Genomic DNA, 119,680 nt, shown 5'->3' on the forward strand with positions numbered 1-119,680 from the left:
CTATTTTGCTCCGAGTTCTATACAGTAGGCTAGCATGCGACTTCAATTGATTTGGTAACAACTAAAATACTGCCTACGTGAGAATTATTCAGCCACTATATATATACTCTCATAGATCCACTAACAAGACAAAACGAAGAAAAGAACCATGTTATATGTGACATATTTTGTCAAACAATAGTACATGAGACAGATTAGTTTATCAACGTGATGCTATTTTTTTTGGATCGAGGTCTTTATCCAATGGAACTTGTAATGATTATACATACCTGTTTGGAAATTGATTTTGTTTCCCCCACAACCTTTTGAGAAAGGTAAATTAATTAATTAAAAAAAATGAAAAAATAAGAGGGAATTACAAAAGTGTAGTTTATTCCAATTATTATGTTTTGTTAAAGCATTTTATAGCAGCAAAGGTGAGATTTAAAATAATGGGCATGCTTGTGAGTTGATCATCATTACTTCGTTGAACTTCTGTGACCCTTTTTCCTTTGAGGAATGTCCTTTTCTATTGTCCCAATAAAAATTTCACTGCATTCACCAAATAAAGAATGAATAGGTATTCATATTCATATGAAAATGTATTTTGTCCATTCTTGTTATATAATACTAGTAATATGTCGTCTCGTATTAGTGCATGGAAATGTATTTCGTTCACCCAAATTTCAACAAAAGTATTGCATACAAGATCGACCCTGGCCATAACAATTGAAAACATTCGTTTCAGCCCCTAAAATGCAAACTAACATGTATCACTTGACCCTCCAAATTAGTTAAGAAAAATATAAACATTGATTATTTAAGGGGTATTTCGAGTCCTATAAATCTAAGGCCGGTTCTGTAATATACTAATATGTATGGATTCTAGTATCGTCCTTATTACTAAAACATCGTTATTATTAGAACAAACCCGGTTGGACAATGGACATGAAGATATTATCAAGTTGATTATCTACCTAATATGTAAATTCTTCACAAAACCACTTTGTATCCTTTCATAGACCACATGGCAATCATTCTCAATGAGTGTTTGAGCGGAGGTGAAACAATATGTAAGGCTGATTGGTTATCACAGAGAAGAGTGGATGCAGTTGGTGGAGGACGATGAGTATAAAGATGTCAGCCAAACTAACTCACATGTAGTATCAGCCATAGCGTGATATTCTGCTTCTGAACTGCTATGAGATATTATTGGTTGCTTCCTGAAAAATCAAGAGATGAGTGAATCACCAAGTAACACACAATATTCAGTAGTATAGAAGAAAGACGAGAATCCGGATAAGCAACCCAAATTGCATCAGAGAAAGCAGTAAGATGAAGATCAGATGAAGTAGAGTAAAATAAGCCTTCGCATGGATCATTTTTCAGATATCAGATAATGGCCTATTAGCTGAACAGAGTGGGGAGCAAACATGTATGGACGCAAACTATGCACATCATAAGTGATATCAAGTCGGGTAATGTGTCAAATACAAAAGTCTGCGTACAATACCCGTGAACACTGAAGAATCCTCAAGTGGATCCCAATCAGCAGAAGACATCTTGAAATTAAGTTCCATAGGTACTGAAAGAGGCTTGCAGCCTAGTAAACCATCATCTTCGAGAAGTTCTAAAGTATGTTTTTCCCAATAGCAATGTTGTTGCGTGTAATCTCAAACCCAAAAAAAGTAATTTGCTGGACCAAAGTCTCAAATTTTAAATGCAGATTTGAGAGTGGACTTGAACTCGTCGATAGCAGAATTATCATTTCCTACTAGCAATATTACTTGAGATATTTGATAGGAACAAGAGAGATTATTAAGTTTAGACATGTTTAGTTGATTATATGATCTTTGTAAACATTGAAAACAAGTCTCTGGGCCTTGGGGCCCAACTCAAAGAGGCTAATTTCTCCCACTTCCCTTGCCGTTTAGTTTTTCTTTTCTTTTTTTTTTGGCTGGTGAGCGTTTCTTTATTTACGTAGCCAAATGATTTGATCAGTAAAACTGATTCTACTTATTTTGGTTATGTGTAGGGCAAGTGTGAGTGAGTTTGCATCAAAGAAAGATTTGGGGCCAAAACGGTAACAAACAAGAAGATCATTCGAAGGGCTTGTCAGGTTTTGTTACATTACATGTTTTGGATGTGCGATCATCCACTTGTGCTCTTCTTGGATTTATCTATGGAACTGTATGAGTTTTGGTTCGTTCTGACTATATTTGTTTCTTTATCTCTGTGAATACAAACAAGCATATCTTCTTCCTGCCACTAAATTGTTTACTAGTGGTGGAAAAAGACACGATAGAGACTTACTTGATTCAATTATCTTCGACCAATTTTGGAAAAAACACGTGAAGTCGTTGATGATGAAAGCAATATGTGGCGTTTTTTTTTTGGTAATGGTTTCTGAACATATGAAATATGAGATGGGCCTTTTATTAAGTTATCCATGCTTAAGAAAACCACGAAGATAATCCAATCTCTTGGGTGCCGTTCTTTATTTTACATGCAATTTCAGGAAAATATACAATGTTGGAGTCAGATCTTAAGCATTACATTTGCCTCTTTTAAAATGTATAGTTCTTTCACCCCTTTAGATAGTCGCTTGCTTTTGCTAATGTGTCACCTTTTATGAAAAATTACTTTGCTCATGTGTCTGTGTGTGTGTGTGGTGCACGGACTCGTTTAGTTATTATCCTCGAGGGCCAAAAAAAGAAAGGTCACTCGTTGTCATAGTTTACACCACTTTGGGAGAAGCATTGGATGCTTTAGTGATAATATGTTTCAGTTTTCTTCTATAGTACTCTTTGCTTTTTAGTATCACAATCCTACGCAGCAACTATCTTCTTTTTATTACATAATAGGGTCGGTCCGCCCTACGGGCGGGATGTGATTTTTAAAATAATTTCAACAGTTGGAGTATATGTTTGATAAACAGTATTTTTGTTATTTTTTATATTTTTTCTACATTTGTTTCTTGAGTTATCTTTTGATTCAATTTGGAATATGATAAGTAGGTGATAATGTGTTGATTGTGATGGTGTTGTGAGTTGTCTGTCTTTGTTCGAGATGACCGAATTTTTTTGTTTCTATAGAATATTAATGGAAGCGATGGACATGTTTTTTTTTTTGGTTACGTATAATTGTTTTTGATATTAATATACTTAGCCTTTCATGTTTCTCTTCCTAAACAAAAACCTGGTAGGAGGAATAAAGTCATGAAGGAGTAATAATGTTTTCATCACTTCAATCTTGTCTTCTTGTGTGAATTGGTGGAATTTTCTTTGTAGAAGTTAAGAGTCTTCATTTTGTGACATACTTGTTTCACTGAGGTCTTTAGGATGATGCTGAACCCGTGGTTTATGGAATTTGTTGTTGCTATCAACCGTTTTAGTTTTTCTTAGTTAGTTGAACACCATATGAATTTGGAAATCTGGATATTGAATTATTTGTGTGTTTGGTACTGTTTATGAATCGAATTTGTGACTTAGTGCGTGAGAATAGAGCAACGATCTGCTGTTAATAGTGATTCTTACTAACATGAACGTGAATCACCGGAAGTGTCAGGATTGATAAACCATGAAAAATCCCATTGTGTGTGATATACAATCATTTTCGTATGAATGTGTTTGCTTAGTTTTTGTCCATGTTCTTTTAAAAACTGGTGTATTTAATAATCACAATCAAATGTTAAAATTCTCAAAAAGAAGCAAATAAGTTGTTAAAAATAAACTCTCTTCTCATTTCAAAAATATAGTTTTGAAGATCTATGTAGTCAATTACATATTAGCGCTCAAATTCTATCAACAAAAAACAGGGAAAATGAAAAGCATAAAGATTAATATGTCTGCACTAAATTAACATATAGCTTAGTGTGGCCAGCTGAAAAGTATCATAAGCACCATCTATGTAGCTTATGCGGGCATCAAAACCTAGGCCCTGTCACCATAAACATGTAATTTTGATCAACCTCAGATACATAATGTGAAGGGGACAGATGAATCAAGAACATAACCTTAAGTTAGTCTAGTGGCCAGTGGACATGAATTGAATATGCAAGAAAAATAAAATGTGAAACAACTTTCTGAACAAAGAACACCATGAATTCCTCAGTAGTGTATTGATGAAATTACTCAGTAGTGTTTGTACTACATGAATTCAGCCGCACAAAGAACACCATGAATTCCTGAACACTTGAGAAAACGAAAAGACATCAATTAAATAGTGTATTTAAACTTGATTTACAAAGAAAACTAAGCTAGGAATTACAAAGTACATGCTCATGGAGCTCTGTTCGCAACGGATTCATAGCTAAAAATGTGTAGTACAGAGTACAGACTTACATTAATTATTTCTTCAGTCTTCAGATCTTTCCGGTCAAATAGCCAAATATTGATTCGAAGTTTCTGCGTGACAAATACAAACCAGAAGATAAATCAGAAAACCCATTGATAACTTACATTGTTATGGAAAATCGACTGTTATGGAGCTTACACTTTGAAAACCCCTAAAACTCAAGTTATGGAGCTGCCACGAAACCACCAGAAAATAAAGCAATTTTTTTTGTTTTGAAAAAAAAATAGCAAAATTCAATCAAAGAAAACAGAGAAAGTAGTCATAACAACACATATGAAGAAGGAAAATATCCAAGGAAATATACGATTGGCTGGATCATAATCCTCTGGGATTTGGTGGTTCCATGGCTGTCGAGATTTTTAGATCTCTCTAAAGCTTTAGGAAAGTTGTGGAGATAGCAGAGAGATGAGTAGCAGAGAGATGTGGAGATAGCAAAAACTTATGATTAGAGATATATCATGGTCGCTTGCATCATGGTCGACTGAAACATGATTAGAGATATATCAGTATCAAGAAACATGGAGAAGATCCAGAAACACAAATATGAAAATCTGGAAACTAACTTACATTCACATCCGACCCAGATCGGAGAAAAAAACCCTAGTATTAGCCATGTTGAAAGTGATGAGTATGAGATTTTAGTGTTACGAAGATAAGATGAGATCAAAGGGAAGACTACTCACACATATTTATACGGAGATCGCCGCATATAGGGCTGTTCAATATGGTAAAACCGAACCGTACCGAACCGAATCGAACCGAAATAGACAATATGGTTTGGTTTTGGTATATACCATATAAACCGAATGGATATAATTTTATAAAAACCGTAGGATTTGGATATGGTTTGGTATATAACCGATTAAACCGAATAAACCGAACAAAACCGACTAAAAGTATAAACATGTAAATATGTATCTATTTTATAACAATACATGAATATCTATTTGTTATATAAGTTAAATTTGTGTTAATAACTATTACCATAATGTTATAGTAATAAAGAATAATTTGTAAAACAATTGAACTATAATTAAATAACAATACATCGCAATTCAGACATCTTATTTTTAAGTTTTTTTATCTTTTTGCTTTATTTTAGTATTCACTAAATTAATATGAAGATTATATATAAATTTGATAGAAAATAATTAATGGAAAATTTTCATAACTTTTTTCTTATCTATAAACAAACAGAGTTTCGTGTTCAACCGAAAAACATGATTTTAATGAACACTAAATATGGAAGAGTGAAAAAACTTTTCTTTCATGTTTCTGTTTTGTTTCATATTTTTATTTTCAAAATTTCAGGCTCTGATTTTAATTATAGATTTGATTATTTTATTTGATGGTAGAAGCATTTTTACTTTTTTGTTCATTTATTTGAACATGTAATATATTTTTAATAAATGACTGTGTTGACAATATGACTCTAAAATTCATTTTATATGATCTCAAACTAAATAATTATGTTTTTTGGTATAAACCGAATAAACCAAAAACCGACGGTATATAAACCGAACCGAACCGAAGTAAATATGGATTTAGAATGGTAGTTATATTTTACTAACCGAAATACCGAAATACCGAAAACCGAAAAAAACCGAACCTAAACCGAACCGATATCCGGATTGAACACCCCTAGCCGCATATCATATCGAAACGTAGCATTGAAGACGACGTAGTGGGAGAGCGAATCAATGTGATTAATCACGAAGCTTTTACGCAAAACGTTTCAGATGGTGGAAGAATCGGAAAAGTTTTATGGTCGCCGTAGCAGGAGAAGGGAGACAATCTTCTTCGTTTCTCGTCTGGTAATAGGGTTAGAGGCACTTCTCTTCGCGTCGGGCCTGAAGTCTGACCAAGTCCTTAAGCCCAGTAACATACAACGACATAAGCCCACAATGCCAAGACTTAATGAAACGCAGAGCATCATTTACCTGACACATATCGCCGTATCCTGCGTCGATTTATCTAACTGGATGCTGAGGTGGCTGGCTGAGAGGAGAAAACCATTTTTTATAGTAATAGATGTTTGGTTCTGTTTGACTGTCTTGTTAGCAACTTTTAAATAAAAAGAATGATTGTTCTAACTTTTAGGTAAACCAACTTTGACATTATAATATTATATCCTTTTTCTTGTGACTATAGAACCAAATCTTTCCTCAGATCTCAATGTCTTCTATTTTCCTTTATACACATTTCTTTTCCAGTTCTAGGAATTAGATATGCAGCATATGCTTTACACTGTTGCTGGGTGTCTACATGAAATCCACTATGTATGTATAGTCGACAAATCCAAGACTAAGTAGATACGTGAAAAGATGTACATTAGATATTTTTACTAGACAGGAACATATACACATAAGAGTGTTAATTGATAACAATCAATGAAAACACAGAAAAATATACTAAATGCAAGAATCAAGAAAAAGACATTTAAAGCTTGAGGGATAAGTCAAGATTCTGCTTCTCTTCCTGAATTGTGCTTAACAATCCTTCGTCTCCTTGCCATTGTTCAAGAGTCAGTGACCCTACTAGATTCCTTCCTATGTTGCTCGATGATCTAGCCATGTTATTGGATCGTGAAGTTACTGAAGGGCACATCATCATCGTCTGATGCTGCTGCTGATTATGATGAAAATGAAAATGATCCATTGAAGAAAGTTTACCTATTGTTGGTTGTTGATCAAGTGGTAGTCTTGACCAGTTGATATGACCACCAAACCCGTTATATGAACTTATATTGTGGCTCATCGAGTGCGCTTGGATCCCCAAAGACCTGTTATTGTATTGTCCATGGAAAGAAACTGGAGAGAAACCGTAAGGATGTCCAAAAGCCGAAGCTGATGCTGCCATTCGCTGCCCTCTCTTTGCCAACGTCCTCTCTCTCTTGTGTGCGTTTTGGTGACCACCAAGTGCTTGTGAGCTATAGAAAGATCTTTGACAGTAGTTGCATGAGAATAGTTTGTGTTCCGTGGATGTAGCCGACCCGTTATAACTCTGGTTAACATTGATACTCGTGTCTATGCAGTCGAGGAGACTGAGTTCTTGAGTAGAATCATTTACGTCTGTTTCTTCACCTTTAAAACTCTGTTCTTGGCTCTGGTTTAGAGAATCTTGACATGGAAAAGCTGTGGAGGAAGCCATGCAAGAGGGATCTGAAGGCAGTTGCTTCTCCCTAGAAGTGTCCATGAGAGCTAAAAAGAGAACATATTATTTTTTTTTTTCTTTTCCAAGTGATGATTTCTTCTCTCTCTCTTTCTATTATTAATAGCTATGAAAGAAGCTTTATATCTGTAAACAGGAGCAGGAGTATATGGTATTAGAAAGGAATAGACAAAGAAAACAATGCCCTAATAGTAAAACAGTTTCTTAGATATTTTTGTAATAACAAGTATTGGACCAAAGTACTATGGAGATGAGAGCGATAGGTTGGTTTGGTTTGCTATCACACACTTTTCACAAAACACTTAAAAGCTAGCTTATTGGAACTCCACCATCTACATTTATACCTTATATAAATATACGTTAATAACCCAATCCTCACGACAGGTCATCAGGTTAGTCCTTTGCCCTGATCAATAAGTTGAAACTGGTAAGTTGGTATATGTGCAGTATTTTCTTTAAGTGGATTACAAACGACAACTGAAAACATGAAGCAGTGCTCAAAACAGTTATGAAGCTAGTACATCTGATGAAATGACAGGAGAGGAAAATGACAATAAATTTTAAAGGATTGATGTCCAAAAGAAAATATATATGTACTGGAAATGGACCATCTAAATTATTTTCAGGTCAGTTTATGAATACTTTATGTAACTCCACGTGGTAAGTGGCCATTTCTGTCTCCTCTAGCTTCTCTTGTGGGTCTTTCCTTCAATCTTTTTTTCTTCTGTTCTTTTGTACTCTCTATTAAGAGACCAGACCGTAGATCAAACTAGTTACAGAGTATATAGCGTTATTCGGATTTAGTCAAGCAAGTGTATGCCCCTCACCCTGGGTATTTTGCTATCATTACTTTTTTGACATTTTATAATTAGTTGTGTTTAGTAAGAAATCATCCAGGGAGATCTACACCAATATATTATATATCATCTTGTAAACCACGCTTTCCAAGAACAAATTTTCCATGATTCCAAAATCGAGTTTTTATTAAAAAAAAACTAAAACACCAGCTCTAATACTATCTGATGTAGCAAAAGTTACGATAACACAATTAACCTATTGATTCTTAGAATAACTAGGAAACATTGTCCTCTTGAAATCGTCGAGAGTCTCACACAAACAACATGGGTGATAATCGGTTTGAAAATCTCTTTATTTGATTAATGATAATCTTGGGCAGATCTGTTTCAATATTATGTGTGATCCATTTTATTATGTATCTTAGTGAGATACTTTAACTAGAACTATATGACTTAAAATAACTTATCTTTTGTCCAAAAAGAAAAAAGAATAACTTCTCTTTATGAGAGAGATCAACCTTTTGTTTGTGTGAAACGTTAAGGAAAACAAATATTTATGAAACTTCCACGCTCTTCTTTCTTTATCATCTAAAGAGGTTTGTAGATCATTCGTCAATACAAAGTTTGGTTTCCCACTTAATTTTATCATGAAATACAACTAGGTTGCATGGAGAAAGTCGCTTTATTCCACCAATCAGAACTTCTCTTTTGAACACCACGTCAGCAACATAAAACCCACTTTGGCACTGAGTAAAGGTTTTTTTTTATTATTATTTCTTAATCAGCATCATCGCCTGGGCGTTATGTTATAACTGCAAACGAGCTAACGGCATTTCCATCACTACTCCATTTTTTCTTTTAAAATGGAGTAAAAATAAATATGAAATAAGAAATGCTCCATATTTTGCTCCATAATAAAATTTACTCTATAAATGGAGTAATCTATTTTTTTTGTTCATCACTCCATTCATTATGGAGTAGAAAATAGAGTAGGGTTAGAACAATTTTACTCCATTTTGGACGAAAAATAGAGTTTTACATCGGAGATACTCTAATACACTAGTTACCATTTCCAAAACTTTAGCTTAAACTTATTTAGCAAAGGATGTACTTTCTTTAGCTTGTAATGAATATGGAATATCTAATGGTTAGATTGTGTAATTGTCGTTTGCCATCTGCGACCATACTTGGTGGGTCCAACGTTACTAATGGCCGACACAGAAATGGTAAAAGCTGATTCAGAGTTTTCAATTGCAAATTCACTATTTTTGCTTATACTTATAGTGCATACATGGTGGGGACGTTATATTCTAAGGCCATCATTATTACTAGGACAATTTTAAGTCCTTAAAATAAAAAAAGCAAAGGACACAAGAGATATCAAAGGACGAAAAACTGAGCTGCGACGTTACTTATATAACGACTTTCCCCCTCGGTCCTGGTGTTTTTGTGGATCCCCTGCCCTTAAGGACCGGCTGGGACGTTGCGATAATGTTGCCCTAAGTTATATTAGTACTAGTACTATATCTCTCTAACTCTTTGTTAAAGAAATCCCTAGCTTGCTTGTAACAGCAATACAATGATCTGAATTTTGGACTGGCAAGTAATGTGAGTCGCCCGAAGCTTATTATTGTTGCCCAGTATGCAGACTGTGACAGAGTAGATATGCATCATATAAGCTTTATATGTTTCTGAAAGAAAATAAAATGGTTAATGAGAAAACGGAGTGGGGAAGATGTAAGATATGTAGAAACACATCCCCAACATGTAATTATACAAATGTCTAATCATATATTAACCAGGTCTACTTTTGGTGTCTTCATCCAAAACTTGAGTTAATGTCTTTCAAAAGGTTTTTTCCTTTTTTTTTTGGAAAATCCTACAAACCAAATAGGAATGTTATAACGGGTTTCTTTAGCGGGTTTTTAATGGGTATTAAAAATAAACAAAAGCCCATTTAGACCCAATTAGGGTACTGGGTTTTCAATGGGTTATCCGACTAAGACCCATTTATTATATGGGGTTTAGCTAAAATAAATGGGGACCCTACTAACCCATTTAAGTTTTATTTTCTTTAATCAAAAACGTTGTCGTTTAATTTTCATGTACAGATTTTCTAATTATATAAAAAAAAAAAAATTATGTCTACTCTTTCTCTCCGCCGAATCTCAATCTCTACAAGCATCGAAGGTTTGATCTCTCTTCCTATCAGCTTCCATGTTTATATCTTCTGGGTATCGTTTATTTTAGTGGACGGCGGAGAATCATCATCGGTCGGAGAAGGACAAAAAAAAAGGTAACGACGGAAGTTTATTCCCACTCCTCTCTCTGTATCTCTCGTATCAGCTTTCATGATGTAGCTAAGACGATCGCTTGAACATAGTTCATACGTTTGTTCGTACTCGTATGTGACTGTTTCAGTTTTGCACAAGTTTTCCTTTTTCCAGGTCTCTGAATGATTAGGTTTGCGTATCTCGATTCGTGTTTCTTTAATTGTATTATCTGCTTTTGGATTGTGAAGTGGTGATTGGTGAATCTGTAATCTCGGGGGTAAAAAGCGTTTTTATTGGAAAGTCTGTGTCGTGATTGTGATTTGCTTTGTTCCATTGATATTATTTGATTATATATTTGTGACGTGATTGTGATTTCCTTATGTTTTTTTGTTTGTGATTGTGCTAGAATCTAGATTGATTAAAAAAATCTATTCTTGTTGCTTTTCTCTACGAAACATTGTGTGAATTCATGACTCATGTATAAACCTGAGAGGCTGAGATATTGACATCTTGATCATTACTCTTCGCCTGTTTGATTGATGTTTGATGTGTCTTTTTCCAGTACGTGGATACATGAGTTATTTTAGATTGTGCTAGAATCTAGATTGACTAAGAAAATCTATTTTTGTTCTTTAGTTACAGCATGGATCAGTTAATAGACATGAATGAAGAAGATGCTCTAGCTGAGATAAATTTAGAAGATACACAACCACAAGCACAACAAAGTGAAACTCAAGTAGGGGAATCAACTCAAGCTCCACGCAAGAGACGTAAAACATCGCTCGTTTGGGAAGACTTTGTGTCAGTGGGAGTAGAAGAAGATGGCAAAGAAAGGGCCAAGTGTTTGCATTGCGGTACGAAGTTAGTGACACGTAGTGAAACGAATCACATCTTTGGGACTCATCATCTTCAACGCCACTTGGATACTTGTTCAAAGAAGCCTTTGAAGGAAGCTAAACCCGCATATGATCAAAAGATAGATCGTGGTCTGATTAGCGAGGTAATCATATATCATGATCTCCCTTTTAGATATGTAGAATATGAGAAGGTCCGAGAACGAGACAAGTATTTAAATCCAGAGTTTCAGCCTATTTGAGACAGACCGCTGCTGCTGATATTTTTAGGAAGTATGAAATAGAAAAAGAAAAGCTGAAAAAAGTGTTTGCTGGCCACCTTGGTCGGGTTTGCTTCACTTCTGATCTCTGGACATCTCGTCCTCATAACTTAGGATATATTTGTCTTACTGCGCACTTCATTGATGATGGTTGGAACTTGCATAGTAAGATTCTGGCTTTTTGTGATTTTAAACCGCCACACACAGGAGAAGAAATCGCTAATAAGATTTTCGAGTGTATGATGGAATGGGGTTTAGATAAGAAGGTGTTCTCTATTACCTTGGACAATGCTACTAACAATGATAGTATGCAGAGAAACCTCAAGGAAAAGCTTCAGATGATTAGTGGTTCTGGCTTGTTACGTGATGGCAAATTTTTGCATATAAGATGTTGTGCTCACATTATGAATTTGATAGTAAAAGAAGGCTTAGAATTAGCAAAGGATCTCCTATATAACATCAGGGAAAGTGTTAGATACGTGAAGGCATCTCAGACAAGAATTCAAGTGTTTGCAGCGTGTGTAGAGCGAGTGAGGAGTGGAAGTGGAGCTGGTTTATCACTGGATGTTCCTACTAGGTGGAATTCTACGTATGAAATGCTAGTTAGGGCATTGAAGTTCAGGAAAGCATTTGAAAACTTGGCTGTTGTTGACAGAAACTACCATTCATTACCTTCTGAAGATGAGTGGAATCGTGGAGAAAAAATAAGTGAGTTGCTGAAACCTTTCAGTATCATTACTACTCATTTTTCAGGATCTAAGTATCCCACATCTTGTGTGTACTTCACTCAAGTTTGGAGGATTGAGCTACTGCTGAAAAAATTTGCGAGTTGTGATGATTATGATCTGAGGCAAATGGCTAAAGATATGCAAGTTAAGTTTACTAAGTACTGGGAGGAATACATCATCATTTTGGCTATGGGAGCAATATTAGATCCAAGAATGAAGTTGGATGTGCTTGAGAAAGCTTATGAGAGAGTGGATCCTGCTACTTCTAGCTTAAAAACTGAAGTATTTAGGACTAACTTGATTGATCTTTATAAGGAGTATCAGGATGGGACCCGAGGCAGTTCTTCAGGTGCTTCACCTGTTCCAAATCCACAGGATCTAGTTACTGGATCTCCTCTTGAAGATGATTTAGACAATGAAAATTCTTAGCATCATCACTCATATTTTTCATTTACCCGGCCGTTTGGTTGCTTGATTGAACTCATTTACATGATCTAGTTGCTTCTAACTTTCAATTTAATATTAGGATCTCTTTGAACTAGAAAGAAGCCTTGGAAGTGATATGGGAAACACAAAAACACATTTAGATGTGTATTTGGAGGAGAAAAGGCTATATAGAAAGTCATTTCCTGATTTGGATGTTTTAAGCTATTGGAGAGAGAACCAGTCTAGATTTGGTGATTTAGCTACTATGGCACGTGATATTCTTAGTATCTCAATCACCACAGTTGCTTCAGAATCAGCATTTAGCATTGGTGGTCGAGTCTTAACTCCCTACAGAAACCGTTTGCTTCCCAAGAATGTTCAAGCTTTGCTTTGTATCCGTAACTGGCTGCGTGGATTTGCAGAATATGAAGGTAAATTTCATAATTTATTAAAAATATTGTATAATGTGTTTTATGCTAATTCACCTGTTGACTTGTAGGTACTACAGAAGATGTTGATGATATGTGCAAGGAAGATGATGTTGGGAAGACTACAAGTGCTTCTGGAGTTGGAAGTTCAAGATCAGAAGGCTCAAGTGTACCACCATGAAACATGTTTGAGACTTTCTTTTATTATGTTTGGAAACATAACGAGAATAATTTGGTGCCTTTGTTTTGGTAGTTATTGAACTTGTTTAAGTTATTAACTTTGTTATTGTAATGCCACTTTGAGATTCTAGTTATTTGAGTATATATTTGCTGGCATCAGTCGTATGTAGCAACTAGCAAGTAAGCAACTCCATTATTCTTGTTTCGTGTCTCACAGTTTCACGACTCCCTCTTGATCTTTGGTTTTAATATGTTCCCACATTTGGGTTCAATTAATATCAAAAGTTTCAAACATTTCTTTCACAATTGAAGATTTTTTTATCATTATACATGTTTTCAAATTGTTTTTATTATTTTATTTTATTTAAATTAAATTAAGTAGTGACCATTAAAAATTACAATATTATTTAAGAATATAAATTTTTGTACCATATAATTTGATTAACAATATAATTAAAACAAGAAAGGTATGAAACAAATTAAAAAAAGAGTTAAATGGGTCTAAATGGGACTTAATGGGTCAAGGTAAAATTTGTGGGTTTAAATGGGGAGCGCTAATAGACCTTAAAACTAAATGGGTCTAAATGGGGTGGGTTCTAAATGGGTTGGGTCTAAATGGGGTGCGTTTACCCATTTTAACATCCCTAAAACCAAACATGCTCCAAGTGATTTCCGGATTGGATTGCATACATAGTAGTTTACTAAGAGAATCTCAACATCTTTGGAATTTAGAAATGACAAGCCAAGGCCATAAACAAGTAAGTAACCTTTTGGGAGATATTGATAAGAGTATCAAGAGGACTGACTATTCTACACCTGATTTCTTCTGATCTACAACAGCTTGCAAGAATGTAAAAGCAGCAAATCTCAGATACCATTGTTTTCCATCAGCTTGCGGGTTTAGCGAGCGCTCCTGCAGCAAACAGCAGATTTCTCCGAGAAAACTGTACCAATGTAAACACACACACACAAAAAATAAAAAGAGTTTTAGCATAGAGAGCTTTGTAATACTATTAAGCACACGCCCTCGAACTTTGGTTCTAATACAAACTTACTCTGAGAGCGTGAACTGGTGTGGACTTGGTGGGGAAAGTCCTGAGCGAGCGCAGTCTGTTCGAGTTTCCATTTCTGATCAACAATAAATGATAAAATCATTTTTAACAAAACAAACTAAAATTCAAAGGGAACAATGATACAGTTTTAGGATGGAGTAAACTCACTTTTCCTCGGCCTTGGTCAATTTGGTACTTGAGGTGACGTCCCACAGTTTCACTGTGCAGTCCGCAGATCCAGAAGCCAGAAGAGACCCCTCGCCGCTGTAACAGAAAAAAAAAACAGGTTAGTAGTTCTTGGATCATTGGAAGTGCAGTTTGCGGGTTCACTATGCCAACCAAGCCCAGCGACCCTATATCACTCTCCACAACCTATAACGAGAATCCTCCCTAACTGAGTGATGAAAGAAAATAATTTCCTGCTTATCTCGCTGTCTCACCTGTAAGAGAGACTCCATACACATGAATTATGGCCCATGAGAGGTGTGATGCAGCGAGCTGTTGAGAGGTCCCACATCATTATAGTTCCATCTTCATCACCAGAGGCCATATACCTCCCATCTGGAGACATCGCCAATGATAAAACCATGCTCCTGTGTCCAATGAATATCCTGACACATTCTCCTGTTTGAACATCCCAGAGTCTAACCGTCTTATCACTAGAACCGGTTGCAATGTAGTTACAATTGGGATGCCACTGTACACACTGAAACAAGGATTTTGACAAGTACATGAAAGGCACATCAATAGTTATCCAAATGGAAACTGAGATCGCTTATTTGTATTACTGTCAATCCAAATAGTTAAGTAATCCAACGTAACCTTATGACTTCAAGGAGCTTAAAGACAATCTCTAAATCAACTATAAACTGGTAGTTTTCTCAAAAAAAAAACTATAAACTGGTTGATTCGTAACTTATGATTGCCAGGGCCAAATTAAAATATGAAAGGCTACTAAAAGTCAATAAACAATGCAAAGTGTTAGCTAAACCATTTAAACTGTGACACAGTAAACTAATGCCGTGCATGAATTAATAACTCAAACGGTCCCTTTTATTTAAACTCTATAAATTAAAACCCCAACGATCAAGATGAGGGAGACGCTTACATCAACATCAGATAGATGCCCTGCCATTATCCGCAGAGGTTGTACTCGGTCCATTGACCAAATCCGTGCAGTGCGATCATGAGAACAGCTTGCAAAGTAATGCCCAAAAGGGCTAAACTGCACCATGAAACGAGTATATATATACATGACCGTTCTTCATAAATTCCAGTTAATGTAAGACAAAGGTGTGAAAATTGAACAGTTATACCTGGACATCCCACACAGGGTAATTGTGACCTTTGTAGCACACAAGATTGGCATTTAGTTGTGTGCTCCACAGCCGTACTGCACTTATGAATACATGGTTGGTAACTAAGAAAACTCCAAACTAATGACGGAGTATATGGATATGTAGAGTGAAAGACATATACATACTCGTTGTATCTGCTGAAGAAGATAATACAAAATCTCCAGGTGGACTGAAAGTGGCCGAGTAAACTGGCCCTGAGTGACCCAGTAATAATGTATAATTTCTTCTGCCATTTGGTCCAACGTTTTGATCATTTGTATCACTTTCACCTTGCAAAGCACCTGAACCAGACAGCATTAGTGTCCATAATTTCTCATGGAAACAAAAACAAGAATCATTAAAACAACAAAACGAACAAGGGAAATGTATGAAGAATGTATCCTTTTTAATTGCGGATGTCAAATAATTGTTATCACAATGAATATCATTAAAAACATACCACTGCCAGCTTGTCCTATCTTCGCCATGTCCCAGACCTGAACACCATAATCGTCAATTAGGCATCATTTCGGAGAGTAAAAAAACAAAACCAAAGAAACATATACAACCATTCAAGAATAAGAACCTTTATTGATGAATCTGAGAACCCACCAGCAACCAGAGAACCATCATGAGATATAGATGCACAGTTTAACCTGGGGGACGATAAATGAGTGAGCAACAAGTTGCAAATAAACAGCAAAACATTAGGAGGAGATGACGACATTACCCGTTATGAGTATTAACAAATGTATAAAAGCTGACAGATGGCATTGCAACACTACTCAACTGCACACGGTTTCTCAGGTCTTCAAGGATGGATTCCTCTACATCCGTTGACCTGACATAAAGAAAATTTATATGGAAAAAAATCTAAGTTACAGTAGCTTAGTTTGTCACACCTACTATATTTATTTTCTCCTTTAATCAGTCATGCATCGTCCATATATATTGTCTGTTCATTACTCTTTCATAAAATCCTAACATAAGAAAATGAGTAAGGGATTCGAAATTACATGACTGGCAAGGCAAGTTCCGGTTTCACACGTGGTGCCGGCGATACTATGCTGGTCTCCTGACGTGCAACTTTTGCTGTTGCATTTCCTGCTTTGTCCTTCTTTAACTTTTTTAAGGAAGAGCCTTGCTTTCCAATTTCGTTGGATCTTTTCTGAACACGGTATCAACTGACGAGTGAATATGGAACTTTTCGTCCAGAAAATTATTTATCTAAGTTGAAGCTACTTATCACCTTACTATCATCAATGTCCCCGTCTTTACTTTCTCCTTGTCCCTTCTCAGAATCAGACAGTAGACTTCCCGTCTTCTCGAGGCGATCTTCCAGCGAGTCTTCAAGCAACTATGAAATAAAAATGCATTTGTAGTTAGTGACTTCGCAAATATAAGATCTTCGCTGGGATGAGGTATAAACTATTATCCCTCCAGAAAAAAAAGAGAGAGTAAGGAGCTTTAAGAAAAATACATACTCCCCACTGTATTTCTTTTTGATTGACGTGATCAGCTGTCTCCTGAAAACTTCCAACAATGGTGACAGCGTCTATGTCATCAGATGAGGAATTAGGCTGTCCCGAGTAGACTGTAACAAATGACCCACAGCTGGATTCAGTCTACTACTCAGATATCTGCTACATGCTTAGGCACATATACGAGAAAGGAACACAATTACCTTGGAAATTGATGTGCTCGTTAATAATACCGAGCATTAAAGTAGATTCCGTCCTATGTAGATACTGAAGCAACAGATCATACGAATACTGCAACATTAAGCAAGCACATTAGAAGTCCGCAGCCATGGAATCCAATTAATCAGACCAGAAACCTCGAAGCATTTGCCAGTAGTAACAACAGCTAGTAATCATTTTCCACTTTAGTTTTACCTGACAAATCTTGATGTTGACCTTGCTTTGTCTAAGAGAACGAGCAAACTCCATCTCCTGATAAGAAACAAGGTCATAATAAGACAGTTGAAATAGGAAAAATAAAAAAAGAATCCTTTATCAATATTATAAAGGTTAGCTTTAAAAACCTCTAGATGAGAAGGAACAAGAACGCCTTCCAGCTTCTGAAGATCCCTTAAATGTATCATTTCATGATCTCTGCGGAAGCTGTTGAAGAAGGATCTCGCTGGAACACAAGGAAAAAAAAAACCTATGCTTAGAAAAAAGAACTCAGAATGTTGAGAATTGTATAACTGAAAGGTTACCTTCTTGAGTGTGCCCTTTACCAACCAGGTCCATGTAACAATGAATAAACACTGGATACATCACTCGCAGCAATTCATGCTACAAAATCCGAAGCAGCTCATCAGTTAACGGTTAGAAAATGAGACCTAAGAAACATGGCCAAAGGGAGAAAAGATGCTGACTTTATATAGATCCAACGAGTTATAAGCCCATGACCTAAGTTTGCTGTAACCGTCCCGGTACCGAGTTGGATCATTCTCTGATCTGCGAAAAAAAAAACAAATTGCATCAACAAACCCTTAATTTCTTCCCCTAATCACTTATAAATTGATAGAAAATTTCTCAACAGTTTTACATTACAAATACTTAGGGTTTCAAATTCCCCACACACACACAAAAATTCCCCAAATCAAGGGAGATAGATTACTGGGAGAAGGAGCGGATGAGCTTGGTGAGCTCAGGATCGTTATGGTAATCCGTGGAATTGAAGGTGCCACCATTGTTGTGGTGAAGAGCTTCTTGAAGCTGTTTAGCTGCGCTGTTGAAGCCCTTCTTCTTCAAGTAGCCCATTACGAACTCGTCTACTTGCTCTGGATCCATTCTTCTTCTTTCTTCCTCTCTCTCGATTCAAATCTCTTCTCTATCTCTTTCGCTCACTGAGTTCTTCTTCTGTTCTCAATTGGTTGCTTACCTTCCGTCAAATCTCGGGTCTGGTGAAGCAATTTCGAGTAATCTCAAGGCCTTTTGATTAATGGGCCGGTTCTAATTGGCCCACTAAATTTACTTCCGGTTTAGATATACCGATGGGTAATTCTGCCGTTTTCGAGTTTTGATCACAACAGATAACAATGACCGCAATGTTTTATTTAATAAGTAAAAAGACCATAATACCTTAGATACAAAAAAAAATAAAAAACAAAAAATAATTAAAAATTAAAAAAGTTAATTTTTTTATATTGTTTTAGATTATATGTTTTCAAATTCGAACTTTTTTATAATTTTTTCTTTTTTTTGAATTTTTTTTGAATTTTTTTAAATTTTCTTTTTGTAATTCGAAAATACTTTTTGAAACTATTTTAAAAAATTTTATTTTCAAATTTTTAATATTTATTTTTTATTTTATAAAATTTTAAATCTCAATCTTAAATCCCCATCTCTCAATTATAAACCTTAAGGTTTAGACTAGTTAACCATAGGGGTATAAATGTATATTTACCTCTTTAATGAAATATTTTGGTCATTTTGATCCTTAAAATCTATATTTGTGACATAAACTTTTTTAGTGCTATCATAGGGTGTTTCCCTATACGGATACCTGATGGTATTAAACTACATAAACATTAATTTAATTATATATTTCGAGAGAAAAAAATTATCAGATATAAATTTTGAATTCTTGGATTTTTTTTTTTACTTTTACCTTTCTTTTTTTCTTTATTTCTCGTTATTTTCGAATTTTAAAATATGAAAAATTGTCTGTGATAGCTTTTTTAAGTTTTTGTCACAAAAATAGCATTCTATGAAGAAAATGACCAAAATAAGTTTTATTAAAAGGTAAAAATGTATTTTTACTCTACGTTTAACTAATATAGACTTAAGATTCAGAGTTAAGGGATGAAATTTTGGGGATATGGTTCCATAGTGCTTCAACTATATAAAACCAAGGATAGCATTAACTCCACTGAGTAAGAACCGGGACAAGTTGACGTGGAACTTTCTCAGGAGACACAAGCCCATACGATTCTTCAAGATCAACATCTTCTATCTCCATTCCTTCTGGAAGCTTCCAATCAAATCGATAAAGAAGGTTGATAAGAGTCAAGTGTGCCAAAGCCATACCCATCCCCATACCAGGACACATCCTCCTTCCGCTACCAAACGGCAACAACTCAAAGTTCAAACCCTTGTAGTCAATCTCATTGTGTTAATAATGGGACACATAGAATTAATGACTAAGTTACTTTCAAACAGTATAATTTTTTTTTCCGATGAGCTGGCATAAGTTTTTTGGTTGTACATATAGGCTAAAACCGGATATAACTTATAGTGCGACACATAGGATTATTGACTAGGTTATTTTGACGATTTTTTTTTTCTTTAAAATAGAGTTAATATCGTGTGATTTGCTAGACCACATATCATATATTTCATCTTTACTTTAATTAATTCCAAAACTGAAATATGTTTCAGTTTACTAACCTCTCACATAAAGATTAATTCTTCAAAGTAATTTTGAGCTACGTAATCAAAGTAGTGAGCAAAACATGAAGAAAATCAAGAATATGAATACCCTCTTATCCAATTGTTTGATTCACATATTCATGGTAGTGTAATCTAAAACCATCAGAATTATTAACAAAACATTTAATTTATACTCCCCTTTGCTATAGACTTTATTTCTTCCGGTCCTAATAGAGATACCATGTTAAATAACCGTTGGGAGCAGCAGCAAACACCATTAACTTCTAAGGCTAACAGCTAGTTTCTTCTTCTATATATATAGACCCAATCCTTCATTCACAACATAGTTCAAATAAAACCACATCAGTTTCATACACAACATCAGTCTCATATACAAGCCTTTTCTAGGCCTGTTTTAAATGGCCAATTTGTGGCCCAGTCAAATTTACTTCCAGTATAGATTTCTCTTTGGCTATTAAACTATATAAACATTAATTTAATTATATAATTAACATTTAAATGTGAAAAATAAATTATCATATATAACATATTCATAAAAAAACTATGGAAAAAATACACTCAGCTATTAAAGGTCTCAAGTCTTTCACTCTCACCAGTGGTCTAGGAAGAACTCAAATTAGAAATTAGGGAGCAGTTTGACCCCAAAAAAAAAAAAAAAATTAGGGGGCCAAAATGTTTCTTCTGTAATGGTGAAGAATCTAGAGAGGCTTCTTAGCTAAAAATCTAATTGAATTTAGATGACTATAAGTTTTTATACAACTATAGTGTTAGTCAATTAGTCATGTTATACATTATTTGTGATCATTCAGCAAAATACTTGTATTTCATTCATTTGATAGACTAGTTAGAACCATAAGTAACGGTCAGGGAAAGTTGCGTAGTTATCAAAGACAATGTGCTAAACGATGCATATACATATAATAGTTATATAGGTTACATCTTGAACTAGTATATAAAAACAAGGTGCTAAACGATGGATTTACAAATGATATATAGTTATTTAGGTTACATATATCTTGAACTATATAAAACCAAGGATAACATTAACTCCACTGAGTAAGGACCGGGACAAGCTGAAGCGGAACTTTCTTAGGAGACACAAGCCCATACGATTCTTCAAGATCAACATCTTCTATCTCCATCCCTTCTGGAAGCTTCCAATCAAATCGATAAAGAAGGTTGATAAGAGTCAAGTGTGCCAAAGCCATACCCATCCCCATACCAGGACACATCCTCCTTCCGCTACCAAACGGCAACAACTCAAAGTTCAAACCCTTGTAGTCAATCTCATTGTCCAAGAACCTCTCGGGGATGAATGCTTCTGGATCATTCCAAACGTTTGGATTCCTATGAACACCCCAAATGTTGACATGGATCCATGTTTTCTTAGGAACATCGTAACCCGCGATCTTTATATCCTTTGAAGCCTCTCTTGGGATTAGAAGTGGTACAAGTGGGTTGATCCTTACCGTCTCTTTAACCACCATTTTGAGATACTCGAGTTGTTCTATATCTTCTTCTGTGATATTGTCTTTGTTTTTGATCACTTCTCTTACCTCGGCTTGTGCTTTCTTTAAAACTCTTGGGTTTGTGATCATGTGTGTCATCGCCCATGTTATTGTGTGGCCAGAAGTGTCTATTCCAGCAATAAGAACATTCTGTAATAAAAGAAAAAGACAAGATTAATAAATCACTTTATACAACAAGTGAAGAATGAAGTTACATTACTTACTAGAAGAATCCCTTTGGTGTGGTTTCTAGTAAGTCGATACTCTCCAAGTTCAGCCTCTCCCCTTTCCATTTTGAGAAGCAAGGCAATGATATCATCTTTAAGACTCTCATCTTCCATATGTTGCTTTATAGAATGTTCGAAAAATGCATCCATTGCCTTATAAACCTTCTCACATTTGCTATGTAACCCCGTGACCCTATCGATGATTCGACCAATGATAGGGAGGTAATCAGCTGCTGCGAAGCTCCCCAACACCTCCATGGTTTCTCGAATGACTTCCTCGTACGTGTCCTCGAGTTTGCTCCCTTTGAGATTTATCCCAAACCCTACTCTGCATATCACACTTCCAGACAGTTTCATTAACGTGTTGCTCAAGTTAACCTTGTTCCCCAATGAAGCAGACTCCTTCACGAACTCGACCAAGGAAGCAACTTCTTCTTCTCTTATATGCCGAAACGATTGCACCCTTTTCGCCGTGTAGAGCTCAAGAACCGTCATCTTCCGTACTTCCCTCCAGTACTTGCTATAAGGAGAAAAGGCTAGGTCGTTTAAGTTGTATGAAACTCTTGCGGCATACGTCAAGTACGGTCGCGAACAACAATCTGCGTCGAATGTTCTTAAGACATCCTTCACCGTCTCTGGAGATGACGCCACGACGGTAGGCACGTTTCCAAACTTGAGAGACATGAGAGGTCCATACTTTCCAGATAGTTCGAGCATCGAACGTTGGGGCTTGGATCCTAGTTGGTGCAAGTTTCCAATTATAGGAAGTCTTGGTGGTCCAGGAGGTAGATTCTTCTTGTTCTTTCTCATGTTCCTTGCAACGAGTAACGATGCAAAGATGACGACAGCAACAATGATATACCACATAATCATCTTGCCTCCTACACAAAAAGGGACAGTTTATACAAAGTCAGTTGATCTTCATAGAAATATAAAAAAAGTTTAGTGATAGATACACAAAATAAGCATGCTATTAAGTGGATTTGAAAAAACAACTAAAAAAGCATGTTATGTGAATTAAAAGACAGAACTAGAACCACCAAGCATCACTCTAGCCGTGCGTCAACATCAGATGATTCTGAATTTTATTATAACACTCAGACATGGGAAGGAGGACACACATACATATATGCTTAAAATACTCGAGAAACCAAGCGTTTCTTCTACAGTATTGAGACATAATATAGATAGAGAGACTGAGTTCGGTAAGATTACCTTAAAGTCTTATACTTTATGCTGAAGATTTTAGAGGAGCGAGCGAGATAGAGTATTTATCTTTACTTTGTTGTGGGGTGATTGTGTTACATGCATCAGGTGGTGGCAACATATATATGTACGGAGGTTGTGTGCTTGTGTTACACGCAGCAGGAGGTTCTTGTTACACGTAGAGAGCTGTTCGTCACCACTATTATCTATTTGAGATTGGCATCAAAGATTTAGCGATCCACTTGTTATTGTATAACATTTTCAAATAGTATAGTTTTCTTCTTTTTCTCATGAACTGACATAAATTTTGTTGGTTATATATACGGGATAAAGCCCGATATAATAATAGTATTACACGTAGAATTAATGAATTAATGACTAACCTATTTTCAAATGGTATAGTTTTTTTTTTTCGAGGAGCTGGCATAGATTTTTTGGTTTTATCTATATGCTACAGCCGGATATAACTTATAGTGTGACACATAGAATTAGTGACTAGGCTATTTTGACGATTTTTTTCTTTAAAAAATATAGTTAATATCGTGTAATCTGCTAGACCACATATATTTCATCTTTACTTTAATTAGTTCCAAAACTGAGATATGTTTTAATTTGCTAACGTCTAGATTAGTTCATCAAAGTAATTTTATATTTAGAGTTAAGTAGTCAAATTAGTGAGCAAAATAGGAGGAAAATCAAGAATATGAATACCCTCTTATCCAATTGTTTGATTCACAGATTCGTGGTAGTGTGACTAAAACCATGAGAATCATTAACGAAACATTTAATTTATACCCTCTTTTGCTATAGACTTTAATTTCTCCCGGTCCCAACAGAGAGACCATTTTAAATAACTGTTGGGAGCAGCAGCAAACACCATTAACTTCTAACGGCTAGTTTCTTCTTCTATATATGCAAACCCAATCATTCATTCACAACATAGTTCAAATAAAACCACATCAGTCTCATACACAACTTAACTATAATGGCTAAGATAACTCTTGTTGATACTTCCTGTCTATTATCCTTCTTCTTGTTATTGTTGGCTGATCTCTCCTGTTGCAAAGAAATTCTGGTCGGAGGCAAACACACTGCTTGGAAAATCCCTTCCTCACCCTCTGATTCACTCAACAAATGGGCTGAGAGTTTGCGGTTTCATGTTGGAGACTCTCTCGGTGAGTTTTTTTGCAAAATCTTGGTTTTCAAACTTCTGAAACTCTTTGTGATTGTGTGTTTATGCAATTTGTGGACAGTGTGGAAGTACGATGGGGAGAAGGATTCGGTTCTGCAAGTGACAAAAGATGCGTACATTAACTGCAACACCACAAACCCAGTAGCTAGCTACAGCAATGGAGACACTAAGGTGAAGCTAGAGAGATCTGGACCTTTCTTCTTCATCAGTGGCTCTAAGAGCAACTGTGTCCAAGGCGAGAAGCTCCACATTGTTGTCATGTCATCTCGTGGTGGTTTCTTCACTGGGGGCTCTGCTCCTTCTCCTGCACCTTCTCCTGCTCTTTTGGAAGCTCAAGCTGTTCCTCCTGCAACTGGTTCTGCTTCTTCTCTGACTAGTAGAGTTGGGGTTTTGGGATTTGTTGGATTAGCAATCGTTTTGGTCTGAGTTTACCTATATAGACTTTTGTTTAGATTCCATCTCTGCTTATAGATTCTTTCATCTATGAGATTGTTTTAAAATTCGTTTGGCTATTCTGAATATATACTAGATGAAAAGCTTCTTGCTAACCATAATGGCAATGTACAACATACATCGTCCCTAACTATTGGAAACAGCATCATTTGAACCATCGGCTGCTGCCATTAGAGGGCCCTTCAAACCATCTTCATTGTCACCATTATTAAGCTCACGAGCTGCCTTTTCAAGAAACTCCTTTGCAGCTGACTGAACAGACTGTTTCTCATCTGATTGGCATTTCCTCTTTTTCGCAGTTGTTGCTGAATATGTCATACTTGATTTCTCTCCTATACTCAGGTCTCTGATGTTTTGCTTTTGAGCTGCATTCATTTACCAACGATTATGAGAGAAACATGGATATATAAAGGAGAAAATAAGAGCAAAAACTGTATGAAAGGTTACCAGATGTAAGATCAGGCAAAGAGTGTTCGATGAAACGTGTAGCTGCCTGACGGTTTAAGACTGTAGTCTGACGCAACGGTTCTACGATAAACACAGAGAAACATATAAGGGAAAAGGGATCATCTAGTGGTTTAGTGGATAAAGACATTGAAAGGTAGCATTCCAGCTCCCCCCTCCCCCACACAACTTCAGATAGTAGACGAGAACAAATAGATTCAAATCAAATAAGTTTTATAGAAGGAAGTGCTTCTTGTCGGAAACAAAGTTGAAATATCAATCCATTTGAGGATAGAAATTGCTCAAAAGGAAAAAAAAAGGGGAAAAGCGATATACATAGAAAATACCAACAAAGCAGTTTCTTTGATTTCAATAGACTATACAAAGTTGATGACATTGTTGGTACTGCCATGCATTTAAGACTGGTGTGTGCAATAAAGAATCATTCAACGAAGAGGTTACAATTAAGACTTAAAACTGAAGGAAACTAACAAGCACATATACTCGGATACATAGTCCCAACAGTAAAAGGTTAAAACAAACTTAAATACCCAATTCAACAGTCACAGGTAAACAAGTTTTGATCTTTACCTTTACTTCGATCCATACACCGCTGCAACTTGTCTCTGTAAACGTTTAGCCTCTCCTGAAAACAATACTACCATCAACATAACAACCAAAAAGATGCCTTTTTGATTTGCATTTGCAAACGCATAGACTCTCTACAAACACCAATTTGATTAAAGACACGAACTTTACACATACAATTTCAGATTTCACACGATGATCATCGGGGTTAACACCAGCACACCTCAGCCTCACTGGAAAACCATCTCAAAATGAACAAACTTTACGGATTAACAAGAAAGAAGAAGGGAGAAAGAGGGTTTTACGAGTGAAAATCGTTGTGGTGGATTCGGCTAGAAAGTACATAGTCTTAGCCCTCTGCAGTGGCTGCATTTGGGAAAGAGCCTCTGGCTTAGCTAAAGACGTCATCATCTGCTCGAGCTGCCGTTTCAGTTCCTCGAGGTGGGATAGAGTTTGTTTCACAGCCTCCATAGCTGACTCCGGGACAACTCCCGCGGCGGCGCTTCTACTTCCTCCTCCACCTCCTTCCATACCGAGAATTGGAATTACACACTCCGAGAGAATGGCGTCAGCATTATCAAAGATGGTGTCAAACTCAGTCAAACGTGGGCCGTTGAAGGGCCGAAACACTTTTAAGGCCGTTGCGTTTTTTTTTTTTGCTGTTCTTGGGCCTTGAGAATGAAAATGCTTTTAAAATAATTTTCTGTTGAATTATTTCTATTGTTATTACATTATTTAAATGTGTAAAAACTGGATTTAAGTTAATATATTTCTTGTAACAGCATATAATTTAATTTTTAATTTTTTTTTTCAAGTATCAATTTTATTCAATCAGATTTTTATTGATAAGAAAATTAGCTTATATTATCATATTTAACTTATATAGAAAATAATACATCTCATGTTCTATTTTAACTAAAGAATCAATAGAAATTATGAACTCTAGATATATAAAAACTATGATAATTTCTCAAAAAAACCTTTCAATAAAAAAATTAGTTTTGAAAAAAAATATCGGTTAATTTAAATTATTTAAGCAATTTGAATATTTATTTAATTGAAAATATGTTTTTTTAATAGTTAGATCGATTGAGTAATTTTGATGAGTCTACAAATTAATTTACGTAGTTTTTAATAACTTGTTTGAAAGGATAATTACTTGTCGTAAATTGACAGAAAAATATTTAAATGAAATTAAAGCGATTTATATCCCAATTTTCTTAACCTTGGTATCGCTTGTCCTCCTGAGTGCTCACGTGCTGTGTTTCTCGTGGAGCCCTGATCGTTCTCGATTCCCCTCAAACCCTAGCTCCGATTCAGAATCCACAATCTCCGTAGCAGCTGAAAGATGAGCTCGTTCTCGATCACCCGTAAGAAAACGCCGTTCCAGAAACACAAGGAGGAAGAAGAAGCCAGGAAGAAGGTTCGTCAATCTCTCTTTCGCAAGCAAATTCAGTTCCGATGAGTAGTAGATTGATTGATTGATTAATCGATCCAATTTTAAAAGCGCAGAAAGCTGAGGATGAGACGGCTCGTCTCTATCAGGAGTTCGTGGAGTCGTTTCAAGGGGAGAGTGGGACCAAGACTTTTGTTCGAGGCGGCACTATTAACCCCGGCGACAAGCCTAAAGCTGATTCCGAAGGTAAAAAAAGGGCTATATAGCTTTAACTTGTTTGTTACATTGCTTTGTGTGCTTTCTTTTTAGATGGTGTCAAAAATGGTTAGAACTTTGTTTATATTGAGAACACATTAATAAGAGTATGGACCTTTTTTTTCTATGCGTTCGCGGATGGCAGGTGAAAAGTCCAAAGATGGGGGTTCGGTTTCAAAGAAGGGAAGTAGGTAAAGTGGTTATCTGATTGCTTTTGATTGATATGAATCAACCTTGCAATGCCATCATAAACAGAAAGAGTTTGAACTTTCTGATGCGTTTAAAACGTTTGATGTGGTTGGGTAGAATATTACCATCTGTCATGTGATAAACGCTGTGGATCTTAGGAATAGTTTTATTGGGATTGCTTGAAAAGAAGTTGAAGTTTTTGTGTGATATTGTATATTATCTTTCGCGTAATCTGTGCAGGTATGTGCCCTCTTTTCTTCCTCCACCAATGGCATCTAAGGGTAAAGAAACAGAGAGGAAGGTCAGTAGCAAGCCTATTTTCACTGTATTTCTTTTTAATCGGTTTGGTGCTTTGAAGCAGCAATTGGTTAGTTGTAATTTTGTTTTTCTCAACTTTGTAGAGGGAGGAGGAGAGACCTAAGGAGAGAGATAAGGGAAAGACTCGAAACATAGATAATTTCATGGAGGAGCTGAAACGTGAACAAGAAATGAGGGAAAGACGTAACCAGGATCGTGACCGTCAGGGCGATAGCTCGGTTAGTCATCATCATTGTCTTGTGCTCTTTTCATCTGTTTTCTGCTTTCAGGGTAACCCTGAACTGTTTTTAGGAGAGATATGTTCTGCATTTTGTACTTAAAATTTATTCTATCTTCAGCCTACTAGCCGCTTTGATGAGCTACCTGATGATTTTGATCCCACTGGAAGGCTAGGATCGTTTGATGATGGTGACCCACAAACTACAAATTTGTATGTTGGCAATCTATCCCCAAAGGTATTTTTATTCTTACATGAATTTATGTACTGTATTCTCTCGCCAATATTTTATTGTATGCGTCCTTGACTTATATTTTTGAGATGTGGTCTTTATGCTCAAATAGGTTGATGAGAACTTCCTTTTGCGCACGTTTGGAAGATTTGGGCCCATAGCTAGTGTCAAGATTATGTGGCCAAGAACAGATGAGGAGAAGAGGCGACAAAGAAACTGTGGGTTTGTTTCCTTCATGCATAGAGCTGATGGACAAGCTGCAAAAGATGAAATGCAAGGTTAGCTAGCCTTCTTCTCTCTAGAACTATCTATTGTATCCTGGCCTAGAGATCAATTGATAGGTAGGGGCAACATGCCAACGTGTGTAATGTATGATAGAAAAGCTTAAAATGGATCATTGTACAAGAAACGTTTCTAGGTTCTATGCTATTTCAATAGCCTATTTTGACTACTTTAAGTCAAAAATATTTGATTGGTTTCGTAAGTGTAAATTCTACGTCATTGTGTAACCAAAATTCAATACAAGGCATGCATTGCCATTCAGTTTTAGTCCTTATTACTACCTAGCTTTTGTTGCCTTGGCTTTTCTTTCTTCATTGATGCAATTTCTTCCGTCTCTTCGTTCTTCAGTATTACTGCTTTGTGTTGTTGTCTTTTCTTTCTTGATCGATACAACTTACCCACTGGTTAGTAAATGTTGGGAAATAATGGTCCTGCTGGCAATTTTTACTAGTCTATGGTCGACTGGTTTTGTATTAGCTGAACATCCTAATTGCATGTGACAATTTATAGAAACTTATGAAGGAGATACTAATTTTACAGGGATCATCGTGTACGATTATGAATTGAAGATTGGTTGGGGTAAAGCGGTTTCTCTACCATCACAAGCATTACCCGCTCCACCACCTGGACATATGGCTATTCGTAGTAAGGAGGTCTGTGATGCATCATGTGCTACTCTTTGAGATACATTTCTTCTTTTATCCTATATAACCTATGAATGGGGATTCGTATATTTCCATACTGCCAGTTTTATATTAATTAATTGTCACTCTAATATTTCATATATTTTCATTGGCAGGGCTGCAACTTGATTTTTTCTGGTCAATCGGGTCCACCAATAATAACTTCTGTTCCAACTCAAAACTCTGAGCTGGTATGTAAACTTGACTCTACATGGCTTGAATTGGTCCTTCAGAAGTTTTATATGATATTCGAGGAGTACTTGAATTACTTTATGGTCAAATATATAACCTCTGTTTCTTAAAGTGACTTAGAACATAGAACGAAGGAACTAACTAGGGTTGAATTCTGATACATCCTCTACTCTCTCAAATCTCCAAAAGGCTCCAAACCAGTCCCCATATACTCGACATTTCTTAGTACTTGATGCTTCTCTTATTTGTAGTGATACTGGTTTGACTAACTTGCTGATATGGCACCTGTAATTGAAGACATTCTTACCAATTACCCTTTTTAATAATCTTACTTCAAATGTACATCTCTTGCATGGAATTCCTTTCACAGTTTCTTACCCCCAATGTTCCGGATATCACTGTTGTTACACCTGAGAACGAGCACCTTAGACATGTGATTGATACAATGGCTCTCTATGTTCTGGATGGTGAATGTGCGTTTGAACAAGCTATCATGGAGAGGGGCCGTGGGAATCCACTCTTTAGTTTCTTGTTTGAGCTGGGATCAAAGGAGCATACTTACTACGTCTGGAGACTCTATTCTTTTGCTCAGGTATGTTTTAAATACTTTGCAGCTAAGTATATCTTAGATTCTCCTTAAGCTTTACATTGTCATAAGCTGATGAATATGTTTGCATTGTTTAGGGTGATACACTTCAAAGGTGGAGAACAGAGCCGTATATCATGATAACTGGTAGTGGAAGGTATTAAAGCTTGAAACTGATTCTGGTGTTCGGCTGGGTTTCCCTTGTATTGATTTAACACTGTCTTTTACTTTTATTGCAGATGGATACCACCACCACTACCTGTAAATAAGAGCCTGGAGCATGAAAAAGAGTCGACAAGCACATATGCAGCGGGAAGAAGCAGGGTAATCGTCTTGCAGTCTCACTTCTGATTTTTTTTCTCATCTTTTGTTCTATACTATAGCGGGATACCTTACACTGGTAAATTTTACAGCGTGCGGAAGTTGAGAGGCCTCTGACGGATCCTCAAAGGGATGACTTCGAGGACATGTTGCGTGCTCTAACTCTAGAAAGGAGCCAAATAAAAGAAGCTATGGGCTTCTCTTTAGATAATGCAGATGCAGCTGGAGAGGTATTATTTGTTCCGAATTCTGTTGTTATATTTAGATTTACAGACATCATATGCTTCATAGATATCCTTCAGAAGCTTCTGATATGTTATAATCTCTTAATTTGCACTATACATCTAAAAGAGGCATTATACATTCTTTCTTCGACACATCTCAATGATCTCATTGAATCTCTGAGCATAATTATCGTTAGTAAATAGATATTCAGACGTCATTTCCTGTTTATTAATCCCACAGGTTGTTGAAGTTCTGACGGAGTCCCTGACACTAAAAGAGACATCAATTCCAACTAAAGTTGCTAGACTCCTGCTTGTGTCTGATATTCTTCATAATAGCAGCGCACCTGTTAAAAATGCATCTGCATACCGAACCAAGTTCGAAGCAACACTTCCCGATATAATGGAAAGCTTCAATGATCTTTACCGGAGCATAACTGGAAGAATTACTGCTGAGGCTCTAAAAGTACTGTCAGAAAGAAAATTAATCTTTGATGATATTTCTTTGCCTTATGAATCTCTGTTTTAAACTCATTCGAACCCTTTGCAGGAACGGGTTCTCAAAGTTCTGCAAGTATGGGCGGATTGGTTTCTCTTTTCAGATGCATACATATCTGGACTACGTACAACATTTCTTCGTTCGGGAATCTCTGGTGTTACCTCATTTCATTCTATCTGCGGCGATGCACCAGAGATAGAGAAGAAAGGTTACAATGATATCAGCGATATTGGTTATCCAGATAGTGCACTGGCAATAGGCAAAGAGGGTGCAAGGCAAGAGCTGATGGATTTACCAATTTCTGAGCTTGAAAGACGCTGCCGACACAATGGACTGTCTCTTGTAGGGGGTAGAGTAGTGATGGTTGCTCGGCTACTGAGCCTTGAAGACACAGAGAAACAACGTGGATATGAAGTAGCGGATGAAATTTCAAAGTATCCGCAGCAAGACCATTCAACTTGGGAAGAAGTTAGGAATGTGACTGAGGTTGAAATGAAAGAGCCTATGAGTCTGACCACGACAATACCAATCCCTCAGCCTGAGCTGAAAGCCTTTGTGGGAAAGGAGAAGAGTGACCTCCTATTGACAGCTTCAAAATGGGCTAAGGAGGATGACGAAGCTGACGATGAACAACAGAAGAACTACTCTCCGGGAAGCGGCAATGCTGGTGGGATAACTTTTAAGGCTGATGACGAGGATCTCAAGGATAGTGATCGTGTTCGTACCCAACCTGACAATGGAATGGACGAGGAACAAAGGTTTTATCACTTCATCTACTTCTGAAAATATTTTAGGATGGATTAAAAGATACCAATTTGCATTATTGCTTCGTATTGGTGCTTCGAAGCTCAATAGGCTACTTACTTACTCTGTTTTTTTCTTGTAATGCAGACAAAAGCGGAGACGCATAGAAGTTGCGTTGATAGAGTATCGTGAAACTCTCGAGGAACAGGGGATGAAAAACTCCGAGGAGATAGAGAAAAAAGTTGAAATCAAACGAAGGAGGCTTGAAGTTGATTATGGCTTAACAGCATCTAACGAGGGCAACAAAAATAGTGAGTTATACTTACACCTGATAGTAACTCCAGGACATGGGCGTGTTCATGTTCGTTCCTCATGCAAATTTTAACACTTTTCAACTGCAGAGAAATCAACTGTAGAGCGGAAGGAGAGGCCTCCTGAAGATTCTCGGGAATCGTCTAAAAAGCGACAGCGTGGGGAAAACCAGAGCGCAAGTCCACCAAGGAAATCATCAACAAGGGAGAGAGATCATGACTTGGACCGAGACAGGGACAGGGGGAGACTCAGAGACAGAGATAGGCAACATGATTTGAACAGAGATCGAGACCGACGTGAAAAGAGTTTAAGCCACGAGCGAGACGATCATGATAAAAGCAGAGAGAGAGACAGGGAGTGGCGCAGACGAGGCACGAGATGATGATTGTTCCTTCAGCCGCATGGTTTGTTCTCTGCATGAAGCACTGTTCCTATGATAGAATTTCGAATTTTCAACCCTTCTGTGTTTCTGAACCCAGAAGATATGTAGAACTCATTCTCAGACACAGCTTGTAATTGTGTGCTCCATCCCCAGTTTCTAAGATTTCTCACTCATTGTTTCTTCTGCAGTTATAAATATTTTGGAAACACATTTATTTTCAACAGGTTAAATTAATTGCTACTTCCAAGCATCGCAACCATTTCTGAAACACTACTCCCTTGTGCTTCATATTTTTTTTTTTCAAATTAGATAATGTTTTAACTTTCAAGTTTCGATGTAAAATTTGTATATAACTATTCCCTCCGTTTTTTAATATAAATCGTTTTAGAATTGTGCACATAGATTAAGAAATTATTAGTTTTTTATATTTTCTAAACAAAAACATCATTAATTATTCACCTAACCACAAAATAGAAATATTATCATTGGTTATATAACATTAAGTGTTAATAAATTTTACATAGAAAACCGAAAACGTTATATAATTTAGAACATAAAAATTTCTTTAAAACGACTTATATTAAAAAACGGGAGGAGTATATAATTTTTTGCATTATACTGTTTGGTTTATTGTTGATTAAATTACAAGTAGATAAATAATTAATGAATTTATGTTTAAAAAACTTGCCAAAAATGTTTTGAATTAGTGCGCATCAGCACAAAACACGTTAGCTAATAAAGAATGGAGAAAGTGGTAAATTTCAAGTAAGGGTCTGTTTGTTTCTCCATCTGGAAGAAGATAAGAGTTTTGTTTGTTTAGGCACTAAAAGTGCAACTCATTCAGATGGATCATCCGGATGACTTTTGAAAATTTAGGCTTAATTTTAAAGTTCATTCAGCTGAACCAATTTGGATCATTTGAATGGAGATGGTTCATTCAAAATTGTATAATGTCTATTATACCCCTAATGTAATTCACAAATTACAAACCTAAACATAATATCATTTTTGACACAAACGAAAACTGATAAAACTACAAAAACACTTTTTCCCGTGCTAAAAACTATTTTTTCGCGCCAAAAACCCAAAACGCATTTTCCCGCTAAAATTGCAAAAAAAATGTTTTCACGTCAAAATTGCAAAAACGTGTTTTTCCGCAAAAACTGAAAACATCTTTTCATGCCAAAATCACAAAAAATGTTTTCACGCCAACACCCCCAAAATACATTTTTCCGTCAAAACACAAAAAAAAACACGTTTTCCCGCCAAAGTCGCAAACCGTGTTTTCCCGCCAAAATTGCAAAAAACGTGTTTTCCCGCCAAAACCAAAAAATGTGTTTTCCCGCCAAAACCAAAAAACGTGTTTTCTCGCCAAAACCAAAAATTTGTATTTTCCCCCCAAAACCGAAAAATCTCGTTTTCCCGCGAAAACCGTAAAATGTGTTCTCACCAAAAACGCGTTTTCCCGCCAAAACCGCAAAAACGCGTTTTCCCGCCAAAACCGCAAAAAACGCGTTTCCGCCAAAACCGCAAAAACGCATTTTTCTGCCAAAACCGCAAAAACGCGTTTTTCTGCCAAAACCACAAAAATGTGTTTTCCTCCAAAAACGCAAAAAATGTGTTTTCCCGCCAAAAACGTGTTTTCCCGACAAAACCGCAAAAACGCGCTTTCCCGCCAAAAACGCAAAAATGCGTTTTCCCGCCAAAATCGTAAAAACGTGGTTCCCTCCAAAACCGCAAAAACGTGTTTTCTCGCAAAAAACGTGTTTTCCCGCCAAAACCGCAAAAACTTGTTTTCTCGCCAAAACCAAAAAATTGTATTTTCCCGCCAAAACCGGAAAATATCGTTTTCCCGCCAGAACCGAAAAATCTTGTTTTCCGCCAAAACATAAAAAATATGTTTTCTCGCTAAAACCGAAAAAACTTGTTTTCCCGCCCAAACCGCAAAAAAAAAAACTCGTTAATTTTGAAATAATTCTAATGTAAATATATTAAACTAAATAATTAAATGTAATATAGTTAAAATTAATATTAAACATATGATTAAATCAACACAAGGATATTTTGGTAATTTCTTTACTAAACTCATTTGAATGGGAATGAAAATAAAGAAACAAACATAAGATCCATTTAGATGATTCATCTAGATGAGCTATGTAGATGGACAAACAAACAATCACAAAAATCTGAATGGATCATTTGAATAGATCATACAAATGAATCATTTGGATGGAGATGGCAAATGGTGAAACAAACAGCCCCTAACATAATAATATCGAGAGACGACCATTGGCCCATTTGAGCAGCCAACCAGAGAAGAAGAGTGACTGAGGATTATTATCATGAACCAAACCGAAAGCTCTGCCAACGAGAATAATCCCAAACCGGCCATAACCGGAGAAACATCCGCCGTACCGGAATGGATAACCGAGACTATCAAAGGTGGATCGCTCCGCCACGTCGATCTCCATACCGGAATCAACGGCTGGGCTTCACCTCCAGGCGACGTCTTCTGATAGATTTAGCTTAGCTCGAACTCTAGAACTCTGTAAATCCGTTTATTGAAATAGAAAGCTTGAAGTCTGAATACGAATTACAATCTCATGACGATAGTAAAAGTATTCACCGATCTCATAACGATCGGGAGAGAAGACTCATAGCGTCTTTCTTCTGCAACAACAAGCATCCAAAAAGAAAACAAACTTTCGAATTCTATTTGAATGAAAAAACGATCGTAACAGCAAAGCCTCTTTTTGAACTCCAGTCTTTGCTTTACTCTTTATTCTTCAAACCTTTTGTCTCACTCCCAGTCTTTACTTCCTCCAATCATATTCAAATCCTTCCCTCCACTTGACTCTCACGCGTCAACCTTCTCCACCTCTCCACCTCTGCTCTTCCTCTTCCTATAATATGAGTTATGGAACCTATCATCTTCTCTCTCCGCTCCGCCAACTACTTCACAAACAAACAGAAATCTCCCGGCGGAGACTACCTCCTCTCTCCCGCCAGCGTTGACTGGCTCAAATCCAGTGAAAAACTCAGACAACCTCCTTACTCGTCCCGACAACCGCGGTAGCTCACTCCCTCAGACAAGCCCAAGCTCGCGGCGAATCCCGAAACAGCTTCATCTTCGCCGTGAACTTCCAAGTTTCAGGCAAAGAACACTACAACTTGGTCTTCTACTTCGCAACGGAAGAACCGATCCCCTCAGACTCCGTCCTGAAACGCTTCGTCGACGGAGACGAATCGTACCGTAACCAGAGACTCAAGCTAGTTAGCCAAATCGTGAAAGGGCCGGCCATGGATAGTTAAAGCGGCGGCAGGGCAGTTCGGCGCGTTCCTTGTCGGTAAGACAGTTTCGTGTTACTTACAGTTTCGTGTTAGTTACCATAGAGGACCAAACTACTTCGAGATCGATTAATGTTCAATTAGTCACTTCACCAATCAGATTATGACGCATGGAAAATAAGTTTTTAAAAAAATTATTCAAGAAAAATCTATCCCAATATTTCAGCTACATCTTTTTTTTTTTTTTTTTTAACTTCATTTAATATTCTCATAACATTTCATCCACGTTCTAGGTTAACTGACCATGATCTTAAACAATTTTCTTTCTTATATTAGTTTTTCATCTACAAATTTACTCTCTTTTTTTTTCCTTTAGTTTTTCAGTTTTTCTCTATCTTCTCCATTATCAAATGAGCAAGACAACGGATCCTTTCATATCTCCTAAATTTCAGTTTGATCTCGACCAGTGCCTTCATATCTACTTTCTTTTTTCTGCACCAAATCTAATATTTTATCCCTCCTAAGTTCATCGCCAACAAGTTCTTAGAATGATATGGATTGTGGCGGTCGAATTTAAAATCAAGTCGAGAAGAGATTGATACTAGTACGGTGATTTTGAAGAGATTCAGAGAGCTTTAAAAATTTGTTGCAGGTATTAATGGTGGTGGTGTGTAATGAGTTCATATGAGATTTTTTTTTGGTATAAGCAGAGTAAAAAATATAAAATAAACATTTGTATTGTTTAGTCTTAAAATTAATTCAGTTTGCTGTAGACAAGTATGAGACCTCTGCAACAAATATTAGATCTGCGAAGAGACCAGTCAAATGTTAACAGAATAAACTATTGAACTTTGCAGGATTGATAGCATACCTCTTGTGGAATATAGTGGCAGTAACGTTGCTTGGATCAAACGAAGAGGTTACTGTTTTTACCCGAATGATCAGACTCAATTTTTTATTTCCACTGATCATGTTCACTCATCTGATTTTGATGCAATCAGGTCCCACTATATGGTACGTATATCATCTACTTAATTCTTAACTACTGGAAAATGTATCAAATTCTTTTTTCTCTTCTTCTAAAATTAATACTCTTGTATTCTTTTTGTATGATCCAGCTTGAAATTGTTTTATGGGTTAATCATAGGAATACGAAGGGACAACAAGGTTGGACAAATAGATTTAAGAAATCAGACCATGCATACTAATGTAAATATTTACCACTTTTCTTTCAGTTGTTTTATTGTTATTGAGTTTTTTTGTTTATCATAGATTTATACAAGGCAAAAGAAAGACAGTTCATGTTGCAATCAAAGAACGTGAAGATGACATATTAGTGTTGTTGTTGGGACGATATTGAGGTAATATTGTAAATAAAAGTATTTTAGTTTATTACCCCTGTAAATTGTTATGATTTTCTCGATATATATTATACATATTTTATGGTTTTATTATGCATATACACATTAACACTTCTGTACTCTTAACACCCAAGAATAGTAGAGACAACATATGTACTGTTAGTATACTTTAAACCCAAAGTGTAATATTAATATGTGTTCATATTATATGTTAAATTTATAAAAATAAAGATTTTTTTCCTGTACGTAGTACGGGACCGAAAACTAGTAGATGAATAAATATTTAACTCTAAACAATTTTTTATAACTTTCAACCAATAACAAGTCAGAAAACTTTATTATTGTCACGGATATTTTTTGTTATTTAAAGTTTGTTATTATTCAATAATAAAATATACATAGAAAACTTTGAAAAACTTGTTTTTAGGAAACAACAAAAAAAGAAACTTATCTACAAAAACAGAGGAATTTTTTTTGTAAGTTTGTTAGATTCGGGTTTACGAGCTTTCGACTTAAAATCATTTGCTAGTAATTGGAGTGATCTATTCTTTTATATATTATTTAATATATTTTTGAATTTTCGATGTGGGATAATAGGTTCCTAATACTCTTTTTGTCGGAAATTTCGGAACTTTATGACATTGATATTCGGTCGAGCGAATTTATGGTAATAAATGGATTGGATTGGCCATATAATCCTTTATTCTTGTTGGAGATTCCAGAGCTGTTATATTTTCTCGCGAATATTCTCTCGGTTTTAAATAACTCTCGGTTTTAAATAATATGTTGTTTAAAAGAAAATATACGCAGATTAAAAAATAGTTTAATGTTCGTTCGGTTTTACCTTTATTTAACTAATGAAACTTCATGTAAAATTTTTTAAGTTTAATTACGAACAGTACAAATAGTCTGTTGCAGTGGTGAAAAAAGAGGTTGAATAAAGAGAGGAAGTGCAGACAATATTACATGTGGGAGAAGCAAAATAAAGAGAGGAAGTGCAGACAAAATTACATGTGTAGTTGTTTGTTTTCTGGAGATCAAGACTGCTAACATCAAAGCTTCCGACATATCCTCAACACATGCTAGCTCATCTCAAGAAGCAAATCAATGGCAAAGAGCAGTTAGCAATGACTCAGACCACAAGATCTCAGCCAAAGAAACCAATCAAGATCATACCGCAGTACACAGCGACTTGCGGTCCAAGAAAGCCTGAACCAAAAGCCGACCGCAGCTAGAAGCAGCCAAGACTTAGGCAGGCTCAACTCAAAAGCTAACTGCCGTTCACAGCGGCTCAGAGACCATACCTCTATGATTGACATGTAATAAAGTTACATGTTGCATTTGGTCTTTATCTCTACATACATGTAAGATTTGCAATTCTACAATGCTCAAAATATAAAACAATACATAAGCAAAAACTTGTTCAAAATCACATGATATATACAACACAAGTTACATATAAACACATCCACTCTCTTCTCCTCCTCTCTCCCTCCCATAACAAGTACTAAGAACTCAACAATAAGAACAAACAACTCTTAAGAAAAAAGTTTGTTAAAACCTTATTACTAAAACAACACCAAACACCATTTTAGATTCTCTCTCTCGCAATCTCTAAAATGTAGGTACAAGTCCAAACCCGCTAAACATACCGCCATGACCAACAACGTCATTGCTCTTACTCGTATCCGTCCTCTTAGCAAACCGTCCCTTGATCCTTGGCCTCATCTCCGCATAAGCTTTCCTCGAAGCATACCTTATCGTCTTCTCAAACTTCCTGTTCTTCCTCTTCTCTCTGTACCTCATCACTCTCGCCTCTCTCTCCGCTGACGTTAGTGGAACAGCTCGCTGAGTTCCGGGATCGGTTCCACTGGTTGCAGGACCACCGTAAGGGTACCAAACGTCGGCCACAGAGCCGCCATCTGGCACCACTCCCACTTCCAACGACGATGATGATACCTGTAGTAACAACGGGTTTGATTTTAGATAAATACTTTAGTTAGGGTTACACATGTTGCTTGCCTAAAACGCTAAAGATGATCACCTAGTCATTAGTACTAATTAAAATAATAATTAACATGAAAGATCTCACATTAAATTTTTTTTTTTGATTATCTATATATTATTTTTTTGTAATTAACTATCCAGAGGACTTTTAATCAATAAAATTTTAACAAACATATTTTTTTTTTAATTTACAATTTATCATTAATTAATGCATTGAAAGTATTTACAAAAATTTTGAAACAATTTTTTTACTTATTAAACGTTGATTTTTTCATAGTGGAAGGAGTATTTTGATTAAATAATACTAGTATGATCTAAGGTTGGATAAACAATTGGTTCTTTTTGAGTTCGTTGACTTGCTTTTCTGACATAATCAGTTAAACTAATCAGTACTGACAGGAGAACATGTAAGAAGTTCGGACAAAAGGTAGCTTACGCTGTGGCTGATGCAGTTGTGTCCGTACGTAGTAAAGCCTTTGAATCCGGTGAAATCTAGCTCGTAGCAGTTCTCGTTCACCGTCGGGACTCCAACCCTCCGAGTCTCCACCGGAACCACACCGTCGGTGCCGGAGCTGTTCTGCTCCCGAGACTCCAACTTCGGATCAACAGTCCCGTAATCCAGATCCAGATCCGGGAACATGAACCCTTGACCCGTGTTCATCTCCGGGCTATCTCCCGGTACCGCCGGCGCCGTCGTCTTCGGATTCGGAAGCAGCCACGACGCCGCCTCCTCCTCCTCCTCCTCACGGCTTACATTTCCGTCTAGATCGGTGAAGTAACATTCGTTGAGGAAGTTGACGGCTGTGTGCTTGCCGGAGCCGTCGGCGCCGGAGACGGAATCGTAGAAAGGCGTGACGGGGACGCGCTCGTGACGGCGAGCCAAAGGGTTAGCCGAATGGATGTCTCGGTCGCACGTGACGCAGAGAGCAGCCGCGTCCGCCTTGCACGTGACGTGAGCTGGCGCTTGCTCGCACACTTCGCACATCCACACGCGGGCGTGTCTCGACGCTAGCTTGTTCGCCGCGTGGACCTTCGAGTCGCAGCTGAGACATAGAAACGCCGCGTCTGGACGGCAGTACAACGCCGCCGTCGCCGATTTGCACGAGTCGCAGAGCTTTGACGCCATCTCTCTCTTCTCTTCTCTCTCTCTACTTCTCTCTCTGTATTTGTTACTCTCTCTATGTGGTTGGTGTTGCTATGTCTTCACATGAGCTTGCCCATGAGTCTATTCATGTGGGCTCCATGAGTATCCATTAAGACCAAATGAGAACTGAACACGTGGCAAAATCTTAGCCAAACAACATAATAATACATAGAAAGGAAAAAATACTTGGCAAGGAAGTTCTGACAATGCAGAAAATGAGGTATTTGTAATCATGCGTTATCGTTTATCTCTACTTGTAATCATCGTTCTGCACTGTCGACGTTTGGCAACAGTTGTATTTCATTGAATATATTGCGTAGCAAATTTATCAAAGAGTTGTAAACTTTCATACAAAATGGTCACTTTGCTACTAAAATAAAATGAAAAACAGTTTTGTTGAATAATTGTGAATAAAGCATGGGTTGATGCTTTCCACTTCGAGTCTTAGGTTATGAATGAAGGCCAGAACAACTGTAGTTCTCTCGCAATACATTCACCATTCATGTTTTTCTGTTTGCAAAAGCAGTTTAAACGGGAGATCTGTATGCACTTTAATATTTTTGTCTTTTTGTGGAAAAAGCGGAATATCCGCATGTAGATCTCATCCGCTAACATTTGGTGGTTCTTCCTTTGAAAATGTTGTGTTTTGTCTGTTGAACGTCATGCTTATAATTTTAAAACAACACAAATAATATTAGTGTAAACTATACAGTTTGAGCTAATCATTGTACATTATTTATAAAATCAGATAAATATATTTTAAATTTAAGTGTTTGTAACAAAATTATTTATTATCAAAAAGAAAAAAAAAAGCAGATCAATATCAACAAGGGTAAGTAGTTAATATTTTTTTATGTTTTAAAATAGTTAATATATAGGTAAATGATTGAAATTTTGTAAATCTATTGAGAGAAGACAATTTTAAATGAAATCTTAACCGAGAACGTGTATTTATTGAATTGTACGATCAAATAATTTTCATGACTAATTACCGTTTCAAATATCTTACACCCACTGGTAGAGAGTTTTCCGGTGGTTAATTTAACCAAAAGTTCAATATTAGTGCAACCTACCGGTTCTCTCAAGAAAATCTTGATCACCTAAAAAAAAAAAAAAGAAGTATAAGTATCTTATAAAATATTTGCAGGTATTTCGGCCGATCCTATAACATCTAAGATATTTGTTTAGATATCTAGGTGTAATTTTTATTGTTTTAATATATGATCTATAGTTTTGAACTGATTTTGTCATTCATAAGTTATAATAAATTATTTGATCGGTTTGATCTGTTTCTCTCCTGCATGATCCGCTTGATCTGCACTTGTCCTGCTTGATCTGCATGATTTGTTCGATTTGTCCCGCTTGAACTGATTTTACCTTAGGACCACCACGAGAAGCAGCCATAAATGGAGACGATACCGTGACCAACGGGTAGATAAAGTAGTATTGGCCGGTGGGTAGGTCGATCGGTAGCTAATGGGCATACTTTGGCGTGGGTCTATAATTGGGCCAAATGAATTTAGTTATAGAATCGCTTATTACCCCGTTATGGCCGAATAAATAAATCTTTAGCACAAAAAAAAAGTCACAAAACCATCAATAAACTCAACGCTTTCATAGAATCATATTTATGTTCCCTCAACAAATAAAACCAACGCACCTTGGTCTAATGCAGTTGATACTAGATGGGGCTATGCGTAGCTGCGATGGAAACTTGTGGGGCAAGTCACTCTACAAATGCTTTTCTGGTGGATAACTGCAAGAGCATCTATTTTGCCGGCCATGAGTCCACCGCAGTATGTGTCTTGGTGCCTTATGCTCCTCTCTCTCTATGCTACTTGGCAGATTCTATTGGAATTATATATAGATTAAAGGACAGCTTTAATCTCAAAAGAGAGTATATAAATATATAAGCTTTCACATCGAAAATTTTGATGAAACAACCTTAATATATAAGTGACATAGACAAATTCATTAAATATCAATTGGTTTTGAGTTAAAATAAAAGTTCACGAATCTTAATCAAATTCGGGATGAGATATTGAGTTCTTCTTGCAAGAGTGGCATTGCCGACCTATAATCAATTTCCAACCTCTCGACGGTAAACTTTTTATATTTTTTTACAAAAATGTATATACATATATCATTCCACTTGTTTTTATTTAACTTTGTGATTAAAAACCCCCTTAAACGTGATATTTCATTTTCTGAATCTGTTACCGGAATGTTTTACATAGAGAACAGGTTGGGACATGGAATAGAGTACAAGAAAATACTTAATCATAGATATATAAGAAGTTAGTGTTGAAAACACGTAGGGGGTACACACTGCCTTTACTAGTTACCATTAGCACTTCCTCTTCTTACTCTCAATCTCACCCACCTTGATTCTAGTTTATATAACTTTCTTGAATTTGTAGACTAATAGTACGTACGGATCAAATGTTCTCACCTTTTATAAACGTACAACATAATCAAACTGCAACAAGTGACAAGGCCACTACTATAGGAGAACTCATTGGAACCTCCTCATCATATGGCTTGAAACACAAAGGCCACTATTCCTTTTCCCTAATTTATATTTCTTCTAACTTCTTGTATTGGTGTATATATTATTATTTGGTTTAATGGGTTTGAGAACTATAGTTTGCTTGATAACAAATGATAGAAAATATAACCACACTATGCTAAAAATGAAAAGATAATGTTGTTTGGAAAATTTGGACTCATGTACATAGCCCATAAAAAATTAAGTTAGTAACCATAACAACCCAATGGGTATGATATGTTATATAATATGCTTTGAAGTTCCAAAATTAGCCTTTTCCTGCGCGTAGAAATGCAAACCGTCCCATTTCTTCACTTTATCCAAGAAACTGTAACTCCAAAAACACTTTTTCCGTTTGCTTTCTTTTACGATAAACGATTGCGAAAGTCAGATATTGCAGGTGTGATTTAAAGTAACGTCAACAATCGGAAAACCCCAAAAGGGAGTTGATAACCTACTGAAGTGAGAGACATGTGGTGTTAGGGTTTCACCGCCGTAACCATTTGCGATGAACTGTTAAACAGACACCTAATCCATTTACACCGACGGAAACAAGGTACCAACTTTTGTTTTTTAAGCGTTATCGTTCCCATAAGATTCAATGGTATGCACCTTCTTGAGTGAAAAATAACTGACATTGCCACCGCCTTGTAACTTTGGCAGAGGGAGTTGGACAAGGTAATGACGGCCGTAAAAAGTTTGGTAAATTAATTTTTTTTCCTTTATTGGTCGAGAACTTATTGTTACACTCGAATGGACTAGACTATCGATAGCCGATTATAGTATAGAATCCCTTATGTTGTAAACGTAAACCAAATGGAAGCTTGTATGCGTATAATGTAGGTCCATATAAAATGTCTGAATAATCTATGAAAATTGCATCTGTTTATGGCTAGGTCACATATGTATTTATAGACTTAATTTATCAATGGGAGAAAACATGGTACCCATTCAACATGTACTATACTATAGTTGTAATGTAAGTAGTATTAGTGTATGTGTTTAAAAGCACTTCTTTCAGTTATGTCCTAACCATTCTACGAGGTTAAATATATATAGAATAGTTATCCTAACCATCCTATTAGGTTTATATCTGTAAAATAGTTATATCTTACAGTACCAATAATTTAACTGTAACACCTTCTTTGTTTACACGCCGCACGACTATCGTGTGTTGCAACGCATGTTCTTATGGAACTTAATGAGACATGGAGCCTGAACCATGCAGCCAAAGTAACAGAAGAAGAACTTGGAATTGCAGCACAGACATACTCAGTAGAATTTTTCCCAAGCTTCAACCTCGACCACCTCCAGCAATTTCCTGTGGAGTGATATCTATGTGTTTTACATACCAACTCCGTTTCAACGATTAATGTTATCGTATTTGTATAATGTCTATGTTGTTCTATACATCACTACTTTCGTAATCACGTTAAACCTTTCGTTTTTCCCGGTTGTGATCTGCAAAATCAGTGACGTTACAAATTAGATATGTAACTCTACAGTTGTGTATGAATGTTAAATACCAAGGCCAACAATGTAGGCCGCCATGAGTAGGTAAGCATAGTACTTAAGTGTAATATAGTACAAGTTGATATATACAGTTAGACTTAGTCATTTGCATTAACCCCAACGGACTATAACATTTTATTTATTGTTGATGTTACTCATGTTCTTCCCAAACTTAGTAGGTTCATTATACGTTTAGTCAATGGTAATTGCAGAAAACTAAAATACTATACTTTTGTAAATATAGTATAGTATGTTAATGAAATTGACAAACTTAGTAGATGTGATTACACCGTTGACCTCTGTTAATTGCAGAAATCCCAATAAACTATCCTACCACTACAAGAAAACAGCGGCATACTGAGGGAAAAAATCGTTGGTATGTCGTCGGAAGAACACTATTCCGACGACATACCGACGAAAAAAGTTCTCGGAAATAACTCCTCGGAAATTCATCTTTCCTCGGAAATCCCTCGGAAATTTCCGACGGAATTCCGAGGAAATGAATTTCCTCGGAATATTCCGAGGACTTTTTTCGTCGGAAATTCTTCGGAATATTCCGAGGAATATGTCGTCGGAATATTCCGAGGGATACACTTCCTCGGAATATTTCCAAAATTCAAAAAAAAAATTATAAATTTATTTTTTAAAATTGAAATTCAAAAATATAAAATTAAAATTGAAATAGAAAACATATTTAAAATACAAAAAATAATAAAATAGTTTTTATAAATAAAAAAATGTTTTATAAATACAAAATTAGTTTTAATAAATATAAATATTTTTATAAATATGAAATCATCTTTTATAAATACAAAATAGTTTTTATAAATACAAAAAATAATAAAATAGTGTTTATAAATAAAATTTTTTTTTATAAATAAAAAATTAGTTTTAATAAATATAAATATTTTTATAGATATGAAATCATCTTTTTATAAATACAAAATAGTATTTATAAATACAAAAAATAATAAAATAGTGTTTATAAATAAAAAATGTTTTATAAATACAAAATTAATTTTAAAATATGAAATCATCTTTTATAAATCCAAAAAACGAATTTATATACAAAGAACGTTTTGTATATTTAAAAATAGTTTTTATAAATACAAAAATAAAAAATAGTGTTTATAAATCAAAAAAATGTTTTATAAATACAAAATTAGTTTTAATAAATATAAATATTTTTATAAATATGAAATCATCTTTTATAAATCCAAAAATCGAATTTATATACAAAAACATTTTCTAAAATCTAATTTATATAAACGTTTTGTAAATACAAAAATAATAAACAATTTATAAAAAAAAGTTCTAAATCAATTCAACACAACCAAATCACAATTCTAAACCTATTACACAACAAATCACAATCATACCCAATCACCCTAACAAAAATCTATCAAAAAACTTCTAAAATCATCAAATCTACTTAAAAACCTAACAAATAGGACCTAAGAGAGTGGGATAAGGTCCTTACATGATTTGTAAAGGAATGGAAAGGATTCGCCGGAGAGATCGTCGCGAGAGAAGGTGGAGAACGCCGGAAGGAGAGAGAGATCGCCGGAGAGGAAGAAGAGAGAAATGGGGAAGAAGAGAGAAATGGGGAAGAAGATGCGGTTCGAGTTTATAAAACCTTGGGTCTGACGGATATTTTCCGTCGGAATTCCCTCACTATTTTCAATTTCAATTTTCGCGAAATATTTGGCGGCTTGTTTGCCCGGTTAAATGAAAATATTTCGAGGAAATTCCGACGGCCACTTAAATATCCGTCGGAATTTCCTCGGAATATTTTCATTAATTCGAGGAAAAAGAATATCCTGTTCATGTATTTCTATTAATTTATATTGTTCCTCGGAATTTTCTCGGAGTATTCCGAGGAAATACCGAGGAACTAGTGTTTGGGGTTTCAAAACATCAATTTTTTTTGCCGTATTTCATTTCTTATACAATTGTAATGCATACCATTGAAGATTCTTTGTATAGATGAACATAAACCATGAAATAACAAATTTCAAAACGAATTGTAAGTATTCCCTTTACCGTTCATTAAAGTGTATAAGTGTTTCTCTTATGTTGTGGGGATTTCGTTCATACAATCGGAAAAGTGTTTATTATAGGGTAATGAACAAATTTTTGACTTCATAATGAACGTAAGACACTTAATAAGGGTTATATAGGTGTTATTCAAACCGCAAAACGTTGTTTTCGGTTTAAAAACCCTATTTCCTCGGAATTTCCTCGGAATATTCCGAGGGAATTCCGAGGAAACCCTTTTCTTCCTCAGAATTCCGTCGAAATATTCCGAGGAAATTCCGAGGAACTAGTGTTTGGGGTTTCAAAACGTCAATTTTTTTTTAAACGCATCGATCGATGGATATATGTCCAAAAACGCATCGATCGATCACTAAGATGGACCAAAGCGTAACAATGTGATCGATCGATGAGATTATCCCATCGATCGATCGAGGATATCAAGTGTTCCTCGGAATTTCCTCGGAATATTCCGAGGAAATTCTGAGGAACTAGTGTTTGGGGTTTCAAAATCTCGAATGTTTTTTTATAAACGGATCGATCGATGTATTTATGTCCAAAAACGCATCGATCGATCACTAAGATGGACCAAAGCGTAACAATGTGATCGATCGATGATATTATCCCATCGATCGATCAAGGATATCAAGTGTTCCTCGGAATTTCCTCGGAATATTCCGAGGAAATTCCGAGGAAATTCTGAGGAAATTCCGAGGAAATTCTGAGGAACTAGTGTTTGGGGTTTCAAAATCTCGAATGTTTTTTTATAAACGGATCGATCGATGTATTTATGTCCAAAAACGCATCGATCGATCACTAAGATGGACCAAAGCGTAACAATGTGATCGATCGATGGGTATATGTCCAAAAATGCATCGATCGATCCCTAGTTCGTCGGAATTTCCTCGGAATATTCCGACGGATTGATGTTTCCTCGGAATTCCGTCGGTATATTCCGAGGAAATTCCTCGGGAAATTCCGAGGATTTCATTTTCCGTCGGAATGTCCGTCAGAATACCGATGTTTTCTTGTAGTGTACTGGTATTATAGTATAGGTTGTTGCTTATAGTGCTGAACTTAGTAGTTCCCTTATATGTTTTACCTATGTCAACTGCACAACGTACAACATACTAAACTATTGTACTTATAGTATAGGTTGCGGATGTTAGTTACTAAATTTTTGACCAACCTATGGTTATTTTTAGCCACAGAAAAAATAGTTAGAAGCGGTAATACACACTTGTTTAAAAGTGGTAACACTCACGTATTTAACCTACAAAACTCTTACTTCTCTCACGCACGGATGGGGCGAAAATGGGCAACTTTCGATGCTAATTGTCCCATCGAAAAACAAGTACTGTAGCTATGGACATATTCTTCATTTCCTCCCCTCTTATGAATATTCAACAAAATCACCCATGTTGTTTTAGTTTTGATCTATAATTTCATCCGGTCATTACATAGGTTTGAATTCTCAATCAAACTGATTTGCAAATCTTCAAATCCTTCATAAATAAAAAGAAGTTCTTTCATATAATTAATGGATTAAAAGTTAGTATATAAGGTGTGTGTGTGTGTGTGGAAAATGCCAAGAAACTTGTGTCTGAATGATTGGAATTGTTTAAAACATGAGATTGTGGGTGGAGAAGCATGATAATTAACCTTTCTATAAAGTTTAGCCAACCAAACAATACATCTTCTCTTTTTCTAGTTAATAATCAACAAGAAAAAAAAATTGATTCCCCCCCCGAATTAAAATTTTAAGAAAATACAAAGAAATGATAATGAGAAAAGGATAGAGGTGGACATCTCAGGCCTCAGGGTGATTCTCGGCCACCGAGAAGAGCAATTTTTTTATTTATTTTTCTGCTTAAAGAGAAGAGCAAAGTTAAGAGTAAGAAATAAAAAGATAAGATTAAAAAAAAAAAAATCTCATTCATTGGTCCCTATGCTTTGACCTTTACTTATGACTTTTAATATAAACCACGTTTTTTCTTCTAAAATAACATTTTAATTTATTTGTATTTGCTAAGCACCCTTACTGCAAAGTGCTAATCTACCTACTTGCATGTAGGTGTAAATGAAACCCAATACTATTTTCAAATATCCTTTTCGTTTAATTCTTCCATCAAAATTTTGTTCATAACGAATTTTTTAGTTTTCTATATTTATTTGAATTCGGAGTTAAGAAATTAATGTGTCATTGTTAAAGATAAAAATATCCATTGCCGTAAAGAAAACTGTAATGTATAAATTCCACAAGAATTTATAAAACATATCACTACCATCTATCCCCTGTTCAATTTGACATCTAACTGTATTTCTTTGTTATGTATATTCATTGTGTATTATTTTTGGTACTACTTCGTAAACGGCCCGAAAGAGAGTTTTTTCCGAATAAAGATTATCTATGTACCAAAAACGCAGAATAAGAAGACGAATAGCTTAGTTCGCAGTGGTAGGAAAGAAACGTCTTTTGTAATTCACATGGATCAAGATCTCCTAGTGTGAGAATCAATATGAATCTGTAAAGTTGATGACGAAAAAAAAAAAAACTACTTCATAAAACTAACATAATTTTATCGCAAGTTTGACAAAGCACACCGATACAATCCATTGAACTATGGATACTGATCAATTTGACGATTATTTAATCATCTGTCTATTGAAGTTTTACAAAATGAAAAATCTTTTGTTTTATATTTAGAAAGTAGAGGATAAAGTTATGATTATTCAAGGATGGCAAAGAATTGGTGATGCCTCATATTGCCATGATACCATAAATAGACCTAAAACTTGTGTAGGGTCAGCACTTAAGTATATAAAACATTTTATGTATTTTATAAATAGACGTAAAACATTAATAAAAGATTCTAAATATTTTGATGTAAGGGAGAACATTTTATTTGAACTAAGAAAATGGCAAAGTAAGATTCATAAATGTCGATATATAAAAGAGAAATTGCAACAAGAATGACATTTTAACCCAAAACTTTATATTTTTGGTTTTGATATGGTTATGTAAGTATGCAACACAGTTTCAAATATTGTAAAGGAATATTCCTTCCCTTTATCTTAGTTGAGTTGTGAACAACTCAGAACATTTTAAATTTTCCAATTAATTTATATTGTGAATAAACTTTTAAATGTTTCAAAATACTAAAAATACAGAGAGATCAGAACCACGGACTGTAAAACTACGTTAGTTTAAAGTTGTTTGTGTCCGAAATCACGCCTACGCATATTTCGAGTTATTATCATCATCCTTATCGTCTTCCATTAAATTATTCTTTTTAGCTAAAATAAAAACCTTATCCCTTCTCTCTCTCTCTCTCTCTCTCTCTCTCTCTCTCTCTCTCTCTTCTGCCATTGCTATTCCTACGATTCTCTGAGTCTGCGATTTGAGGATCCGACCCAAAAGACAGAAACAAACCCAGAAGCAAAAGCAACGTGATTTCCGACCAAACCGGTAAGAAAGTTTCTTGATTTTTTTTTGTGATCTGGAGAGATACGGCGATGGAGGTGATGGCGGGAGGACCAACGTTCTCAATCGAAGACTCGGAATACGGAAGCGATCTGACGGCAACGATGAGAGACAAGGCTTCCTCCTCCTCTTCCTCTTTTGATACGGTGAACGATGACGGAGGCGGTTTGAGTCGTGTCGGAAGCGGAATCTGGTCGGGACAGACGGCGGATTATTCGTCGGAAAGTTCATCGATCGGAACTCCGGGAGACAGTGAGGAGGAAGAGGAAGAAAGCGACGACGACGACGATTCATCTAAAGAACTAGGGCTTCGAGGATTGGCTTCAATGAGCTCTCTCGAAGATTCCCTCCCCAACAAGTAAAGTTTTTAATTTTTCCTTACATAAAAAAACGGTAACTTGCTGAACAAGATTGGAAATGATTAATTAATTAGGGTTGTTGATTTATTTTTAGAAGAGGGCTATCGAATCACTACAAAGGGAAATCAAAATCGTTTGGGAATTTAGGAGAGATAGGGAGTGTGAAAGAAGTACCGAAGCAAGAGAATCCGTTGAACAAAAGAAGAAGGTTACAGATCTGCAACAAGTTGGCAAGAAGATCGTTCTACTCATGGCAAAACCCTAAATCTATGCCTCTTTTGCCTGTAAACGAAGATGAAGATGATGATGAAGATGATGATGATGAAGAGGAAGGAGACGATGGAGATCTGAGCGATGAAGAGCGAGTTGTTATTGCAAGGAACTCATCGTTCAAGAACAGAGCATTCAAGTCTAGGAGTTGTTTTGCTCTATCAGATCTGCAGGAAGAAGAAGATGAGTGATTTAATCAATAATGCAAATCATGATTTTTCTTTGTTCATAGTTTTTTTTTTCTTTATCGAAAATATAATTTTAATTTCATCGAATTAATGTTTTTTTTTTTCAAAAAAAAATTCGGGGAATTAATTATTATATTATGTCGATGGGAGAAAAGTAATCAACTACGTTAGTGTTTGCTCCTTTCTTTTTGCTTATCTGTCTATTGTCCTTTTTCCATCACCACATTATCTTGATTCTTTATTTATTTTTATTTTATGTTAAAAAGTACAAGTCAATACTATGTGGATATTTTCCTAGAAAAGTGAGCATACATGTGGAGGGTGTGATATCCCAAGTCTATAAATGTTGTACATGTAAATTAATTGATTTTGTTGAAATGGATTCCTATGTTATTAGTAAATTTCAAAAACTGAGATAACTCTTTCAAACAGACGAATAAATAAATACCACTAAAATTAATTTTAGATTATATATTATATGCAATTTCTGAATGTCAAAAATTTGCATTAAAATAGTTTTAGTAATTCTTTTAACAAAAAGTTTGGTTCTCTTTGTTTTCAGATTTGTTGGAGCTTTAAAAAAAAATATGTAGAAACAGCATATTTTGATCTACATCATATACAAGTTTGATCTACATCATATACAAGTTTGACATAGAACTAAGAGTCTAAGACGTCTCTATAGAATGTAGATCCGTCGACAACCATCTTATACAATATTATGTAATTGCTAAGCGCTTCGGAAAAAAAAAATTTGTTGGGGAAACAAGACGTGCCACCTCGTCTTGCTGTTCTTCTTTTTGTTTTGTGTTTGATATCCTCTCGTCCAGACACTACTGACGGGACCCTTCCACAATATGAGTCCCCACTTGTCACTTGCCCACTTGCAGATTTGCATTGTGTTCTTCCACGTGGGATTTTTCTGAACCACAACAACATATAAACTATTTTTTTTTTTGGTCAAACATATAAACTATCAAATATCAATTATTCTTCTGAAACGATTACTTATCCTTCTTTCTAGTTCTTACCGTTAAACATTAGGTTTTGCTTCATATTGATCTTAACAAGATACTTGCATATATACACCAATCACCAATGAATCCAATCCATTCAAACATATGATTAGGTGCGTGTATTATGAGACAAACATTCAAACATACACGGTGGTGTATAGTTGTTCACTCCAAAAGCATACAATTCATGAGACAAAAATTAAGATAATTTGACAGAAAGAATAATTAACATGGAACTGAAAGCTAAAGATGACATTGATAATTTTGTTGTTGTTTTTGTTTTTATGTATACGTGTAACATATACACTTAGATGATGCAGTTTCATTCATAGTCAATAACGGTTTGAAAGCTCCAGCAATTAAGCTAAAACTTTGTTCTTCCTTGGGTTCTCTTGCATCTTAATAGCTATAACAACGTTATAAGCTGATGGAGATTCCTTCTTACCTTTCACTACTTCCCTCTTCTTTCCATCGCCTGATTCTTCTTCTTCTTTAACCTTCTCCTTTCCTCATCTTTAACATTTACATTCTCCTCTCTGTTCACTTTCGGTTGCTTCTTCAACACTTTCAACTTCTTTCAAATTCATGTCAATATCAAGTTTTTCTGAAGTCTCATCTTCATCAATCTTCATTTTAACCTCTTCATTGAGTTCATCATTGTTCTCTTTTTCTTTATTTTCCTCTATTTTCTTAAAGTTATCTTCATTGATCAATCTTTCTTCCTCTTCTTGTTCCTTTTCTTCATTTTCATTTTCTTTGGCGACAACAATGCCTTCCCCAACATCAGAACCAACAAATGTTGGTTCACCACTCACATTCCCTTCACGGCTTCACCGGATTCATCTCCATGCAAAGCCTCTACATGCACCTCTTTATTTTCCTGAACTCTGGATTCCTCTATATCATCAACAACTTGTACACCACTCTCAACCTTGAGAATCTCCTCTTCATCTTCTTGAGCAGACGATAAAGAAGCAGTATCCAAGGCAATCTCTTTCTCAGGTGTTTTCTTTGCTGTAAGATTTTCAGGAGCTTCCTTCTTGCTATTCAAAGAAATGCTACTACTGCTCAACCCGCTTTTCTTTGGAGGCACCTGAGTCGATTTCACAGTAGTACCACATCTGCTTCCATGGAAAGACAAAGAGCATAGAGCTGTGGCATGCTTCTTTCTAGTTGTCTTCAAGACTAATGTTGTTCTTTTTTCAAGAACTTGACTAGGTCGGGTCTTGAACTGATTGTTGGTTTCAGATATTTTGGTAAAGGCTTCTCCGGTTTCGGATCAGACCCATCTTCTAATGACACCGAGAGATCTTGTTCTGGTTATGTTTTGGTTGTTCGGCTTTAATGCCATAACCTCAAGTAATATGGATCAAAGGAAAAGAAGATAAAATATTAAGAAAGGTAACGTGTATGCAAAGGAAACGAATCTCCTTAGAAAGACACTAGTGTTTCTATAAAAATGAATTCGATTACTTGTGTGTTTGTTAAACAGAGCTTAAATCTTGCCAATTCTTGGGTGGTAATGGTGGTGGAGGCGATCAATCTCCTAACAAATCTAAATCAACAATATAAAACGCTTCTGATCGTTTTGGAAAAGCCATTGGGCTTTGGACCGTTTCATTGTCAGTAAAATGATTGTCCACACATCATAAAGATGATTAAGCTAATAACATCAAATGATTATGACTTAATTATGAGTTAACTGTGAAAAAAAAAATTATGAGTTAACTGCAATCGACTTCCGTGGAGCACATCGTTGAACTCCTCCAGCATCAATGTACATGTTATGCACTAACATGACCGGTCGTCTTTTCGATCTTTATGAGGTTGGGGCTAAATGACGTACATCTCCATATGACAAAATTCAAACGATGTTAACTCGTCTAAGAGCATCTCTAATTAAAACTCTAATTTTTCTTCTAAAATAATTAAAATAGAATACGGAATACGGAGTAGTGAATAAACAAAAAATAGATTACTTTACTTATGGAGTGAAAAATGAAGTATGGTTAAAACATTTTTTATTCTATACTCCATTTTCCTCTATTTTGTAGTGAAAAATAGAGTGGGGTGGAAGATGCCTTCAACAGAATGATACACTTTTAATTGCAAGGCAAAGCCTAAACTAGTTTCTCCAAGTGGCCTAAATTCTAGCTTAGCTATTTCTTATAGACTAAAGCATGTCTCGTATACAATACATCAGAAGCTTCCACAAATCCATGTCCCTCACCAATCAATGCTTCTGAAAATTTTCCCTTTTACAGTGTAGGAATACTTGTCATACACATGCACTCCTATATATCTAATAGGGGTTGTGTATGTGTCGATGATATTAAAGCTCAGGTCAGGTGAGCAGTGCTCCTCGAGACTGGGAAGTGTTTCTTAAAGCAATGTTCCCTTTAGACACGTTTCGGATTCCCGTAAGTTCGTGGAGAAGCTGACATTGCTTTGTTCACGTGGACCACTGTGGTCTACTGCTTACGTTTGTGTGAGATGTTTTTGACTCAGTGATGTGATCGAAAATCATATAATTGGTTAAACCAATAGGGTATCATCATTTTCACTTATTACTACAATTTCTTCGTATAATATGTAGCTGCTCGGTAGTGTTCACTGAAAGACTGACACGACCAATTGCCTGCAAAAGCTTTTTACGCAATGTCTTTTCGACGCTCTAGCACGAAAGGCAAATAGATTAAAATAGATAAATGATAATAATGTAGCACTATACAGATGTTTTCAACTTACTTGAACTTATTTTGTTCATATTGAAATGGAACCATATATCTGGAGACCAATTAAGAGAACTCAATATTACTTTCGACCAACACAAAATTGAAGAGATGGAGCAACTCATATTTCTTTGCTAAGAATTAAGGTATCAAATTACATTAATGAAAACAAGTTCATCATGCCTCATGGGGTCCCCAAATATTCCATCATATGTATATATAGATATGTGATATATATATATGATACAGCCGATATGTTGTGGAGCGAGTATATGATGGTAATTTCCAGTATGATACAGCGGATATGTTATGGCACTAAAATCATATGATAATAATATCTATCTTTTATGATAGATATTTCCCTGGATGTTTACTATGTTTTAAATATATATTGGGAACCCTAATTAGAAGTCTATCCAAAAATGTCATCGATTAGTCAATAAAACTAGAATAGGAAAGAGAAAAAAGTTCATCACGAAATTTGAGTTTTGGATTAAAATAGAAAACATTTGAGATGATGAGATCAACAAATCCAAAAAACATATCTTTCAGTAACAATGGTGTGACCGATACAACAGATCATCGTGGAACCGAATTATGCAAGGATGAAAACATTAAAATGGAACTTACCCATGTTATAATTAAGTTCTCCCTAAATCGACTCTTCTCTTCTTAATCTCAACTTTCATAAAACCACAATCACATACAGTTACACAACTCTCAACATCGACAACGGAAATAAAACATGCACATGCAACTAAAGACAAAATCCAACAAATACTAAAATGTAAAACACACACACACAAACAAACACACAACAAAAAGAACAAAAGATTTAATGGGAGTCTCGGACGTGGAAGTAATTAGGGTTCTTGACGACGATATCGTACATGTAAACGGAGTTGAATTTGGTGAAATCTCTAGGGAGAGAGATGAGATCAATGGATGAGGGTTTGTGGAACTGGAGGAGTTCTGTGTCGCCAAAGTACCTCTCCCACCCAAGACTCTGGAGGATCTGCTCGAGCATCGAATAAGATGAGACCACTTCTCCTGTGGGTAAATAGACCATGACCTTCCTTCGGCTGTATGTGTCGGCTCCTGACTGGTTAGGGTTCTCTACAAGCCTTATCACTCCGTTCTTGAACACCCACACGCCTGACATGATCTTCTTGATTGAGAGAGAGAGAGAGAGAGAGAGAGAGAGAGAGAGAGAGAGAGAGAGAGAGAGAGAGAGAGAGAGAGAGAGAGAGAGAGAGCATGCAATAGTTTAGTTTTTTTTTTAGAGAAGAGAGTTGTGTGTGGAACTGTTTTTATAGAGTCGTAAAAGGCTCTATCACATAAAGACAAAAGTATTATTTTGAACGTGACAAATAAAACTTTGAGCTAAAGAGATTTGTTGTTCGAAAAAAAAAAGCTAAGAGATTTAATAACTATTTTCTTTAAAAAAAAATTTTTATCTTAGTTGTTGCTTATATATGCTTTTGTTTTCTGAATTTTCTCGTTTTTTTTATTATTTCCTGTTTTACAATATTTAAGTTGTAGTGATATAAAAAAACTTATGTGATTTTGAAAAGATAAATCTAATAACTTAAGTTGAGAGTTTTTTGTGAGTTCCAGAACTTTATTCTTCAAAATTTTCTTTTAAACTTGACTTCGATGTAAGTTTAGCGCTGACAGTACTTAGTAATTCCATCTGTATGAAACTTGTTGTTGGGTAAATATCGGTCACCACGGAATTAATGTCTGAAAGTTCCCAGAAAATATTTTTCGCAATAAAAATTTTGTATAATTTTTATTGAAAATGTTATACGACGAGTTTTTGATATATTTTATCGACAACAAGAAGCAAACATTGTTGGGGTCAAAAACGGTTATTTCGAAATAAACGTCCAAAAATTGTGTTTCTGTACGAAAGCTTTATCGACACACTCTCGACAAAAGTTTCTGAGCAAAAGACTCGAGAGAAATGGATCACGGAACCAAACACGCAGTCCAACTCGTTTGTTCGGACCTTTTGAGGTGCAGAACTGCATAGACGCGTCAGATGTTTAGCTGTCGATGAAGACCATCCCATTGTTTGATTGAGCCCATATTTTGACACAAGATACATATTTGAGTTAGATTTCCAGTGCCACCGGTCTGAGGTCAATCAGCATCTTGTAGCATAAGTTATGCCCGTTTTATTGAAGGGTGGACAGAGCACACCGTCCAGCTCGGCGGATGGCCGAGCTGAATCGACAACACGACCAGCTTGGCCACACGACCAGCTGAACCAGTCCAGCTCGGCAGATGGCCGAGCTGGATCGACCACGCGACCAGCTCGGCCATCCGCCGAGCTGGATCGAACACACGACCAGCTCGGCCATCCACCGAGCTGGACCAGTCCAGTTCGGCGGATGGCCGAGCTGGATCGAACACGCGACCAGCTCGGCCATCCACCGAGCTGGACCAGTCCAGTCCTCGCATCTCCCTCATTCGGGATTAGAACGAACCTGCTCTTGCTTCATATCGATCGGAGTCACCGTTGGAACTTTACGATTTAAAAAACACAAGAACTCGTTCTCTCGAATAACATTCGGATTGATCGTATAAAACATCAACGGTTAGCTAAACACCTCGAATTGCCTCCGCTATACGAGGAATTTGAATGTTCTTCAGAATCGACGTCGTTTCGAAAGCGCTTTTTTTATAAAATCGTAAAAAACGCCTAAGTCGGAAAAAAAACCCGAAAGGGCCCAGAACGCGGCTAAGAGCCCAGTTACTATTTTATACCAAATCAAACCCAATTGTTATGACGGTTTATCTTTTGTTATGCAGGAGAAGATAAATGTCAAGTTCAGAGGATAAATGTCAAGTTCGGAGGATAAACACAAATATCGAACGAAAATGGAATATTTCCGCGAAGCGATAAACTCGACCAAGAGCAGAAAGGGAAAGAGCAAACTGCCTCTAGGAGGAGTATATAATGACGTCGAGGTTGAAGAGGCAAGGGGACAATTATTTTTACTCTTAGAACTCTCTGCACTTAGAAACTTTTAGGCATTATTCTCGACATGTTCTGTTTCTATGACTGGCACTCGATACGAACTCGCCCAAGCAGTTCGATCTCTTGTTCTACTCTTTCAATCGAACTACGTTTGGCTTGATCCTCAAAAGGGGTACGTAGGCAGCCTTTCATAAGGTTCAGTCTGAAATCAATCAAAACCTTTTTCTTATATTTTTTCGTCTTCTGTTATCGAGCTGAGACTCAACTAGGTTTAAGGTTTTAGGTTGCTAGAACTAAGTAATTCGCTGATAGCCCTTGCGGCCGAAGCTTTTATAATCTCTTGTGATGATCGCAACGCTCTTACGTGGATTCAAAATAAGATCTATCTTTTTCTATGAGTTCGTTTTGTTATCTTTTCGTATTTTCCGCATTTGTTTGGTTACTTGTCGTTGGCTCTCGCAGAGAATCCGAGACCTCAGAGAAAATTAGGGTTTTTTGACTTTCGACGACGTGAATTTCGGCTCCCACGATTATAACTAGCAAATTGGCAATGATTTTTATGGTGATCAAAGAAATGCTTGAAGGTTGATGAAATAAATTTGTTCCTAAATAATTTTAAATAATCAATTTCAAATAACTTTTTTAATTTATGGGCCTATGGGGCAACGCCAGAGTTTATCTTACACTACTCTATAAATCTTTCGTTTTCCATCCAAAATTTTAATATGTCGACAAAAACTTGAATTCAATCTTTTGTTTAAATATCACAATAGAACAAATGAACAATTCGTTGTTTAAATGACTTATAACTTATTGTACCATACTTCCATAATATCATGTCACTATACATTCAATTGTTTATATCTTAAATCCGACGGTTAAGGTTACTTAAATTAGCATCCTTTCTGATTCTACCAATTATAAGCACACATTTTGTGATTAAACTTTGTCACTCACCCACCTTTTAAGCGACAAATCAGTAATAAAATAAACCTTGGACAATAGCCCTGATGGTGGAGCCACATAGTGACGAATCTATTAAGAGAATCACGCATACAATAGTGGTTGGCGAATCTCTCTAAAAAAATGATCTCTTAAGTTTATACTTAAAAAGATTATTCGGCATTGGGAAATCATAGAAACATTCACTTCCCTAACACATAAAAATAATTCTATCGAGCCAATCGATGATTGTATTAGTGCACATAATAGACACACAAACCTTAGGCGTCATTGGTCGAATGCATTTTTAACTTATACTCAATTAATCTTCTTCGATGCGTTGAGTTTTAGTAACATTTTTTTTATATTTTTACAATATTATTTTGGTAAATTAAAAGTCTATAACCATAAGATATTAATGGAACTAAAACTACTTGAAAATGTATACATGCGGGAACATATAAAGGAGCGAGTTCCAAAAAAAAAAAAACATATAAAGGAGCGCATCTATCTAATGTAATATAGATATTCCATGCATGTAAATTGGAAGATTACTATATGTCGAGTAAAGGTATACAACTAATAATTAACAACTATGAACTTGTCGTTTCATGAATCCTTTGGACACTAGTCTAGCAAACATCCATATATAATTAGGTCATCCAGTTATATATAAAAAAAATTAGGCCATGCATAAATTTGGGCATGCCATCCTAAAGATTCCAGTGGAAGAATATTATTATACTATTTCTTATTTGTACTAAATTTTGTTTTCATTTACCTTTATTCTTTTTTTTTTAAATAGATCATAGATCAATGAATATATATGATAGTCGTTTTTCAAAAGAAATTGCATAAACGCTTTAATTTTGAATATTTGTCAAAAAGTACTGTACCTTTCACAACTAATTAATACTTATTTCTAGGATTTTTTTTCTAGAAATTTACTGTGATTTTGAAACTAAAAAACTATAATTTTTAATTCTAAATATAATAATACTGTTAATATAAAATTTATACTGAGATTAGGTACTCTAAAATTAGAGGATGTTTAGATCCAAATAACTAATATCTAAGTATAGCAAAAATAATTAAAAGAGATATTATAAAATTATCAAAGCAATATACTAATTTTAAATATTATAAAGGTTCATATAAAAAAAATTCAAATGGATTTTCATAAACACTTTAGAGAATATTTGTTACATATATTTAAAATATATTTTTAATTTTGTAAATTATTTTACTGATCCGGAGGAAATTTGATTTTATATCAAATCTCGGATATTTGGGCTGACTTTTCATCGTATTTATTTTCTCCTATAGGCCTAAAACAACGAAACCCATCATCATCCATCAATTCTCTGCTTTACAAAACGACACAACTCCACCAGATTCAGACAAAAGGCCAAACATCCGCCACGTCACACTTCACAAAATCAACACCACGTGTCACTTCCACAAATCGTCGAGGAAAAAAAAAAAAAAGTAGATGACGTTACAGTTAACAAACCAACCCGCGAATGTCGGCTTCGGCAGATTCAACCTTCACCATCTCTCAAACAAACCCTTTCCTCTCTGTTCTTCTCCTCTGCCGCGAAAATGAACGGAAATATACACCGTGTTCCAGGTCTCGGCGAAGAAGAGATGGACTTCGTCACCGGAAAAACGTTTGAGAGATACGCATTGCCTTCTTCTTCATCATTATCAAAGAGAAGTGGCAAAGGAACCACGATCTTATGGTTTAGAAACGATCTTAGAGTTCTTGACAACGACGCATTGTACAAAGCTTGGTCTTCCTCTGATACCCTTCTGCCTGTTTACTGTCTTGATCCTCGTCTCTTTCACACTACTCACTTCTTCTCCTTCCCTAAAACAGGAGGTAATATAATATTCCAAAATATCGTTTTGTTTGATCTGACCTTTTTTTTTTAATACATGGGGCTTTGGGCCGAACCCCAAAATCCCCAAAGCCCGAAACCAATAATATTAGTTGTTGACATGAAGAATTAAACAAAGGGAAGTAGTGGAAGAAGTGGGAGAAGTGGCCATATCACTTACCAAATGGGGAGGAGTGGCTAGTCCACTACTAGTTAGTGGAGGAAGTGGGAGGAGTGGCCATATCACTTACCAAATGGGGAGGAGTGGCTAGTCCACCACTAGTTATTTATTCTTCCACCATTGAGTGCTTATTGCTTTTGTTTCCTTTAAATACACCATGTATGTTACACAATTAAACATACAATTCAGTACAAACATTTATTTCATTCTCTCAATCTCACAAATCCTCTCATTCTCTTAAATTCTCAAATTTCTCTTCTCTCTCAAATACTTACGGTTACTTCACTCCTTTTTTACTTTGTTCGTGTGCTTCATCACGGTTAAAACACTTAGAAGCTCTCATAATCCCACAAATTATCATGGTATCAGAGCAGCAACAATCTTGAAACTTTTCTAAATTCCGCAAAATCAAAACTCTGTTTCTAGTTCTTAAACTCTACCTCTGACCAAGTAAATCCCCAAGATGGAGAACAACAACAACAATAACAACAACCGCATCAGCATACCTGTGACCCTGAAGGGGATTAACTACCTCTTGTGGGCCAGGATGGTGAAGATTGCCCTTGGAGGAAAGGGTTTGTGGAGTCATGTCTCAGCAGAAGCAGCTCCAAAACAAACCACCCAAGGAGAAGATGGACAGGAGATTGTGGTAGCTACTGATGAAGACAAATGGGCTCAGGAAGATCTCATGGTTCTCACAGTGCTCCTTAGCTCCCTAGAACCCGCCATCATGGAGTCTTACTCCTACTGTGAAACTACCAAGCAGCTGTGGGATACACTCTACAAAGTGTATGGAAATACCTCCAACCTTACAAGGGTCTTTGAAGTAAAAAGAGCTATCAATACCCTCAACCAAGGAGATATGGAGTTCCAGCCTCACTTTGGCAAGTTCCGGTCTCTTTGGGCAGAGATGGAACTACTCAGACCACATACTACCGACCCCGCCACTCTCTTAACCAGGCGTGAAGAGGACAGAGTGTTTGGACTACTGCTCACGCTTAATCCATCTTATGGGAGCTTAATCAAGCACATCCTGAGAGCTGACAAGTTACCTGACCTGGATGAAGTATGCGCTCAAATTCAGAAGGAAGAAGGCTCTGTGGGCTTATTTGGAGGCAAGGGAGACTTAAACATGGCACATCAAGCTGAACGAGCCGTGTCAAACAAGGCAGCTTACAAGCTAGATGAGAAGAAAAACTTGACCTGCGATCACTGCAAGAAGAAGGGCCACATGAAGGACAAATGCTGGATACTACATCCGCACCTCAAGCCCAACAAATTTAGGGACAACCGCCCTCAATACCAAGATGCAAGAGCCAACTTCTCAACTGATGGTGCTGAGCCAACAACACCAATCACCATGGGTATAAGCAACCTAGGTGTGGGAAGAGCTACTGCCTCCACATCAGGCTATGCCACGCCAAGAGCCAATCTAGATGAGACCATCAAGAAGTCTGACTTAACCGCTCTCATCAAGGCTCTCAAGGAATCTGGTATATCTAAAACTCTTGGTATCTCCCTTAATGCTTCTCACAATGCAAATGGTTCTATGAATAATTTTAAATCGGCTAAGCCCTTAGTTATAGACTCTGGTGCTTCTCATCACATGATAAGTGATTTAGAACTGATTAAGAACATAGAACCGGCTTTAGGAAATGTGATGATAGCAAATGGAGATAAAATTCCAATAAAAGGTGTAGGTGAACTTAGATTGTTTGATAAAGAATCTAAAGCTTTCTATATGCCTACATTTGCCTCAAACCTACTGTCTGTTAAAAAAGTAACTAATGATCTCAATTGTCAAGTTACTTTCACGCCTAACAGTGTATACTTTCAGGATATTGATTCTAGTAAGTTGCTTGGCAAAGGTGTTACCAAGGGAGACTTGTACTTACTTGAGGACACAAGACCTGTATCTCAATTATCGTGTGTGTTTCATTCTGTTTCTGAATTCCCTAAAGATGAAATCTGGCATGCTAGACTAGGACATCCCCATTCTCGTGCCTTGAACATCCTGTTGCCTAGTATTTCTTTTAAAAATGAGTGTGAAGCGTGTATATTAGGAAAACATTGCAGAACTGTGTTTCCTAAATCAAAAACCCAATATGAAAACTGCTTTGATTTGATTCACTCTGATGTGTGGACTGCTCCATGTGTATCTAGAGAACAACATAAATATTTTGTGACATTCATTGATGAAAAATCTAAATACACATGGATCACTTTGTTGCAATCTAAGGATAGGGTGCTAGAAGCATTTAAAAATTTTCAGAACTATATTACTAACCATTTCAATGTTAAGATTAAAATTCTTAGATCAGATAATGGTGGTGAATATACTAGCACAACCTTCAAACAACATCTAGCCTCACATGGAATCATTCAACAAACCAGCTGTCCTTACACACCCCAACAAAATGGTGTGGCTGAAAGAAAGAATAGACACTTGATGGAAGTGGCAAGGAGTATGATGTTCCATACAAATGTACCCAAGCGGTTTTGGGGGGATGCAGTAGTCACAGCCACCTACCTAATCAACCGCACACCTACAAGAGTCCTCTTTGATGCCACCCCATATGAGGTACTAAACAAATCTAGACCATCAATTGATCATTTGTGTGTGTTTGGGTGTGTGTGCTTTGTTTTGATTCCAGGAGAACTAAGAAACAAACTGGAGGCAAAGAGCACAAAGGCAATGTTCATTGGATACTCTACGCACCAAAAGGGGTACAAATGCTATGTACCAGAGACAAGGAGAGTCCTAGTATCCAGAGATGTTAAGTTCATGGAATCCAAGGCCTATTATGATGAGAAGAGTTGGGAGGAACTCAAAGATCTATCTCATTCTGCCTCGGACAGAGCTAACAACCTGAAGATTCTTATGGAAAGACTCGGCATTAACCTAGAAAAGGAACCAGAGAAAGGCCGGGACACTACTCCTTATAAAGAGACCATGGTTCATAACACTGAAGACTCTCATCCTGACCATGAAGGGGGGAATGAAGATCAACCGGCGCAAGCTCAACCTGAAGAAAACCCAGTATTATCTCATGATCAAGATGAGATGGGACAACCAGACACTGAAGCTCAAGAAGGAGAACCAAGCAGCAGTAATGAACCTGAGCAGACACAAGTCCTAAGGAGAAGTACAAGGATCAGAAGACCAGCCTCAGATTGGGTTAAAAATGATTTTGTTTACTACAATGCTCAAGCTGTGGCACATCCAGAAAGTGGATTATGCTCCCTAGCTCACTATCCAGAAGAACATCAAGTCTTTATGAGTTCATTGGACCTGGAATGGATACCAAGAACATATGCAGAAGCTATGGAAGATGATGAATGGAGGAAATCGGTGGATGATGAAATGAGGGCCATGGAGAAGAACAACACCTGGTATGAGACAGAACTTCCAAAAGGGAAGAAAGCCGTGACCAGCAGACTCATACATACCATTAAGTATCTTGCAAATGGGAAGCCAGAAAGAAAGAAGACCAGACTGGTGGCAAGAGGATACACACAAGTGTATGGAGAGGACTATCTAGACACCTTTGCACCAGTGGCCAAGCTTCATACAATCCGGATTCTACTCTCATTAGCAGTGAACCTAGAATGGGACCTTTGGCAAATGGATGTGAAGAATGCTTTCCTGCAAGGAGAACTAGAAGATGAAGTGTATATGAAACCACCTCCGGGGATGGAAGAAATGGTGAAACCAGGGAATGTCCTTAGACTCAGAAAGGCAATCTATGGCTTGAAGCAATCACCAAGAGCTTGGTACCACAAGCTAAGCACTACATTGAATGGAAGGGGATTTGTGAAGTCTCAAGCGGATCACACACTCTTCACTCTCACCAGCAAGCAAGGAATTACGGTAATTCTAGTCTATGTGGATGACATCATCATCACGGGTAGTGACAAGGAGGGGATCAGTTTAACCAAGACATTTCTCAAGGCCGCATTTGACATCAAAGACCTGGGAGAACTGAAGTACTTCCTTGGCATTGAGATGTGCAGATCAAAGGAAGGATTATTCATGTCCCAAAGAAAGTATACCCTGGACATATTAAAGGAGGCAGGAGATCTTGGAGGAAGACATGCCAAGACACCACTTGAAGAAGGTTACAAGGTATTGCGAGAGGGGGAGTATGAAGACACTCCATTTGAAGATGTCAAGCAGTATAGACGGATGGTTGGGAAGCTGATCTATCTAACCATCACTCGGCCAGATGTGTGTTTCGCAGTTAATCAAGTGAGCCAGCACATGCAAACTCCCAAGGTTCATCACTGGAACATGGTGGAGAGGATTCTAAGATACTTAAGAGAAGCGCCAGGACAAGGTGTATGGATGGCTTGCAACAAGAACACTGAGGTGATAGGATACTGTGATGCAGATTGGGCTGGAGATAGAGTAGACAGAAGGTCAACCACCGGTTATTGTACATTCATTGGAGGGAATCTTGTCACTTGGAAGAGCAAGAAACAGAAAGTAGTATCTTGTTCAAGCGCAGAAGCAGAGTACAGATCAATGAGGAAGCTAACCAGTGAGCTTATCTGGATAAAGGGGCTTTTAGGCGACTTGGGAATTGAGATCACCTCTCCCATGACCATGCACTGTGACAACCAAGCCGCAATACACATTGCATCCAACTCAGTCTTTCATGAAAGGACAAAGCACATAGAAGTAGACTGCCACAAGGTCAGACAAGCAGTAGAGCAGCAAGTGATTCTCCCATGTTATACAAGAAGTGCGGATCAGCTGGCTGACATCTTCACCAAGGCGGCCAGTAGCAAAGTTTGTGAGTCCATTCTTCCAAGACTTGGACTCATAAACCTTCCATGTCAATGATCTCCTCACCGTGGAGTATTCTACTATTTTTCCTTTGCTTGGTTTTTATCCCAAGTGGATTTTCCAAGAAAAGGTTTTAATGAGGGAATACTTCATGGCTTTCCAAGCTTGACACTCACTACTGTCAAGCTTGAGGGGGAGTGTTGACATGAAGAATTAAACAAAGGAAAGTAGTGGAGGAAGTGGGAGAAGTGGTCATATCACTTACCAAATGGGGAGGAGTGGCTAGTCCACTACTAGTTAGTGGAGGAAGTGGGAGGAGTGGCCATATCACTTACCAAATGGGGAGGAGTGGCTAGTCCACTACTAGTTATTTATTCTTCCACCATTGAGTGCTTATTGCTTTTGTTTCCTTTAAGTACACCATGTATGTTACACAATTAAACATACAATTCAATACAAACATTTCTTTCATTCTCTCAATCTCACAAATCCTCTCATTCTCTTAAATTCTCAAATTTCTCTTATCTCTCAAATACTTACGGTTACTTCACTCATTTTTTACTTTGTTCGTGTGCTTCATCACGGTTAAAACACTTAGAAGCTCTCATAATCCCACAAATTATCATTAGTTTCGTCCCAACAGTCACTCCAACCAGAAGTATCTAAATGAAGTTTTTGCATTTACATTGTGTTGTGTTGTAATGTTTTAGCTTTGAGAGGTGCGTTTCTTATGGAATGTTTGGCTGATTTGAGAAAGAACCTGATGAGAAGAGGATTGAATCTTCTTATCCGGAGTGGTAAACCAGAAGACATTCTTCCTTCTCTTGCCAAAGACTTTGGAGCTCATACAGTTAAGTCTTGTTGTGTGCTTGTGCTGAAACTTTCAGATGTTTCTTGAAGATGTTAACTTTTGATTTTATATTTTTCAGGTGTTTGCTCATAAAGAAACGTGCAGCGAGGAGCTATATGTTGAGAGACTTGTGGATAAGGCTTTGAAACGGGTTGGGAATGGCACTAAGCTTGAGCTTATTTGGGGAAGCACAATGTACCACAAAGATGATCTTCCTTTTGATGTTCTTGATTTGCCTGATATCTACACTCAGTTTCGTAAGGTGTGATTCTGCTTTTGTTTATGTCTTTCTTGATCTTCAAGGACGCATATAGGATTATAACACATAGATGTTTGTGTCTGGTTGAAATTTTTGCTTGCAGTCAGTGGAAGCGAACTGTAGGATCAGAAGCTCCACTCGCATTCCAGTTTCTATAGGGCCAACACCTTGTGTTGATAACTGGGGAGATGTTCCAACTCTTGGTCAACTTGGACTTGAGCCACAAGAGGTGAATTTGCCTGAGAAGATCTTTAGGTAAGAATTGGATTCTTTATTGTTCAAGTCTTTATATGTATGTTGATACAGGTGACCAGAGGAATGAGATTTGTGGGTGGTGAAAGCGCAGGACTAGGGAGAGTTTTTGAGTACTTTTGGAAGAAGGCAAAGATCAAACCCTGAGCTCTTCTTGCTTCTACTATGATGCTGCTTGTGTGTGTAGTCTGTACATAAATGTTGTATGTTTGTTTTTTTACTTGCAGGATCTTTTGAAAGTGTACAAAGAGACGAGGAACGGCATGTTAGGACCCGATTACTCGACTAAATTCTCTCCATGGCTTGCCTTTGGATGTATCTCTCCTCAGTTTATCTATGAAGAGGTCAGATCATTCAAACTTTTATCCAGGGCCGAATATGAGATTTAGGGGTTCAAAAACATTTTATGCTAATCTTAATTAGAAAATCGATAATTTGGGGACATGTGATCTATGTATAATAGCTTTTTAAAAATTTGGGTGCTAAAATCGAATGTTTCACCCGGATGTGCCAGTGTTTCAAGACTTATGTGGTAGTTGAAAATATTTTCAGGTTCAAAGATATGAAAGAGAAAGAATAGCAAACAACTCAACATACTGGTAATGTCTTTATTAGTTGAGTTTCAAATCTTCTGTTGCATTAACTTCACTTAACAGATGATTTGTTACATGTGTTCCAGGGTGTTGTTTGAATTACTATGGATGGATTACTTTAGGTTTCTTTCAATCAAATGCGGCAACTCATTATTCCATCTAGGTAACCTGCCTAGCACGCAAAGTGGTCTGAATTGAAGCTTAGCTCTAACTTGGCTCATTTTTTTGGTAGGTGGTCCAAGAGATGTGCAAGGGGAATGGAGTCAAGATAAGAGGCTGTTTGAGTCTTGGAGAGATGGCAAGACCGGGTGAGTATTCTGATATTATGATTTGATATAATGCTTTTAGGCTCTAAAAGTATTAAACTTTAGTGAATGCTCATGGATGGGTTTAGGTATCCTCTTATAGATGCAAACATGAAGGAGTTATCCACTACAGGTTTCATGTCAAACCGAGGCAGACATGTATATGATTAGTTTCCTTTTGTTCAACTTAGCTTTGTTTCTTTTCATGGATTAATTGATTGTTCATTTTATTCGCTGTCTAGATTGTTTGTTCGTTTCTAGTGAGGGACATGGGCTTGGACTGGCGCATGGGTGCTGAATGGTTTGAGACATGTCTATTGGACTATGATCCTTGTTCTAATTATGGAAACTGGACCTATGGAGCAGGTACTAACTACTCATGCCATTTGAGGACACAGTTTGTTTTATAAAAGTTCACATTTAGATGATGTAAGATTTGGTTTTGCCCAATGAAGGAGTTGGTAATGATCCAAGAGAAGACCGGTACTTCAGCATCCCCAAGCAAGTAAGTAACTACTAACATCCAGATAATAATAATCTTGTCCTATCAAACAGGACTAGTCCCAAGATTTTGGAATTTATAAATAGTAGGGGTTTTATAATTTTTTTTTTTTTTACAAATTTAAAAGTGTCTATGTAAATTATTTCAATTTTTTTTAAAAAAAAAATTGGGGGCTATTCGCCAATGTTTCACTTGGTTATGCTCAAGACCGCCCATGCCATGCCAACAAGTGATGTGAAGAAGAGACTGAAACTGTGTGTTTGGTACAGGCACAGAACTATGATCCAGAAGGAGAATACGTAGCGTTTTGGGTGCAGCAGCTGCGTCGGCTTCCAAAAGAGAAAAGGCATTGGCCAGGGAGATTGATGTATATGGACACAGTTGTGCCATTGAAGCATGGTCATGGTGGTGGTAATGCTCAAGCGTCTCGTGTGCCAAAGTCTCGTGGTGGTTTCAGAGATAATCACAGTGGTAGACGTTGAAGACACAATAGTCTCCTTAGAGAAACTATTCTTCACAATAATTTGTATTATTATTAATTATATAAACTATGTAGTAATCCTATTACACGATTCGTTTAAACTATATAACAATCATATTACAAGATTCATTTAAACTATATAACAATCATTTAAATTAACAGTCTGTTAGTGTGAGAACGAGACTTGTATTGCGCGCGAGAATCAAACTGAAATACCGACCGGAACAGAGAACGTTCTTGTCTTTGAGATCATAATGGGCTTTAACCCTTGTTAGCTAAGAGCACCATTAACCCAACTGTTTAATAAGTGTACTTAACAACAAATAATATAATAATAGATTTTCTGGGTGGGATCTACAAAATTTTAAGCACCAGCTATTCTGCAATCTATTTAAGCACAGCTGCTTGCACTGTTCGCGGATCCTACTGACACGTGGCGGCCTGCGATTGATACATTTTTTATTTTAATCATGAAAAAAAAAAAAAAATTTAAGCACCCCATTATGGTTCGTTAGGTTAATGGTGCTCTAACTTCTTGTCTCTCTCTCAGGTTTAGTTGCGAAGAACAATGAGCTCAAGATTCTGATACCAGGTGCAATTTGAATCAGGTAACCCACTTAACTAGTCTTTTCTGTCTGTGTGTTCGTATTGTTGTAGTATGTAACAATGAATCTACACTTCTGGTTATCTCTTAGGCATGCCTGCTCTCGAATCTCCTCAATGAACAGAGTCTAGGGTTTAGGGTTTTAGGTGTTTACTCGATCTGGGTTAATTCAAAGTTTCAATCTTTGATGACAAGTCTTTATCTTTTTTCTGTTTTCAAGTGATCATGGACAGCGAAACGAAACCAACTTTCAGCAAGTCCACAGGCCTTCCTCGTAAGAAATTCTTCAGGGCAAGAGCTCATAGCAACCCACTCAGCGACTCACACTTCCCCATCCCCATCTCTCCCTCTCACGTCGACCTTTCACTCCACTTCCCCAAAGCCTCCTCCAAGAAGACTGAGTTTGCAGACATCGGATGCGGCTTCGGCGGCCTTCTTATCTCCCTCGCAACTCTCTTCCCCGAGACCCTGATGATTGGTATGGAGCTGAGAGATAAAGTGACGGAATACGTCAAGGAACGGATCTTAGCCCTGAGGAAGACGAGCTCTGGAGGGGGAGAGTACGAGAACATCTCCGTCGTTAGGACAAACTCGATGAAGTACGTTCCTAACTACTTCGAGAAAGGACAGCTTTCGAAGATGTTTTTTCTTTTTCCCGATCCGCATTTCAAGGAGAAGAATCACAGGAGGAGAGTGATTAGCGTTGATTTGCTTGATGGGTATGCTTACGTTCCTAATTACTTCGAGAAAGGACAGCTTTCGAAAACAACACAATATGTATAACTTTTTTTTTATAACTTTTAACTCTTTTGTTATAAGACTTTTATAGAAAACAACACAATATGTATAAGAACTATTTTTATTTTAATATATATTTTTAGATTTTAGATAATTCTTAATATTATTATTGTTAATAATTTATCTAATCAAAAGAATGAAAATTCATTTTTTTATTTTGTGGCTAATTTATATGTTGTATTTATTAAAAAAATAAATGATATTAACCACTACAACTTTTTTATTTTAAAATATACTTCTAGATTTTGGATAATCTTTTTATCATTATTAATTTTAGTCACTTATCCAATTAAATAATTAATTCGTTTTTATTTTATAAGTGATTTATATTTTTATTCATTAAAGGTATAAACGATATTAATCATCCTAACTTTCAACGTGATATTAACCACCCTAATTTTTAACGTGAGAACTCTACTGCGAAAAATCGCTTCGTGTTATGAACCGTTTAAGTGAATGCCATAACTAAAGGCGGTTTAGACTTTTCATTTTCTCATGGTTTTCCTTTTCCTTATTGGTTTAGGATTTGTAATCTTTTCATTTATCTATGACGGTCTATACCTTTTATAATTCTCTATATATAAAGGACACATTATGTTATGAATAAGAACAACTAATTCCCTCTTTCTTTATTTACAACACGTTATCAACACTAAACCTTAGCCGCCGAGCAAAGAAAAAAAAAGATCCCTTAACTAACTAAAACCCTAACCGAAATGTTGTTTAGGTCACGGAGGTATCGGAGATCCGTTTCAAGTCGAGTTGAATACGGGACCGTCATAACTCATCTTTAACCACTGGGTCATACCACCGAGATAAGTTACCTTATACTTAGTAATTGAAGGTTTAATAGCTATTGGTTCATTTGTTTATCAAGTATTTTGTTTTGTTTCATTCCGTAAAACAAATATTGTTTTAGTATAGATATGCTGACCTATTATTATAAAGTATAAATATGTCAATATGAATTGTGATTCAGTTTGATTCAATCATTTATCACTTTGACGTGAGTTGCTTTAGCTAATTTCATTATATAATTAACTTCAAATAATTGGCTTTGACCTGCACAGTAGCATCTTCTTGTTTTATTTTGATCATAATGGTTGTGTGCTATAATTTACCAAGGATAATGAATGTTAACTAAAAGTATTTTATAATTGTATCATAGAATCATACGATCTATCGTATGAAGTGTTATTGTCTGGTTTAATTCATGCACGCTAAATATTTGTTGGTTTGAGAGACCATTGGTTTAGAGAATTATTAGACTTTTTTGATAGTTACAAAATTATGGTTGATAGCCGTGAGAAATCATTAGCTTAGAAATTTATTTTATCATGGCCATATTAAAATTATGGTTGAAGACTGGGTAGTTGATCTTTAAATCAAGGCAAAATTCAAGATGTCTGCAGCTATGGATAGGGCTCTTATGGCTCTCTCACTGGAAGAAGAGGAAGAGGAAGTTCCGTTTGTCATGCCGGAGCTCCCTGGTTTTAGTTCTACAGAAGAAAATGCGCTAAGCCTCATCGGGAGGACTCTCAATCCAGAATGTCAAAAAATCTCTGGGTTAATTCTCACTATGCCAAGGAAGTGGCAGAAGGAAGGTCGAGTTAGGGGGGTAGCGTTGTCGGAAGAAAAGTTCCAGTTCATCTTTAAAAATGAACATGATCTGATAGATGTGTTAGAGAAAGGGGTCCAAACTTTCAATGAGTGGGCGATTGTCTTGGAAAGATGGGTGGAGAACCCACCAGATGACTATCTTCAGTTCATCCCCCTTTGGGTCCAGATAAGCAAAATCCCAGTCAACTTTTACACTGAGGCTGCTCTCATGACTCTAGGGGAAATGCTAGGTGAAGTTAAGGTTCTTGCCTTCGATCCTACGAAACCTATCACTCAGCCCTTCATTAGGGTTCAGATTCGCTTCAATGTTGCTAATCCTCTGAAGATGGCGAGGGTTCTGGATATGGGAGGAGGCAAAACTCATACGATACATTTCGATTTCGAGAAGCTCCAGAAGAGATGTTATACCTGCAAGAGGCTGAATCATGAGAAACAAGTCTGCCCTTTGGAGATCAAAAAACGTCAATCTGATGCTACGCGGAGAAGAGAAAGGATTATAGCTGAAAAGTTCAAAGATAACAGTGTTCTGCAACAGAATGATCCTCTCTTCGGGGTGCTGGAAGAAGAGCAGGTAGGGCTGAATCCAAACACAGGAAGGCCGAAAATTGCTAGTGAAGTTCTGGAGGAAATGTGAAGATTCCTACTGGCTGATACGGGTGAAACTCTGGCTATTAAGGTTGACAAGGTGAAGAAATCAGTTAGAGAAGTCGAGAAAGATCCTCTGTTACAGAGGACCATTCTGAGACTAGAGCAAGCTCCGGTCTTTACTACAGAGTTAAACAAAGGCAAAGGACCAGTGTTTGACTACGGAGAGAAGGAGATGGTTCGACGTAATTGGGACATCAATGCCAAGCCGACCAAACTCTTGGCTGATTCCATGAAGGCTAACAGAAATGTCGTGCTCACAGATTCTTCACCGAGATACAATATTGGTTCGAATGATGAAGCTGAAGGTTACTATCTGGACACTTCTTCTGTCAGTCTTACGGTTTTTCGAGCTGAGTTCTCTAAACCTAGTTCTTCCGGGACTGTTAGAAAACGTGGGCCGGTAAGGAGAAGACCACCACGAGCTCAAAGACAGAGACAGATGCTAGCTCTCACTGCTGGGAATGAGGTTCAAGTAGGTGAGAGAAGAGAAGGGAAACAGGAAGTTGGAGCGAGAAAGAGGAAGAAGATTAACCAAGGAACCGAGGAAGTTCCATCCATCAAGGCGCAATGCTTATCGGTGATCCCACGTGAGGGATCGCCCCCTACCCAATGAGCATTATGAGCTGGAATTGCCAGGGATTGGGGAGGCCTCAAGACCTGACAATTCATCGTCTGCGGGAGATGTGTAAAAAGCAATTCCCGGAGATTCTGTTCTTGATGGAAACTAAAAACTGTTTTAATGTATTGGTGGATTTACAAGTCTGGCTAGGATTTGATAGAGTCTACACTGTTAATCCGACTGGGTTGAGTGGGGGGCTAGCTGTTTTTTGGAAGAAAAATGTAAGATTGGAAGTTAAGAAGGCTAATAAAAATATTATCGACTGCTTGGCTCATTTTGGAGGGAAATCCTTTTATCTCTCGTGTATATATGGAGATCCAGGAAGTGAAGGAAAAGCTAGAGTGTGGGAAAGTATCAGTAGGATTGGCTGTCATCGGAAGGAGCCATGGTGTCTTATAGGAGACTTTAATGAGATTTTAAATAATTCCGAAAAGATGGGAGGGCCTAGAAGATCTGAAGCGTCCTTTATACCTTTTGCTGATATGTTAGAGTGCTGTGAAATGGAGGAATTCACGAGCAAAGGAAACAAGTTTACTTGGGAAGGCACTCGTTGGAAGAAAAGAATCCAATGTTGTTTGGACCGAAGTTTTGGGAATAAAGCTTGGCTTTCCTTGTTTCCGAATTCTAATCAAACATTCTTGGAGAAACGTGGGTCTGATCACAGGCCCGTGTGGCTGAACCTTTCTGCTGCTCAGAGTGGTTTCAAAGGACAGTTCCGGTTTGATAAGAGACTACTTATTAATCCGGAGGTTAAAGGACTTATTGACAAGGTCTGGAGGAGAACTGGCTCTAACTGCAATCTTAAGGTGTCGCAAAAGATCAGTAGATGCAGGACGGTGCTGAGTCGCTGGAAGAGAACGAACCAGACTAATGCTAAGGTCAAAATTCTTAAACTTCAGGAGAGGATGGAATGGTTCCAATCGAAACCATACCCTTGCAGATTCATGATTGAAGGCATTCACAGAGAGCTAGTTGGGGCTTATAAGGAGGAAGAAATGTTTTGGAAACAGAAGAGTAAAGATAAGTGGCTGGTGTTTGGAGACAGAAGCTCAAAATTCTTCCACGGCTCGGTCAAGATGAGAAGATCCAAGAATCAAGTCTTGAAGTTAAAAGACAAGGAGGGACATGAGCAGTGGACAGATGAAGCTAAAGCGGAGATTGCTATTGAATATTTCAATGAGCTTTTCAAGTCTACCAATACAAATTCGTATGATCCTGTCTTTGAAGACTTTGTTCCAAAAGTAACCACCTCCATGAATGTTGATCTGTTGAGAGCTGTATCAAAGGAGGAAGTCAAGGACGCTATTTTTTCTATAAATGCTGATAGTGCCCCTGGGCCTGACGGCATGACTGGCGCCTTCTTCCAGAAATACTGGGACATAATTGGAGAGCAGGTCACAAATGAAATTTGTGAAGTTTTTGCCCAAGGTGCTTTACCGCAGGAATGGAACCTCACCTATCTTTGTTTACTGCCCAAGATACCCAACCCTGAGCACATGTCTGACTTGCGACCGATAAGCCTTTGTTCGATCCTTTATAAAACGGTATCCAAGATATTGGTTAGGAGAATTCAGCCTCTCCTCCCAACCATTGTCTCGGTGAACCAGTCAGCATTTGTCTCTGATCGCGTGATATCAGACAACATTGTGATCGCACACGAAGCGGTTCATGCCCTCAAAGTTCATCCTAAGATAGCTCAAGAGTACATGGCCGTTAAAACTGACATGTCTAAAGCGTATGATCGGGTCGAATGGAGCTATCTGAGATCTCTCATGCGAGCTTTGGGTTTTGATGAAAGAGTGGTCGTTTGGCTTATGATGTGCGTTACCTCGGTGACATTTTCGGTACTGGTGAATGACCAACCTTATGGTTTAATTTCGCCCCAGAGAGGAATTCGACAGGGAGATCCTCTCTCTCCCTTCTTATTTGTGCTGTGCACCGAAGGTCTAACACATCTGTTAAATGTGGTGGAAAGAAATGGCCTCTTAAATGGTTTACGGTTCTCGGAGGATGGGCCTTCGATTCACCATCTCCTTTTTGCCGATGACAGCCTATTCATGTGCAAAGCTTACCTTGCTCAAGCTACGGTTCTTCACCGGGTTCTTGAGTTTTATGGAGAAGCTACGGGCCAGTGTATCAATCTGTTGAAGTCTTCGATATCCTTTGGGGACAAAGTGGATGTCCAGACTAGGCTCCTGGTGCGTGAGATCATGGGTATTGAAAATGAAGGTGGAGCAAGTAAGTATTTGGGGCTTCCGGAATGTTTCTCCGGATCTAAAGTGGAATTGTTCTCCTATTTGAAGGATAGGACACAAGCTCGGCTTGATTTGTGGTATTTACAGCATTTATCTCAAGGGGGAAAAGAGATTCTACTAAAATCAACGGCGGGAGCTATACCTGTCTCGGCCATGGGATGTTTTAAACTCCCGAAGACGATTCTCTCCAAGCTTGCTACCATGATGGCCAATTATTGGTGGAGCTCTGAGCCTCATCACAGGAAGATGCACTGGATCTCTTGGGACAAGATGTGTTTACCAAAATCCCTTGGTGGGATGGGGTTCAAGGATCTAGAGTGTTTTAATCAAGCTATGTTAGCAAAGCAGGCAGAGAAAATCCTTAACAACCCGCATTGTCTTCTAGCGAGGTTTCTTAAGAGCATTTATTTTGTTGATGGGGATTTTCTTTCTGCTCCATTGGGCGTAAGATCGTCCTATGCATGGAGAAGTTTGTTGTTTGGTAGAGATCTTCTTCAAAAAGGGCTGAAGCTAAGAGTGGGGAATGGCCAAAGAACAAGGGTTTGGCTAGACAAGTGGGTTGAGGATCCGATAGTGGGACTCAGGGCGCCTTGGATAAAAAACAATACCTTTGATGTTAATTTAAGGGCGGAATATCTTATTGATTTTGAAGAGAGAATTTGGAATCAACATAAGCTAAGGGAGTTGTTTGTCCAAGGGGATGTTGATATCATTTCTCGATGTCAGCCAGTGTGTCATAGAGATGATTTTTTCACTTGGAATTACAACAAGAATGGTCGCATATCTGTGAAATCGGCTTACTGGTTGGCATCTATGGAAAAGTTTAAGATACATCACTCACGATCTTTTGAGTTGCCGTCTCTGAATGGGTTGAAAGAGAGCTGCTGGCGGGTTCAGAAAACACCAAAAATTAAAGTCTTCCTCTGGAAAGCAATGAGTGAGGCCCTGTCGGTTGCGGAACTGATCAATGCTAGAGGAATGCATGTTGATGCCAGATGTCAAGCTTGTGGTGAGGAACCTGAAACAATAAACCATGTGCTGTTCACTTGTCATGTGGCCAGACAAGTTTGGGCCCTCTCCAGTATTCCTAACACGCGTAAAGGGTTCCATGAGTTTTCAGTTTACGCAAACCTTAACTTCCTTCTCAATCTGAAGAGTTACGGTAACGGGCCTCTGAGACTGTGGAGAAGCTGGCCATGGATTGTGTGGAACCTTTGGAAGAGAAGAAATGAATTGCTCTTTAGAGGGAGAGGATTTTCGTTGGAGGAAGTGGTAAAGAAGGCGGAGAATGAGACTGAAGAATGGCTCCTTGCGCAAATTATGGAGAAGGAATGGTCTGTCTCTGAGAAAGTTAATAAGGCTGTGGACGGTTCGAAATGGACACCACCCCCTTCGGGTTGGCTGTGTTGTAATGTGGGAGTTGATTGGAGTAAAAGGGACGGCCAGGGTGGTGGAGGATGGGTCCTAAGGAATGAGCGTGGTGTTGTCATCCTTCACAGTCGGAGAGCCTTTTCGGGTTTGTTTAACAAAGATGAAGCAAACTTTGAAATCCTTAAGTGGGTGGTAGAGAGTATGAGAAGCCACCGCATCTCTAATGTGATCATTTCAGGTGACTTGGAGGCTATGTTTGGAGCAATATCAAGACCCGATGCTTGGCCATCTTTTCTTTTCTATGTTGGTGAAATTGAAAGAGAGTTGGTGGGCACCTCTGGTATTATATTTCAGAAAGTATCACGAGAGGAAAACAGAGGAGCCATGCTTATTGCGCAAAGTGTGACAAGAAAGGGATTGACGCAATCTTATGTGTCGAGTGGCCACCCTAATTGGTTGTATGAATTTTTTGTTAACGAAAGTAGACATATCTAGTTTTTTAGTTTCAGGTTCCAGCAGAGTGTATTTCTTTGTGGGAGGCCAGTTGTAATGGCGCAAGGCACCATGATCCTCTTTACGGTATTTGGTCCTTTCGTCAGTTTGCAACGGCTCTGCTCTATGTGGTTCTTGGTTTGTAGTCGTGGTTAGGTGTGTTTGGGGACATCTAACCTGTATGAAAATCAATAAAATTATCGTTGGAAAAAAAAAAAAAACTAGTTTTTTACTGCACTCATACTTTAATATAATTAGCATGACATGATTAAACCAATTAAATTAATGTGCTATACTACCGTATTATTGTTCCAGCTATCTATTTAATATATTCATTGAAAGTTGAGTTGGTAAACATCAAGCTTAACTGAAAGATTGACTTTTACTTTATTAGTTTGGTTTGTTTAAGCTGGTTTAGTGAATAATCGGTTCATAATAGCCTTGTTTTCAGTATCATATCTATGCTATAATAGCTATGTTTGCATAATATATTCTTCAGTGTAAAGTTTATTTTGGTATTGAATATTGATGTGTAACTAATATAAAAGCCATGTTTCCATGAGCAAAATTTTAAGTATTCCATGCTAGATGTTCGATTTTGCTTGGATGGTTTCTAGCTCCACAAACCATGTTTACCAGATGTTCGGTCTCCTCTCACTTCTTCGTTTTCGAGATAAGTATTTATCATTCAGCTCATATATATAAGATTAACCGATTTTAATTTAATGATACGATAGTAATGAGCTAGTGAATGGTAATGGTTGAATAAATTATTTAAATCTTTATTTATATAATAAATAGTTTGGATAATTTTATGATCATATCGTCTTACCATCGTTTCCATGAGGGTTTTTCATATCAAGTGCTTGACCAAATGAAGGTATCATAAAGAAAGATTACAAGACTTAAAGTCTCCAAGTGAGTACTGACATAGAGATATTAAAGAAAACATACTCTATACTTTATGCAACTATTGTTGTCTTGGAGACACAATATGATGAACAGTACGTGAGTTTATAATTTCTCTCAACTTGTTGAGCAATAAGAGCTGTTGAAAACAGAAAATAAATCATGTTTACTTGATTATGGTCCATTCTCTAAAATGAATGTGATATTATATATTGAGAATGGAAATACCTCATTATTGTCAGAAGAAGCGGCTACAAAAGTGATTGTAGACGCGAATGTGGATATAAATAAGGTCAAGATCCAAAGAGTTTCCTTTTCGAACTCATACTCTCACTTGAATTTGAGATAATAAAGATGGTAATAAAAAAAGAGATATGATTCAATCATCTAAAGATGGAAGAAAATTATTGTGAGTACAATGCCTTGTGGTATCAAGATTATTGGAAGCTCTAGAAGAGTAGATACATGTATGCCTATGGGAACGAAACTTATACTTTTCCAAGTCTCAAAGATCAAAAGGATCTAAGATATAACACATGACCTTAAGTTGGGTATATTGTTGATTTTCAGTTGAGATTCTATTCGAGATTGACAAAAATGTAGTGTTATCATCTCGAGGGGGGGAATTAGAGAATCTCACATCCCTAGTAAGTGGAACATCCAGAAGTATGTTCATACTGAAAATAGACTTGAGGAGTCATTTATAAAATAAAACCAAGGGATTTTACATCTAACAATGTTGAGACAATAAGTAAAGGAAAATGTTGAATACTTTCAATCACAAGTATTACCCAAGGAATTATTGTATTGTACTACACAATGATTAGAAAATGGATATAAATGTAATAGTAAACCAGAAGTTTACTGAACGTGTAATGTTTGGCAAGCCGGTTATGCCATCCCGGTTTATTAATAATGCGAAAGATAATCATATAGACATTCATTGAAGAACCAGAAGATTCTTACGAATGATCTTCTATATGCTGCTTGCTTATAAGGCAATATAAGAATACGGTTTTCACCAATCAAAAGATTTGGAGTCTATTTATACAAGGAGATGTTGTGGGCTTGATCACCCACTGGTGGACTGATCATCCACCATATGTTTATAATTAATGCATCGACAAGAAGGTCGCATGTATCCTTGTCATAGATCCACAACATATTGTATCTAATGTTTATACGTAAGATGCAGCAGCATTGATTCACATAATGCCAAAGAGTAATTAAGAACTCTCCCCATCAAATTGGTTTTGGGTCAGAAACCAAAGATCCCCATCTAGAAAATTTGGATAAGTTGTAGTTGCTCCACCACATCAATAAAATATGGGACCTCACAGGAGGTTATGAATATGTTGGATATAATCTCTACTGATGATAAAATCTAGAAGATTTTAAAAGATTTATTTAAAGACTCAAAGTTAGTATATCCAACATTAGGGGGAGAAAATAATTAGCTGGAGAATTAACGTGTTGAAATGAATTATCATTGATCCTCGGACTAAAGAGCACGAATAGAAGTCCAAAATGAATGTATAGAGATAATTCTATTACAAAGATTAACATATGAGTTGCAAGACTCGTTAACTGACCCTAAGAAAGTGATTAAGTCACAAGTACCAGCTGTAAATGCTCCTGTTAATATATATGTCCCAGAAGGACAATTTCAAACTGCTAATGAGTCTAAAGATCACCTGAAGTGTGATAGACCTATCTGTTCCAAATATAATAATCCTCGAAAAAAGGAGCATGAATGAGAATGGCAGAATCGAGAAATAAAATATTAAGAATCTCAAGAAGAGATAGAAAACATGACATAAAAAAATTCAGGTACCTGAGAATAAAGAAATCTCAAATAGATATGTCATGTCTTGAACAATATGGAACCGATATCAAATCAACGTCGTTAAATATTTATGCATGCAATGTAGCAGTTGATGAGAATGAGGATCATAAACCATCTATTGAAAAGTGTACACAATATGATAAATGACCGAAAATGAAAAGAATCAATAGATGCAGATCTCTTGGAAAGAGAGAGTATTTGGACAAGTAGTCCATATACTTGAAGGTGTAAAACCAGTGGCATATAAATGGATCTTATGTGAAAGAATCAATGAAATGATGAAAAAAAAAAATTGTGAGGTGCAAAAGAGTAATTGCACAAAATTTCTCACAAAGACCTGAAATTGTTATAAGAAACACATCATCATGTGGTGGAAGCATCAACTTTCAAGTTTCTATAGTCTGGCAAGAATTGAAAGCCACTGGAAAATGACAATGATGTCAATGATTCAAAATAATATAAACTGCAAGAAGCAGTAAACTCCTAAGAATTTGGATTGATAAAATCAGTAAATACTAGTTCTCGAGAACATTACCGTGAGAGTATTTTGAGTATATAAAAGAAATAATTCTTACTCGTAAAGTACCATGAAATTGGAAAATTTATAGATCTCTTTCATTATTGAAAGATGTGATAAGATGAATGGTCATACTATTTAATTTTATAAGAAGAGGGTGAATAACTCATATGTACAATATACATATTTAGAAGATTGTCTATAAAAAGGAAATTTGGACATGGATTCCAAATAGACCAATATATGATCTTGTGTGAAAGTAATGTTATGGGCAAGAATCCAATGGTCTAAGAGATTATCTCACAATCAAACAAGTTTATTCTCTAAGAATATGCTTATAGCAATTCCTAAAAGGATTATATATATGATGAGAATACATCTCCCTAAGATGATGCTTCCAGGGGGAGAAATATGATGATGTTTCGTAGTTGTACTCTTTTTCCTTATCATGGTTTTTGTTCCATTGAGTTTTCCATGTTAAGGTTTTAACGAGGCAACAAAGAACACTTAATGATAGATACCTAAAGAGGAACGTTATCACTTAAGTGATAAAGATATCAATCTTCTAATGTATTTTTGAGACAGAGAAGAGAATGATCAAAGATCATTCATACTTTAAAAGGAATCAAGGTATGAACACATTCCATTTGCGGGACAGAAACGAAGGTCAAATATTTGCGAATCAAAAGAGACCTTCTAGCAATCAAAAGAGACCTTCTAGTTGGAATTAAAATATGGACTTGGCGTCCAGAGAAAGATCTTTGAGTCTACTTTCATCTCCAATTTGAATCAAGTCATTCCAGATGATATAACTTGAGATATGACTGTTTTTGTGAGACATGTACAAGCTGTCTCAGAATACCCAATTTCGACCGATATCCCAAATATTGCTAGATATTCCCATCTTCCAGGATCTAGACGTGTGCCTGAAGTTATACATGGATGTTAGCTTCGATTTTCGAGTGTTTCGAAGTCATTTGGTCCTACGGTCATCAAGATATTCAAGTTTAAGTGAGGAGTGTCAAATCTGCCGGCGAGGTCCAGCTACAAGTTCGTTCAAGTGACAATTCAGCCAACCTATTCACTAAGTCACTCCGACCTTTACATTCAAGAAGCTTACGCATCAGATTGGGATGCGTCGACTGAAAGACCTTCAGTGAGGTACAAATCGGGGGAGTAATACGTGTTGTACTTTTTTTCTTAACCACGGTTTTATCCCTTTGGGTTTTACTGGTAAGGTTTTAGTGAGGCAACATCCAAAGCGTATTACGAGCTCTTAATGGTTATAACATTCAAGGGGGAGTGTTATGAACCGTTTAAGTGAATACCATAACCAAAGGCGGTTTAGACTTTTCATTTTCTCATGGTTTTCCTTTTACTTATATGATTAGGATTTCATTTTCCTTATTGGTTTAAGATTTGTAATCTTTTCATTTATCTATGACGGTCTGTACCTCTTCTGATTCTCTATATATAAAAGACACATTATGTTATGAATAAGAACAACTAATTCTCTCTTTTTCTCTTGATTTACAACACTTCCCAAATAATAGCATAGAAATATAGATACAAAATCGATCATTATAGTTTATATGGGCCTCAGTTAAACCGAAAACATCATCATATGGGATTTTAAAATAACTGGCACCTCAAAAACCCTAGAGATTATAAGAGCATAATTCGATCTCTACCTTTAGCCTCCTCCTTCCCTCTAATTCGCCGTTCGCTACTCCGTCTCCGTCATGGTATCTCCCTCTTTAAGCAGATCTATGTTTCTTCTTTCTCGAGTCTTAACATTTATTTAGTATTTCTTATTACAGGCGCCGAAGAAGGACAAGGTTCTGCCAGCATCGTCAAAGCCGGCGAAATCCAGAAGTGGAAAGCAGAAGAAGAAGGTTCGTTTCCTCTCATGATATATATATTCTCACCTCTCATCTCACGAGAGATTGTTCTATTATACTAATTTTACTCATCTGTTTTGTTTTAACATTAATTCAACCCAATTACTATTTATTATAAATTAATAATTATTATATAATACAACTATTACACATAACATAAATAAATAAACAAAAGATTTTATAAAAAGCACTAAATACATATATTTCTCAAGTGATTGAAAATATATTTTAAAACAAAAAGTAAACTTATTTTATTATAAATTCTTCTAAAACGAACATAAAATTCTTAGAAATCAATAATTTCATATTCTTAGGTATTAACATTCAGTTAAATAAAAGTAATTATGTAAAATTTGAAATTAATTGGATGACATTAACGCTTTTAATTTGTTTAAGTAAAAAGTAACAATAAATAAAAGTTAAGGATTAGTTTGTAAATAAAAGAGTTCATCATCAAAAAATGAAAAACTGAACAGTATTTTTTCAAATTTGAAGAAATAAAGAAAAAATTAAAAAAATGAAGTATCAATAGAATGAAAAATGAAGCAAAAAGTAAAAAAATGAAGCACCTGAGATGCTCTTAAGACATGTTTTTTCTATTAGTACACTTTTATATTTAAAAGTAAAAGAAGTGAAACATCGGGTTAGAAAGAGAGCATCCACCCATACCTCTGTTTGCATCCTTTGAATTTGAGCAATAATAACATTCTTTTGTTTCTTTTAGAATGCCACAGGAGTGGCATATGTTCTTCATGCTTGTTCTAAATTAAATTCAGAGGGACAAAAATGTGATGAGGGCACAGAGGCAGTACTTGCATTCCCTGATGATCCCAGAAGACAAGATTCTGCAACGTTTGGAGATTTTGTTACTAGCGAAACAGATGAAGTTATTAATGCTCAAACTCAAAGGATGCAAACGGAAGTATGTGTGGATGCTCTCTTTCTAACCCGATGTTTCAATTCCTTTACTTTTAAATATAAAACTGATTTTGCAGGGTTTTAATGTTTGATACAGGGAGAAGTAGAATGCCATTGGAACATGGAGACTCTTGATATTGTGCAGGAGGAAGGCATCACCAGTGCTTATGGTAATCTTTTCAGCACTGATTATTTGTCATTCATCTATTTGATTCTCTTAAATATATATCTAGTAATTGGGGTGTAATGTTATACGTGTGTAGAGGAGCAACATAGTGGAAAGTTTCAGCCGAAGCCTAGATTGCTTGACACTGTGATTGAAGAAGAACCTGGGTCTCATTACTCTGTTGATGATACAACTGGTGCTAATCAGTCTGAGTGTATGGTCAATGACGAATCAAGAAACGATGAATGCACCAATACTGCATTTTATGGGGAGTATCAAGAAGAAGAACATAATATTCCACAAGTTCATAAAGAATCGGTAAGAATATTTGCTCTCTCTTACTGTGTTGTTAAGTTTGGATATACTATATGTTTTTGGTTCTGATTTTTATATTTGATCAGGCTCCTGACGTACTGGAACAAGAGCATCGTGTTGTCTCACCTAGTAATAACGATACTGTTATGGGACAAGGAGAAACGCAGTCTAATGAAGCGGAAACACGTACTGACAAAAAGGGAGAAAAGAAGAGAGGTCGAAAGAAGAAAGCCACTACTAATGAAGAAGAAGCAAATAAGTCTCCTGAGAAGAAGAAGTTGAAGCATTCGAGTCGTCGGCAGAAAAACACATGTAACGTAGAGCTGAACTTAATGATTCTTTTCAACTGAAATTATCATCTAGCATCTGACCAACTATATTCATGTTTTTTTTTTTGCGTGGTGGTTTAGTGGAGAAGGAATTGCTTGAAACCCCGGATGATGATATCAAACATCTGCCTATTAGAGATATGCTTCGCCTTGTTGCATATAGAGAATCGCTGGAGGTAAGACACCCACTCTTTTATTTATTGATAGTTTCGTTTGAGCTGTGTGGCGTATCCTCCTGGATCCTAAGCTTTTTCCTTGACGTTCAACATACAGAAAAAAGAAGCAAAGGGAGCTCCTGTTGTGCCGCCGACCCAAGAAAGGTACTAGACTATATATTCAGGTTTTCTTTTTAGTTTGTTTTTCTTTATCTAAACGGACTTTGTGTTAATGGTGCAGTAATAATACAAACGCATCTTGGGATAACCAGTATTATTCACAGGGTTTTGACGCACAAGACGAGTTTGGTATGGAGGAAGGAGAAAATCACGTACAAGTTAAACCGGACTCACCGGTTAACTATCAAACGTACATGAAAAAGACTCCCAGAACTCGATGGTCAAAACAGGAGACACAGGTCTTCTACGAGGGAATTCAAGCGTTTGGGATCAATCTATCGATGGTACAACAGTTCTTGCCTGAAAGAAGAACGCTACACCAGATCAAACTGAAATACAAGTTGGAAGAACGCAAGAATCCATTGAAGATTGATGATGCATTATCAACTCCCTGCAAAGGTGAGAGATCCTTTCTCTCTCTCTCTCTTTCTTTATTTAGTTTCTTGGTTGTGCCATGGAAGAACTTAGCAAGTTTTGTTTTTTTCTTGTAGATCTTACTCGTTATCATATTGTGCTTAAGAAGCTTCAGCAAGAAGCTGCGCCTGCAAATGAAGAAGAAGAGCCTGGAGAAGAGGCAGAGACAACTAGTGATGTTCCTGAGAATGTAAGCATTCGGCTGTATTCCGTTGGACTCTTCTTTTAGTTGCCGCCAAAATCTGTTTGATTAATTTTTCTTTACAAGTAACTAAACATCAAACGCTATCGTTTCGAATGTGTGTATAGGAGGAGCAGACTAAGACTGATGGAGTAGCTGGTGATGGAGTTAAGGAATCGGACGGTGAGGATGTTGAGAATGGCGTCAGATCAGACGGTGGAGATCAATTCGACGAAAATGAAGGAGATGATGATGATTTTTGGAATTCTTATAAAAGTGAGATGTAACAAAAAAAGAAGAAGAAGGTGAGATTAGTTTCTTGTCGTAACAGAACACAATAATAGTAATCTATTTGATTGAGATAAAAATTCAAAGACTTATGTTTTCGTTATATTTTTCGAGTAAATTTTTTCCGTACAAACAATTGGTTAATTAAGGAATATTTTTGGGGAAAGTGAAGTTGCTGAAAGCTTTACCAGGGCATAAGTATATGGTAAAGTTCTATGATGTATATATGAGGATGATGATAACGTCTATGTAGTTATGGAGTAAGTACACACTTCACTCATAATCTTTACCGAGTATAAATATGAAAGTTGCATTCTTTTTAAGTGGCAATTTTCAATGTTGTAAAACAGTTAAAACTTTTTTCTATATTCCTCTATAATCGTCTAGCTGTTTTTTGAACATTGAGGTTTATTAAATGAGTCGACTTCAAATATTCAACAATCTTTCTTTTTTTTATTTTATGCTTTCAGGTTGTGTGAAGGCTGTGCTGGATAGAATCTTGGCCAGGTAAGTACATCTTTAGCAGTCAATTCTTTCGTATTCTTCAACATGAGATCAAAATCTTGTGTTTACTGCAGAGGTGGTTAAATACCCTGAAGTAGATGCAAAACGTATTCTTGTACAGATTCTATCCGCAACAGCATTTTTTCGTCTCCAAGGTGTTGTGCACCGTGACCTAAAGCCAGAGGTACACAGTCTACATTTCAATCAATTGTCCCTCTTCTTGTGCTAAACAACCTCTATAAGCTGCTTAGATTTCAATCAAATGTAGTAAACAAATGTGTTTTCCAGAACTTTCTCTTCACCAGCAGAAACGAGGATGCAGTACTCAAGGTCATAGACTTTGGCTTATCTGATTTCATTAGATACGGTAATTAATTATTATATGATTTAATGTAAGTTTAGCTTTGACATTATAATGATTAATGAGTTAGTCATCTTTTGTATTTGCAGATCGACGACTCAATGTACTATGTTGCACCTGAAGTACTCCATAGATCTTACAGCACTGAAGCAGATATGTGGAGCATTTGTGTGATATAAGTTACATACTACTCTGTGGAAGAACTGAATCTGCAATATTCCGTTGTGTGCTTAGAGCAAACCCTAATTTTGAGGATTTGCCGTGGCCTTCTCCTACTGGTAAAGACTTTGTGAAAAGGCTTCTGAACAAGGATCATAGGAAACGAATGACAGCTGCTCAAGCTCTAGGTTACTTCTTCTTGAAATGGAAACAAGAACATTATAAGTAGGCCTCCCTTTGCTTATATGTATCTGTGTTTGCAGCTCATCTGTGGTTACGTGATGGAAACCCTGGTTTGCTTCTTGATTTCTCGGTTTACAAGCTGGTTAGGTATTATATTCGCGCCTCGCCATTCAGAAGATCAGCACTTAAGGTATACCCTCATGATGTTAGTATTAAGTGCATTGATCTTTTCTCTTGGCACACTCACATACTTGTTAATCTTTGAATAGGCTCTCTCCAAAGCTATACCTGATGAGGAGCTTGTGTTCCTTAAGGCGCAGTTCATGCTCCTAGACCCTAAAGATGGAGGCCTATCTCTTAACAGCTTCACAACGGTCAGTGTTTTCCTGATTTAGCTATAGCATATTTGATTCGGTCTTTTAATAATGTGTGAATCAAAATAAAGTAAATGCTATGCTTTTTGCAATAATAAGTATATTCAATAATAAGCTATACTTTATGCTTTTTGTACGTTTTATTTTAACTGAATCGTGATCACATGTATTATAACAGAGAACTGTGTCATTATAAGAAAGTTGTCTTAATATAATAAAAATTTGTTTATTTAGTGGTTTTGTTTAAAAAAGAAGCCATCGATCGTTTTATGCTGAAACAAGCTAAACTAGATTCGAGTCGGGAAGCTCCAACATCCAAAGAAACAAGGTGAATTAGGAAGTACAGTTTGTGAAATCTTAATATCCACTTGCTTACTAGAGGATCCAGAATAGCAGAACGTGCCGGAATGGTTAGTCAAATGAAGCTAGGTAGGACATTTTAGTTTTGGATAATATTTTGTTCAAGTCGACTTGTAGTCGGAATTTCCCGTTCTTGAATTGATTTTATAAAATTTAAATTGAAAAAAGCTAACCAGGTTGTCTATGTTAAGATAAAAACCAGATATATATATATCTGTCTGGTAAAAGTTTAAAAAATAAATCTCAATGTTTCTTTCATAATAAACAAAAGCATATTTTTGAACAAAAAAAAAACAAAAGCATATAGATGACATCATTGGCAGTAAGGCACAAATCACAAATAAAATAGATCAGATCAAGCGGTGGTAGAAGGTGATGTTGGTGTAGAAGGTCGTTGTGGAAGACCACATTTGGTCAAGCATTTGTCGTAACAAGGCTTGTTTTGTTTGCCACAGGCTATGGAACAGGATGTGAAGCAAACGAGTCTTGAAACTCGTGCTGGCTTGCTCTCATCAACATTGGCTCCATTGCATGCTTGTAAAACACACCCTATCATGATAAGTGCCATCACCATACACACTTTTCCCGCCATTTTATCTTTATAACTTTATTAGGACGTGTGTTTTACTTAATTATTGAAAGATATGAGATGTGCAAATAGGTGGATGGAGAGGAAGGCGTTTATATACTGAATCCTTGTCTCTATATCTATATATATAAAAATATGTTCGTCTCCCTCCTGTTGCGCCACGTCATAAAGTCGGTGTCTGACAGGCCGACACGTGTCCCGGGTTGGATGATACTCACCGTTTCACTTCACAATTATTCATGGACTTTTCTCTTTTTGTTAATAAATATTTCAGATCAGTGTTCTGAGCTTAACATAATCGGGTTTCTGGGCTCTAGGGTAACACATGAGGGGGTCCCACATGAGACGGCTTCTTCTCCAAAAATAATGTCGACGAACGAAAGACAGATCTGCTGCGTTTTAACAACTCCGGTTTAAACCTACGGCCAATGAAGATTTGCTGCACCGGCCACGCTGAATTCCGATCAAAGTCAGTTGGAAGGCGTCGTATTTGGCTGTTCGATTCCACTTCTTCTACCCTTGGTTGATTTTTGGAACCGTTATGGAAGTCGGTTGGATTCATGCATCCTCATTGACTATCACATTAAATCATTCAATGAACCCCCTCATTAAAACATTTTAACTCAAATATAACTAATCTTAACATAAATAATCCTTCGACACCCTAAAATTCTCAAAACCATAAACATTATTATATACTTCTCTTAACAAAATTTTACAAAACATACATACAAACGGAATATACAATTACATCACAAAAAAAGAAGAAGCATGAATTACTTTAGGAATGACTTCAAGTTTTGAGTCATATTCGCAAAAAAAAAACTTTAAATAAGTTAGTTTAATTAAGAATATTATAAAACAAAACATTTGAATTAAAATAAATATTAAAAGTATAATGTTATTTATCAGAGAATAGTGAAATTTACTGTAATTATAATTCAAAACAAAAAAAATAATTATAATGATCTCATAAGTCTTTCATTAATTTTTCGTTTATAATATTTTTTAATCTATCATAATTTTAAATTATTTCATAAATTATTATAAAATCACTTTTATTATAACTTTCCGGCCGCCCTGCGGGCCGGCCCTTTATTTGTGTGTTTGTTTGCTATTTTTGTTTGGTTTGACTTTGAATAGAGCTTTGTGATTTTTGTCTAGTTTGACATAAATAGGATTGGCTAACTATTGTTGGATTTAGTATTGTCAAAGAGTTACAACTATGAAAATAGATACAAGTACATGATCGAAATGATTAAGTCATGTAGGATTTATACTCTCCTGATTTAAACTAAAAAATATTATATCGATAATTAGACATGTTTTGTCTTACGAGGATTCACTGCACAATCATTAGCCGTTTACGGTAAATATTATCTCCATTAACAACATAATTCATTTTTTTCTGAAACTTGAAAATTGGATCCCTTGATATTGAAATATTAATCATTTTTAATCATTTTTTTTTGTTGTCATTTAATAAACTGAAAATGTCTTTAAAATGTACCAAGTAGAGTAGTCTACTGATAAATGAAAGATTTGAGACAAAACATACTCAGAATTTGAATACTGTCAGATATTAAGTTACTGTTGTTTGGCAAAATAAAAATGAAGTCATATCCTCGGTCTCATTAAAATTTTCAAACTAGACTAGCTTACTAGTCTTGATTTCTTTTTTACTGAATAAGACAGGAGATGTATATTGATTGCTATTACACTATGCGAGTCTTTCTGATAATTAGCTCAATAATATGGATTTGGTGAAAAAAAAAGTTATAGCAGGAATAAATCATGGGAACAACAAGAAAGACCACAACACACGGATTTCATTAGTCTAGGTATATTATAAAAGGATTATAAAATCCCATTAATTCAAATGAAATTACAGAAAGTACCAATCACAAAATTTCATCAAAATACAAAACAAAAATTATATAATAGGTAAAGGTGTATAATAATCATAATAACAGTAATCATATGGGTTATATAGAAGAAGAAAAATACAACCAAGCAGAGACTTCCTTGTAAATATGCAACCGCCCAGCTACCTATACAAAGTTTCAAAGGAAACCAGACAATCAATAATCATCATCATCACATACTCCTTTTGCGCTAAAGATTCTAACAGAACAAGGTACACCATACATAAATGCCACAAGAAGCATCAGCTTCCACATTTTTAAATTCACTTTTTCACTTCTATAGATTAAAACTTGAGTTGTGTCTGGACATAAATAAACAAACAAATGTTCAAACAACATTGACTGCGACACATACCTGATCAATGTATCAGGTATCTCTTTACGTTGCTGCTGCCTAGGCTTCAACCTAAATAAAACGGTCACAGAATAGTTAACTTAAGAATCTTACCAAGAGATTAAGGGATAAAATAATGGCATCATAGCTGCATGATTCTTTCCTCTTACGTATCCATGATTCAAATCTCTAAACATTAGTTACAAGCTTCTACATTACAGGTAGTTCATAGGAGTCTTTAATTTTCTATTGACTATTAGAGTATAGCCCTGATTTAATACTCTGGAGGATCTGCTCGAGCATCGAATAAGATGAGACCACTTCTCCTGTCGGTAAATAGACCATGACCTTCCTTCGGCTGTATGAGTCGGCTCCTGACTGGTTAGGGTTCTCCACAAGCCTTATCACTCCGTTCTTGAACACCCACACGCCTGACATGATCTTCTTGATTGCGAGAGAGAGAGAGAAGAGAGAGGGAGAGAGCATGCAATAGTTTAGTTTTTTTTTTTTTAGAGAAGAGAGTTGTGTGTGGAACTGTTTTTATAGAGTCGTAAAAGGCTCTATCACATAAAGACAAAAGTATTATTTTGAACGTGACAAATAAAACTTTGAGCTAAAGAGATTTGTTGTTCAAAAAAAAATGCTAAAGAGATTTAATAACTATTTTCTTTCTTAAAAAAAATTATCTTAGTTATTGCTTATATATGTTTTTGTTTTCTGAATTTTCTCATTTTTAATTATTTCCTGTTTTACAATATTTAAGTTGTAGTGATATAAAAAACTTATGTGATTTTGAAAAGATAAATCTAATAACTTAAGTTGGGAGTTTTTTTGTGAGTTCCAGAACTTTATTCTTCAAAATTTTCTTTTAAATTTGATTTCGATGTAAGTTTAGCGCTAACAGTACTTAGTAATTCCATCTGTATGAAACTTGCATATGATTATAACTAGCAAATTGGCAATGATTTTTATGGTGATCACCATAACTCTTGTGATCACCATCGGTGCATACACATTGTTAGTATACGCATTACCTTCTGACGCAAGTAAGCTTGGTAAGCTAGGCCTTTAGACAATTCTTTTAAATTTCATTAACATGTAATACAATATATCACTAATCTTCTTCATGAAAATCATGTACTCTCGATCGCATAGTAATAATAAACATAGATCTTATAAAAAATAAAATTTATATTTTTAATTTGTGATATTAATACAAGATTGCAGAATGTTTTTACCGGAAAAAAAAAAGAAAATAATATTTTTGGATCATAATGTTGGACTCAAAATTCACATAAATCCTCTAACTGATACATTAGTGCTTGATATTGTTAACGAAATATAAAAATAAAAGATTAAGTTAGAAAGTATATAAAATTTTACTTTTAATAACAATGTAATAACCTGCTTGGTATTTTGAAAAGATAGAAATTGTGAAACAAAACAAAATTTAATAAAAGAAATTAAATAAGTTGTGCATATCTATTGAGGATATCTTAATTATCTTTTTACACTGAGTTTTAATCCATGACAATATTTTAACTATAATTAGATTGCAATATATTTTTTTATGTTTATAGTTTAACAAATGATATAGTAAATAGTAATATTTTTCATACAGGTGTTACAAAAAAAAATTCATAGAAATTTTAGTGTATTTAACTCATACTACACTTTTAAAAGTTTTTTTTATTTGCTTCTTTATGAAATTTATTTTGGAATAAGAGATATAGTTTACTCATATTTTTTATAAATTGTTTTATTATAGTAACAAATATATAATTTATAAAAGAGAAGAAATAGTAAAATTTGTTGTAAAAATAGTGAAAATTATAATTTAAAATAAACTGAAAATTTATTAAAATTTAAAATATATTTATATTGTTTTGTTCATTTGCATACCCGTCCGTACGGTGGATCCGACCCTAGTTAGTAATAAAATAAACCTTGGACAATAGCCCTGATGGTGGAGCCACATAGTGACGAATGAACAAAACTTGGGTTCACCCCTATGGTGAATCCTCTAAATTCACCTCACTATTGACTACCAATCAAATTGCCATGTAGGATTAGTCAAAAAAGATATTAAAACTAAAGAAAAAAAAGGAAAATAACTTTAATAAAAAAAGGAAGACGTCGACTTAACGACGTTCATCAAAACACACCTCGCCGGCTGCTGCTTTTTCAATCTCAAAGGCTTGTTCTCAGTCCCTAAAAAAACACAGATTGTAGTTTTCAAACAAAGGTTCACAATCTGTGTTTTGAACGGTACGTCGCGTTATTCTCTTTTATCCTTATTCAAATTTAAGAATCCATGTTTTTAGATTAGGTCAATTCCCTAAAACAACATAATTTTACCTCAAGTATACTTATTGGTTGTTATATATCTCAGGATCATAGAGTTTTAAGCTTAGAGTTGTTAGATCTTTTTTAATCAAATCTATGTATGATCATGGCAATAGAAAAAAAAAGGAATAGAGGAGGTCACGGATGCTTTGTAGCTTACTGCCAGTGTGTTTGTATTTTGTGATATTTGTTAATAAAATTGGAGTTAAGCATTATTCAAACTTATTTAACTATTAAGCTTTGAAAGAAAAAAGAACTAAACATACTAGGTTGACAAATTGGAACTAATATACTAAATTGTAGCTACTGATTTTCTTACTTTTTTAGGAATACATTGCTCTTGTACACATTATGGTCGTGGAAAGGCATTAAATTGATGTGGTTTATGATTGAAATAAGGCCAAGTCGTGATATATGATAAAACTTGATGATTGGCATTAAATTGATATGTTTTAAAACATCAATTATTTAGAATCTCAATAAACTTTAATTCTTCTATGTTATCTAAGATAATCTCTGACTGGTGTTTGTACTTTGCTATATAGTTGCAATGGAGAGTAGACATTCAAGTGATCAAAAAACTGTTTCCGCTACTCAGGATGAATTTAGTACTCAAATCTCAGGTGAAATCAGTTTGTTAAATCAGAATTTGGATGATTTTTTAGCTGAGGAAGATGCCTCATTCAATGATGACGATGTTTCAGTCAGTGATTTCGATGAAGAAGCGGGAATAGGCAACAAGGATGATTATATTCAGACTGAAGATGCTGATGCTTTAGAGGCAAACAATGAAAATCAGAATAAATATGAACTCTGTAGTGGAATGGATTTTAGTTATGATGAGTCTGCATATAATGCTTATAGAAAGTACGGAGGCAATCATGGTTTCGGCGTAAGGAGACAACGGACTTCGAGAAAAAACAAAAAGCTAGTAAGGATGGTTTATGTATGCTCAAAAGAGGGGCTTAGACAGGAACCTAAGGTCAGGAAATCATATTCGCGACCAACCACAAGGTGTGGTTGTAAAGCTCGCATGTCTTGCTACCTTCAGAGTAACGGAAGATATAAGATTATGACTTTTGAGCCGAATCATAACCATGATTTAGTGAGGACACCTATGAAGCATTTGATGAAGAGTAACCGAGCAATCTCTATCTCTCAAAAACAACATGCCGATGATGCCGATATGTCAGGAATTTCAGCAAAAGCAACAATTGAAATGATGAGCAGAGAAGTTGGGGGGCAAGCAAATCTGGGTTTTATAGATAAAGACATGCGCAATTACATATACCGTAAGCGAATGGCAGCAATGGAAAAGGGAGATGCTGGAGCGGTTTTGGAGTACTTTCAGAAAAAGAAAGAGGATGATTCATCTTTCTTTTACTCAATGCAACTTGATGAGGACGATATGATCACTAATATTTTTTGGGCAGATGATCGGTCAATTAGTGATTACAATCTTTTTGGAGATGTCGTTTGCTTTGATACAACTTACAAGACCAACGAATATGATAGACCGTTTGCTCCATTTGTCGGGGTCAATCATCATAAGCAAACTATTGTGTTTGGTGCTGCTCTCTTATATGATGAAACGACCGAATCTTTTGAGTGGCTTTTTCAGACTTTTCTTGGAGCAATGTCTGGAAAACAGCCGCAAACAATTCTTACTGACCAATGTGCAGCAATGGCAAATGCAATAGGAAAAGTCTTCCCTGAAACAAAACATAGGTTATGTGTTTGGCATAATTACCAAAATGCTATAAAGAGGTTGAGTTGTGTATTTCATGGACCAAACCATTTTGCCACAGACTTTGGAAAATGTGTATATGACCATGAGAATGAAGTAGAATGGTTATCGGCATGGAGTGAAATGCTCGAAAAGCATGGATTGACAGAGAATAAATGGCTGAAGGATTTGTTTGAGTTGAGAGAAAAATGGGCAAGGGTATATGGTCGTCAAACTTTTACAGCCGATATGATGAGCACACAGCGTAGTGAAAGTATGAATAATATTTTGAAAAATTACTTGAAGAGCGGTTATAACATGTTGCGCTTCTTTAAACACTATGAGAGAGTGTTGGATGATCGACGCTTTAAAGAATTAACTGCTGACTTCAGTATGATGCATACCTCGCCGGTATTATCAGCTCCTGTAGAAATGTTGCAACATGCATTGGATGTGTATACACCAGAAGTCTTTACCTTGTTCCAGAAGGAATACATAGCTATAGGTGATTATGTTGCCAAAAGGTTTAATAAGTCTGAGATGGTGAGTGCTGAATACAATGTATCTTTTCGTGGTGTTGGAAGAAATCATTTGGTTAACTATGTTGCTGCAAACGAAACGATACATTGTAGTTGCATGAAGTTTTCTTTTGGTGGAATCTTATGTCGTCATGCATTAAAAGTGTTGGCCAAGAAGGATGTTAGAAGAATTCCACCTACTTACATTCTGAATCGATGGAGTAAAGAGGCTAAAGCACGAACCATATCCTTTTATCATTCAGCGACACCTAATGATACAGTGAAGCAATCGATCGGAAAGCGATATAGTCATATATGTCGTACTTTCCGTGAGATTGCGTCTGTTGCTGCTGAACATGTAGACCTGACGTTGTGTGCAGATGAAGCTGCCTCTCAGTTGCTTGAAAAGTTGGTGGAAAAGAAAAAGGAACTTGTTAAAGCTAATAAATGGATGGTCCACTCTTCAGATTTTGAACTTGTGGAAGAAGAAGATGAAGAAGAAGTTCTAAACGCACGTGGAATAAAAAGAAAAAAACCTGCTGGACGACCAAAGAACCAAAAAGTCGGACGCCATGGTCGATATATGAGTGTGCTTGAAACAAAAAATCGTGGTATATCAAAATCATCCAATAATGCTACAGCCATAAAAAAGTTGTCATTTCAGGTATTTGATATATAGTTTTTGTTTGTTTGTCTAATCTTCATCGAATTTTGGGACTTAATCAATCTACATATTTCAGAACTCAAGTCTTCCTCTTGATACTGAGTTACCTGTTGCTGCCACTAGTCTCACCTTAGACAATGAAGCTTCTTTTTCACAACTGCTCCAGGTTAATACTTCATTCTCTAGACCACTTATATTTGAATTATCTATCATTTTTTAATTTGTGTATGTCTCATATTTTGTAGGGATTTGACAAGAGTTGTGGTGGATCACCGTAAAACTCTGTTATTTTAAATATGAAAGCAGATATTAATTATGTTTTGTTTTCGTTCTTACTTTTGGTGTTTCTAGCATATTCTTGTTTTTACACTTATTATTATCTTCAAAAATCAAGGTCATATTCAGCTTCAACGTCTCTGCTGAACCTTTAGCAAAGCACACACAATGCCCCAACACTTCATAGACTGCTCTGTTCTTGTATTGAATATATTTGTATTCCCAGCTTAGTAGAAAAGTGTACCACATTGCGACAAAATAGTTTGAGAACGTGGGTTGTTTTTATCCATGTACATGTTCTTGTAACTTATGTCAATGTGTATACTCTAATCATTCATATGTGTAGAAACTATATATAAGGGTTGGAAAATAAACTGGTCCAAGTAGCTTAAAAACAAGCATTTATACAACACCATGAATGAATGATCTTCAGTAGCAGGTAAATCAGAGTAAAATGAACTGGTTTCAGGCCATTCTGGTCATAACCTCTTGAAGAAGAAACTTTGTATCTTTAAAACACGAGGCTAAGTTCTTCGTTTTAGCTGCATTCTTCTTAACTCTATATGTTTTCCCTTTTCTTTCATAGATGTTCTCTTCCTCTAGTGACCAACGAAGAACAAACCAGAGCAAAAAAAAAAATTATTCTCTCCTCACAATGAAGCACTGGCTTGCTGCTCTTCACTTTGTGGACGTTGAATTACTTATAGCCGTGATCCTGGTCCTTATCTTTGTAGTGCGTCGTCATGAATACCAAACCAGAAATAGCTATTCTCTCTCACCTTCTTCCTCGATGAATCCTTACATCTTGATGTGAAACTTCTATAAAATACATTATATTGCCTTATAAAAAATACAGTACACATTTATAATGTCTTATAAACAGAGATGTGAAAGCATTCTTCTTAATTCTAGTTGTACGCTCACTGTGTTTCTCTTGTTCACTCAGTCTCTGTTTTTCTTCTCACACTCACTCTGTTTTGTCTTGTGTTTCATTATTAAACAAGCAGACACAGTCTCTTTACTCCCTCGTTTCTTTTCTTGTTCTTGTAGAGAGAGAAAGAGAGTAATCTTCTTCTTCACTCTTCCGTTTCTTGCGCCTCAAGTCTCTTCTTCTGCTTTCTTCTTTGTTATTCTTCTTGGGAACTTTTCTTAGATCCACTTCGTCTGTAGATTTAATCAAAAATTCAATTCCAATAAAAACATTTTTTTTAACTAGATGCTCTTCTTCTCCATCTTCTTCTTCCTTGTTGATAACAAACAATAGTTATACTTGAGGTTAATTATGTTGTTTTAGGGAATTGACCTGATGTAAAAACATGATTCTAAAATTTGAAAAAGAATAAAAGAGAGTAACGCAACATACCGACGCAAAACACAGATCTCGAACATAAAAACTACAATCTGTGTTTTTTTTACGGACTGAGAACAAGCCTTTGAGATTGAAGAAGCAGCAGCCGGCGAGGTGTGTTTTGATGAACGTCGTTAAGTCGACATCTTCCTTTTTTTATTAGAATTATTTTCCTTTTTTGTTTTTTAGTTTTAATATTTTTTTGACTAATCCTACATGGCAATTTTATTGGTAATCAATAGTGAGGTGAATTTACAGAATTCACCGTAGGGGTGAACCCAAGTTTTGTTCGTGACGAATGAACAAAACTTGGGTTCACCCCTATGGTGAATCCTCTAAATTCACCTCACTATTGACTACCAATCAAATTGCCATGTAGGATTAGTCAAAAAAGATATTAAAACTAAAGAAAAAAAAGGAAAATAACTTTAATAAAAAAAGGAAGACGTCGACTTAACGACGTTCATCAAAACACACCTCGCCGGCTGCTGCTTTTTCAATCTCAAAGGCTTGTTCTCAGTCCCTAAAAAAAACACAGATTGTAGTTTTCAAACAAAGGTTCACAATCTGTGTTTTGAACGGTACGTCGCGTTATTCTCTTTTATCCTTATTCAAATTTAAGAATCCATGTTTTTAGATTAGGTCAATTCCCTAAAACAACATAATTTTACCTACTTACATTCTGAATTCCACCTACTAACATTCTGAATCAAGAAGGATGTTAGAAGAATTCCACCTACTTACATTCTGAATCGATGGAGTAAAGAGGCTAAAGCACGAACCATATCCTTTTATCATTCAGCGACACCTAATGATACAGTGAAGCAATCGATCGGAAAGCGATATAGTCATATATGTCGTACTTTCCGTGAGATTGCGTCTGTTGCTGCTGAACATGTAGACCTGACGTTGTGTGCAGATGAAGCTGCCTCTCAGTTGCTTGAAAAGTTGGTGGAAAAGAAAAAGGAACTTGTTAAAGCTAATAAATGGATGGTCCACTCTTCAGATTTTGAACTTGTGGAAGAAGAAGATGAAGAAGAAGTTCTAAACGCACGTGGAATAAAAAGAAAAAAACCTGCTGGACGACCAAAGAACCAAAAAGTCGGACGCCATGGTCGATATATGAGTGTGCTTGAAACAAAAAATCGTGGTATATCAAAATCATCCAATAATGCTACAGCCATAAAAAAGTTGTCATTTCAGGTATTTGATATATAGTTTTTGTTTGTTTGTCTAATCTTCATCGAATTTTGGGACTTAATCAATCTACATATTTCAGAACTCAAGTCTTCCTCTTGATACTGAGTTACATGTTGCTGCCACTAGTCTCACCTTAGACAATGAAGCTTCTTTTTCACAACTGCTCCAGGTTAATACTTCATTCTCTAGACCACTTATATTTGAATTATCTATCATTTTTTAATTTGTGTATGTCTCATATTTTGTAGGGATTTGACAAGAGTTGTGGTGGATCACCGTAAAACTCTGTTATTTTAAATATGAAAGCAGATATTAATTATGTTTTGTTTTCGTTCTTACTTTTGGTGTTTCTAGCATATTCTTGTTTTTACACTTATTATTATCTTCAAAAATCAAGGTCATATTCAGCTTCAACGTCTCTGCTGAACCTTTAGCAAAGCACACACAATGCCCCAACACTTCATAGACTGCTCTGTTCTTGTATTGAATATATTTGTATTCCCAGCTTAGTAGAAAAGTGTACCACATTGCGACAAAATAGTTTGAGAACGTGGGTTGTTTTTATCCATGTACATGTTCTTGTAACTTATGTCAATGTGTATACTCTAATCATTCATATGTGTAGAAACTATATATAAGGGTTGGAAAATAAACTGGTCCAAGTAGCTTAAAAACAAGCATTTATACAACACCATGAATGAATGATCTTCAGTAGCAGGTAAATCAGAGTAAAATGAACTGGTTTCAGGCCATTCTGGTCATAACCTCTTGAAGAAGAAACTTTGTATCTTTAAAACACGAGGCTAAGTTCTTCGTTTTAGCTGCATTCTTCTTAACTCTATATGTTTTCCCTTTTCTTTCATAGATGTTCTCTTCCTCTAGTGACCAACGAAGAACAAACCAGAGCAAAAAAAAAATTATTCTCTCCTCACAATGAAGCACTGGCTTGCTGCTCTTCACTTTGTGGACGTTGAATTACTTATAGCCGTGATCCTGGTCCTTATCTTTGTAGTGCGTCGTCATGAATACCAAACCAGAAATAGCTATTCTCTCTCACCTTCTTCCTCGATGAATCCTTACATCTTGATGTGAAACTTCTATAAAATACATTATATTGCCTTATAAAAAATACAGTACACATTTATAATGTCTTATAAACAGAGATGTGAAAGCATTCTTCTTAATTCTAGTTGTACGCTCACTGTGTTTCTCTTGTTCACTCAGTCTCTGTTTTTCTTCTCACACTCACTCTGTTTTGTCTTGTGTTTCATTATTAAACAAGCAGACACAGTCTCTTTACTCCCTCGTTTCTTTTCTTGTTCTTGTAGAGAGAGAAAGAGAGTAATCTTCTTCTTCACTCTTCCGTTTCTTGCGCCTCAAGTCTCTTCTTCTGCTTTCTTCTTTGTTATTCTTCTTGGGAACTTTTCTTAGATCCACTTCGTCTGTAGATTTAATCAAAAATTCAATTCCAATAAAAACATTTTTTTAACTAGATGCTCTTCTTCTCCATCTTCTTCTTCCTTGTTGATAACAAACAATAGTTATACTTGAGGTTAATTATGTTGTTTTAGGGAATTGACCTGATGTAAAAACATGATTCTAAAATTTGAAAAAGAATAAAAGAGAGTAACGCAACATACCGACGCAAAACACAGATCTCGAACATAAAAACTACAATCTGTGTTTTTTTTACGGACTGAGAACAAGCCTTTGAGATTGAAGAAGCAGCAGCCGGCGAGGTGTGTTTTGATGAACGTCGTTAAGTCGACATCTTCCTTTTTTTATTAGAATTATTTTCCTTTTTTGTTTTTTAGTTTTAATATTTTTTTGACTAATCCTACATGGCAATTTTATTGGTAATCAATAGTGAGGTGAATTTACAGAATTCACCGTAGGGGTGAACCCAAGTTTTGTTCGTGACGAATGAACAAAACTTGGGTTCACCCCTATGGTGAATCCTCTAAATTCACCTCACTATTGACTACCAATCAAATTGCCATGTAGGATTAGTCAAAAAAGATATTAAAACTAAAGAAAAAAAAGGAAAATAACTTTAATAAAAAAAGGAAGACGTCGACTTAACGACGTTCATCAAAACACACCTCGCCGGCTGCTGCTTTTTCAATCTCAAAGGCTTGTTTTCAGTCCCTAAAAAAACACAGATTGTAGTTTTCAAACAAAGGTTCACAATCTGTGTTTTGAACGGTACGTCGCGTTATTCTCTTTTATCCTTATTCAAATTTAAGAATCCATGTTTTTAGATTAGGTCAATTCCCTAAAACAACATAATTTTACCTACTTACATTCTGAATTCCACCTACTTACATTCTGAATCAAGAAGGATGTTAGAAGAATTCCACCTACTTACATTCTGAATCGATGGAGTAAAGAGGCTAAAGCACGAACCATATCCTTTTATCATTCAGCGACACCTAATGATACAGTGAAGCAATCGATCGGAAAGCGATATAGTCATATATGTCGTACTTTCCGTGAGATTGCGTCTGTTGCTGCTGAACATGTAGACCTGACGTTGTGTGCAGATGAAGCTGCCTCTCAGTTGCTTGAAAAGTTGGTGGAAAAGAAAAAGGAACTTGTTAAAGCTAATAAATGGATGGTCCACTCTTCAGATTTTGAACTTGTGGAAGAAGAAGATGAAGAAGAAGTTCTAAACGCACGTGGAATAAAAAGAAAAAAACCTGCTGGACGACCAAAGAACCAAAAAGTCGGACGCCATGGTCGATATATGAGTGTGCTTGAAACAAAAAATCGTGGTATATCAAAATCATCCAATAATGCTACAGCCATAAAAAAGTTGTCATTTCAGGTATTTGATATATAGTTTTTGTTTGTTTGTCTAATCTTCATCGAATTTTGGGACTTAATCAATCTACATATTTCAGAACTCAAGTCTTCCTCTTGATACTGAGTTACCTGTTGCTGCCACTAGTCTCACCTTAGACAATGAAGCTTCTTTTTCACAACTGCTCCAGGTTAATACTTCATTCTCTAGACCACTTATATTTGAATTATCTATCATTTTTTAATTTGTGTATGTCTCATATTTTGTAGGGATTTGACAAGAGTTGTGGTGGATCACCGTAAAACTCTGTTATTTTAAATATGAAAGCAGATATTAATTATGTTTTGTTTTCGTTCTTACTTTTGGTGTTTCTAGCATATTCTTGTTTTTACACTTATTATTATCTTCAAAAATCAAGGTCATATTCAGCTTCAACGTCTCTGCTGAACCTTTAGCAAAGCACACACAATGCCCCAACACTTCATAGACTGCTCTGTTCTTGTATTGAATATATTTGTATTCCCAGCTTAGTAGAAAAGTGTACCACATTGCGACAAAATAGTTTGAGAACGTGGGTTGTTTTTATCCATGTACATGTTCTTGTAACTTATGTCAATGTGTATACTCTAATCATTCATATGTGTAGAAACTATATATAAGGGTTGGAAAATAAACTGGTCCAAGTAGCTTAAAAACAAGCATTTATACAACACCATGAATGAATGATCTTCAGTAGCAGGTAAATCAGAGTAAAATGAACTGGTTTCAGGCCATTCTGGTCATAACCTCTTGAAGAAGAAACTTTGTATCTTTAAAACACGAGGCTAAGTTCTTCGTTTTAGCTGCATTCTTCTTAACTCTATATGTTTTCCCTTTTCTTTCATAGATGTTCTCTTCCTCTAGTGACCAACGAAGAACAAACCAGAGCAAAAAAAAAATTATTCTCTCCTCACAATGAAGCACTGGCTTGCTGCTCTTCACTTTGTGGACGTTGAATTACTTATAGCCGTGATCCTGGTCCTTATCTTTGTAGTGCGTCGTCATGAATACCAAACCAGAAATAGCTATTCTCTCTCACCTTCTTCCTCGATGAATCCTTACATCTTGATGTGAAACTTCTATAAAATACATTATATTGCCTTATAAAAAATACAGTACACATTTATAATGTCTTATAAACAGAGATGTGAAAGCATTCTTCTTAATTCTAGTTGTACGCTCACTGTGTTTCTCTTGTTCACTCAGTCTCTGTTTTTCTTCTCACACTCACTCTGTTTTGTCTTGTGTTTCATTATTAAACAAGCAGACACAGTCTCTTTACTCCCTCGTTTCTTTTCTTGTTCTTGTAGAGAGAGAAAGAGAGTAATCTTCTTCTTCACTCTTCCGTTTCTTGCGCCTCAAGTCTCTTCTTCTGCTTTCTTCTTTGTTATTCTTCTTGGGAACTTTTCTTAGATCCACTTCGTCTGTAGATTTAATCAAAAATTCAATTCCAATAAAAACATTTTTTTTAACTAGATGCTCTTCTTCTCCATCTTCTTCTTCCTTGTTGATAACAAACAATAGTTATACTTGAGGTTAATTATGTTGTTTTAGGGAATTGACCTGATGTAAAAACATGATTCTAAAATTTGAAAAAGAATAAAAGAGAGTAACGCAACATACCGACGCAAAACACAGATCTCGAACATAAAAACTACAATCTGTGTTTTTTTTACGGACTGAGAACAAGCCTTTGAGATTGAAGAAGCAGCAGCCGGCGAGGTGTGTTTTGATGAACGTCGTTAAGTCGACATCTTCCTTTTTTTATTAGAATTATTTTCCTTTTTTGTTTTTTAGTTTTAATATTTTTTTGACTAATCCTACATGGCAATTTTATTGGTAATCAATAGTGAGGTGAATTTACAGAATTCACCGTAGGGGTGAACCCAAGTTTTGTTCGTGACGAATCTATTAAGAGAATCACGCATACAATAGTGGTTGGCGAATCTCTCTAAAAAATGATCTCTTAAGTTTATACTTAAAAAGATTATTCGACATTGGGAAAATGAAGCAACATTCACTTCCCTAACACATAAAAATAATTCTATCGAGCCAATCGATGATTGTATTAGTGCACATACACACACAAACCTTATGCGTCATTGGTCGCGAATGCATTTTTAACTTATACTCAACTAATCTTCTTCGATGCGTTGAGTTTTAGTAACATTTTGTAATAACTTTATAATATTTGTAAATTAAAAGTCTAAATCATTAGATATAATGGAACTAAAACTACTTGAAATTGTAGACATGCGGGAACATATAAAGGAGCACATCTATATGTACTATATATTCCATGCATGTAAATTGTAAGATTACTATATGTTGGACCAAGGAGTAATGGCACACAACTAATGAATTAACAAGTATAAAATTGTCGTTTCATGACTCCTTTGGACACTAATCTAGCAAACATCCATATATAATTAGGCCATGCAGTTATCTATATAAAAAAATTAGGTCATGCATAAATTTGGGCATGTCATCCTAAAGATTCTAGTGGGAGAATATTATTATACTATTTCTTATTTGTACTAAATTTCTTTTCCATTTACCTTAAGGGGATGTATTTAATTAATAGTTTTAAGTGATTTGCAATAAAATGACAAATCTATTGTTATTCAAATATGAATTTTAAAATCTCATTTAAAATCTAATGTTATTAAACTTGACATTTTATAAACTACTCTCAAATCCAGTATTATTGAAAATATTTTAAATTATGGAGTTTTAAAGTTTTCAAATGATTTTAGAATGTTTGGATGGAGTTTTTTAGTTAAAAATTTAAAACTCAAATCTCATGGTTGTAGGTGATATTCTAGGGTGATTTAACAAAAATCATTTTAATCTCTGCAATTCAGTGAAATCTTCTAAAACCTCATTAAAAATCAGATCACCTCAAAATTTTAGATTGAATACACCCTCCTTATTCTTATTATTTTTAAAATAGATCAATGAATATATATATGATAGTCGTTTTTCAAAAGAAAATGCATAAACTCTTTAATTTGAACATTTGTCAAAAAGTATTGCACCTTTCACAAAAAGGATTTTTCCAGAAAATTACTGTGATTTAAAAACTAAAAAATTATAGTTTTTAATTCTAAATCTAATGATACTGTTAATAAAAAAATTATACTGAGATTAGAGCATCTTTAACGCAGGGATGTTGCAGGGTTCTTAACCAAATTTTTAGCTTTAACAAAAATAAAATTAATCAAAAAACATGAGAGAGAGTGAAGACAAGTTCTTGTTTTGCGCTTTTTAGATACTACTAGATTTTTTAACCGCGCTACGCGCGGATAAGATATTATATGTATTTCTCAATTCTAAAAAATAATGTATAATATTGTATTATATTATTTAAAAAATATAAAATATGACTACATAACATAAATATATTTTTTAAATTTTCTTTGTGGAAATCATTATGTTGTTTGATTATTGTACTTGATTCACATATTTGCATAGATATTTGTGATAGATGAATAACTATATTTTTATTATCAGTAAATAATATATATTTATTATATAATATAAGAAAAAAAAATTATTTACTTTTTAAACAAACTTGTCTCATGTTGGGGACTCGGTTATAGACATATCATATACGAATGAGACATTTTTACAGTTATCAATCTTCTTAACATTGAAAAAACAAATCTACATATCAAAACAATATCTCATACGATCTATTTGTGGAATAATTACTCTGAAGAAATTGAATTTAGGCATCAAAAAGGACTGAAAATGTATGTGCATATATGTTATCTAAGTCTGCTTCACAAAGTACTATTCATAGTTCATATATCATTAATGTCCATCCTATTTTTTTGTCCACCATTTCTTAAACATCTTGAAATAACTGATGCTAATTAATAAAAAACTTTTTGCTGGAAAAAAAATCAAATTTGTCTAATTATCGCTTAAATATTTTATTAATATGGTCTAAGAAGCTTTTAAGTGATATCATAGTTTAATTTATTAGTTTTTTTGTTAATTTTTAGAGGTTTTTGTATTTAAGATTTTTTTCCATATTAAGCTTCTATTTCTTTCACAGAATTGATATATATATATATATCATAAAAATTACCATCAAATCAGTTTTACTTATTTATTATTTTGTTTTAACAAAAATACACTTTTTAAATAATTTAATTTAAAATAAAATTATATATTAATTTGCTGTATTTTAACAATTTCATTGATTTAATTAATTTGCTTTGGTGGATAACTTAAAAAGTTTTCATATGAATCGGGGAAAGTAAATTTATGTTGTTATATTATATTTATTTTGTGTATATAGAATCTATATATAATTTTAGTGTAATAAAGAAAAAACATTATTTTTTGTAACTTCAAAAAGATACATTATTACAATTTAAAATGAATCAAAATTGAAGAAAATGGTAATTAAATATTTGTAAATCTAATTGTTTAGTTGGATTCTCATGAAAAAAAAATCGATTGGTTAAACAAATGTTTCAAAATTTGTTGTGGTATTGTTTTGTCTATAAATTATAAAATTTATTGAATTAATATATTTAATTATTGCATCCTTAAATAATATTTTATTAAGACATTAGAAAAATATGTTTTGAGTTGTTTTGTCAAATTGTACAAAAATCTATGCTTTTTCATATTTGTAACTTCAAAAAGATACATTATGATAATTTGAAATTAATCAAAATTGAATAAAATGGTAATTAAATATTTGTAAATCTAATTATTTTTTTATCTTGTTTAGTTGGATTCTCATGAAAAAAAATCGATAGGTTAAACAAATGTTTCAAAATTTGTTGTGTTATTGTTTTGTCTATAAATTACAAAATTTATTGAATTAATATATTTAATTATTGCACCCTTAAATAATATTTTATTAAGACATTAGAGAAGTATGTTATGAGTTGTTTTGTCAAAATTTTACAAAAATCTATGTTTTTTCATATTTGTCACGAAAATTTATATGTTCAACTTACTTTTACAAAATTCTTAACTTTGTCACGAAAACAAAAATCTATGCTTTTTCATACTTGTCAACGTTCTCACACTTTCTAAGAATATATTAGCTTAGTCACTTACTTATTTTTTTTTTACAAAATAAAGTATCGGAGTCTTGAAAGTTGAATTCATATTATTGTAAATGTACATAAGAGTTTGTGATTATATACTTAGTGGTTCTTGTATATGTGTCCAAGAAAGTTTCAATGGCTTAGTGGTAACTGTCCTATATATATATCATACTAACTCGGGTTCGATCCTCACCTTCGCATTGTTTTTTTATTTTTTACGAAAAAAAATGAGATGACATGGCAATTTCGGATTCTCTGATTGGTTGATTTTTTTATCCTATGTGGACACCCTCTCTATGGCTTATATCTCCCTTTTAGTATAGTATAGATGACGAAGAAATCATACATCTGTCACCAAACAAGAGTATTAACTGCTCAGAAAAAAATTGAACATGAAAATGCAAATAAAATAATAATAATTTTGTTTTTTAAGATACTATCACTGTCTACAACCGTTAAAGTTGATATTAGGTACTCTAACATTATCGGATATTTAATTCCAAATAATTAATATCTATGTATATAAAAAATAATTAACTAAAAGAGATTTAGGGAGGTAATATTCCTTTGATCTGACCTTTTTTTTTTAGGGAAAATTGTTTTTTTAGAGCAAAAAAATAGTAACTATGTCTCTTTACATTAATCTATATTTTGTGTCATATTTTTCTATAATATCCTTTAATATTTATGAAAATAATTTTAATAAATAGTTTTACAAACAAAAAAAATTTGTAAAAATAGTAACATTTGTTAAAATACCTATATGAACTTAACGGTATATTTTCCAGTTATAAAAAAGTTAAAATTATAAATTTCAGATTATGTTTTAAAAAAAGTAGAAATGACATTCTACGAAGTAGAAAACGAAATCTACTTTTTTCATTGAATCTACAATGTTTAGAATACGTGATCTACGTAAATAGGAGTATTCTACAAATATGTAGAATACACATTTCGCGCTTAACCTACCATTTTAAAATTCTTAGAAATCAAAATCTACACATTAATCTAATTCTAAAACATGTAGAAACCGACTTCTACAGATTTACTATAAATCTAAAACATGTAGAAATCAAATTCTAAACATTACTATAATTCTAAAAAACTGTAGAAACTGATTTCTACATATTAGTTGTATTCTACGGATAAGAAATCAGTTCCTAAAAATATGGAAACAAAATATTTGAGAATATTCACTTTTATATTTTTTAAAAAAATCGATTTAAAAAAAAAAAACGAAAAAGGAACAAAAAAAAGCGACAAATCGATTTGAAAATATTCACTTTCATCCCAGAAAAAAATATCCTATTTTTAGAAATTCAAATTCAAGGGGTGCTACTGGTTGTTGTCGATGGAACATTCTTGAAGAGGCGTGTCCTATTTTTAGAAATTCAAATTCCTATTTTTAGAAATTCAAATATTTGAGAATATTTGAGAATATTCACTTTCATCCCAGAGAAATCGAGTTTAAAGAGTTGAAATCATACTTGGTCGGTTCAAATCAAGTGGGAATCAATCCCGATATAATCATACAAAACCAAAAAAATCGATTTGAGATTCTTTCCTCGGCACGGGATCGATCGATCTAATCTTACAGATCGGTCGATCTGTGTAAATCGACCTTCGCCGATCGAGTGAAATGGACCAGGTCGATCAGTATATATTTCGCGGTTTTTTTTGTTCTGAATAATGATCGGGATCGATCGATCCACTATAACTTGTAAAGTGGGATCGATCGATCCCCCTTGTCGAACTCAATATATATCTTTTTAAAAAAATTACAATTTTAAGGGCATTACTGCCATTTTGGAAAAAATTAGTCTAATAGGACATAAAGTAGTATAATTTAATCTAAAGGGACATAGTTACCATTTTTTTGCTCTAAAAAACAGATTTCCCTTTTTTTAATACATGGTGCTTTGGGCCGAAGCCCAAAATCCCTAAAGCCCGAAATTTCGTCCCAGCAGTCACTCCAACCAGAAGTATCTAAATGAAGTTTTTGCATTTACATTGTGTTGTGTTGTAATGTTTTAGCTTTGAGAGGTGCGTTTCTTATGGAATGTTTGGCTGATTTGAGAAAGAACCTGATGAGAAGAGGATTGAATCTTCTTATCCGGAGTGGTAAACCAGAAGACATTCTTCCTTCTCTTGCCAAAGACTTTGGAGCTCATACAGTTAAGTCTTGTTGTGTGCTTGTGCTGAAACTTTCAGATGTTTCTTGAAGATGTTAACTTTTGATTTTATGTTTTTCAGGTGTTCGCTCATAAAGAAACGTGCAGCGAGGAGCTACATGTTGAGAGACTTGTGGATAAGGCTTTGAAACGGGTTGGGAATGGCACTAAGCTTGAGCTTATTTGGGGAAGCACAATGTACCACAAAGATGATCTTCCTTTTGATGTTCTTGAATTGCCTGATATCTACACTCAGTTTCGTAAGGTGTGATTCTGCTTTTGTTTATGTCTTTCTTGATCTTCAAGGACGCATATAGGATTATAACACATAGATGTTTGTGTCTGGTTGAAATTTTTGCTTGCAGTCAGTGGAAGCGAACTGTAGGATCAGAAGCTCCACTCGCATTCCAGTTTCTATAGGGCCAACACCTTGTGTTGATAACTGGGGAGATGTTCCAACTCTTGGTCAACTTGGACTTGAGCCACAAGAGGTGAATTTGCCTGAGAAGATCTTTAGGTAAGAATTGGATTCTTTATTGTTCAAGTCTTTTATATGTATGTTGATATAGGTGACCAGAGGAATGAGATTTGTGGGTGGTGAAAGCGCAGGACTAGGCAGAGTTTTTGAGTACTTTTGGAAGAAGGCAAAGATCAAACCCCTGAGCTCTTCTTTCTTACACTACAAGAAAACATATTTTTTACTAGGGCAGTATTCGTTGTAAATTCGTCGTAAACGGGGTGTTACGACGAATTAACGTCGAAAGACGTTTCGTTGTTAAACGTCCGTCGTAACGGAGGTTTCATCGTAAACGACTCGTTACGTTTACGACGAAATATATTCCTCGTAAAGCGCAGGGAAAGGATTCGTCGTAAACGCCACGTAAGTCTTCGTCGTAAAGCCCACGTAATTATTTCGATGTAAAGCACACGTAAATACTTTCGTTGTAAATCACTCGTAAACATTTCGATGTAAAACCGTCGTAAATATTTCGATGTAAAACCGTCGTAAATATTTCGATGTTAATCACTCGTAAACATTCGATGTAAACTCCATGTAATGTTTACGAGGAGTTTACATCGTTTCTTATTATATTATTATTAATTAGTATATAATAGATTTTAATTTATATTTAATATTCAGAATTTAAAATAACTTAAATTTTAAAACAAAATATGAAATTGGAAAACATATTTTAAAAAGTCATACAATAATATTTAAATTCATAATACAAACAGAAAAATAAAAAAAACTACATATTGTCGAAGTAGTTGGTGGGGTTGCTCGGCTGTTGACGGGTTGGATCGGACTCTTGGGGATCTCGTGGTGGCATTCCAAGAGCGGCTCGTCTCTCACTCAACATTCTCTGCATAACCGGGTTTCCCACGGCCATCACGTCTAGCAAATCCTCAAGAGAGTCTAAACGAACCTGATGGTTATCCATTTGAGCCTTCTGGCTATCCATTTGAGTCTTCATCTGAGCAGTCTCTTCATCCCGTCTCGAAGTGTATGACGAAGTTGTCCTTGCAACTTCGTTAACAAAGCCTATACCGACTATCCGTCCCTTCTTTTTAGGAGCCACCTATAAAATCAAAACATATATTAATATAGTTAATTATGTTAAAATATTTAAAATAATGTAAACAAAAATTTTAAGTTACCTCTTCGAAGATTCTGTCGACCTCTTCGGTGGACAATGTGACTGGTAATCCATCGGGAGACTCCTGGGTTAGTTGCGTCTCCCGTTCTTCAATCCGACCAGCCACTGTTCGGAAGAGTTTCTCAGATGCAGGATCCACAAAAACTCCGTCGGGTGTGGCGTGAGTCATCTTGAATAGGTCAGACAGAGAAGGTAAGACTCCCGTCTTCTCGAACTACAAAAAACAAAAAAAATTAAAAATTAAAAATTATATTAATTGAATATTTTAAAATATATATTTAAAACAAAACTTACAGCTTCTAGACGGACTCCTACATGAGGTTTTTGTCCGGTTCTGTGAAGCATGGGCAAATGACCATCTTTATCCTTCGTCCTTCGAGAAGCCGAGCACGAATTGGCCTTTTTGATCGAAGAGGGGTGCTCCCAATAGGCGATGAGGCCATCCCACACATCCGTCGTGAGCTCAGTGGGCTTTCCCTCATACCCGTAGATCTCCCACTTGTCCTTCCAATCAGAGACTGTGTTGCAGAGGCGTATCTTTGCCTTTGACCACAATTGCTTTAGCTCTTCTATCAACGGTTGAAGAAAAACATCAAGAGACCGTTTTGGATGCTTCGGCCCAGGGATTAATATGGTCAAAAATAGAAATTCTTGTTCCATGCATATATCCGGCGGTAAATTGTACGGCGTAAGAATGACTGGCCACAAAGAATATTGTCTACCAGACATTCCAAATGGACTAAATCCATCGGTGCATAACCCAAGATAGACATTCCGAATATTTCTAGGAAAATCTGCGTGTACCTTGTTGAAATGTTTCCACGCTCTTGCGTCTGATGGATGTGCAACCTCACCATCTCTCTGGACATGTTCTGCATGCCACCTCATCGACGCAGCAGTCCTCTCAGATTGATATAATCTTTTTAATCTGTCTGTAATTGGTAGGTACCACATCCTTTGGTACGGTACCCTATTCCTCCCACGGTCTTGCGGTTTGAATCGTGGTTTTTTGTAGAATCGACACTCTTCTAACTTGTCATCTTCTTTCCAGTAGATCATGCAGTTGTCGATGCAAACATCAATCATCTCCGAAGGCAACCCAAGACTATAAACCAATTTCTGAATCTCATAATAAGATTCAGCAGACATGTTGTCTTCTGGCAAATACTCTTTAAACAACTCCGCCCATGCATCCATGCAATTCTAAGAGAAATTATGATTCGTTTTAATATTCATCATCCTAGCTTCTAGAGACAATTTAGAGAGACCTTCTCTACAACCAGTGTAGATTGGTTGATTTGCAGCATCTAGCATTTCATAAAACCCTTTTGCATCCAAATTAGGTTCTTCTACATTTCCAGTTCCATCAGCTATTGTTGTAGTTGTTTCTAAAAATGCATCACTAATCATATCTTGAACCCTATCATGATCTACCATCTGCTCATGATCTTGATGATAATTATATTCATTATGCAAATGATTCGGTTCTTCACTATGATGACCATCCTCAAAATTATTATTACTACTACTAGCTTCATTTCCCCCATAACCCTCTCCATGTTGATACCAAATGTAGTACTGTGGTGTAAATCCTCTGTTTACTAAATGCTTCCATACAGTTTCACTACGTGAAAATTTTGAATTCTTGCATTTCCGACAGGGGCAGAACATCTTACCGCTTTCCTGTGTGATCGGTGTACAGCCCGCCTGGTGCATGAATGTCTCTAGCCCGCTCAGAAATGCGTTCGTCACCCTCCCGTCGGAATCTTTGTGCAAATACATCCAACTCTGTAACTCGTAAATACTACCGCCACCGGCCATTTTTTTCTTAGATTTTTTTTTGAATTTTTTTTTTTTCTGATTTTTTTTCGGATTTTTTTTTCTCCCGTTTGTGTGTTGTGAGGAAGAGAGTTGTGGGAAATGACATATATATAGAGAAATTTTCGAGTTGGGTAGTTGAAATATAACAACGATTTTACAAGGAATATTTTACATGGATTTTACATGGTTTTAACATATTATTTACAACGACTTTACGACGAAATTAGGTAAGTTAAAGCACATTGAATACACGTTTTCACCTAAATATAACAGTAACATGCTTCGTTGTAATGTCGATGTAATGATTACGACGTATTTCTCATTCCACGTACATTCGTCGTAAACTTACATGGATTTTACGACGAAATCTATTCGTCGTAAATTTACATGGCGTTTACGACGAAAGTTAGATTCCGCGTAATTTCGTTGTAAACACCATGTAAATTTCCGACGAAATATTTTCGTTGTAAATGTTCGTTGTTATGGGCACGTTTTCTTGTAGTGTTATACTATGACACTGTTTGTGTGTGTAGTCTGTACATAAAGGTTGTATGTCTGTTTTTTACTTGCAGGATCTTTTGAAAGTGTACAAAGAGACGAGGAACGGAATGTTGGGACCTGATTACTCAACTAAATTCTCTCCATGGCTTGCCTTTGGGTGTATCTCTCCTCGGTTTATCTATGAAGAGGTCAGATCATAAAAACCTTTTAACCAGTGTCCAGGGCTGGATATGAAATTTTGGGGATCATAAACATTTTTATTTTAATTTTAATTTAAACATTTGATAATTTGGGAAACATCCGGCTAAGTATAATAGCTCTTAATTTTGGTGCCAAAGCGAATGTTTTATCTGGATGTGCCAGCGTTCCAAAACATATAGAAGTTTTTCACTTTGTGGTAATTTAAAATATTTTCAGGTTCAAAGATATGAAAGAGAAAGAGTAGCAAACAACTCAACATACTGGTAATGTCTTTATTAGTTGAGTTCCAAACCAAATCTTCGGTTGCATTCCCTTCACTCAGTTGATTTGTTACATGTGTTCCAGGGTGTTGTTTGAATTACTATGGAGGGATTACTTTAGGTTTCTTTCAATCAAGTGTGGCAACTCCTTGTTCCATCTAGGTAACGTGCTTACCAAGCAAACTGGTATGAATTGAAGCTCAGCTCTGAATCAGTTTTTTTTTTCTTTTTTGGTAGGTGGTCCAAGAAATGTGCAAGGGGAATGGAGTCAAGATAAGAGGCTGTTTGAGTCCTGGAGAGATGGCAAGACAGGGTGTGTTTCTGATATTATGATTTGATTATAATGCTTGAGGTTCTAAAGTATTATCCTTTAGTGAATGCTCATTAGGTATCCTCTTATAGATGCAAACATGAAGGAGTTATCCACTACAGGGTTCATGTCAAATCGAGGACGGCAGGTATATGATTAGTTTCCTTCTGTACAACTTAGCTATGTTTCTTTTCATGGATGATTGTTCATTCTTTTTCATTCTCTGTCTAGATTGTTTGTTCGTTTCTTGTGAGGGACATGGGCTTGGACTGGCGCATGGGTGCTGAATGGTTTGAGACATGTCTATTGGACTATGATCCTTGTTCTAATTACGGAAACTGGACCTATGGAGCAGGTACTACTACTCATGCCACTTGTGGCTTTATAATTGAAATGGAAACCTTTCACCAAGATGAACATTTTGTTTTGCCCATTGAAGGAGTTGGTAATGATCCAAGAGAAGACCGGTACTTCAGCATCCCCAAGCAAGTAAGTAACTACTAACATCCAGATAATAATAATCTTGTCCTAGCAAACAGGACCAGTGCCAAGATTTTGGAATTTATAAATAGTAGGGGTTTTATAAATTTTTTTTTTTTTTACAAATTTAAAAGTGTCTATGTAAATTATTTCAATTTTTTTTTATAAAAAAATTGGGGGCTATTTGCCAATGTTTCACTTGGTTATGTTCAAGACCGCCCATGCCATGCCAATAAGTGATGTGAAGAAGAGACTGAAACTGTGTGTTTGGTTCAGGCACAGAACTATGATCCAGAAGGAGAATACGTAGCGTTTTGGGTGCAGCAGCTGCGTCGGCTTCCAAAAGAGAAAAGGCATTGGCCAGGGAGATTGATGTATATGGACACAGTTGTGCCATTGAAGCATGGTCATGGTGGTGGTAATGCTCAAACGTCTCGAGGGTCAAAGTCTCGTGGTGGTTTCAGAGATAATCACAGTGGGAGACGTTGAAGACACCAAAGATCCTTAAAGAAACTATTCTTCACAAGAATTTGTATTATATCATTATTATTATATAAACTTTGCAGTATTCATATTGCACGTTTGATTAAAACTATATAGCAATCATATATATTACACGATTTATGATACAAACAGTCTGTTAGTGTGTGACCGACCGAGACTTGTATTGCGCGCGAGAATCAAACTGAAATACCGACCGGAACAAAGAACGGTCTTGTCTCTGAGATCGTAATGGGCCTTAAGCCCATTAATAATAAGTTATAGACTTCGGCCCATTTTAAAACATAAGAGAACCCTTGTTAGTAACTTTCAGCAAATCAACAGGCCTTCCTCGGAAGAATTCTACAGAGCAAGAGCTCATAGCAACCCACTCAGCGACTCACACTTCCCCATATCCCCATCTCTCCCTCTCACGTCGACCTTTCACTCCACTTCCCCAAAGCCTCCTCCAAGAAGACTGAGTTTGCAGACATCGGATGCGGCTTCGGCGGCCTTCTCATCTCCCTCGCAACTCTCTTCCCCGAGACCCTGATGATTGGTATGGAGCTGAGAGATAAAGTGACGGAATACGTCAAGGAACTGATCTTAGCCCTGAGGAAGACGAGCTCTGGAGGGTGAGAGTACGAGAACATCTCCGTCGTTAGGACAAACTCGATGAAGTACGTTCCTAACTACTTCGAGAAAGGACAGCTTTCGAAGATGTTTTTTCTTTTTCCCGATCCGCATTTCAAGGAGAAGAATCACAGGAGGAGAGTGATTAGCGTTGATTTGCTTGATGAGTATGCTTACGTTCTTGGAGCTGGTGGGGTTGTTTACACGATCACTGATGTTGAGGAGTTTGGTGAGTGGATGAGGTCTTGCTTAGAGAGGCATCCGATGTTTGAGGCTTTGACGCAAGAGGAGCTTGATTCGGATCCTGTCGTTGAGCTTTTGTGTAATGCTACTGAGGAAGGGCAGAAAGTTGCTAGGAATGGTGGACAGACGTTCAAAGCAGTTTTCAGACGCATTGCTTATGTTTCTTGAGTTCAACATTTTTTTTTTTTTTGGTAGTGAACGTCTTCTTGTTGTTGTTGTAACACATGCTTCTTTCTTAACTTAAACGGTCGTACGTGCCTGCCGAACCAAACTAAATTTCGGTTAGTTCGGGTAGGAGTTTCTGTTCGGTTAGGTAGGTTTAAAATGAAATTCGGTTTTCGGTTCGACTTGATTAAAAAATGATTTAAGATCGATGTTTTCAACTTGCAAAGATTAATGTCAACAGAATCAAGAAAGAACAAATCTAAGTTTTAATTAATATATTCCCAGAAGAGAAAATCAAATAGAAAGCATTAACTATCTATGGCTAGAATATAGTGACAACACATATTTTTACATTTTTCTACCCTCAAAAGAGAAAATCAAATAAAAAGCATCAACTATCTATGGCTAAACACACATATTTTACACTTTTCTTTTGGCTACCCGTTCTTACTGTTGTATAATATTGTTGTTTTTCATATGATTGCGTGATAAGTGGTCAACTTGTAAAACAAAGGTTACGCAAGGGGAGTGGGGAATCAATACATCGCAGCTTTTCCTGTATTTAATTAATGTTATCTTACGTATTCGAATATATTTCTATTTTTGGCTTGAGCTCCGTTCTGGGTAAGACCTCCATCTCGTCTCGTTCTCATATCCTTCATCAATAACGTATGAATTTTATATTGACCACTTTTTCATGAATATTAGTATGTTTATTTACTTAATGGAGGCCAATGATAGACCCGACAAATTCAAAAAATATATGTCTCTATTTCTATTTATTTTTTTTGTGTGCAAGTTGCTTCTCCTAGGTAGAGCGGGGAATTTGAGTCCGGGCTACACCCCGTTTGACCCACTGTAGAGCGGGGGTGTTGATCGAGTGATTCGAAAAAAATAATTCACGGATGCAGTGTTTTATGTGCGGAGCGAGTGCAGATCAGTCAAAATTCAACCGTGGATATCCGTTAAGCCGCAAAAAAAAAAAATTTAAGAAAAAAATATTTTAAGCCGCCAAAAAAAAGAATGTTTAAAAAAAAATTATTTAGTTTTAATTGTAAATTGTAAATTGATTTTTGACATTATTTTAAATAATAATAATTATTATTATTGTTAATAATACCCTGCGGTCAAGGTTAAGTAGATCACCCGTGGATTTAAACGGAGCTATGCGAGTTTTGTATTTTTTCTTGCAGTTCAAACGGATCAAATTTTTTGAATCAAAACAATCTCTCAATCCGCGGATTGGCGATTCAAGCGGGACGGGTTTGACCGCAACCCATCACTACTCCTCGGACATGCATGGGCTCGATCAACTTGAATCGCAAGTGATATTTGTCCCTATAAGAAAAAAGAATCATACGTAAATGCACATCGGTCGACGCGTAAAGTCACAAGTATAATGTTAACTAAAACTTCTTTGCCTAGGGAAACTCGATTCACACTCAAGTTCAAAAACTCATTTCTCTTGTGTTCTCGAAATTTGAATTAGTTTTTGTTCATATATCATTTAGAAGTTACAAAGTGAGCAGATACTCAGAGCACATTTAAGTTAACCATGGCTTTTAAAGGATTTTAAGAGCTGTGGGCCCCACGAAAAACTAAAACCCATCCATTCTTTCTCTTCTGCAAGAGATGAGTTTGGTGGAGTTTTTGTACTGTTCGCGGGTCCCACTAACACGTGGCGGCTCGCGATTGGTCCGGTTTTAATTTTAATTTTTTTTTTTCTAAATCGGACAGAAAAAAAAAACTTAAGAACCCACTCCCCCTATCATTAATCATGCTCTCAGGAGTAATTAAAGAGCTTATAATACATAATACATATGCACACAAAATAGAATATAGTAGTCTGGATGATTTGAGTGTTTGTCCTAGTAAGCGGTGACGTTTTTGTTCTTGTCCTATCCGGTAAACAACAAAAAGAAAATAGGATTACGATAAGGAACATGATTGATAAATGCACGTAACCAAAAAGCTGATACATTTTAAAGAGGAAAGTGATGATGACTTGATGAGTGTCTCTTCTTATACTGCGTTCAAGGATTTGGTTTATGATTGTCTGACCAAAATCTTTATTACATGACTACTTTTGTCGGCCCACAGTACCTTATATTCCGAAAAACGACAACGCACATTTCATAATGTTCCACAAATTTCGGCTTCTTTTCTCCTTTTTTCATCGCTTTTATATAATTCTCTTGACTGTTACGTAATATTACGTCCAACAAAATAATCTGCGAATTATAATTGATTTCGTTTATATACATATTAGGTAAAAAAAAATGATAATTGACAGCATATATATGATTCTAGATAAACTACACCGTACGCATTGGAGTGGACAGATGCCAACAACAACAACGCATTTTTGCACTATGTTTAGGGTATATGATCTGTATGTTGTGACATTCTAAACAAACTTATGTATAGACTATAGATTAGGACGGCCAAAATGCAAGCAAGCTCGTTCCCTTAATAGTTGGGATTATCCTATTTGTAAGTCAAAACATTCAAGACAATCCTTTTTTTCTTTCTTTCTACTGTGACTATTTTAATATGTATATTAAACTTTTAAATATGATGGGGAAAACAGACAAGAACAGCCAAACCTTTTTGTCTTAACTCCACAAACCAGTTGCATCTGTAATAAAATATGAAGCTCAAACCCATTTGGTGGACTGAATTCATTATTATATATACACAAGTGCTTATAAATGTCTTAACTAAAGATTTTGCATAAACTATATCCAAGAAGCCGTTTGTAATAAAAAACAAAGAAAATCTCCCTTTAATATTGAAAGACACAAGAAGAAAGGTAATCATTAATAAAAGAGAAATATGTATAAATATACTATCATACCGATGCTGGACAATACCAAGGGTCTTGTTAGTACGGTTCACATAGTCGATTTGAAAGAATGAAAATGTAGAGTATTCCATGGAGAGTTTGCATGAGTAGAAGAGAGCAAAATGTAGCCGAAGGACAACTTGCCAGAATTATGTTCATCACCAATATTATTATGCATGATGAACGACCCTCCGGCAAGTCATCCTTGGCTGCATTATACTCTACTCCACTTCAAGCAATTCTACTCCATTGGGCATGCATGTCCTGATGTCCATCAAACTTCAAAGAGTGTTTGTGATGGGTATATGAAGTGTAATGAGAGGAAGTATTTATAATAGAGAGACGTGTAACTGCACAACGTATCCGATCCAATATAATATGCATTTACATATATGGTGATATAAATATTCGACAACCAGCTAAAGATTCGGAAAGCAAGTTGGCTCTAGTGCTCAACATAAAGCCAATAAAATGTTATAATGTCAAAAGACTCGGCCTTTCCACCATCCACTCGCAAAATCTTGTACACTTCTTAAAATTGGTATATCAATCGATTCTCTCAACCTAACTTATTAGGAGTCCGATTGGCGTGAAAGCTGTTGTGACCGTTTAAAGCCACAGTCCTCAAAGTTAATTTAAAGCCAATCAGGCTTTTAACTCCTTTTTTTTTCTCTAAAACTTCTACAGCCTTTAACCGTTTGACTGTCACATTTTTACTCTTCAAATATTGATTTGTTCTAAAGCCAGGTTCGAGAGACTTTGAGAAGGCTGTGGGTCCTTTTTAATATATATATTTTTGAATTTTTTTACAAATCTTCCTCTTCCTTTAATAAAAAGAAATTAAACAATTCAAAAAAACTAAAACGAAATTCAATAAATAGTATAACAAAATATAAATTACTTTAAATTGGATTTTGTTTGTAAAAAAATTATTAATTAGTTCTTTTCATAAAAGTGTCATTATTAATTATATTTTTGTACCAATAGTTTTTAATATAAATAAAATTATGTTTAAGATAAACATATTTAATAACAAATATTTTAGTTAAAATTTGTATAAATTATATGAAAATTCTAAATGGACATTTTATACATATTAAAATGTTAAAATGACACTTTTTTGTAAAACCAAAAAAGTAATAATCATTTATTATTAAATATATTTTAATAAAATAAATCAAATTTACATTTGTAACATTTAATATATTAGTTCGTTGCAGTTTTCAATATATATATATACACATACATTATAATTTAGCATAAATTTATTTTATATAAAGTAGTAGTCACGGCTTTTGCAGTTTTTAATACCAATTAGACCTTCAAATTTATTTTAAATGACAGCCACAATTTGCACAGCCAAAATTCTAAAGCGACAGTCTAAAGCAACAGTCGTTATCTATTTTAAAGATGTTTATTTATCTTTAACTCTTTAAACCTTAACTAATTTGGAGGATTTTTCCAAAAAAAAGAAAAACTAATTCGAAGCAGTCAACTTACACATGCTGCATCACACAAGAAAACACATTTGTCAGAATATTTTCATGATCTTTGTCCCAGAGAGATATGACAAAAATTATTAACTCCAATGTATAATCTTTTTTTTTTTTTTTTTTGGGCAACTCCAATGTATAATCTTAAGAACCCATTTTTCAGGATCAAATTGACAGGTAGATCTTAAGATTTTAAAACTTGATCAACCACTGAACCAATATGGATGCTCTAAAGATGGTGTGGTGTCTACATTGGTCCCACTTCTTTGAACCAAATAAATATTTTACTTTTTGGAGAAATATCGAAAGTCAAAGAATTATTTGCATTAGTGGTGATTGGCCTCCATGCTGATTAAAAGAGCAATTAAGAAAAGTGATCAGGGGAATATAAAAAGAAAAACATGATAGATATGGATTAGATATTGAGAGCTGTACTTCATTTTTACAAACAG

The 119,680-nt window shown here is 35.7% G+C and overlaps 17 protein-coding genes, 4 long non-coding RNA genes and 4 pseudogenes across 27 annotated transcripts; 14 read left to right on the forward strand and 11 right to left on the reverse strand.

Annotated features, from left to right (window-relative positions):
* Positions 1-3,693: 3,693 nt before the first annotated feature.
* LOC106365992 lies at positions 3,694-5,064 on the reverse strand. Of its 3 annotated transcripts, none has more exons than XR_001273565.3 (5): positions 4,903-5,064; positions 4,640-4,816; positions 4,474-4,506; positions 4,323-4,385; positions 3,694-4,172 (listed from the first exon to the last, which is right to left on the reverse strand). It is a non-coding gene; the product is annotated as an uncharacterized LOC106365992 (long non-coding RNA). The 3 variants fall into 3 exon arrangements; XR_001273566.3 differs by having other exon boundaries at positions 3,694-3,918; positions 3,995-4,172; positions 4,474-4,816; XR_001273564.3 differs by having other exon boundaries at positions 4,474-4,816.
* A 1,584-nt stretch (positions 5,065-6,648) lies between these two features.
* LOC106364062 (zinc finger protein 3-like) lies at positions 6,649-7,657 on the reverse strand. Its single transcript, XM_013803706.3, has one exon. The coding sequence runs from the start codon at positions 7,528-7,530 to the stop codon at positions 6,775-6,777; it is 756 nt and encodes a 251-aa protein (XP_013659160.1). The 5' UTR covers positions 7,531-7,657; the 3' UTR covers positions 6,649-6,774.
* A 3,580-nt stretch (positions 7,658-11,237) lies between these two features.
* LOC125592299 (zinc finger BED domain-containing protein RICESLEEPER 2-like) lies at positions 11,238-12,847 on the forward strand. Its single transcript, XM_048767093.1, has 2 exons — positions 11,238-11,576; positions 11,678-12,847. Exons 1-2 carry the CDS (start codon positions 11,238-11,240, stop codon positions 12,845-12,847), a joined length of 1,509 nt encoding a protein of 502 aa, XP_048623050.1.
* Positions 12,848-14,100: 1,253 nt separating this feature from the next.
* LOC106365993 (transcription initiation factor TFIID subunit 5) lies at positions 14,101-18,740 on the reverse strand. The gene is made up of 19 exons (XM_013805520.3): positions 18,470-18,740; positions 18,225-18,306; positions 18,063-18,141; positions 17,886-17,983; positions 17,737-17,793; positions 17,526-17,613; positions 17,326-17,435; positions 17,091-17,198; positions 16,858-17,009; positions 16,572-16,682; positions 16,428-16,497; positions 16,302-16,338; positions 15,988-16,143; positions 15,821-15,897; positions 15,613-15,729; positions 14,945-15,210; positions 14,673-14,768; positions 14,508-14,580; positions 14,101-14,396 (listed from the first exon to the last, which is right to left on the reverse strand). The coding sequence occupies exons 1-19, from the start codon at positions 18,640-18,642 to the stop codon at positions 14,340-14,342; spliced, it is 2,007 nt and encodes a 668-aa protein (XP_013660974.2). The 5' UTR covers positions 18,643-18,740; the 3' UTR covers positions 14,101-14,339.
* A 2,264-nt stretch (positions 18,741-21,004) lies between these two features.
* Positions 21,005-22,852, reverse strand: LOC106364063 (cytochrome P450 71B13-like). Its single transcript, XM_013803707.3, has 2 exons — positions 21,977-22,852; positions 21,005-21,902 (listed from the first exon to the last, which is right to left on the reverse strand). The coding sequence occupies exons 1-2, from the start codon at positions 22,850-22,852 to the stop codon at positions 21,288-21,290; spliced, it is 1,491 nt and encodes a 496-aa protein (XP_013659161.2). The 3' UTR covers positions 21,005-21,287.
* Positions 22,853-24,064: 1,212 nt separating this feature from the next.
* Positions 24,065-24,772, reverse strand: LOC125593302. The gene is made up of 2 exons (XR_007329222.1): positions 24,571-24,772; positions 24,065-24,470 (listed from the first exon to the last, which is right to left on the reverse strand). It is a non-coding gene; the product is annotated as an uncharacterized LOC125593302 (long non-coding RNA).
* On the forward strand, positions 24,142-24,925 carry LOC106365995 (early nodulin-like protein 3). Its single transcript, XM_013805523.3, has 2 exons — positions 24,142-24,360; positions 24,439-24,925. Exons 1-2 carry the CDS (start codon positions 24,171-24,173, stop codon positions 24,801-24,803), a joined length of 555 nt encoding a protein of 184 aa, XP_013660977.1. The 5' UTR covers positions 24,142-24,170; the 3' UTR covers positions 24,804-24,925.
* On the reverse strand, positions 24,867-27,225 carry LOC106365994 (nuclear nucleic acid-binding protein C1D). Of its 2 annotated transcripts, none has more exons than XM_013805521.3 (6): positions 27,088-27,225; positions 26,168-26,533; positions 26,040-26,095; positions 25,866-25,920; positions 25,278-25,358; positions 24,867-25,195 (listed from the first exon to the last, which is right to left on the reverse strand). In XM_013805521.3, exons 2-6 carry the CDS (start codon positions 26,391-26,393, stop codon positions 24,957-24,959), a joined length of 657 nt encoding a protein of 218 aa, XP_013660975.2. In that variant the 5' UTR covers positions 26,394-26,533; positions 27,088-27,225; the 3' UTR covers positions 24,867-24,956. The 2 variants fall into 2 exon arrangements, with proteins under 2 accessions (XP_013660975.2, XP_048625701.1); XM_048769744.1 differs by having other exon boundaries at positions 26,168-26,565.
* LOC106365996 (protein RRC1) lies at positions 27,090-32,944 on the forward strand. Its single transcript, XM_013805524.3, has 17 exons — positions 27,090-27,285; positions 27,375-27,504; positions 27,659-27,704; positions 27,943-28,003; positions 28,104-28,238; positions 28,359-28,475; positions 28,582-28,747; positions 29,292-29,404; positions 29,551-29,625; positions 29,997-30,218; positions 30,311-30,369; positions 30,452-30,536; positions 30,626-30,763; positions 30,999-31,223; positions 31,308-32,014; positions 32,148-32,311; positions 32,402-32,944. Exons 1-17 carry the CDS (start codon positions 27,211-27,213, stop codon positions 32,692-32,694), a joined length of 2,811 nt encoding a protein of 936 aa, XP_013660978.2. The 5' UTR covers positions 27,090-27,210; the 3' UTR covers positions 32,695-32,944.
* A 1,870-nt stretch (positions 32,945-34,814) lies between these two features.
* LOC125593303 lies at positions 34,815-36,243 on the forward strand (annotated as a pseudogene).
* An 8-nt stretch (positions 36,244-36,251) lies between these two features.
* LOC125593304 lies at positions 36,252-39,011 on the forward strand. The gene is made up of 4 exons (XR_007329223.1): positions 36,252-36,634; positions 36,840-36,996; positions 37,101-37,343; positions 38,252-39,011. It is a non-coding gene; the product is annotated as an uncharacterized LOC125593304 (long non-coding RNA).
* LOC106365913 (zinc finger protein CONSTANS-LIKE 4) lies at positions 38,729-40,761 on the reverse strand. The gene is made up of 2 exons (XM_013805430.3): positions 39,787-40,761; positions 38,729-39,302 (listed from the first exon to the last, which is right to left on the reverse strand). Exons 1-2 carry the CDS (start codon positions 40,474-40,476, stop codon positions 38,958-38,960), a joined length of 1,035 nt encoding a protein of 344 aa, XP_013660884.2. The 5' UTR covers positions 40,477-40,761; the 3' UTR covers positions 38,729-38,957.
* A 9,069-nt stretch (positions 40,762-49,830) lies between these two features.
* LOC106365997 (protein OXIDATIVE STRESS 3 LIKE 2) lies at positions 49,831-51,071 on the forward strand. 2 transcript variants are annotated; one of them, XM_013805526.3, is made up of 2 exons: positions 49,831-50,430; positions 50,526-51,071. In XM_013805526.3, the coding sequence occupies exons 1-2, from the start codon at positions 50,105-50,107 to the stop codon at positions 50,890-50,892; spliced, it is 693 nt and encodes a 230-aa protein (XP_013660980.2). In that variant the 5' UTR covers positions 49,831-50,104; the 3' UTR covers positions 50,893-51,071. The 2 variants fall into 2 exon arrangements, with proteins under 2 accessions (XP_013660980.2, XP_013660982.2); XM_013805528.3 differs by having other exon boundaries at positions 50,529-51,071.
* A 990-nt stretch (positions 51,072-52,061) lies between these two features.
* Positions 52,062-53,402, reverse strand: LOC125593305 (annotated as a pseudogene).
* Positions 53,364-53,477, forward strand: LOC125592300 (the record flags this gene model as incomplete). Its single annotated transcript, XM_048767094.1, is given in 1 exon segment — positions 53,364-53,477. A coding segment is annotated over 1 exon segment (114 nt), but the record flags the coding sequence as incomplete, so codon positions are not given.
* Positions 53,478-55,306: 1,829 nt separating this feature from the next.
* LOC125593306 (flowering-promoting factor 1-like) lies at positions 55,307-55,889 on the reverse strand. Its single transcript, XM_048769745.1, has one exon. It carries the CDS (start codon positions 55,797-55,799, stop codon positions 55,473-55,475), a length of 327 nt encoding a protein of 108 aa, XP_048625702.1. The 5' UTR covers positions 55,800-55,889; the 3' UTR covers positions 55,307-55,472.
* A 3,945-nt stretch (positions 55,890-59,834) lies between these two features.
* On the forward strand, positions 59,835-68,816 carry LOC106366000 (annotated as a pseudogene).
* A 670-nt stretch (positions 68,817-69,486) lies between these two features.
* Positions 69,487-70,044, forward strand: LOC111201007 (tRNA (guanine-N(7)-)-methyltransferase-like). The gene has a single exon (XM_048767095.1). The coding sequence runs from the start codon at positions 69,487-69,489 to the stop codon at positions 70,042-70,044; it is 558 nt and encodes a 185-aa protein (XP_048623052.1).
* A 1,417-nt stretch (positions 70,045-71,461) lies between these two features.
* LOC106364730 lies at positions 71,462-72,940 on the forward strand. The gene is made up of 2 exons (XM_048767096.1): positions 71,462-72,250; positions 72,356-72,940. Exons 1-2 carry the CDS (start codon positions 71,462-71,464, stop codon positions 72,938-72,940), a joined length of 1,374 nt encoding a protein of 457 aa, XP_048623053.1.
* A 440-nt stretch (positions 72,941-73,380) lies between these two features.
* Positions 73,381-77,067, forward strand: LOC106364721. Its single transcript, XM_013804241.2, has one exon. The coding sequence runs from the start codon at positions 73,381-73,383 to the stop codon at positions 77,065-77,067; it is 3,687 nt and encodes a 1,228-aa protein (XP_013659695.2).
* Positions 77,068-81,875: 4,808 nt separating this feature from the next.
* Positions 81,876-86,997, forward strand: LOC106366038. Of its 3 annotated transcripts, none has more exons than XR_007329224.1 (17): positions 81,876-82,081; positions 82,157-82,231; positions 82,962-83,159; positions 83,253-83,325; positions 83,419-83,639; positions 83,723-83,948; positions 84,047-84,141; positions 84,239-84,285; positions 84,362-84,699; positions 84,792-84,904; positions 85,024-85,200; positions 85,654-85,690; positions 85,762-85,871; positions 85,976-86,054; positions 86,138-86,395; positions 86,471-86,580; positions 86,660-86,997. XR_007329224.1 is itself a non-coding variant. In XM_013805589.3 (11 exons), exons 1-11 carry the CDS (start codon positions 82,079-82,081, stop codon positions 85,180-85,182), a joined length of 1,548 nt encoding a protein of 515 aa, XP_013661043.2. In that variant the 5' UTR covers positions 81,876-82,078; the 3' UTR covers positions 85,183-85,343. The 3 variants fall into 3 exon arrangements, 1 of the variants encoding a protein (XP_013661043.2); XR_007329225.1 differs by having other exon boundaries at positions 81,920-82,081; positions 82,962-83,163; XM_013805589.3 differs by lacking the exons at positions 85,654-85,690; positions 85,762-85,871; positions 85,976-86,054; ... (1 more) ...; positions 86,471-86,580; positions 86,660-86,997 and having other exon boundaries at positions 85,024-85,343.
* On the forward strand, positions 85,439-86,785 carry LOC106428428 (CDPK-related kinase 4-like). Its single transcript, XM_013869183.1, has 7 exons — positions 85,439-85,443; positions 85,665-85,690; positions 85,762-85,871; positions 86,138-86,205; positions 86,283-86,395; positions 86,471-86,580; positions 86,660-86,785. Exons 1-7 carry the CDS (start codon positions 85,439-85,441, stop codon positions 86,783-86,785), a joined length of 558 nt encoding a protein of 185 aa, XP_013724637.1.
* Positions 86,998-87,420: 423 nt separating the features above from the next.
* LOC106428409 lies at positions 87,421-88,870 on the reverse strand. Its single transcript, XM_048769746.1, has one exon. It carries the CDS (start codon positions 87,714-87,716, stop codon positions 87,480-87,482), a length of 237 nt encoding a protein of 78 aa, XP_048625703.1. The 5' UTR covers positions 87,717-88,870; the 3' UTR covers positions 87,421-87,479.
* Positions 88,871-89,540: 670 nt separating this feature from the next.
* LOC111209714 lies at positions 89,541-92,112 on the reverse strand. Its single transcript, XR_002661146.2, has 3 exons — positions 90,254-92,112; positions 89,994-90,044; positions 89,541-89,764 (listed from the first exon to the last, which is right to left on the reverse strand). It is a non-coding gene; the product is annotated as an uncharacterized LOC111209714 (long non-coding RNA).
* A 21,880-nt stretch (positions 92,113-113,992) lies between these two features.
* LOC106428426 lies at positions 113,993-115,030 on the forward strand (annotated as a pseudogene).
* Positions 115,031-119,680: the final 4,650 nt, after the last annotated feature.

The sequence above is a fragment of the Brassica napus genome, chromosome C9 (genome assembly GCF_020379485.1).
Source record: "Brassica napus cultivar Da-Ae chromosome C9, Da-Ae, whole genome shotgun sequence".
Taxonomy (NCBI): domain Eukaryota; kingdom Viridiplantae; phylum Streptophyta; class Magnoliopsida; order Brassicales; family Brassicaceae; genus Brassica; species Brassica napus.

Coding starts and splice junctions, on each gene's coding strand:
- LOC106365913 (XM_013805430.3), bottom strand. CDS start 40,476: ATGGCGTCAAAGCTCTGCGACTCGTGCAAATCGGCGACGGCGGCGTTG. Junction 39,303..39,786: donor ACAACTGCATCAGCCACAGC/GTAAGCTACCTT, acceptor TTGTTACTACAG/GTATCATCATCGTCGTTGGA.
- LOC106364721 (XM_013804241.2), top strand. CDS start 73,381: ATGGGAGGGCCTAGAAGATCTGAAGCGTCCTTTATACCTTTTGCTGAT.
- LOC106365994 (XM_013805521.3), bottom strand. CDS start 26,393: ATGGAAGGAGGTGGAGGAGGAAGTAGAAGCGCCGCCGCGGGAGTTGTC. Junction 25,921..26,039: donor ATCGTGTGAAATCTGAAATT/GTATGTGTAAAG, acceptor TATTGTTTTCAG/GAGAGGCTAAACGTTTACAG. Junction 25,196..25,277: donor TTTGCCTGATCTTACATCTG/GTAACCTTTCAT, acceptor AAATGAATGCAG/CTCAAAAGCAAAACATCAGA.
- LOC106365993 (XM_013805520.3), bottom strand. CDS start 18,642: ATGGATCCAGAGCAAGTAGACGAGTTCGTAATGGGCTACTTGAAGAAG. Junction 17,199..17,325: donor AAAAAGAAATACAGTGGGGA/GTATGTATTTTT, acceptor TTTATTTCATAG/TTGCTTGAAGACTCGCTGGA. Junction 14,581..14,672: donor TTGACCAAGGCCGAGGAAAA/GTGAGTTTACTC, acceptor ATTGTTGATCAG/AAATGGAAACTCGAACAGAC.
- LOC106366038 (XM_013805589.3), top strand. Junction 83,326..83,418: donor AGGCATCACCAGTGCTTATG/GTAATCTTTTCA, acceptor ATACGTGTGTAG/AGGAGCAACATAGTGGAAAG. Junction 84,905..85,023: donor CTAGTGATGTTCCTGAGAAT/GTAAGCATTCGG, acceptor ATGTGTGTATAG/GAGGAGCAGACTAAGACTGA.
- LOC125593306 (XM_048769745.1), bottom strand. CDS start 55,799: ATGTCAGGCGTGTGGGTGTTCAAGAACGGAGTGATAAGGCTTGTAGAG.
- LOC106365997 (XM_013805526.3), top strand. CDS start 50,105: ATGGAGGTGATGGCGGGAGGACCAACGTTCTCAATCGAAGACTCGGAA. Junction 50,431..50,525: donor GAAGATTCCCTCCCCAACAA/GTAAAGTTTTTA, acceptor ATTTATTTTTAG/AAGAGGGCTATCGAATCACT.
- LOC106364730 (XM_048767096.1), top strand. CDS start 71,462: ATGTCTGCAGCTATGGATAGGGCTCTTATGGCTCTCTCACTGGAAGAA. Junction 72,251..72,355: donor GGGTGCTGGAAGAAGAGCAG/GTAGGGCTGAAT, acceptor CTGGCTATTAAG/GTTGACAAGGTGAAGAAATC.
- LOC111201007 (XM_048767095.1), top strand. CDS start 69,487: ATGGACAGCGAAACGAAACCAACTTTCAGCAAGTCCACAGGCCTTCCT.
- LOC106428428 (XM_013869183.1), top strand. Junction 85,872..86,137: donor ACCGTGACCTAAAGCCAGAG/GTACACAGTCTA, acceptor TTGTATTTGCAG/ATCGACGACTCAATGTACTA. Junction 86,396..86,470: donor GACAGCTGCTCAAGCTCTAG/GTTACTTCTTCT, acceptor CTGTGTTTGCAG/CTCATCTGTGGTTACGTGAT.
- LOC106364063 (XM_013803707.3), bottom strand. CDS start 22,852: ATGATTATGTGGTATATCATTGTTGCTGTCGTCATCTTTGCATCGTTA. Junction 21,903..21,976: donor ACACCAAAGGGATTCTTCTA/GTAAGTAATGTA, acceptor CTTTTATTACAG/AATGTTCTTATTGCTGGAAT.
- LOC106365996 (XM_013805524.3), top strand. CDS start 27,211: ATGAGCTCGTTCTCGATCACCCGTAAGAAAACGCCGTTCCAGAAACAC. Junction 27,705..27,942: donor GTTTCAAAGAAGGGAAGTAG/GTAAAGTGGTTA, acceptor TAATCTGTGCAG/GTATGTGCCCTCTTTTCTTC. Junction 32,312..32,401: donor TAACGAGGGCAACAAAAATA/GTGAGTTATACT, acceptor TTTCAACTGCAG/AGAAATCAACTGTAGAGCGG.
- LOC106428409 (XM_048769746.1), bottom strand. CDS start 87,716: ATGGCGGGAAAAGTGTGTATGGTGATGGCACTTATCATGATAGGGTGT.
- LOC106364062 (XM_013803706.3), bottom strand. CDS start 7,530: ATGGACACTTCTAGGGAGAAGCAACTGCCTTCAGATCCCTCTTGCATG.
- LOC125592299 (XM_048767093.1), top strand. CDS start 11,238: ATGAATGAAGAAGATGCTCTAGCTGAGATAAATTTAGAAGATACACAA. Junction 11,577..11,677: donor ATCGTGGTCTGATTAGCGAG/GTAATCATATAT, acceptor TATTTGAGACAG/ACCGCTGCTGCTGATATTTT.
- LOC106365995 (XM_013805523.3), top strand. CDS start 24,171: ATGGCTAAGATAACTCTTGTTGATACTTCCTGTCTATTATCCTTCTTC. Junction 24,361..24,438: donor TCATGTTGGAGACTCTCTCG/GTGAGTTTTTTT, acceptor ATTTGTGGACAG/TGTGGAAGTACGATGGGGAG.